Below are 141939 nucleotides of genomic sequence, written 5' to 3'. Positions count from 1 at the left end.
AAATAAATCTTTGATAGCCTATATACTGTACTATATACAGTATCAGTCAAAAGTTTGGACACATTTTCCCATGATTTGACCCATGTTCCCATGTTTTGACTGTTACTGTATGTTATTATTTTTTCACCAAGGTTGTAGTTTGGAGCTTACTGTGTTCTGTATTTTTCATCTCTTGCATCGGTCTGTTTTTTCCGTTCAAGACGCTGTGTGGATGCATTTGAAACAAACACTTTTCTCAGTACGTTATTGTAAGGTCTTGTGGTGTTACTATTGTAGGGGTCCTGTTGACAAAAGCTAGACTTTTGAGTTAGACAGTTATTTGACAAAAGCAAGTGCTGCCATTTTCTGAAAGGCTCCGTTGTTTGCATCATTGCCATGTGTTTTTGTCTTAAATCCGTAAACGTCAAGGTATCCCAAGTAGGCGGTTGTCTCCACCAAACTTTATCCATCATCGCATTAGATGAATTGTGAAAGTCTGAACTTGGGCTGCTAGTATCAGAGTCCAGTTCTGCTTTTTCAGAGGTCTTGTTGTCCATTGTCACATGATCCACCAGGATGCTGCAGCTGGCAGCTTGGGCCCCAGAAGGCCTGGGCATAGTGGATCTGCAGGGGTTGTTTGTTTTAGAACCCAGAGATGAGATACTGCGCCTAAGTCTCTCCAGAGCTCTGCTGTAGCGTCTCTGCTGTTGCTCGATTTCCTTCATACAGTACCTGCGTTCCAGCTCCAGACCACGAAGCAGGTGTTTATGCTGCTGGACTTGGTACCTGTGTAGTCCACGCATTGTGTCACCCTGCAACTCCTGCATGTTGTTGATCTATCCGTTTATGGAAAAAGAAAACATGTGATGTATCACTCTATCAGTAGCCAGATTATCATTAAAGAAGAACTGATTTTTTGTTACTTGCACTTATCACACAAGTGCAATAATAATCCCTACCCAAACAGTAATATTTGAGCAAGCACATAAATTACATACTCACAATCTTGGCCTATATACCACATCGAGCATCTTGATTGATTTAGAGCAGGCAAATAAGTTACTGACAAATCATATACAGTACTTGATCGAATATCTGTTGACCAATATTGTACAGGGATGCTTTAAGAGCAGACAAAATAATTGTATAATAATAATAATATCACTCACTTGAAGATCTAACCAGCTTTGATGGAAGTTAGAAACATTTTCAGTACTATTGTTGCTTCTGCACAAGGAGGAAGAGAAGATGTTTGTTCTCCTAGTCTGTCTTGGTCTCCGAGGTGGTCTATCTCATGATGTCACACAATACACTAGGCAAGGTGCACGTTTCTGGTCGTGTGATCGCTTGATAAACTTTATTGACAGCACTCTGGATTTTCAGACAACAAAGCAGAAGTGAAATCCTGCAAAACTTCAGATAACTGATATGAATACACTCAGACTAAATCAATAAAGAAAAATCTTGTAAATGGATAAGGAGTATTAAACTTGGGTCCAATACTCTGCCAGATCTGTTGTTGCAGTGAGGCTATGCAAGTTGGTTTAGGGTTAGTTGTTGTGATGCAAGAAAGGGACAGTGATAAACTTTTTTGCCAATTAAATATTTACAGCTGAGTTCAGATGACTACAACCACTGTGTAGAAGACACAATGAGCAGCCCATCATTAATGTTTTACTAACAGTGTTCCATTCACTAGCCTCCTTGAACTTTCTTTAATTATAGAACAGAGAAAATATTTGAGCTCTACAAGCGGGCCGCAAAGTGGAAAAGGTTGGGAATGGCGGGTCTATTAAAGACTATTTCTACACTTCAGTGTTACTGTTTCAATAATAGGGAACAGGTTAGATACAATGTATCCTGATCTGTAATATTTAATGTTTGATAGCAGGTAAATAAGTAACTTAAAATATATCACTTTTGCGAGGAGTTTAACAGGTATGTATGAATATATTCAGATTAAGTTGATTTAAACTAATCATGCAAGGGCGCTATAAAGTGTGCTAGGCTTATTTGTTGTGATTCAAGAAAGGGACAATGATACAATTTTGGCCATGAAATATTTACACTTGAGTTCAGTTGACTAAAACCACAGTTTAAAAGACGAGAATTTTTATTAGGGTTCCTCCGGTAGGAACCTAAATCGGACGCCATATTGGAGTTTTCTGTACCAATAAAGATTTGTCCAAAATGACAATAGCCTACTACAAGTCTGTGTTTCATGAATGGTTTGCTAATTGTCGTGTCTTTTTTCTCTCTCATTGTCTAAGTCGATTGTACACAAATCTGAGAAATAGTTCGATGTAAGCGATGAAAACTAGATTTATTGTGAATATTTTAAATGTTAATGCTTGGCTTATTTCTACGGACTCCAAACACTGTCTTAAGGCTTTCTGAAAAGGGTGAGCTGACCAAGCCCCCAGCCTCACTCCTTGGCCTAGTAGCCCTTCTGGCCTAGTAGCCCTTCTGGCCTAGTAGCCCTTCTGGCCTAGTAGCCATTCTGTGGCTGGTTCAGAGTCAGATGGTAGAGCGGTTAGGGAATCGGGCTATTAATCAGAAGGTTGCTGGTTTGATTTCCGTCCATGTCAAATGACGTTGTGTCCCTGGGCAAGGCACTTCACCCTACTTGCCTTGGGGTAAATGTCCCTGTACTTACTGTAAGTTACTCTGGATAAGAGCGTCTGCTAAATGACTAAATGTACATGAATGTAAATGTGGTTTGCCCACTGCTAATGCTACTGTTAAAAGAAACAGAAGGACTTCTTCAGAACTATAAAGTTTAATCAACCAATTTCAGTTGTTGTGTTTGTTAGTGAAGATAATTATGTTGGTCACCCTGATTCTGCATGTTGTGTAGTTTAATGGAACCAGAGAGTCTAAGGATGATTTTGTATTTTGAGTTTGCTGTACTCTCACCAGTTACATATGCAAGCAGCTGAACACACATTCTGTCAGTTGCCCTTATGACTCTTGTCACTTCTGCAATGACTGAGATTTACTGAGAACTGAGTTATTTTGCCAAATCAAGGTACTTGGAAAACAGTGAAATTGCGTTTCTAAGTTTTTGGGTCACTTTTAAATCTCATGACGCAACTGGATTTTTGGCCTTTGGGTAACTTGTGGTGACCTGCGCTGGGAGAGCGGGAAACAGCAGGGATGGGGAAATTGTGAGGGGAGAGCGAGCAGTAAGAGTTACCTACACTAACCTACAATAACCTACACACACTTCCTTTAGTTAAAAAAAGTAATGTGTTTCCTCACTTTCATAAAGTAATTGTTGCTCCGTGTCTCTGTTGGGTGGTGATAATTTGTTGTAATTAAAACTGCCTTAGTTTTACTTAGTATAGTTTAGCTAATCTAAGCTATTTGTATTTGTGTTCTTTTAATCTTTATTGTTGGAATGCTGCTTCAGTATGGCTTTAATTCCAAAACAAATAACAACTCTTTTAGAACCCCTCCTCACTTGGACCAATCATCACCACCCATGGCTTTTCCTACCACTGCTACGCTGATGACACGCAGCCGTACCTGTCGTTCCCCCCCGACCGATCCGGGGATCTCAGCTAGGATTGAGGCCTGCCTCACAGACATCTCCGCCTGGATGACTGAGCACCACCTCCAGCTGAACCTCGCCAAAACAGAACTTCTCATCATCCCAGCTAAACCCTCCATCTCCCACGATCTCTCAATCACCCTGGGATCTGCGACGGTGACCCCTTCATCCTCTGCCAGGAACCTTGTGTCTACCATGGATGACGAGCTCTCCCTCACGGCACACATTGCTGCCTCAGCGGCCCGCCTGGTCTACAATTTACCCAGACACTCCCATGTTACCCCGCTCCTCATCTCTCTCCACTGGCTACCCATCACGGCCCGTATCAGATGCAAGACCCTGGTACTGACCTTCCGAGCTGTGAACATCAAGTCTCTCCTGCAGCCTTACACCCCACCTGCCACCTACGGTCTTCTTCAGACAATCGCCTGGTGGTCCCACCGCTCAAGACCGCCCGGTCTCAACACAAGCTCTTCTCCTGCCTGGCCCCCCGGAATCAACTCCCCACCTCCATCAGAGACACTGACTGTCTCTCCACCTTCAAGAAAAGGCTCAAGACGCACTTGTTCCGGGCGTACAACGGTACTCAGGAATGGTTTGCTTGAACCGTTGTTAAGTTTTCTCAAGGATCACAATGACTCTTGCTTAGAGAATTGTTGCTCTTGTGGTTAGTGGTAACCAATTTAAAGAATAATTGTACTCGCTGTGATATATTGTTTTTATTGTTGCTTGTTTTTCTACAGGTACACTTGCACTTATAGCGGTTCACGTTGTTTAATTGTAACTTGTTTAACTACATGCTCTTATGGTTCTTCCCTTTGGCATTTATTTAGGTTGTTCACAATATGTGTTTCATGTTTTGGCTACTCGCAATATTTTGGGGCTATCTTGTTGTTATTATCAGTGACCTATGCACTTTTGTAAAGCTCTCTTTTGGAAGTCTCTTTGGATAAAAGCGTCTGCTAAATGTATAAATGTAAATGTGATACATTGTTATGTATTCTCTCCAGTTTTAACTTCCTATATATTCAATAAACCAATGATGTTGGAGGAAAACATTTTGGATTGCTTGTGCCTGTCAAATTATACTCGGCACAGTATAAGGAGGACAGAAAAGACAGTTTGACAAGTGTGATGACTGTATTCCTCCACAGATACCATGGTCTTGGACATGGAGTTGGACCAGTTATCTAGATAGATAGATTTTATTGTCATTCCAAAAAAAAAAAAATATATATATATATATACATTTTAGCAACTCATAAGGATGGCAATGAACACAGAATAGTAGCCTACCGTCCTTAGTAGAAAGGAGAGTAGTAGACTATAATGGTAGAAAGGAGGGTAGTAGACTATAATGGTAGAAAGGAGGGTAGTAGACTGCAGTCTATGTAGGTAGGCTTAGACTATCTGTTGGAATTACACTTAAGGAAGCAAGCTCACTGTAGCCTAACCTTGACCACTGCTCAGTCTGTCTGCATGTCTCTGCGTGTCTTTGCATGTGGGACATTCTTGAGAAATAGTTCGATGGGTTGGTGACTTCAAAAGGTTTAGCAAAGGCAACTATATGCCAGGAAATACGAAGGGTATACTTTGCTCCAAAATGGGAACCCTGAATATTATCATCAGTTTTCCAGGTCATCTTGAAACACAAAGAATCAAGGAGACTTTTTATTGCATGTTATTTTCATTGTTTAAAGTAGCCTATATGTTGACGAGCTTCTGTATGACTTCATCCTCTCCTTCTGGCTTTCCCAATGTTATAGTTGCAATATACTGTCCCCATGGGTGTATACAGGCCCACTGGAGGACTCAGGGGCTGACTGCCTGGTGCCCCCAGGGTTGAAAAGGCGTTTCTAAAATGCTCTCTAGAGTGGCAAAAATTTGACAAAGGGTGCCCCTTAACGCAATAAATAAGTGTGCCCTCTATAAATTTAAAAACATGTCTTAACGAGTTCCTTTATAGTAGAGAAAATGTAACGCAGTACCCTATAAGGTGCCCTTACGATGGTCTATATTTCACTATTCCAGTACCGTATAAGGTGCCCTTACGATGGTCTATATTTCACTGTTCCAGTACCGTATAAGGTGCCCTTACGATGGTCTATATTTCACTGTTCCAGTACCCTATAAGGTGCCCTTACGATGGTCTATATTTCACTGCTCCCGTGCCCTTATTTCCAATGGAAACGGGTGCTGCTTTTTTCAACATTTCGAAGGTTGTTTTTGTAGAAAGAAAATACATATTTGTCATTTATTTTTTAGCAATCATTTCGTGAAACCTTTTTTCGCAAATATTTTTGTGAAAATATTTCCAGTTTCGAAAAGTTTTTATCCTCAGTTCCTCATGACTCTTGTGCAATGACTGAGATACTGAGAAAAATATCTGCAGTTTTCTTGCCAAATCAGTGGAAAAACTGTTGAATCGCATTTCGAGGTTTTTGGGCTACTTTTAAACCTCATGTGGCCACAGCATTTCTGACTTGTGGTGACCGGCTGGGAGAGCGGGAAACAGTAAAAAATGTTGATGTTTCCTCACTTTCATAAATTAATTGTTGCTCCGTGTTTCTGATGGGTGGTGATAGGAAGCGGCATGATTAAATAATTGGTTCTTATGAACCAATGAAACGTGAGAATAGCAGAAAACAAGGAAAATATTAATCCACCAGTCATTTTAACATTTTAACTATGGAGGCATCTATTGGATAAATGTGTTAACTCCTCCGTTGTACACCCAAAAAATACTGGGCTGGTTTTCAGGCATTTTGGGCTGGTTTTGAGCACTTGTTGGGCTGGAAATTTTTGCTGGACTTGGCAACCCTGAACTCAGGTGTGATGTCATTCCCAGTCCTGAGTCAAAACCTTTAAAGAATGGATCTCTGAATGATGGCTTGATGAGAGCACAGGTGGCCTAACAGCACACGCTTCAAAGTTGTCACTTTCAAAAGGGTGGCATTTTGTCCACATCAGGCCAACATGTTGGAAAGCTGATATGCAGGCCTTATTTCTCATGAGAAACAAAACAGTCTCAAGAACCCATAATGTCGGAAACATGGATTTTTCTCTACAGTGACAATTTGTGAACAATTAAACAAAATAATCAAAAATCAAAATCAGCCATTGCTCCAATTGTCTTGAAATGTGTACATGTATGAAATACATGTCTGTGTCAAGTCAAATTTGAAATGGTTTGCAATGTTGAGGAGAAACCTGCATATTATAAGCATGCCATATATATTTACAGTTTGTTTTGAAAAGTGGAAGGGGGGGCTCTATTAAGAATGAATCAACAGCCATGGGACACTAGTCAAAGAGTAATCTTGATGGTTTTATTTGAGTTCAAACTGAACAGTCACCTGTAGGCTAAGGGATAAATGCACGGATCAACAAATTCAGTTGATCGGTTTTAACAGTTGTTGAAATCTTTCTGTGGAAATCGTCTAAATAAGCCTATGTGTGATAAGTTTTGTAGGGAAGCTCTCCATTTTTATGTCAAATTAGCTGTGATGAAAGGTATAGCCTTTTCTACAGCAGTATTCATGCTTCTGTACAAGGATAAGAGCACATTCAATTACTGTTCAATGCAATTTCTGTTTAGGGCCCCATAAAGGCTTGGGCTGACCCTGAATCTGTCCCCCCAAATTTACAGCAGAAAATATGTAAAATATATGTTCTCCTTTGATGAACCCTGTCAATGGATCGGTCTCTTGTTGTCTTATTTATTTTCAATGTAATTCTGTTGGTTAAGAAAAACTTGTCTGAGTGTGTGAATCCCCCCATCCTACTTGTACACTCGTTTGAATCCACCTTGCGTCGTTCTGCATTGTCATGGTCAGTCAGTTGACAAGTCATGTTAGTTAACTTGTTGGAGAGGGGGTAAAGTATGGGCCTAATGGAGGATTTGAGGTTACCTAAAAAGCGGAGAAAACTGGACCAGCAGCCAAGCATACGCGGGTTTTTTCAAACAGTAAGTAACTTGATACCGAGCTAAATGTGTAGCCTACGCAAAGGGGCAGTCACTGTCTCGGAGAAACCAACTATTCCTAGATGTGAATTCAAATGGTCAATGTAGTCCTCGAAACTATGTTCCAAATGTGCGAATTTTCATATATAAATATAGAATTGTTGGCAATGCAATGAACAACAACACAAATATATATGGGGAAGGGTATTCATTTGGACCCGCCCAATATCTAAATCATGGTTACGTCCTTGCAATCCGTATACAGTCTCTTGCTTGATTAACTTAATGCAGACATCCCAAGTTTCCCGGAAGGTCCGGGAGTCTCCCGCATGTCAATAGCGGCTCCCTGACGCCCGCTAATGCTATACAACTCCCGAAATCGAGGATTTTATATTTCGAGCGAGCGAGAGACTGTGACATTGTCATTTATGTTAGAGATAGGTGCATATCGCGCGTCATGACAGCGTTTCGGGGGGCGACGACACCTCCCGGAAATGAGTTTCTGCAACTTGGGATGTCTGCTTAATGTATGCAGTCTGTAGATTATGTTAAAGCCAATACACCAGTTCATGGGGCACATACCACTAAACAGCTTTAGTAGTCACGGCCACCAGCAAAACATTCGAGAGGGGGGGGGGGGGGGGGGGGTCCAAGATTTAATTAGGGGTTTTAGACCCCCGCTAATTCGCACACTGCTGATATCCAAAGCAACATACCGAGAGGAATCTACCTCTTTGGGTGGTCTTTAGTCCATAGAAAACATGAACTCATTTGTGGGGGTGGAACATAAGCTCTTGATGAGCCAATAACGACGGGTTCCCCATTTTCCCTGTTTCTGTTTCAATAAAAGGGAGAAAATATACCAATCGGCAGCATCTTAGTTGATCTGTCACTGAGAACGCGCATATCAATTATATTAACGGTGTAGCTTGTTTCAGTCGCTTGACGCAGTGAACCACCTGACAGACTAGAGTTAATGGCGGAAATGAAGAGGGCTGCTTTGAATCCCACCTCAGTTACTGACATGACCTCGCTCGCTAGAGCCTTGTCTTTTTCAGGTTCCCACGAAAGAGACCCGAATGATGAATTTCACTCTCAGACTAATTTTGGTCGAGGCAGTGTGCCACATCTCGGCCGAAAAAGAAAGTTGATGGGTTGCGGGAACGCGGTCCACTCCTGTGAAGAAGTGTGTGTTCTTGTCATCAACACCGGAGGAACCATTGGAATGACACTCAAGGATGGCGGTAAGTGGAGTTTAATACTAGTACTGTCCCATTAGCACTCACAGCTAGCTACGTTCTGCTTCATATGTTGTAGCAGAGCCTGGTTGTAGGTTGCCATTAAGCTATAATAAGAAGCCTAACTCATTTGTAGGTTAAGCGTCCGATTGTCATCCGCTACTTGCAAGATAGTTCCGCTCTACCAACAAAGGACCTTTCAGAAGTAGATTTTCTTTAACACATTTTTCAATTGAATTTTCTGTAGAAAAAAAAAGAGACAGAAATTAGGAAAAATATATCATGCTATCTTAGGGTGTTAATGGGCAGATCAGCAATGGTCCTGCATGTAGTCTCAGCCTTGTTAGAGACACCCTTACATAACGCTATTACTATTGCATAATAGCAACAACAATAACATTTGTATTATTATTCCAACATGATGGCACTGAGTTTATAGCATAACAATATAAAACAAAATGTTTTTTCTAGTGGTTATACCAGGAATTCATCTCCATTTCTTTTGCATGGTGCAAAAGGTAGCCTACTTTGACCTGCACTACATCAATAACACACACACATGCACACACAGTTGCTGTCTCACTTTCATCAATGAGTAACTATGATGCTTATGAACATGTTGATTTCATTTCATGTTTCCTCTGCATCTTGCCGAGTTTAATAATTATATAGTAACTAACTTTGTGTTTAGTTTGACGCACAGCTTTTAAATTTCTAAATCATTTCCATAAATAGAAATTAAAACAAAAGAAAAAGAAAAAAACAGCGGTCTCAATGATAAAATTGTGCGTCGGATTCAGACTAAAAGTGTACATACGTCCAAAATAGCGTGCGCCAAAAGAAAAATCGGACTTTTAAAACCGTACATATGCACACCTGTAGTTACCTTTATAAATCACAGATAACCCACAAGTGTGCTTACGTGAATCAGCATCTTATCCCGCCCTGAACTCGCTCATTTTTAACCATAAATAGTCAATGCAAAGCACCTCATTAATGCTGATCCAGTATATTAATGACCCTGGCATGCAATTGTTCTTACATTTCGTTACGGTGAATCATTAGCCTGACGTTGTCATACTCATAATTCTAGTCAGAATATGCGTCTGATACTGCTCCATTGGGCTGTGATTATGGGGCGTGTTTCAACCGAGCCCGGAAAAAAATGCCTCTTCGCTCAATTGGATAGACCTACCCAATCAGAGCAACGTAGTATGTTAACTTTCTAACGGAGGTGTAACAGACGTGGTCTTGCTCCGTCCTGAAGGCTTTATGGACCATTTGTTCGTCCCTGCCTGACTGCCAAGCGCAACCACTACCATATGCCAAAGAAAAGCTAGCTATACGTTGACGCGGGTAGCCTGTTACATACCTGAGGAGTGAGTTTCACCAATTCACACCCGTTACATAAAGGGAGAATATGGGATGTTATCTATTCCTCCCGATAATGATGATATGGAGTGAAAAAAACGTGTGTGAGGAAAACAAAATATAAAAATATTACGAGTAATCATTCTCCCCACGTTTACTTTATGCAGTCTGACTACAGTACACCACCACATCATCTGCGTCGCCCATACCGACTCTCTCCAAAATGTGCGTAGGCATGGGACAGAGTTTCCGCAGAGGACCGGACACACACCGGTCAAGTTAGTTTTTTAATGAATCTCAATCTTCGCGAGGGAACACATTTTCAAGAGCCACCACCATAGCTACCATGGCTTTGGGAAACCTCAACTCGGCTGACGACGCTTTCGGGAAACGCAGCCCAGCTTGATCTGACATTAAACCTTAAAAGTGCCATGCCTCCTCTTAACCAATAGGGTGCAGTATAAAGCAAGATGAAATCAAGAGAGGAGGCACTGCTGAAGAGGATAGCTACTAACCCTAACCCACCTTAAATTGTTCTCTACATTCTAACGTTTCATTTGACTTTCCCTTCACATGCTGGGAAAAAACAACCCCCCCCTTTTCAGGTTTACAAGTACCTGTGTGCCATCAGTGTAGCTGTTTGATCTGCTCTCAGCCTGACCTGTCTGTGTATTTAACCCCCAGTTCTAGAACCAGAACCCAATGCCTTTGTGAAGAACCTCAAGAAGCTCATCATGTTCCATGATGAAGACTACGCCCAGAAGACTAAACTGTACGAATACTACGATTTTCCAGAGAGCACGCTGGTCCTGCCGTAAGTGCCCTGTCTCACCCCCACCCACCTGTCTCACTCCCCACCCACCTATCTCACCCTTACCCACCTATCTCACCCCCACCCACCTGTCTCACCCCCCAACCACCTGTCTCACTCCCCACCCAACTGTCTCACCCCTACCCACCTGTCTCACCCCCACCCAACAGTCTCACCCCCCAACCACCTGTCTCACTCCCCACCCAACTATCTCACCCCCCAACCACCTGTCTCACTCCCCACCCAACTATCTCACCCCCACCCACCTGTCTCACCCCCACCCACCTGTCTCACCGCCCACCCACCTGTCTCACCCCCACCCACCTCCCCCAACATATCATGTTTTAAAAAATATATTGATAAAAAAAAAAAAAACATTTACGTGTAGTCATTCAGCAGACGCTCTTATCCAGAGCAACTTACAGTAAGTACAAGTGGCAAGTAGGGTGAAGTGCCTTGTCCAAGGACACAATCTAATTTGGCACGGCCGTGAATCAAACCGGCAACCTTCTGATTAATAGCCCGATTTATTAACCGCGCAGCCATCTGAATCCCCATTTATTAAACTGGGTTTTTAACGAATACTTATTGGTTGGATGTTTTTTTTACTATACGTACTTCTACTACATGTAACATAATGAGTATTGTAACCATCTTTTTCTAGATAGCGATTGCAAGAACCAGTTTGCTGTAACATTTGAATACAGTTCAGCCTAGGCCGTGTTCGCAAACCCCCTTTGCCTGACAGGTGGACACATCCATCTAAACCTTGTTTGTGTTGCCTTAACAGGATGCCCACACTTCATGCAGACCATCTATTTCAGGGGTGCCGTAGTACTGGTAGCATACTGTCTGCCTGCATTGTGTTTGAGCCTGCTAACAAGTCTGTGTCTGTCCGGCCTAGTGTGGGTCTGTCTGTCTGTCTGCCTGTCTGTCTGCCTGTCTGTATTTGTCTGTCTGTGTCTGTCTGTCTCTGTCTCTGTCTCTGTCTCTGTCTCTGTCTCTGTCTCTGTCTCTGTCTCTGTCTCTGTCTCTGCCTGTCTGTCTGTCTGTCTGTCTGTCTGTATTTGTCTGTCTGTGTCTGTCTGTCTCTGTCTCTGTCTCTGTCTCTGTCTCTGTCTCTGTCTCTGTCTCTGTCTCTGCCTGCCTGTCTGTCTGTCTGTCTGTCTGCCTGTCTGTATTTGTCTGTCTGTGTCTGTCTCTGTCTCTGTCTCTGTCTCTGTCTCTGTCTCTGTCTCTGTCTCTGTCTCTGTCTCTGTCTCTGTCTCTGCCTGCCTGCCTGTCTGTCTGTCTGTCTGTCTGTCTGTGGCTGTCTGCCTGTCTGTGGCCCTGCCAGGGAGAGATCACAGAAGCGAAGGTCCCTCTGTCAGGGCAGGCTGAGGGGGAGGCCTGCTATCGGTTCTCCAGATGGAGGTTGATCCAGAGCCAGGGGTCCCATTCTCCAGGGGTCCCAGACCCTGAGCCTGCAGCGTGTGTTGCCTCTGCCCCTGCAGCACACCTGGCCACCCCTCCAACACACCTTCAAATGAACGGGTCGTTATCAAGCTCAGCAGAAGCCTGGTAACGACCCATTCATTTGAACCAGGTGTGTTGGAGCAGGGAAACATCTCATACATGCAGGGCAGGGGGGTCCTGAGGACCAGGGTTGGGAACCTCCAGGCTAATCGCCACGCAGACACACAGCAAAGCCCATTCAGGCCCTGCCACAGTCCCAGAGCAGGAAGGGGGCAGGGAAGCGGTGCAGGAAGGGGGCAGGGGAGCGGTGCAGGAAGGGGGCAGGGGAGCGGTGCAGTGCAGTTGGTTTAAAGGTTTAAGATAAGAGGGATCCCCTCAAACACACAGCCTATTGTAGATACTGCTTGTGTGTGTGTGTGTGTGTGTCATGCCTCCTAGTAGTTATCTTCTTGGATGGCTGCCATATGTCACATCTCAAGCCACGCCCATCACTCTCAAGCCACGCCCATCACTCTCATTACCACCGTCCCACAAGATGTCGTACGAGTTGTCGTCTCGTTTCTTTTCATTTGCAGTTGTGCAATTTAAATAACCTTGTCTTGCTCACATAGTAGCTTAACGATTGCTCGCATTAACATGTGAGAGCATCGGTTTATTTTGTGTGTTGCGTTTGTATTCCTCGGATAGCGTTGGCATGAGCTGCATGTTGACTAACTGCTCTGCATAGAGAAGGAGACTCCATGTGGGGAAATCTCACTTGACTAAAATTGTAACGTTGCTGAGATTCTTCATTATGCAGAGGAGGGATCTGGTTTATTGATTTATTGAAAAGCTGTAGTTAGAAGACGCAGGAAGGCAAGCCTTCAGTCCCCCCCTCACCTCCCTCCCTGCGTCTCCCTCATCAGCAAGCTAGTAGCCCTGCATTCCCAATCAACTCCCTGCGTCTCCCTCATCAGCAAGCTAGTAGCCCTGCATCCCCAATCAACTCCCTGCACCCCCCTGCCAGATACACCAGGAGATAAATGAATAATTGGCGATTTGAATATTGTTTCTAGCGGCACTATGGCGTTAAGATGATCAACAACATATGTTGGAGGTTTATGTGTGGAGTCTGAGCTAATTAGGAGAGTGTCTGTAGAGGTTTGGCTCCGCAGCGGAGGGCTCGCCTTAACCCTCTCTCCCCCCGCTGTTCCATTCAGCCTCGCCTCCAGGTTTGGGGGCTCCCCTATGGTAATTTGGGGGGCTGGAGGGTCTCATCTCACGTCTTAAGAAGAGAGATTAAAAGGGGAATCTTTTCATAGCTGCTTAGCCGGGCGCGATCTCTTGTTAGCAGGGCAGCCGGAGACAGCTCAGCAGCTAACTTAAACTCTTCTTAAGGGGAGCATTAATATGCATGTGAGTCCAGGGTGAGCTGGCCCTGTCTAATGAGAACAACCACCGCTACACAGGGTCTCTGCGACACCTGAACTGGGCCCTGTTTGATAGAGACACGGTTATTTGGCTGTCTCCCCCCCCCCCGACACACACACACAACACACACACACACACACACACAACACACACACACACAACACACACACACAAAAAAAGGCAACAAAAGGAACTCCATACAGCCTCACTGCCTAATGGAGAATCGGTCCAACTTTGAAGGGGTGCCCACCCCCCATAACATGAGCTAATCCTGGCCCCTGTCTTATCAGACCACTATCATTCTCCTTCCATGCTCTGAAAACAGGTTCTGGCACCCTGCTGTTGAAACAGAAGGCCCAAGCAAATAGACTTTGTCTCGCTTTTCCACACGTGATCCCCTTGCCGTTTCACATTTAAACACAACCAGGTCGAAACCTCAGAATCTGTGTGTGTAAAGGGAGCAAAACCAAAACAAAGACGATAATGTCCCTGATCTCGTTTCCTTTTTCCACAGATGTAATCAGCTAATTTGCCTAACCAACCCTAATTGTTCTCACGTGTGTGTTTCATTCACTCACATGCACGGTTGGAGGTATGTGTGTGGGCTGTGTCTTACTGAGCTGAAAGCTTTAACAAGATTTAAATTCATGGGCAACTTCTTTCCTGTTCAGAATGTGTAAAGACAACAAGAGGATTGTCTACACCATCTTAGACTACAATCCCCTGCTGGACTCGTCTAACATGACCCCCAAAGACTGGGGGACGATCGGGAAGGACATCGAGGTACTTCAGCCGAAACACTCACCACAACTTGTCACTCCCTCACACTTGCAACCTTTGCAAGAACCTAATTGACCAACTTTCAAAACATCCCTTCTCGACAGAATCAATAGATGTAGCACCAAACAGATGGTACTGTGTGTGTCCTCCTTGTGTCGATGTGCTTCATTGTCTTCATGTCTCTGGGGTAGAAATACTACGAGAAGTACGACGGCTTTGTGGTCCTCCACGGGACCGACACCATGGCGTACACGGCGTCCGCTCTGTCCTTCATGTGTGAGCACCAGGGCAAGCCTGTGATCCTGACCGGCTCCCAGGTAAGCTGCCTCCTGCACCAGAGCACCTCCACCCACCACCCTGCCCCCACCCTGCCCCCACCCTGCCAACACCCTGCCCCCACCCTGTCCCCACACCGCCCCCACCCTGCCCCCACCCTGTCCCCACACCGCCCCCACCCTGCCCCCACCCTGTCCCCACACTGCCCCCACCCTGCCCCCACCCTGTCCCCACACTGCCCCCACCCTGTCCCCACACTGCCCCCAGCCTGCCCCCACCCTGCCCCCACCCTGTCCCCACCCTGCCCCCACCCTGTCCCCACACTGCCCCCACCCTGCCCCCACCCTGTCCCCACACTGCCCCCACCCTGTCCCCACACTGCCCCCACCCTGCCCCCACACTGCCTCCACACTGCCCCCACCCTGTCCCCACACTGCCCCCACCCTGCCCCCACCCTGCCCCCACCCTGCCAACACCCTGCCCCCACACTGCCTCCACACTGCCCCCACCCTGTCCCCACACTGCCCCCACCCTGCCCCCAGCCTGCCCCCACCCTGCCAACACAGTAAAGATGAGACTGGAGTAGAGATACAAAAGACAGTAGCTTAGTGGTTAGAGATAATGACTGCAAATCAAGACATTGCGGGTTCAGTTTCCTGTGCTGGGTCTCTTAGTATAAATGTTTCTGTTGACTCAGTGTATGTTTAGTTATTCATGAATTGATGAATTTGGGACTTTGTGGTTTCAGGTGCCGATCTACGAGATGAGGAACGACGGCAGAGGGAACCTCATGGGAGCGCTGATGATCGCTGGTCAGTTTTACATTCCTGAGGTGGGTGGAGACGCCTGTCATGCTGTGTGTGTGTATGTGTGTGTGTGTGTGTGTGTGTGTGTGTGTGTGGGGGGGGGGGGTGAGTGAGTGAGCGATTGTGATTTTTTTTTCCAATCCTAACTGTGTCATTCAGCATGTTCTGTTACAGTTTCGGTTACAAAATTGGTTACACAACGCAAATGATAAGGGTTCTTGATTTCAGTCTATGTCTTTGTTGAATCTGTCTTTCGCTGTTTACTGTCTGCCGTGAGTGATTGGTCTTGTGAAATTATTTCTTTAAACATTTATTGTTTGAGATTGTATCGTTTGAGGACTGTTCCGCCTGATCTGTGTGTTCCACGTTTGCACACAAAAGGCTGAAGACACCAAAAGCCGTCCTTAAACCGCCTGTCTAACAAGACTGTTCAGTACACTACAATGCTGCAGTGTGTCGCAATAACGAGCAAAAGTACTTCCTCAAACGTCAGGAGGAAATGGCGTTTGATTGGAATCAAACAGCGTTTGACACATAGAGGCAGAGGAGGAACCAGCTTGTGTTTTAAATGTATAAAATCTGCATCCAAACAAAGTTTTAGTGGATAAGGAGAGGCTTGAGAATCCCACCTGGCTCCATGTTCCTTCTAACCTTCTATACTGGGAACTGACATTGTGTGTCTTGTTCATGACATCTTCAAGACACCTCAAGTTATGTCAGTGTGACAACGTCAAGTCAGGGAGTCAGGTGGCTGAGCGGTTAGGGAATCGGGCTAGTAATCGGAAGATTTCTGGATCGATTCCCCGCCGTGCCAGATGACGTTGTGTCCTTGGGCAAGGCACTTCAACCAACTTGCCTTGGGGGAATGTCCCTGTACTTACTGTAAGTCGCTCTGGGTAAGAGCGTCTGCTAAATGTAAATATAAGTCAGTTTTATTAATAGAGCACATTTAAAAACAGCCAATGCTGTTCTATAAATGCATCCTCACTAAGAAAAGGAGAGAGCTGAGGAAGAACCACCTTCTCCAGTATTTTGGACACAAATGATCATTTAGAAATGGGCCTAAAATTGTTAAGATCTGTAAGGTCTACATTAGGTTCTTTAATAAGAGGCTGAACCACAGCGTGTTTAAAACTGAAAGGAACAGTTCCATTAATAAGAGAGCTATTAATTATAGACAGAAGACTGGGACCAACAGTATCTAACACCTCTTTCAAAAGGCATGAGGGAATCGTCTGTAGGGGAGAAAGTAGACTTCATGTGTGACACTATGTCCATCAATGTAGAGAGGGACACAGGTTCAAAGCAAGTGAGAGAAGCAGGCCAAAAAGGGTCATGATCAGTAAGTGAGATATGAGTTCTAATAATGTCAATCTTGTTGATAAAGAAACTCAAAAAAAATTCAGTAACTTTAAGAGTAACATCAGGGAGGACAACAACATGTTTAGTGCAGTGTTTATTGCACTAAACAAGGTTTTGGGGCAATCAGCATTTTTAGCAATAATATCAGAAAAATGCTTTGCTTTAGAGGCTTTAACAAAATGTTGATAGGGTCCTAGGCTAGGTTTGATTGGGGCAACAGTATCAAGAATACCTGTAACTGGTGTTAAACAGAGTGACTAGCTCTTCTGTTCCCAGAGAGGAGGTTGTCCCTGGGAGGCTGGTTAATGGAGAAGCTGTAATGCCACCAGCAGTGGAGTGATCCAGTGCCCGAATGTAGCGACCAGGCAAATGAGGCTTGGGTAATGGACAAGAGAGTGATGCAATAAAAATCACAGGTGTATGGTCAGATAGCCAATAGCTCGGGGAGAACTGAAAAAAGCAAAGTCACTGGGGGAGAGTTCTGTTAGAGGAATCGCCAACATTAAGCAAAGTTTCAGTGACAAATAAAAACTCCAGATGATATGATGAGAAGAAATCATTTAAAAGGAATGTTTTGTTCGTCAGTGATTCACCAAAGCCATTTTGATGTCAGCAATAATCCTTTATGATTCTTCGAACAATCAATAAAACGGAGGTTATGCAGACTCCAATAAAGCCACGGAAATATGGCTTTTCTGGAGTCTGCACCTGGGTAGATTGATCCGGCAAAACAGGTCGGAGACCGGCATAGCTCTGCTCCAACCAGCAACATGAGATGAATCGGCTACATAGGCCAGTAGGAGTATTCCACCGATACAGAAGCTGGAGGCCGAGTGTTGCGTAAAGGGGACCACGAAGTCTCCGGATCCAGGTAGCTGACAGCTGATCGCAAGTACAGATAATCGTGGACCACAAAAGTTAGCATGCCTCCCAAACCTCACAGAGCATCGATGCACCACTTTGAGCCTTATGTCGAGGAGAAATTGGCAATCATAAATCAATAGTGAGGAGACATTCTGTGCAAAGAAACATAAAAACAGCAAAACAAAGCACAGGTAATCCAGCTGGGCGACGGCTTGCCAACAAACACTCAGACTCCATCGTCTCAGTCTGACAATGTCGAAGGGAATGTTGCTGTCACATTGCAATAATGTTTTTTTTGTGTTTTTTGACTGCTTGCCCAGGTGTGTCTTTACTTCAATAACAAACTCTACCGAGGGAACCGCAGCACCAAGGTGGACTCTGGAAGATTCCACGCCTTCTGCTCTCCCAACCTGGGTCCTCTGGCCGACGCGGAAGTGGACATCACAGGTAAACAAGGAGAGCCGTGGGTCGGCTCTGCGGTTCTGACGCCCAGCGTCCCACGACTCACATTTAGCCCCAGTCCTCCAGGTTTCTACTGTGTGACGCGTTGTCCGACCTCGTCTCGTCCGCAGTCAACTGGGACACGGTGTGGAGGCCCAACACCACCGAGCGCTTCAGGGTCAGACCAGAGGTCAACCGCAACGTGGGTCTCCTCAGGCTGTTCCCCGGCATCACCACCCAGACTGTGAGTGCTGCCCAGCAGAACACAGGGGGTCCTGGTCAGACAGGGGGCCCGGGCAGGAGCCCAGATAGTTGGGGGGGATGGGGGCTTGGGGCCCGGACTACAATTTATCCAGGGGGCCCAGAATCCCTAGCAGCGCTCCGTCCCCACTGCTGGGCCAGCGGCGACATATGCTGCCTCGAAACGATCCTCAGTGATCCTCGAGGATCCTCAGTGATCCTCAGCGATCCTCAGCCATCCTCAGCCATCCTCAGGTTTTAATCCAAGGCGTTTCATTGTTTTGGTTCCCAGTGTGTGACGCTCTTCATCTCTGAGCTCTGAGCGGCAGCTTCTCATTTGTGGGCATTTGTTCGCTGGCCAGCCAGATAGAGGGGCGGCCCTGGGTGTGCATACAGCTGGGATGGGATCCACGCTGCCAGCAGCACCCAGCCCAGCGACCGTGAGACGGCATTATGGAGCATGACCAATCACCCTGTAAAGACCCAGGCTTGGCACGGGCGTTTCAACACTTAGCTCTGCCTTCCCTTCAGCAGACAGAGAGAAGCGGAGGGGTTTTACTGTTGCAGTCTGGTGCCCCTGCCCAGGATGCTGTCATAACCCTAACTGGGTTTATGATAACACATAAATCCCTCATCTGCCTTGCACTGTTTCTGCCTTCTCTTGGCTTTATCGGAAATCTGTGTGTCGTTGGCCAGAGGGTCTAGTTCCAAAAACCTGTACTGTAGCTTATCACATCCAAAAACATGATCCTCCTAGCTGAAATCCCCCACTCCCTCTTCCCATATTTTAGCAGGCTGTGTCTGAGCAGAGAAAGGATGGCTCTGAACACCTGGAATGCTAATGGATGCCTGCGCCCGGCTGTCTGAGCTCCAGATGCCAGGGCTGGTGGGGGTGCTGGGGGCTCCCGGTGCCAGAATGCCACCCTGAGACACAGGGGCCAGGACAGGGGGCACCAGATGGGCATCAGGGTGGTCGAGTGTAGGGTGTGTAGGGCTTGCAAGGGTTAGGATGGTTGTCAAACCGAACTCTAGCACTGTAATGTACTCTCCCCGTCCCAGCTGTCGTCTCAGCTGAACTCAGCCGCTTCGGTAGGACTGGGTGTGACTAGTGTGTGGTGTGGGCAGTAATGCTGGCTGTGCTTGGCTGCAGGTGATCGCCTTCCTCCAGCCGCCCCTAGAAGGCGCCGTCCTGGAGACCTACGGCAGCGGAAACGCCCCCGACAACCGCCCGGACCTGCTGGAGGAGCTGAAGAAGGCCACCGATCGCGGGGTCATCATCATGAACTGCACTCAGTGTCTGAGGGGCACCGTAAACCCAACCTACGCCACCGGCCAGGTACAGTCAACCAGGACCCCTGTGTGTGTGTGTGTGTGTGTGTGTACATATGTGTGTGTGTGTTGATCTTTGTGTGTGTGGACATATATATGTATGTGTGTGTGTGTGTGTGTATGAACACACTGCTCCCCCAGGTCCTGATGGACGCAGGGCTGATCCCGGGTCGTGACATGACCCCTGAGGCGGCCCTCTGCAAGCTGTCCTACGTGCTGGCCCGGACCGAGCTTAGCCTGGAGGACAAGAAGAAGGTGACGAGGAGTTATTTTTCATCGAAAAAAGCTAGCTAGCTAGCACTAGCTATCGAACAAATTGAAAACTTCAAATCGTAAAGTAGGCTAAATTGGTTTAGGCTTAAATACAAAACTGCCTACCTAGCAACCACGACAGTTTCCCGTTAGCACGAATAGCTATCTCGGGAATTTAAGGTTGGCATAGCGACGGACGCGTCCTTGCATCGGAACAGCATTTTGACGTCAAGTAGGACAGTTTTTGGCACAAGGACAGTTTTTGGCAGAGCCGGCACAGAGAGAAGACCAGACACCTGAGGTCGAACGCTGTTTCATGCTTGACCCGTGTGTGTATGTGCAGATGATGAAGCAGAACCTGCGAGGGGAGATGAGCGCTGACCTGGCAGGGGCCAAGCTCTCCATGAGTGACAGTCGCTTCATCCAGGTCATCGCCAACACCCTCAGCATCAGCTGCAAGGAGGTGAGGCACCTGGTCACACACACACACTCACACTCACACACACACAAGGGATCACTCACACACACACACACACACACTCACACTCACACACACACAAGGGATCACTCACACACACACACGCACTCACGCTCTTGTTCAACTTCTTTCAAACTGGTTTTCATCTGGTTCTTTTCTTGTTACCAAGACCAGAGGTATTCACCGCATGACATGGTTTTATCGTGTAGTCACATATTCTAGGTTTTCCGTATGGTTCAAAGCACACAGCCCTCTCAGAATCTGAGCTCACACGATCCTCTGGCCTGCTGGTCTTGTCTCCAGGAGCTGGAAGCCATCCGTGACACCCTCACCCCCCCGTTGGCCTGTGCTGCCTCCAAGATCGGAGATATCGACGCATTGAAGGCCATCCAAGAAATGGTGAGCAAGTTCCAACCAACACTCCACCGCCGCCGCCAAATCAAAAGCTTCCTGTAAGTCAACAGGGACGACTGAACATGCTGTTGTTGTTGACCACACACACACACACACACACACACACACACTCACACACACACAGAGCCTGTGTTTGCTCTGGGACAGAGTTGAGGTCATGTTTGAACCCGTGTTGATAACACAGACTTCAGAAGCGTAGCTGTAGCGTGTCATCGCCCTAACGGGGTCTGCTCCTGAGGAACAAAGTGTCAGTCAGTCATGAGTCTGACATCAGCAAAACACATACCACAACGTCTCAGCTGCAAAACAAAACAGGTGCAGGACGATGGTTCTCCTAGCAGACTGTGACGTTTGCAGGATGAACCGGTCAGTTGAGTGCATGCTAGTCATGCTAGTCATGCCAGTAGACTCAGTCAAGATGGCCGACGGATAGCTGTTTTAGATTAAATGATGAACTTGATAAACTGTGTTTCCCGTCAAACTAAGAAAACTTAAATTTTCAGTCGTTACCTCGACAGAAATCGGATGTTTTAACATAGAAATGGCAGTTGGTTTGAGTGAACTCCTGCCCCTCCTCTTAACAGGGCAGTGACTTGAGTCTGGGGGACTACGACGGCCGCACCCCACTGCACGTGGCAGCCTGCGAGGGCCACCTGGAGGTGGTGCAGTACCTCCTCAGCCAGGGCGCCACCGTCCACGCAAGGGACCGCTTCGGGAACACGCCCCTGCGTAACGCCATGCACTTCAGGTAGGACGCCGGCGAGGGCGGGGCTTCAGAACGGACGGTTTTGGACATGTTTTGACGGAGAGAGAGAGGGCAGAGGAGGAGAGTGGGGGAGGGAGGGAGGGTAGGGGGGGGGGAGGGAGGGAGGGAGGGAGGGAGGGAGGGAGGGAGGGAGGGAGGGAGGGAGGGAGGGAGGGAGGGAGGGAGGGAGGGAGGGAGGGAGGGAGGGAGGGAGGGGGGGGGGGAGGGGGGGAGGGAGGGAGGGGGGGAGGGGGGGGTGCTGGGCGCTGCTTATCTGTGCAGAAGGATGCTTGTTTGCATCACACAGTAATGCCATCATGTTAAGTGTTGCATTTCAAACCCCACACTGGCTATTACCAATCTCTCCATCCTTGTCTTTGGTGTGCAAACAGCAGGCGAAGAGGAGAGCAGGGAGGCTTATTAAGGCAGTCGCGGAAGGGGGCTGGGTATAGGGGCTGGGGCTGAGGGCTTGGAGCTAAGGGCTGGGGCTGAAGGCTAGGGCTGGAGAAAGAACTGACTGTGAGATGGGGTTGTAACCAGAGGAGTAATTCTTAATGAAGTTTCGAGGCCACCACAATAATTAACTTCTAAATAGGCTAATTGCCATCCGCCAATAGCTACAATGTTTATTTTGATCTTGATTGTTTTTATATTTATGTTGTTTGACATTGTGCATGATACTGCTCTGAGAATAACTTGCCCAAGGCCTCAATTTATACCCACTGTGCAGCCTGCGGGGAGGAGTTTGTGTGTGTTTGTGTGTGTTTGTGTGTGTTTGTGTGTGTCATTCAGAGCGTAAGCAAGTGGAATTGTCTTTTGTCCTTGAACGGTTGGCAGGACAAGTTTCAGCATGTCGTCTCCCTGCTGGATGACAGAGAAACCCTCCACCTGCTACTTCAGTCTGAATATCATTAACGTGACCTCACACACACCTGTGTGTGTGCACTTGTGTGCGTGTGTGTGGGGGGGGGGGTATCTGGGCTAAACGTTGAGGAACGAGTCTCTCTTTCAGTCACATCTTTTTTTTCTGGATGCCCATATAAGGACAGGGAGGGAATGTGAGATGAGAGGAGAGACAGGGCGAACGAGAGGAGTGTGCTCCGAACCAGTCGTACCAGCCAGCTTCCTGAGATCCTCTCAAACCGCACTTTATGAAGCTCGCTCTTGTTTAAGTAGGCTCTACTCTTCACGCAAATGTTTAATAGGACTAGTGTGTGTGTGTGAGAGTTTGTGTGAGAGTGTGTGTGTGTGTGTGTGTGTGTTGGTGCTGCGCCAGTCCCAGTTGAGATGGGGGGGTGGTTTACTGGGAAACAGACAACGTGTCCATACAGGTCTAGCTGGAGGACAGTGTCACTGTCAACAGACACTAAACTACCATCTGGCTCAGCCTTCCACAGATATCAGATTCGGTACAAACTGAACATGTCGCTAAGGATGATGGGCCATGTGGTGTGACTCATCCTGCAGCAACAGGCTTACCCCACTGTAGACCCATGGTATGGTGAAACAGCAGGGGGTGGTAATCCTACTGTGTGTGTGTGTGTGTGTGTGTCACCTAGACACAAGGAGGTGGTGAAGCTGTTGAGGAGGACAGGCGCCCACCTCTCTACCGCTGAGCAGAAGGAAGCAGGAAGTGACCTGTGCAGGTGGGACACCCACTCTCACACAGGCTCCCAACCTTACACAGAGAACCAGGACCAGTTGACCAGGTCTTACTTGAGCAGGTGGAATGTTCCCCAGCAGCATAGCGCCATCCCATCTTCACATACCAGGGGCTTGTTTCAGTCAGATGAGGAAGATACCTGCAGTTTCACAAGCACTACTTCCATCCATAGAAAGAGAACAAGAAATGCAATACGTCTTTACATAAAAATTACTAAACAAACCCTGTCACTTTATCCTTCTATCTATGCAGTAGAACACATCCTAAACCCTGTCACTTTATCCTTCTATCTATGTAGTAGAACACATCCTAAACCCTGTCACTTTATCCTTCTATCTATGCAGTAGAACACATCCTAAACCCTGTCACTTTATCCTTCTATCTATGCAGTAGAACACATCCTAAACCCTGTCACTTTATCCTTCTATCTATGCAGTAGAACACATCCTAAACCCTGTCTGTGTGTGCAGTAGCGGTCAGTTGTCTGTCCAGCAGTGTTAAACAGGCTCTGGTGTGTTTGTGTGTTGCAGCCTGGCTGCCAGTGGAGACCTGGTGGGGCTGGAGATATGGATGCTGTCCGGGGTGGACCCCTCCACTCCGGGCTACGACGGCCAGACAGCCATGAGTTTGGTGAGTGTTGAGTGGAAACCTCCCTGTTTTGAAACATGAGGAAGAAAGAGGACGTCATGAGGCCTAACCAGGGCTCGCAGGAGGCCTAACCAGGGCTCGCAGGAGGCCTAACCAGGGCTCGCAGGAGGCCTAACCAGGGCTGACAGTCTGCCTTTGTCCCTCTGTCCGCAGGCCAAGGCTGAAGACAACCAGGAGATGATGAAGCTTCTTTTGCCAACTCCCTAAAGTCGAGGTAAGGGCTCTGTCATCAGGCCTTACACACGGTCTAATTAGCTAGCGGAAGAATCTTTTACCCGATTAACGTTTTTTATCAGAAATGTGTGTTAAATGACGTGTTTCCTTTCCATTAGCAGTGTGTTTAGACGATGCATCAGATGACATGTAATTGAGGTCCTGATGTTCCTTGATCTGCCCTCTGCAAGCAGTCAGATTGGCTGTTGATTGCCTTTAGAGGCTTTCCTGTGATGCTGGCTAGCCTCGAACCCTGTGGCCAATACCCTGCATTAACGGCATACTGTGTTTCCTGTGACGCAGTAGTGAGGCCAGGCCGTGTTTGCGGAGGTTCCTGAACGCCAAAACCTGCGAAGCCTGTTGACCCTGCTGCAGCTGGAAGCCTGCTGGAGTTTCAGCCTGTCTAAGACGCATTCTTCTGATTGTTTTCAATCAAATTTCCGTCTACCTCTCTTTTGACTGTGTTGCTGACGGCCTGCCGCCCCCCATATCCCTCCACCTCCTCCCCTGTCTGCCCTGGTCCTCATCCCTCACTCTCATCCTCCCTGGTCCTTGCCTGGGTCTGGGTGGGAGGCACTGGGTCTGTGCCAAAACAAGGCGTCAAACTATCAAATTTGTTTCGTCGGCTGTTCTTGGTCTGTTGTTGCCGAAAACTGTATGAAACTATTAGCTAGACTAATAACTGACTTTACTATGAACTTTCACTCACTGAGGACTGAATGGTTACCTTAGATTAACTGTCCCTGACCAAAGGTTAATCAGGCACATGATAATAAGAAAGAACTGACCTAAGATAGACCCAGTATGAAGATAAAAAAAGAATAAAGCACAGTTTAATATACATTTAGTCATTCAGCATACACTTATCCAGAGCGACTTACAGTAAGTACAGGGACGTTCCCCCTTGGCAAGTAGGGTGAAGTGCCTTGCCCAAGGACACAACATCATTTTGCACGGCCGGGAATCGATCTGGCAACCTTCAGAATACTAGCCCAGTTCCCTAACCACTCAGCTATCTGACTCCCTAATCCCCTCACAAATATAGGACCTTTAGACTGAGACATGCACTTTAGACTGACATTAGGAAACGATAGCCAGAGCAGGATGTTTTTCTGTATGCCCATGTTTAGTTAAGGGTGGGTTCTGTTTAAAGAGTATAAGAATCAGGGGCAAATCTAGGTTCCCACTTTTGGGGGGGGCTAAGCCCCTTGATAAAACCTATTATTTTTCCTGTGACCCAGCAAAACTAGGGGGGTCTGGGGGCATGTTCCCCCAGAAGTAATGTTTGAAAATATCCTTTTAAATAGTGTCCTCAAGTGTGTTTTAGGAAGAGAAATTAACAAATTTAGATTTAAGAATCTAGCCCAAAATAAGGCTAGATACACCCATGATAAGAATGATTGATGCTTAAGCTATGCCAGGCTTTCACCGCAGAAAGCCCACTGCCTGTATCTGTGATTAGATAAATAAAGCATTTTACATCAAAGAAACAAACCTGACTTTGTCCCTCATTGAAAGCAGCCTTGCTGAAACTGCCCACAACACGTCCTTCCTCCACTCAGCGATGCTGCTGGAAAACACTAGTTGTTTCACCGAGCAACTGTTTGATTGGTGTTCACTTTAATTACCTTTTTTGGTGTTATTAATATAATTGATCTAGGTCGTGGAGTCAGGGACCTGTTACATTGAGGCATTCTAACAATTAATGTGTTAACTGTTAGTGTTCATTTGAATGAATTAATATTTCTGTAACCCATCGTGATTTGTGTTTTGAGCTTTAAAGCCAGTACTTCTTAAATAAATTATTATCTGTGACTTGTTGCTGAGAGGTGTTAAATTATTGGAGCAACGCTACAGCGTTGCACAAGCACACACACGTTAAAAACATACACACTTTAAAAATATACACACTTTAAAAATATACACACTTTAAAAGCACACACACTGTAAAAAATCTCACCACACCCATAAACTTTTAACCTGTCTGTAGCCACAAAAATGCTTTCAGCCGGCGCGAGAGTCGGGACGCACGTGTGATGACGTGCTCCATGTCAAGACAGCGTTTGTCTTTAGTTGGTCGTACGCCTATTAGTTTGTTCAAATCCATCGCTGCCTTATCCTGACATAATTATTGTGAATGGTAACAGTAACACGCTAGTCTATGGAGCATGCTATCCCAATTAGCCTGAGAAAGTAAATATATTTTGTAAAACTCCATGGGATAGAAGTGTTTGTGTATGTATTTTACCTCACGCACAAGTCTGACAATGGTTGAATATAAATATGGTTCAACAATCCTATAAAAAACAAACAAACCCGTATGACTGGTCGGGTGACAAGTTGGATAGAGAGTCTCACTTCGGCCCCAGGTTGTATTACATTTCTACACAGATAGTCTGACTTCTATTCAAATCAATTCCTGAGGACGGCTTTAGTTGCGTATGAGTAAGTTGGGTCTTATTGTAATTATATGCCAAGCAAGCAATGACGGTCTGGTATTTCCCTATGCGTGAACCACCCTTATGTCGTCGTCAGGGCGGTAGTTGGGCTGTTCTCGACGTAGTGGAACCCAGCTCATCCGGTCGGACCAGCATGGTCCTCATTCCTCGCTGAATGAGGCGCTTGTATGAACCTACCCCAAAACAGTATATAAAGAGCTTGATTTCTCTCGTCACACAGATTTGGCACGGACCGCTCACAAGAAACGTTTCTCTCACAAGGTAAGGATATTAAACGTTACATTGTCAAGGCCTCAGGGGACCGGTTTATGTTGCCACAACTCTACAGTCGTTAGCCAAGGATTAAACAAAGATATCAACTAAATATAAACCTGTTTTTTTTCGTTCGTTCTTAGAGAAAGCAACATTTAGAAGACTGCGACTGTGGCTATCCATGCATGATCCTACTTGAAGATGGTTGGTTGGTCTCTTTGGTGAAGTGGTTCTTAACAGTTCAACAGTTCTTTGCAAAAATTGTGAAATGTTTAGGACCACTTGACCAGGCTGACAAATGCGGCCAAGGCAAATGGATACGGAACCAGAGCAAAGGGCCGCTTTTAGCACAAAGGTATACGCTTTTCAATTTAAATCAGTTCGATTAGTCATTCTGCATTTCATTTCTGAAGACTCCTGCATCCAAATGGGTACGTAATTCCACTGTTATTAGTTAAATTATTCAATCCTTGTGCTGCCTTCGGGTCACAATGACCCGAAGATATCACAAGGGTTAAAGCACCTCTCGCTCTCTCTCTACATGTTTATTTAGCAGACGCTCTTATCCAGAGCGACTAACAGTAAATACAGGGACATTCCCCCCAAGGGAAGTAGGGTGAAGTGCCTTGCCCAAGGACACAACGTCATGTGGCACAGCCAGGAATCGAACCAACAACCTTTTGATTACCAGCCCGACTCCCTAACCGCTCAGCCATCTGCCCCCCCCTCCATATCTCTCTCTCTCTCTCTCTCTCTCTCTCTCTCTCTCTCTCTCTCTCTCTCTCTCTCTCTCTCTCTCTCTCTCTCTCTCTCTCTCTCTCTCTCTCTCTCTCTCTCTCTCTCTCTCTCTCTCTCTCTCTCTCTCTCTCTCTCTCTCTCTCTCTCTCTCTCTCTCTCTCTCGTGCCCCCTTGTGTTTTAATTACACGGGCCTAATGTAACTACATGTAGTGGTTTCATTTTCGGCTACCTAAATAGTTGGTGATGTTATTTCAACTTCCATGTGTTGTTGCTGTTGACTGTTCCAACACATTACTGTACCTGATCACAGTGTTAATAAATACAAATGTCCGAACTTGTCTCTGGCGTGGTTGCTGTCGCTATCCAAGGTTCTGAATAATCGGGCACATGAGTCCGTTTGTTAATGTTTTGCACTGGGTTGGGGTTATTTCATTTTTTGTGTGTGTTTTATTTAATTTTAAAGACAATTCCTCGAAGTAGAACATTTAAACTGGGATATTTTGTGGTGCTGATTTTAAAAGTAGACATACTAAATCTGAAGCTGTCTCTTTGCAGGATAACCCAAGAGGTATTAGAGCTGCCATTTGTTTTGTTGTTCATACATAAATCATTCATAAGAGCACTGTCCATAGATAATTCTCCTCATCCAAGATTCATCCAAGATGCCTCTTTTCCCTTTCATCTCAGCAGTGTGCCAACAACATTATCAATATCGGCTAAACGTTTTTCATGAAGCCACATGCGTTGGCGAAGCCGCGAAGGTTACTGTGAGGGGTAAGATATTAGAACAGCGTTAATGAGGGGCCCAGAGCGGTTTCCCTGCACGCGCAACGCCAGCAGATGTAAGGTCTCTCCCGTGGGACCTAATCCTTGGAATTTCATCATCAGTTGAGGGCGACCCAGCACATATAGGGGTGAATTGGTGGTAGTTGTGGTAAATCATCTTTACTACGCAGCGTAATTATTGGTAGGTCTATAGTCTAAAACCCCAGCGAACCCTAAAAATATCCCGAGGTGCTTGATTGTGTGAAGGTAAGAAAGGTCACATAAAATGGTGGAGAAGGGCCTTCGTCATATTAATAGGGCAACATTTCCCACACAAACAATTATTTACATCATACGTGAATTGTGAGTCATTGGTAAGTAGTCAGCATTAAGGCACGTCAAGTCCCGGCACGTTCCAATTGCAATGATTTAATCCCAAGGAAAACCAATAGCGCCTATAGCCGACATGTACAGATAACCCTATCATGATTTACATTTGCCTTGGCTTGTTAATGTGATGAAATTCAAGACCGAAATCAAAAATAAATCATTAAAGAAACAACATATTCAAAGGCTATTGGGCATCAATGAGTTTGATGCGGCGGTAATACTGCTTAGGTCTTCTGTTTCTTGTAGATAAGATTGTTATAATGGGGGCCAGTCCTGATGCCCCGTGGTCGGGGTTGCAGTCGCGTTCCACACACACTTCATTAAGCCTGTAGATGAAACAACCCTACATGATATTTTAATCCCTCTGACATTAGAGCGTCTTATAGGCTTGTACACATCCAATTTCATTTGAATCACGGAATGCATAGGTGACCATTATGGGAGAGGCACCTCAGAATCTCAGAATGATTCATCTAAGGGGAGATGCACATTTGTGAAATATCTTCGCAAGTGAATGGGTCTAGCGAACTTTGGATCGTAATGAAGCGCTCGTGTTCATCTAAATATAAGAAAATGAGTGGAGTCAGCGCCACCCTCCTCTCGACTGCACGCGCAACGAAAAACTGATTGACAAGAGAACGGAGCGGTGGGTGAGTGAGCGAGAGAGAAGATAGAGTGAGTGAGAGAGAGAGGTATATAGAGAGTGAGAGAGAGTTGGAGATAGAGAGAGGTGGAGAGAGAGCGAGAGAGAGAGGTGGAGAGAGAGAGAGGTGGAGTTGTAGGAAAGATTGTCCTCAGGCGCGTGACTTCGTTTCCAGACCGGCAGCGTGACAGACCAGACGTGGACAGGTCAAGGATGGGTACAAAACTACCCCAATGGATATAAATCGTTTGGATTACTAATGGATTGTATTAGTTTATTGTCATGTTGGACTGTTAACTACAGGGGAGATTATTTTTACGCATACCCTCAAATGTTGCTCTTTGAGCGCTGTGGCCGTAGGCAAACAGTGAGTTCGTAGCTGGATGTACGGAACACCTTTTGGATTTATCTCGTCCGATGTTTCGGGGTCTAATATTTCATTATTATGGCAGTAAAAATCTAATAGATGCCAACTCGGTAACCTAGGGCGTGGAAATAAACTAACATTTCCCTAATGGCTTTACCAAACTCCTCGGGGTCCTCTGGAGACGGAAAGCCGAGCCCCAGTCTGATTGATCTGGGAACATTCTTCGTAGACTCCGACATCATATTTGGATTTACCAGTCACCTTCTACGGAGGAAAGCAAGGGTAAGGGCTTAAAACACCCCACAGCCGGCATAACAGGCACATTTGAACGTTTTCTTTGCATTTAAGTAAATGTCACAAAACACAAAACAGTTATTCCTGAACGGACTGAGCCCAGAACAAATCCACTGATGACTAGGTCGGTAGCTCACGGATTCTGCCCGTGCACGCGGTAGCCTATCAACCTGAAGTCATTCTTTCAGGACCAAGAACAGCTCCACTGTTCGTTGCGCTGATCAACGTAACAACTTCATTGGAAACCGATGCTTTGTCTTGGTCTCATTCACGTCCTCGCTAAAGAGAAACGGGGCTTTTAGTTCTTGTTGGCTTCCGTCAACTAGTGGATATTCACGCTATGCAAAGACAAGAGTTTAGCATGCATCTAATGGCCGTTTTGTCTCCATTGACAATTTTAATAATCGAATATATGCGCTGCACTCAACTATACAAAAGTTGCATGAACGGTTTCTTTAATTATATACTATATTGAAATTAGGGACACTGACTTTATATTGGACATATCAAATATTTCTGTTTTAGTGTAATAATGACAAGCTTAATTCTAGTTTTTAGCTTCAAATATGTTTTTATGGCTCTATGAAAATAATGCCGTCATGTAATCAGCTCCGCTTTTACAGAGACTACAATATTTATTTTCAATATTGGGTTGTGAAATTGTCAAATTAAGGTTTGCTGGACTTGCAGGTGAGAATTGACCCCATTCTGTTCGTGTCAACCCCGTAAGCTTGGCGATAATGTGCTACCAGTTGCGCTGCGAAGCGTGAACGCGGTCTGAACAGACAAAAGAGACCCTGGATCTGGGTCAGATGAGAGTAAGAAAAAGGAAAGTCAAAACACGGGAGTCAGTGCATGTGGCTGTCGTCGCTTACATCATCTTCATAAAATATTCAAAATGTATCAATTAAATATTTAGTCAAGACCCCCTCTTTTTCCATTTCCTTTGGGATCTTCTGTAATTCGTTCAGTCACCACATGATGGCGCCAGAGGTCTTGGCAGTGGCTCGCCAGAAAGAAGACGGAAGCAGTTTAGACTCAAGGCTCAAATTCTTTGGACTGAAATTAAGTTTGTAGGGAAAACAGTAATGCCTGACTGTCTAATCCAATTGTCTACTATATTCTATTCTATTCTGAACAATTATATTCTTGCCCATTATATTCCCAACACAAGATTTCCTAACATTAGGACACTTAAAATGTTTCCTACAAAAGTTACGAATTTATAGTAGAGCATTTTTTTCCTAGTTCCATCAAAAAATCTTTTTTTTCACTGGCAAAAAAAAAGTTTTCGTTACTTCAACCCCTCCCCTGTTAGACTGGATCACCCTCCCCCGAGTGCAGAGCGACGCGCACTCTGGACCAAAACTTTTGCTTGATTGTATCGTCAAGGCATGGCACTTCAGAGGCATTCACATCGATGGGAAGCTAGTCTACTCTCTCAGAGAGTTCGAAGTGGTTGGAGAGTCATAGCTTGATTCACAACAAGTGCGTGTGACTTAACTTTACAATTAGCAAATCCATAAACTATATTATTGTGCATGTAAAGTTTAAACTACCAGTATCCCCAACCCAGGAGAATGAACTCATTTTGGGGGAATTCAACTCACGGACCGGACAACTTCAGGTTTGGTGTAAGTGTTCACAAAACGGCTTCCACGCATCTTTGGTTTTGATGCGTTTTTGGGGCAGACTGATGTGAGTTGTTCGAATTTTGACGTGAAAGCTGGTTGTCAAGGTTTTCAACAAACAAGGCTAGATATCTGTCTGAGCTGCGCTTCAGCGTGGGCTATGTAGTCCAGCAATCTGTTGCTCTGCACATTGTACAGGTGGGGAATGAATCTCTTCTAACCTGTTGTTTTCTCATGGCAAAGGTGGAGGGCTGTCCCGGGGGAGAGTCGCAGTTTGCTCTCGACGTGAATCCCAGGAAAAGACTTAACTCGGCGGACGACGCGCGATGTAGCAGCCGGCCACCTCCCGAGGGAGCCGGGTCGGTGACCGTCACCGAGTCGGAGAGAAGGGACCACAGGGGCAGTCTATGTCAACACTGCCAGATGAAAGTTTCTGAGCTCAAGAAGCAAGCCTTCGCCTTGGCAGACCCAAGTTCATTAAAGGTTTGTGTAGCACTTTACCGTATGTCAGCCTACCCTACATATAGGCTAATAACTGAAGTATTGCGTAATGACACCACAAGATGACAAGCAGAAGAAAAGTTGTTTATGCAAGTACAATCTGTTACACTGTTGTTTACACATAAATGAGATGTGTGCTCTTTCTTGACCTCACTGTTAACGTTTTTGTGGCGCATGCTGGACGTCTCTTTCGTTGTTGAGTAATTGATGTGATTCTACACTATGTGGACCTGAAAGATTTAAGGTGAAACAATTCGTTGGCACGCTGGCACAACTTTCTCTGCCTTCAGCGCACTCGCTGTTTATGAAAACACACGAAAACACACACTGAAAGGTCTTTTGGACCTGGCCCATTGTTTTGCAAAACAATGGATCTCTCATTATTACTCTGTGTGTGTGTGGGGGGAGGAGGGGGCTAGGTACGGCTAGCTGTGGAGTTTAAAAAGGAAGTCAAGTCCCAGTTGACCTTCGCCATGCATTGAAAGTGTTCCTGTATGTCTGGCCATTCCCACCACTGTTAAATATAGGCTCAGACCTGTCCTGCTGTTGCTGAGAGAGTCGCTCGCCCCCAGGGCTCTCTCTCTCCTTTGTCGTCTTGAGTTAAAGAAGTTAGGCTCAGTTTGGATTACAAGCCCTGAAGCTGTTCCCAAATCCTCCCCAGTCAGGGTCGTGTCCTGTGGATGGAAACGGAGAGATCAGGGCCCAGGCTCTCTGGAGGACTGGGGCTCCACTGCCTCCTGTTAGTCTGTCTGGATGTGTGGTCTTGTCTTTGTGGAGGATGGCATGTCACAACCATATGATATCCATATTTTGGCTCCCTGGTGAATTCACCCCTTCCAGCACACCCTCGCCTACCCCACCTGCAGTCGGTTATGTTACCTTGGGAACCCCCCGCCTGCCCCCCTCCTCATTCAGGTGCTCTGTGTGGTCCTCCCAGGTGTTGAGGTGTGGAGGGTGGGGTGAGGGAAGCCCTCTCTGCCCTCTATTACGCACATGTTGATGGCTAAATTGGGCCCTCATTCGGAGGTGGTAAACAGGGCAGGGCGGGGCGCTCCCTGGTGCTCGGGTCAGGGGATCGGTTTCTCCAGACGCAGGAGAAAGAGGCCCTTTGTCCAGCTGGGCTGTGCGCTCCTCACCTGGAGGACCTATGCGGCTGCGCTCACGCATGAACGCTGCTACGGGGTTTCCTGCCCCAGCGCTGGGGGAGAGGGGGCGGCCAGGGGAGAGCCAGCGTACTGTAGTACGACCCTGGATGCCCTCTGATGCCAGCCTGATACCAGAGCCGTGAGAAGCAGAGGCCTCAGTACCTGCTTGCCTGCTGTGGTGGGGGGCTGGATGTTATGTCTGTGTCCGGCCTGGGAAAAGTAGAGCGCAGACTGTTTATTTGAGGTCTCTCGCCCCCCTCCCTCCTCTCCCCTATCCTCTTGTCCAAACTTTTTACGATGAGGAAGTCAGTTCTCTGACTGCCCCCCCCCTCTCTCTCTTTCAGTAGACTTATTGTTTGAGTGAAGTAGCGAGTAGCCGCTAGCAGATAAATTCAAGGAAGACAGTTTGGTTGAATGAGTGAACTTATTTGAGGACTGTGGGAGCGAAACTTCACAGGGGAAACCACCGCAGCTCTCTGAGCTGTATCATGTGTTCCTGTCTGGGCCTAAAATACTGTGGCCTGCCTTTACCAAACAGACTGTACTGCTGCCCTAGGGACCTGGAGTCCTGGTAGGAGGGTGGCAATGGCTCAGTGGTTAAAGCACTTCATTGCAGACTAAGATGTCATAGGTTCAAAACCCCCTCCTCGTATTGGACATCCCTTTGGACAAAATCACCTGCCAAATGAATACGTTTCACTGTAGTCAGCCATCGAATAGAGCCAGCCAAGCCAGTCATTCATACATTCAGCTTGTCTGTGCAGCATCCATCCTGTCCATGGATGGCTTCGCCAGTGTCCGCCAAGACACTGTCGGAGACGGCAAACAGCTGCCGTGCCAGGGCTGCCCAGAAAGGCTGCCCGGAGAGGCTGTCAGGGCTGGCCAGAGAGGCTGTCAGGGCTGGCCAGAGAGGCTGTGGCTGCAGCAGGCTCTGTAAGGTGTGGTCAGAGGGATCGCAGGTTCAGTGTTAGAACAATGGAGGTGACAGATGATTCCTTATGGTTGGCTGCTCACACTGCTCATCCACTGGCAGCAATTAGCCAGCTTTCACGCTCTCTGGCTGTTAAGTGCTGTCTCGTTTCCAGTGGAGTAGTTCCTGTCTCTCCCTGTCTTTTGTTACAATATTTATCACCTGCCTACGCTTTCTCTCTCCTCATTGTGAACGGTAAAAGTAACATACATCTGATAGCAATTAATTCGCCTTTTTTGAAAGATATCTTTTAGGTAAATTCAGCTTCTAGCAATACTACAGGACTCAACTAAAATCAGTACCAAATATTAACCCGGCCAAGATTTGCCCTTGACAAAAGACCCTTGTCAGGATACAGTGTCTTCGACACACATTAACCAGACATGTTAGGACAGCCTGCCATTAAAAACAAGCCCTGAGAAAACGGCCTTTGCCTGAAGGAGCTGAGCGGAGTCGCAGGAGGATCTGCAGACTCGCCTCTCAGTCTCAATCAAAGACCAGCACACACACTTCATGCATTTCCTTCATATAATTAAAACCCTGCAACATGCAACTTCAATCGCATAACATAGCAGACAGTCTGGGTGTGACAATTACGAAATGTGTTTCATGTGGGCTGGACGTAAAGGCTGATAACTGAAGCCGAGGTGAGATTTGATAGGAGGGGAAGACGATCAGGCTCACCACAGGTTCAAAGCAACCAATTACTCTGTACCATAATCAGAGGATCTGTCAACACTCTGAAGCCTTGGAGAGACCATCCACCTGGCTGAGATCTACCGCTAAATACCGTGAGTGATACCTCCACCCATCCTATGGCTCTGTGCTGAAAGGGGCTACTCTAGATGTCTGCCCTGCGCTGGGTTGAAATGAGAGGAGGAAGGGTTTTTTTTGTTAGTACTGTCAGACGTCTCATGAAAAAGTTAAGAGGCTGTCAGGGACAACAATAGGTTGTTACCCTGCTGCAGGCCTTGAGGCCTTGGCTGTATTGTGACCTGTAAGGACTTTAATTCCTCACCCGTGGCTACACAAACCCATCCTAACTCCTTAGTCATGGTTTAGACCCAGTGCCACCTGATATCAGGGCTCAAACGAGGATCGGTCTCCCTGTCACCCAAGCCCTGCGAAGTGGAAAGGGCTTGTCAGACAGGGGCCAAATTATAGGCCGGCTTTTGTGGATGAAATCAGCAAGCTGTGGTGTCACTGCCACGCTGCTTTCAAAGCCTCCCTCCCTGAAGCATAGGTACGTTTTAATGAAACACTTCACCAAAAACTACCCTGGGAAACTTTCCTCCTTGTTATGTTCATAGTGAATATATATTTTCACTGTGTTGTTTGAGATCTATGAAGAGTGAGGAGAGTATAGCTTAGGGGTTACAGCATTTGGCTGCAGATCAATCGGACGTAGGTTTGAATCTCCCTGTGTTGTACGACGCTAAGTGAATACTTTTCGGTTATACCAAGAAAAGTCCAGGTTTTGTTATGTGGATTGTGTGTGGAACAACATGAGGTCAAACATCAGACAATTCTATGTATATATATAATTTATATACTGGATATATGATATTTATCTGATAAACAATATTGATCTGAGTTGCTGATGGAGGATCCAGGATGTGGAAGTAGAGGCTGCAGGTTGTGGATGAGCAGCATAGCGTGCACCCCTTCACACAGAGAGACACGCTGAGTGGACACTGTGAGCTGGAATGGTACCCTGAATGATTAACAGAGAACGGCCTGAAGGGGTTTGGCTTAAGCTGAGCGGTTGTAGGTGGGGGTCAGAAGTGGGCAGACCTCACCTCTGTCTTGACCCCTGACCTCTGACCTCTGCCCACAGGTGTCAGAGAAACCAGGTTGCGATCCCTGGGACAGCAAGGAGAGATTGTGGTGAATGAACTGGTTTACATTTACATTTAGTTATCTAGCAGACGCTTTTATCCAGAGCGACTATGGAGGTTAGACCAACTGTGTTGGATGGGAGGTTGGAAGTCAAATAAGGTTCTTGTTCTAGAATTGTTTGGAGGACTCAGAGAAATGTTGACGTTTATTTAGTCCAAACAATTCAAATCAAAAAGTTACAGTAAATCATTCAACAGCAAACACTGCATCGTTTCCTCAGCAGAAAGTGGGTTCCATTGTACTACTTGCTTGTATAACTCCTGGTGTGTGTTTATATATTTTCAGCCTGTGTTTATTAATGTGTATTAAAGTTACAGTGTTTTGTGTGTATGCATGGTTAAGGAGAGAGAGAGAACATAAATGATGTAGTGAAAGAGAGAGAGAACAGGAATGAGGGAGGGAGGGAGGATTTGTCTACCTGGCTGGCTGCAGTTTCTCAGGGTTGCCTCGGGGATTCCCTCTACCTTTGTTGACTGACCTCTGACCTGCTGCCAGGTCTCCTGGCGTTTATTATGGGATAGAATTTCAGGTGCTGGCCGGGGCTGAAACAGGTGCTCACTGCCAAGGACGAGTGACAGACACGAGGAGAGAGAGAGACAGAGAGAGAGGGGGAGCGAGGGGGGGGGGAAGAGAGAAAGAGAATGAGAGAGAGAGAGAGAGAGAGAGAGAGAGCGAGAGCGAGAGCGAGAGCGAGAGCGAGAGCGAGAGCGAGAGCGAGAGCGAGAGCGAGAGCGAGAGCGAGAGAGAGAGAGAGAGGGGAGCGAGAGGGGGAGAGAGAGGGGGAGAGAGAGAGAGAGAGAGAGAGAGAGAGAGAGAGAGAGAGAGAGAGAGAGAGAGAGAGAGAGAGAGAGAGAGAGAGAGAGAGAGAGAGAGAGAGAGAGAGAGAGAGAGAGAGAGAGAGAGAGAGAGAGAGAGAGGGGGAGGACCCACCCTCACCCTGCCGATCCTGCTGAAGAGCACCCTTTCCTGGGGAGGAAGGGAGGGGCTGGGCCCTGGCTGGGCTGCCTGGACGGTCTCCTCCTTCACTTGTTCCATGGCGAAGCCAGGATTACGGCTTCACGGTGTGGCCGCAGTGTGATGGTGTGGTGTTGGCCGGTGGAGGGGAGGCAGGCATGGGTCTCCCCCAGCAGCAGTGGGTGTGAGCTGGGAAGACTTGCTTTGATCACACCCCCACCGTACCTGTTACCTCCACGCTGGTCACACCCATCTGGTGGCTACACTCACCTCTCTCAGTGTCACCACCAGCAGTGGGGGGGGGCACTGGTGGCAGCTGGGAGAGACATGTTGAGCCCCCCACCCTGCCACCCTGTCACCCCCAGCCTCCCCCCTGCCCCTCACCATCCCAGCCACCCTGTCACCCCCAGCCTCCCCCCTGCCCCTCACCATCCCAGCCACCCTGTCACCCCCAGCCTCCCCCCTGCCCCTCACCATCCCAGCCACCCTGTCACCCCCAGCCTCCCCCCTGCCCCTCACCATCCCAGCCACCCTGTCACCCCCAGCCTCCCCCCTGCCCCTCACCATCCCAGCCACCCTGTCACCCCCAGCCTCCCCCCTGCCCCTCACCATCCCAGCCACCCTGTCACCCCCAGCCTCCCCCCTGCCCCTCACCAGCCCAGCCTCACACCCCCAGCCTCCCCCCTGCCCCTCACCATCCCAGCCTCACACCCCCAGCCTCAGGCCCTCCGGACTGTGTTCCAGTCTGGCAACAACAGGAGGAAACGGCCGTCCGCGTAGAGGCGAGGCAGGAAACGGCTTGGGAGGGGGAGTCAGGTTCGACTGCTGGGCTCAGAGGACCGAGGACCAGGCTCATGACTAGTCTTGATCAGGCAGAGAGGGAGGGAGAGAGAGAGGGAGGGAGAGAGAGAGAGAGGGAGGGAGAGGGGGAGAGAGAGAGAGAGAGAGAGAGAGGGGGAGGGGGGAGGGAGAGAGAGAGAGAAGGAGGGAGAGAGGGAGAGAGAAGGAGGGAGAGAGATGGAGAGAGGGAGAGAGAGATGGGGAGAAGGAGGGGGAGAAAGAGAAAGAGAGAGAGAGAGAGAGGGAGGACTGTCTGAGGATGCAGAGGAATGCTCCACCTGGAATAGCTCCCATTCCTCCCCTCTCTTCCCTGCTCTGTGTCAGGCGGCATGTGGACAAGACGAGGCAGGAGCCCCCCTGTCTGCCAGCCCCCTCCACAGAGTCTCACTGGCTGTATATGGCCTCAAAACACTGGCTTGCTCTGCAACGGCCATCTGGCTGTCTCTCTCATGCCACAGGAGGCAGGGAACTCCCCGGATGTCCTCCCTCTCACCTGTCACCTGCACGCCGTTGAGGAGAGCTGGGTGTCGGCCTGGGAGCTTCAGACTGGCTCCTTAGAAATCCAATCAGATTGGATGTGTACAGCCCTTTTAACAGAGGGCTTCACATACGCCCATAGAGCTGCAACTGAAGCAACCTAACCCCCTCAAGGAAGACAACTCCCAGGAACACTTGGAAGAAACCCTGGAAGCGATAAAGATACAAATACAATGGAGAGACAAGCCAGTTCCACCTGTTTTTTGAAATCCAGTCAACAGCCTTTCAGCCAGCTCAGCGGCTGGTTGTTGCTGACGTGACAGAAGGGGATTGGCAGTGATCATCATTCACGCTGTGTCCCGTCACAAAACAAGACATGTTCACCGAGGTCACTGAATAGAGCCATCGAGTAAGAATGATCTGCAACATATTTTGCTTTTGTGCCGTCCAGGGTTGGTTTGTTTGAGGGATCAACAACGTGCATAATAGCACGTGTCTAAAGGGGTTCGCTTCTGTTTGAGGAAGGATCAACTGCTGCAGTAACCCAGACTGGAGAGAAACACTGCGGTCCTGCGTGACAGACCGACGAGGTGCAACACAAACATGCCGTCTGCCATGCCAGAGCACAGAAACGCCAGGACAAAAGGAGAAATAGCAGAGTGAAGAATATGGTCACGACAGGAACCTGTGACCTGTATGAACGAGTTTCCTGTGTTTCCTGTGAGTGTGTGTGTGTGAGTGTGTGCTTCCTTATCAAGTCATGAACTTGGATGCACTGTAGTCAGTCTGTCAGTAATCTTTTACTGGATCTGATTCAGAGAAACCAAGAAAAAAACTACCTCTAAAGGTGCGTTTCGATACGTGTTTGGTACTTGTGCAAGGTCCAAGGTAGTCTACAGGGAAGAAGTTGAGTTCCCTCTGGTTCTATAACACGCAGCAGGTTGACAACAGGCCTTGTGGTGGCAGTCAAATCCCCAGCCTTATAGCACAGTGCTGAGAGAGAACGCCAGGCCTGTGTCTGTGAGCCAGGATGGATCTCCCAGGAAGCAAATACACAATCCCTGCAAGCTCGGTGGCCAATCAGGACTCAACAGGCGTTTGTTTGATGCCGTATTGCTCCTCCCACCTGCTCAGGTGGACGTCTGTTTACGGAGCCTCTCTCTGCTCTCCTGCCAAAGCAGACAGGCCTTTCTGGCAATGCATCTCACCTGTGTGTGAGTGCGCTTGTGTGTGTGAGTAGATACGTGCGTGTGTCTGTGTAGGTATGTATGTATGTATGTGAGTGCATTTCTGCGTGTTGTCATGCGTGTGTTTGTGCTGTGTGCGTGTGCAGAAGCAGCTTGTTGTTAATGCGTCTCCTGATTCCTGGTTGGCATGCTCAGGCCAGCTCTGCCTCCAGAGAAGCCTACCCTGACGTACGACGTGACGTGAATCACAGCGCCGCGTGAAGACGCCAGTCAAAGTTCATGTTGCTGCTCATTTCATGGTTGAGAGTCCCCCCTCTTCATGAGATTGGGTGCGTGTATTAGCCATGCGCCCGCATGCCAGAAGCATATTTCACAGCCTAACAAACGGTGTCTATCCTGCTCTCAGAAACACTCCTGGCTTCTCAGAAACACTCCTGGCTTCTCAGAAACACTCCTGGCTTATCAGAAACACTCCTGGCTTCTCAGAAACACTCCTGGCTTATCAGAAACACTCCTGGCTTCCCTCTTGGCTTTTGAAGTCGACTTCTACCGCTTCACGGTCTTGTCTTCCGGTCTCCGTGCTGCTGTTTCAATGCACGCACATGTGTGTGTGTGAGTGTGGGGGGGTCACTGTGCTCCTGACAGGCTGAGAGAGACCGGGGCTCCTTGTTAGAGACGTCTCACCCCGAGCAGCACGTCGTCTCTCCTGCGCCCGACGCCCGGCGAGTTAGAAGCCTCTTCTGTGTGAGGGTGGTGTGGTTACGCTGTTATCTCTATGGCAACAAGCCGCCGCTAAAACACGCGTTGTTCTCTTTTCTTTCTTAGCTCCTCGAAATGAAGGTAATTGGCTGTTGTGTAGGAGTCTGAACCACACAGACATGACTGTGGGACGGAGTAACAGAGTAGGGTCCTCACAATGGCTATCCTCTCACGGACGCTGCATTAGAGAATAGTTTCTCTGGGTCATGCCGTCTGCAACCTCATAAGGCGTTTAGCTTTTTCTCCAACTACTGTCTCTAGTGAGGGAACTCTCTCTCTCCAGTCCCAGTCTTGTGTTCCCTGGATTTGAATCTGAATCTGAATCTGAATAGTGTTTAATTGCCAAGGAAGTGGTCACAAACAAGGAATTTACTTTGGTGGGCAGGTGCATATACAGTAAACATAATAAACAAGATAAAATGTAGAAAATGTACAACAAAATACTGGCAGACTTATACAATATAATATAAAATACGATAAAATAAACAAATATATTATATTAAAACAATAAATTAAATGGATATTAAAACCAGCAATCATAAGGTCTGGATCTGCTGAGACTGTCTCATCATTGTGTAACTAAGCAGGACAGTGAGATCGTGTGATTATTCCTCTGCTTGCCTAAACGGCAAATGAACGGTTCCTGTTCACCTTTAAAAGCTGCTGTGTCTTCAACCATTCCCCTGAGAGTTCAGCGTTGCCAAGTCAACGCTCGAGTCTTCACGTGAGACGACTTCTTCAGATGTGAGATAACAGACACAGATAACATGATAGATTAGCTTCTTTTAACACGCCAGTCAGATCCAGAGCTTCTCGTTGGTCCCTTGGCTTTGATAAGCTTCCTTTGATGGAAGACACTCCAAGGCGTCTGTGTCAGTATACAGCTCTTTATCAGCAGTCCTGCTTTGTTTTGCCAGGGTCGTGTTCTTGTTTGTGTGATGCCGAAGAAGTCCTGAGGTGAACTTCTAGCATAAGTGTGTATGTATGTGTGTGTGTGTGAGTGTTTTTATCATGACACATCTCTGTCTGTCTCAGAAGACATTCAAGTTTTGTTTGTTTAACAAAACTGTTAAACAGTTTGTGCTACATGTTTTTGTCTTACATTTCCCCTTCAAGATGTCACTCATGATGTCACTCCTCACATGCTTGTCCTGAATTCTCTGGTTGCTTCCCTGCGCTGGGTGAGAGTGGTGAGGGTGATGGTGAGCCCTCAGCCGCCGTAAAGCGACAGTCAGGCCTGTCTGTCTGCCAGGACCCTGGGAGCTCACACACTCAGCGCTCCCCTCGGCGCTCCCCTCGGCGCTCCCCTCAGGGCTACGCTCCCCCACTCACGCTGAGTGTGTGTGAGTAAGAGAGAGAGAGAGAGAGAGAGAGAGAGAGAGAGAGAGAGAGAGAGAGAGAGAGAGAGAGAGAGAGAGAGAGAGAGAGAGAGAGAGAGAGAGAGAGAGAGAGAGAGAGAGAGAGAGAGAGAGAGAGAGAGAGAGAGAGAGAGAGAGAGAGAGAGAGAGAGAGAGAGAGAGAGAGAGAGAGAGAGAGAGAGAGATAGAGAGAGAGAGAGAGAGAGAGAGAGAGAGAGTGTGTTATTGCTTGAGTGTGTTTACCCACTGCTCCTCTCCTCCCCAAGTTGCTCTTATTAACAGCGTGTGCATTTATAATTGAGTGTGTGTGTTTATTATTGTTTCTGTGTGTGTGTGTGTGTGTGAGAGAGAGAAGCTCTGGTGGGGCTGCCCGCCCCACCCCTCCTCCCTTATCTCCCCTCTAACCCCACCCCTGATTGCTGCCCAGGCCCTATGGGATGTCATTAATAGGCATGCAGATAGCCATCACTGTTTGCTTTGGAGTGGGTATCAGAGGGCGTTTCTTGTGGTCTGCCAGTGCTGTTTCTGATAGCCGTAAGAACAGCGTGGCTAAACTAGTATGCAGGGATCAGAGCTGTGGCTCTCTGCGCCCTGCCCGCGCTGGAGGTTACCTCAGTTGTTGTGTCTCACAACAGGCAGGATATCTCAGTGAGCCGTGCGGCTTGCGGTATTTGCGTCTCCGAGTGCGCACATGAGGGTGACGTGGCCGGAATGCCTTTGAACGTGTCTGTGCAGCGCGGATGTCCCTCCTCACTCCTGCTGCCCCGCGAGGAGGAGGGCCGATCCTGGGGAGCACAGCTGTGGTCACGGCCTTGATGGATTCCTGCTCCGCTTTGCTGCTGGGAGAGTGGGGGAGGGAGGGGAGAAGGGGGAGGGGAGGGGAGGGATGAAAGGAGATGGGAGGGGGGAGGGAGGGAGGAGGAGAAGGGGAGGGTGGAAGGGGAGGGGGGTGGGATAGGTGGAGGACTAGGGGAGGAGGGAAGATTTGGCAGGGGGGTGGTTCCACACTGCCCTGTCAGAGCAATCAGCCTTCTTGTGGTCTGTATTCAGGTGGAAGATACTTTCCTCCTAAGCAACATACAGACGGTGGATTTGAACCCTAGGCTCAGTCAAATGCTTTAACCGCTGAGCTGTAGGTTGTGCCTCTTGTGTTTCTCTCTCTGCATTGGGGAGGTCTGGAGTTAGGACGTACAACTCCAGGGTCATCCAGTGATGTCTGGACTGCAGGTCCAGACAGCCCGCAAGGCTGTTAAACAATCATGTGGTGAAGCCTGCCTGCATAGCTTCATCTACTGACGGTGTTTTACTGGTTGTTTGAGTTTTGCTTGTTTCTCATGAGAGGCATGAGTCACTCTCTCTCTCTCCCCCCCCCCCCTGCTCTCTCTCTCTCTCTCCAATTTTCCCCCTCTCTCTCTCCAAGACTCCCTCTGTTAGTACCTGAAGAGAAGATCAGACAAACCACATGCTTCAGGATATCCTGAACTTCAGTCGTGGTCCCCTATAGCTGCTGTCCCTTGACCCCCCAGCCCCCAGCCTTCATGTCCAGTTCCTATCCGGCTTTTTTGGTCCCCAGCAGTCTATGGGGGGTGGTTGGGGGGGGTCAGACAAGGCCACACTTGAACTCTCAATAAAAGAGCTCAGGTCACTAAAGACATGAGACCGCGTTTGAACTGGATTTGAACCGTATGGTCACATCGGATTTACACAATCGCTCTCTCTCTCTCTCTCTCTCTCTCTCTCTCTCTCTCTCTCTCTCTCTCTCTCTCTCTCTCTCTCTCTCTCTCTCTCTCTCTCTCTCTCTCTCTCCCACACACACACATTCTCAAACATTCACATACACACTCATACACACATGCACTCACACACACATACACAATACGTAATACAGATGCTGGCTTAGAAAGCAAACAATGTGATACACAGACACATACACACACACACACATACAAACAGATGCACACATATATTGACACACACACACACACACATACATACACTGTGCACCTGTCTTTGTGTGCTGCATATAGACCACCAGGCAGGTTTCCTGAGCGCGGCACAAACAGCCCCAGCTTCTCAGCGGCGTGTCGGAGGGGCCGACAGACAAAGCACAGCTGTAAACCAGACCCCCGAAGTCACGGACGCCACGGAGCAGGAGCTAGAGGAAAAACGCTTCTGGTCGCCATGGGGACCCAAGGACAACAGGGGGGTGGGAGGGAGGGGGGGGGCGGGCGGGCGAAGCAATGTCAATGTGGTGGGTGGGTGGGGTGGAGTGAGGGGCAGAGAGAGAGAGAGAAAGAAATCAAGAGAGAGAGAGAGAGAGAGAGAGAGAGAGAGAGAGAGAGAGCGAGAGAGCAAGAGAGAGAGGTAGATTTTGGAGGGGATGTGTGGAAGATTTCCGTCTTTTCCCCGGGCCTGTTTTTTTGGAATGCGGCCCTTTCATGTCGCCAGGAAGCCCCTCGCGGTGAGACACAACAAGAGGGGGCGACAGGGGCCATTAGGCAGCTTGGTGTTGACCGTCCGAGACCATCAAAGGAGAGGGTCACTTCACCACCCCCTCTGATCTGCCCTCCCTTTGTTTACGAGCTAATTAAGCATTGTTCAGGTCTGCTTCCCAAAGGAACCCCAGCTTCTGACACCCTCGTGGAGGCTCCATAACCGTGACTCTCAATAGCTACTGCAGTGTCTTTACACTGCCTCCATATAGCAGCAGCCCGGCCTCTGGACAGCTTTCAGGGTGTGTTTGCAAGGTGGCAGCCAGGCCTTCTGACTACAGCAGGCTGTGGCCACTGTTTTACTACGGAGGCTATTAGACATTTATCGAACTCGTAAATGCGACGTAAAATAGATGACCCTGTTGAGGCCGCGTTGAGGGTGGATGTTTGTGTCTGTGTGTGCTTGAGTGTGTGTTAGTGTGTGTGTGTTTGTGTGTGCGAGTGTGCGTGTGGATGTGTCCTGTGTGTGTATCTGTGTATCTTTGTGTGTGTGTGTGTGTGTGTGATTCCCCTGCCACCTGAGGACAGCTGCTGGGGTGTGTGTCGGAGGTAATCTCCGCTTGTTTGTGAGAATGTGATCATCTTCTGTTTCCTGTCAAAACAGGAAGTGACAGGGGTGAAAGGGAGGATAGGAAAGTGTTGCCTTGATGTGAATGGGCTGGAGGTCCAGGCTGGCCAGACAGCAACCCGCCTGGCCAGGAAAACAGGCCCCCGAGGGGTGTGACCCACAGAGTGCCTGTGCCGCCTGTTATTTTGATCACTTTCACAAAGCGTAGGCAGGCAGGGGGGAAATGTAGCCCAGCTGTTTACACAGTTCAGGGGGATTCCTTCTCCTTCACGCTGGAGACAATAGCTCAGTGGTTAGAGCGCCTGACTGCTGGTTCAAATCCGGCCCTGTAATGTCTGCCGCTTTGGCTTCAAAGTGTCTGTTAAAGGATAAATACATATTTTAAGCCTCTATTGAGGAAAGGAAGAAATTATGTTTCGAAATTCGACCGGAGGCCCTCCTTTTCTGGCTGGAACCCCTGACCCCTGACCCCGGCACACAATACCACTTCCTGTATGTCGGACATCTCTTGTTATTGTTTCATATTTCACTCATCACTCGTCGTTGTTAATCGCTACCAACCGGATGACAACTCCTTTGCTCATGGGGGGAGGATGGGAGTCGTACGATGGCATCTTATAAACGACTTATACACTTATACACACACACACACTGTGGATTTCAGACTGTGTGCTATTCAAGCTGTGTGGTGTGGTAACGTAATAATTCTGCCTTGGTAGCTGTGGTGCGGCCCTGGTAGCTGTGGAGGGGCCCTGGTAGCTGTGGTGGGGCCCTGGTAGCTGTGGTGGGGCCCTGGTAGCTGTGGTGGGGCCTTGGTAGCTGTGGAGTGGCCCTGGTAGCTGTGGAGGGGCCCTGGTACCTGTGGAGGGGCCCTGGTAGCTGTGGAGGGGCCCTGGTAGCTGTGGAGTGGCCCTGGTAGCTGTGGAGGGGCCCTGGTAGCTGTGGAGTGGCCCTGGTAGCTGTGGAGTGGCCCTGGTAGCTGTGGAGGGGCCCTAGTAGCTGTGGTGGGGCCCTGGTAGCTGTGGTGGGGCCCCGGTAGCTGTGGTGGGGCCTTGCCTTTGTGACCATGATGAAGCTGTGGCCCTTGCGTGAGCTCTGGGGGTCGATGCCATCAGAGAGAAGTCAGAGAGCATTGGTCTTCCTGACAGACCTTCAGGTGAACTTCCCTCACCCCTCCAGGAGGCCACGCCAGCTCTGACCTTTATGACACGCACAATTAGTTACCCTTTGACCTCTGAGTCTCTCAGTCACACCCAAGGCACGGACAGAGCATGCTTCCGCATCTCCGCATTTACATAATATGTTACGGGGGGGGGGGGGGGGGCTGGTAGTGTGTGTGTGTGTGTTTGAATCAGTGCAGACTCATTTTGAATGTTCTAGGGTCGGTCGGTGTTGATGTGTCATGTGATTCAGCTTGACGTGGTTCGGGTTAGCGGCTAATGGCTCTGAACTCCAGCGTCGTGCGAAACATGCAGAAAACAGCGCGCAACGGAGAAACACACGACCAGGAGCTTCTCTGACAAGATGCTAAACGTGGCGGGCGTTTCATGAATATCTAAACGATGTACAACAGTGCTGCAGGTTGGCTGGTGAGCTGGTGAACGCTTCTCTCCGAAGCCAGGCTTATGATGGCGCTGGCCTGTGACTCAGGATCCTAAGCGCAGTAAAAGCCTCGCATCAGAACGGTACCCTGGGGTCGTGTAGACAGAGACTCAGACAAACGCCGCGGTCCCCTCGAGCAAGAAATATAAATCACCCTCCTAAGTGTTTTCCCCTCGCTTTCTGCTCTCCCTCTCTCCATCTCTCTCTCTCTCCCGCTCTACATCTCTCTCTCTCCCTGTCATGTCTGTCATGGTTGGTGATGGCCTGCGCAGGCAAGGCCAGCACAACCACAGCAGCTCTGCTCTTCCTCACGCTGTCATAGCTCTCTCTCTCTCTCTCTCTCTCTCGCTCTCTCGCTCTCTCGCTCTCTCGCTCTCTCGCTCTCTCGCTCTCTCGCTCTCTCGCTCTCTCGCTCTCTCGCTCTCTCGCTCTCTGTCTTTCTCTCTCGCGCTCTCTCTTTCTCTCTCTCTTTCTCTCTCTCTCTCTCTCTCTCTCTCTCTTCCCTCTTCCCTCTGTGCCCATCGTGTCTGTACGGTTTGCACAGTTTGTCATTCAGAGAACCCACAACTGATCAGGAGATTGAATACTAGATGGTTACAAGTGACTTCAATGCTTATTTACACAGAGCAACAATCCATCATTTCTCTTTCTCGAGGACAATAAGCTTTTCCTGTACCCAGCAGACTCCAACCGTTTCATTTGAATGCAAAGTGGAACAGTGGAAGCAGTGATGTGTTCGTCATTGTGGACGACAAGGCCACTTGCGCTGGTCTATTGTTCCTTGCAGACAAAGTGGTGAAATGGCCATTTAAATCGTTCTTGATAAGCACGGCATTCACCGGGAGAGGGAAAAGAAAATTCTGTAACGATCTTTAAGTGGATTAGTAGTCCTCATTCCTTCACCAGATTGAACCGGATGCCCCTCCCCTCTTTATCTCTCAGCGATGCTTTAGAATACGTCTAGACATCTCAATTAGGCAGAAGAAAACAAGCATTCTGGGGGGGGAAGAGCAGCAGTCCGTAATCTTAGCCTATTTTTCCTATCAACACCTTTATCCAGTCAGTCCTCATAGCCAAAACTGACAACAAATTAACATGTCATCCTTTAACCGAAAACTCTAAACTGATACTTCCATTTTCATTGTTAATGTTAATTGCTTTCTCTTACAGGTCACGGGCATTCTAATGCAGTGGCCTTTCATCAGAAAATTGGTATTTCTCCCCCCTGTACCATCTGGGTTTTTGCCTAACCAACGCTTTTCACTTTAGAGCCCCTGTCTGTCACTTGCCTCTGTGTGTTCTGTTGTTAAGCTGACGTGTTTGAGCTTTGTGGAGACACAAAGAAAGCCATTCAGCGGGGAAACACAGTCGGCGAGGGAGAAGAGAGGAGAGGGGGCGCTCTGTGGAGCTTACCTGCATTCAGGGAGATTTGTTCACTGGGCAAAACGTGTCAAAACATCCCTTTCATGGTACGCTCATTCTATCCTCCCTGCAGCATTATCAGCGTGGTGTTTTTGAGTTACTGTATATCCATACAGGCAGACTGACTGTTACAGGAAATCATTTGTCAAATGAAACAGACCCTGTTCAGCTGGACCCTGCTGCATTGTGCCTGTTGATGGACAACGTCTCCACGGACCGCTTTCTCCTTAAACTTGTACTTTTATTTCCAACAATGACTTCTTTCATATTGATTGACTTGGCATTGAGCCAGCATAATCACCGTACAGTGCATTACACCCGGGACGTGGAGAGAATGATTGTGTCAGAGCGCTCCACATTTCACCCTGTCATCAGTTTTCGACCGCTCCACTTTGACAGCTGGCACTGTGTGGAGCTATGCATTTGGCCAGTTGTTATTTTTTTTACGATTCAACAAAATAACTCACACTATCATAACATGCAGAAGAGATGAGGCACTAGGCACATAACCTAGGAAAACAACATGATCTCAAGTGTGATGGTACTGTTTGAGCTACAACCACGTCTGTAAATGATGTATTCTCATCACGCTGATGATGTGGATGGAGATTTCAACGGACGCGTGTGGAACTGCTGACAGCAAAGCCTCATGCAATTAACTCTGCTTGAGTATTTCACCCCCCCAAGTCTTTGCATTTTCATTCAATAATTAACTTTTTCCCCTCTATCCTCGCGGTGTTTCGATGAGGGAATCCAGTCTGCAGCTGCAACATGTTTCAGACTAGAAGAAGAGTTTCTTCAGAAACTATACCCCACAAGGGTCCAAATCTGCTTAAACAAAAGTTTTGAGGCTGTTGGTTTAATTTACCGTTCATGTTACCGTACTCCCAGTTTGTCTCCCAAGTTATTCTTCTGAGTGGATTATCACCATTATATTAAACACATTCAGAAACCCCCCAAAGTCTGTTCTACTAAATAATTGAAGCTAGAGTGATAGTAAGTGATCCAGTGAAGAGGCAGATGGCTTATATTACTCTGTAAAGGCTGGATAGGGAGTGAGATGCTCTGATTGGGGTGGTTGAGGCACTCATGCACTAACTGTTTGTATCAGAATCCTGTTCTCCGCAGTGAGGGATCTGGAGTGGTCTCTCATGTGCAGAAATAGATCTCTCAACAAGGCCCGGTGCCTGGATTTGAATACTGATGTGTATCTGAAACAAGGGGCTGCTTGCAAATGTGCAACACGGTTTGAACCCCCATCCAGCCAGAGCCCGTACTCCGAACATAGAGATCACTCTCACAACAGGGCATGGCACTCCATCGACAGAAACCTCTGAAGAAAAAAAGGTCTTGTCGTAAAAGTTATCTGGCAAACCTACCTGGTATTTGGATTCTGGAATTGACACGTTCGTCAGCAAACATCCTTCTCTCCAGCCTCCTCTTTCCCCCCCTGAGGCACAGTGATTCTAGGAGTGGCAGAATTTAAACTGACATGAAACTCAGGGGAGGGAGGGGGGAGGGAGGGAGGGAGGGAAAGAGAGAGCAGCGGGACCTATATTTCCTTCTTTTTGAACATACCAAGAAAAAGATTGCATGTATTGTGAACCGTACCCTTCATACAATGACCTTTTTACATTTATTTTTACTTCCTCGTCTCCTCTCTTCTCTTCTGTTAGTCCCCTCGGGGTACCGTGTAATTGGTTCCACCCCCTGCCCATACCTACAGAGCTCCCTCTTACTCAAGGCTTCAAACTGCCCTGTTATTCTGTCGAGTGTTTAATGATTTACTTACTTTGGTGCATTTTAGTAAACCAGTCTAGTAAAACAATATGTTCAACAGTTAATGAGGTATTTTAATTAGAAGCAAACAGTAGCTGTCAAAATTACTCTCCTGGTCTTCCGAGTGAAGGCTTCCTATAGGTTTATCTGGAGAGAGCAGAGAGCTCTGCTCACTGCTGATTGGCCATGAGCAAGAGAGACGAAAAGTGCTGGTGAGAAAGTTTCTTATTCTCAACACTTCCAATGCAGAGGAGCTCGAAAAGACAGAAAATGTTTGATTCTTTGCTCCTCGTCACGGTAACTAACAAACACTTGTCTCTAATAATTTGTTTTCTCAAGAGTACTTTTCTGTCAAATCACTCCCACACCCTGTTCAACCTGCTTCTATGCAGCAACAAAACAAAGTCTCTCTGAGGCATGAAGGCCAGAAGACAGAATTTATAGTCAATAGAGGAAAAACAAAGATAACATTGTCTGTGTTTAAGAAACAGAGTTCTGATACATGACTGTCATCAGTACACAATACCCAGTATTATGTATATATATAAATGAATGAGATATATATCTGAAGAGATAATAATGCAATAGGTGATTTACTGACTGTGATTAATTAAAATTAACATTTACATTCAGTCAATTAGCAGACGCTCTTATCCAGAGCGACTTACAGTAAGTACAGACACATTCCCCGAGGCAAGTAGGGTGAAGTGCCTTGCCCAAGGACACAACGTCATTTGGCTCGGCCGGGAATAGAACTGACGACCTTCAGATTACTAGCCAGATTCCCTAACCGCTCAGCCACCTAACTCCCTTTGACATCTTTGATTTCTCTCACACTGGGCAGAAGCAGGGTTTATGGGTTAAAACTTGTGAGTTTTTTGCTCCATAGCAACCCTCAAATTTGACCGCACTCTGAAAACACATCTATCTGGACAGATCGTCAGACCCGTTTCAACTCCTATCACAAGACGGCCTGCCGTTATTGAGCTGTGCCTGTGACAGGCTGGTGATGAAGACGTCTCCCTGGCAGTCGGTTCATCCGAGCACCTCTGTGTGTCCACAGAGCAGGCCGGTCTGGACCCAGTGCCCCCACACCCCACCTCGCTCCCCAGCCGGTGACAGCTTGACTGATCTGGGGTAAAAACAGGGTCCTGCTGACTGCCTTGGGTACTCGGGGGAGGGAGCCATGGAGGAGGGGGGAGGGAGAGGGGATGAGGGCTGTCCAAACAGTCTGAAAGGAGCTTGTTTTCATTGTGTGCACGGGTGAACAGGAAAAGGTAATTAACTGGCCAAGTGGCGAAAGGTTGGAGTGATGGATGGATGTGGTGTAAACAGACAGATGGACACACACACACGCACGCACACACACACACACACACACACACACATTCAGTTCCTCACCTTTTTCTATACAGAATAAGACACTGAGGTAATGGTGGAGCTATTAAAGGTATTCAGTCATTCACTTCTCTCCCTTCCAGTCACATGATTGGCAAGCACCTCAGTAAGACATAAGTCAGCCATATAGAGCCATGACATGTCATTATGTGCTGTCATTTAATGAGTTCTGCGTGTGACTTTACCTAAAGTCCGTCTATAGTGGATAGTTTGATAGACAGTGACATCTGTCTGTATGAATAAATAAAGAGTAGTGGCGCTTTAGTCCTTTAAAACGTTCAAGCGTCTCATATATCATGTATACTTAGAGCAGGACAACGATCATCTGTGACACATGGTAGATTTCACACATAATCCACATGCTTAGTCGAAGCCAGATGCTACAGCTGGACATGTTTTTAACACATAAAAAAAAAAACAGCTCTTATAAGCATTTATTCCTCCCTTCATTTTGTGAGAGCTATTGTCGGATTGACAATTCACCAATAATAGTCTACTTCATCGGACTCTTACTGTTTCGGAACCGCACACCGACGCTGTTGCGTCGATTTGTTACGGTGTTTAAATGTATCCCAGTGTTGTACGCACATTGTCAGACAGTGAGGTGATATTTATCCTACTCGGCCTCAGGGTCCCAAAGCTGTATGTCAATCAAGTTGTGCGGTTGACCCTGTCGTCTTTTGCAGAGGACTGAGACGCGCTGCAAGCGCTTTAGCGAGCCAGATTGTATTCAACTGAAAGCGTGGGAAAAGAACTAGCTATACTTTTTGTCTACCGGGAGTACAGGTAAAGTAAATACCGTGGTTTATTTCTACAGTAATGCTATAAACTAGCCAAATACAACTTTGAGTGTGTAGTAGCTAGATGCTAGGCTGCTAGGTTGAATTAAATTACGTGGTGTATTTACAGCAGCGTAGTTAGATAGTTATTCGTCAACAAGTAGCTAAGCGCTGGACTATAGCAGGCTGTCTTCACCGCTAGCTAACGCTAGATAGGTTATTCTAGTAGCATAAACAATATTGTTATATTCTCGGCAAGCTTTTCAACTCTGGCTGGGTTGTATAGCTAAAAAGGAGAGAAAGTTGAGGACATGAAGGCCTTTCTGAAAAGTTCAGAAAGCAGTTGAAGAGATTTTCAACTGATGGCCCGAACAAAGTCAGCGTAAATGGGCCTGAAATATTGTAGCCTAAACAGTTAAACGCTATTGCAGTTTTAACTGGAGGAGTTTAACAGGTCATCGTCCTTTACCACAGGAGGACGACTTAATTGATGGAATGATCTCGATGGTTGTCTTATTTGTGAGCTACAATGCAATATCCTCAAGCTATAATACCGATAACCAGTTGGGGAAACGCTTTATTATAGGTTTTCCTCATCCTGTCAGTCCAGCCGCCGTGGGCAAACATCTGTTTGATGTGGGTTGATGAGCCGTCCCAGCCTGTGTGCTATAGAAGGCCTTCCGACGGAGGTAAATAGTATAGCAGTGTGACATCCTGAGTCATTGTCTGTTCAAGTCTTAAAGCACGAGTGGTTAAACTTAATGGCCTGTGTCCCAGGCACAGCGCTAGCTCTGCTGCCTCGACATGAAATGCTCTTCCCGATATCTAATCAGTTCTATGACTCACTCAACCGAGGCCATCCAGTCCAGTGCTTGTTCAGAGGCTTTGGATGGGTGGAAATTAGACAGTGGAGGTGTTGGTGGTGGAGGTGGGGGATGTTAAGGTTGGAGGCTGGAGGTAGGATTAGCTGCTGGATGTTGTCCTTTTATCCTGGGAATGTAATCTGTTTTAAAGCCCTGTGGTCACTCGGGGGTAGTCTCCTTGCAGCTGTGCTCGTTTTCCCTCTGTCCTCTGGCCTCTCCTGCCAGGGGAGAGGCTGGTCTACCTGTGGGAAAGTAGTCCTGTGGCTGGCTCTCGTCCTTGACCCGGGCCCCTGGGCCCCACGTCACACCAGGGGCCCTCTGCTGGGGGCCACAAGCATCAAAAGGCAGAGTCAACAGAAAGTGATGTCTTGGAGGGGGAGGCGGAGAAGAAAGAGTTTTTTTTTTTTTTTTCAGCGTGCAAAGGTTGTTGGTGTGGTCGTGTGGTTCACACATAACAAGGCTTTTCCGTGTGAAAAGAAACCGGCCATGTTGTTTTGTGTTCACGGCTGTTCTAATGCAGTGGAGGTATGGAATGTGGTGTGGAGATGCGACGCTGGGTGTCAATCCGCTGGGTTGTAGTGGAGGACGTTTCCCCTCCCGTAGTCCCGGTGAAAACAGAGAGATGGCAAGGAAGCAGAGGGAGTCTACACAGTTTAATCTCGGAAGTCGATTTCCGAGCTAATCCGCTTTTTATTTCCTTTTCTCTGAATTACAGTGAGGCTGTGCTGAAGGTCATCACTCTCTGGCTGATGGCATTCAGCTACTCACTGGAATAGAAAATACGGTTTCCCCGCATGTTTTACTTTTTAATGGAGCTTGCCTGAGAGGCGTCAGTCTAGCAAAGGGGCCTCATGCATTTCAAATCGCTCTGACCTCCTGGGGATTCAAGTGAGTCACGGGTCGGTCTTCTGCATCCGGCCAGGCGGTTACTGACCGAGTTTCCTCAGACGGTAAATGTGGACACGGTCGGATGGCAGGTATTCCTTGCCTGGCTCCTCTGGTCGTGGTTGGGGTGTGGTAAAACCGTGTGACAGGATAAATGAGGTGTGATTTCTGGGCAAATTGTCTCTCTGTGTGTGACTTTGCCTGGCTCCATTTGCATTGGATTCCCATAGGACCCAGGAACAAGCCATGCACATCTCGCTCTTGCTCTCTTGCTCTAGCTCTTTCTCTCCCTCTCCATACATAAGTGGTTGCAGTTTTCTTCTCTCCAGCCTCAGGGTACAGTCTCTCTGATGACACCCACAGTCCAGACAGTCTCGCTCCGCTCTGGTTTATCTTGCAGCTCCTCTGGTTGTCATGGTGAGGGCAGGGCGCACAGAGGGGCTTGTGTCTGCAGGCTGTGTTGGGGCCTGTTGCAGACAGCTCTCATAGTGGGCCAGGGCTGCCGGCCACAGCTTCTCACTTGATTTGTCTCGAGGGTTGAATTAAGATCCCTGCTGTAAGACAGTGAAACAGGTCTACCACCCCGAAGGCTAGGATCCCAACCCCTCTGTCAAATGTCCTCTCTTTCTCTCTGTCTCTCTCCCTGTCTGTCCCTGTCTCTCCCTGTCTCTGTATGTCTCTCCATGTCTCTCAGTCCCCATCTTGCACCCTCCAGTGTTTGGGATGTGTGTCTATGTTAAGAACACTAATCTTCCTCTCGTTCCTCTACATGGGTTATAAAGGAAGGAGGTGTTTGCAAATATTTCCCCATGTCATGGGTAGGAATGCAGTGAGCTCTTGCATTGTGTTGATACAGCTCATTACAAGTGTCTTTAAATCAGGGCTATTTTTCCCACCCACTTGCACCTGTCAGTCATACATCACACGGATGATAGAAGGAACAACATGAGTCCGTGTCTCTGTGTATTCATGCGTCATATGTTTGGTGTTTTACTGTTCAGGCCCTACATAACCTCTTAAGCCATCAGTCAGGAATACCGTTTGACTTGTTTGTTTAGTTAGCTTGGTCAGTTGGTGTTCAAAACCCGGACGATGTCTCTAACTGGATGTACTCTGATGATGTGAGATGTTCCACGTGAATTTTGACAGACTCTTGTTTCGAAATACTCAAACTATTCAGTCTGAAGAATTTCTCCTCTTCATCCTATTCCTTCTCTTAATGCTCTTCATCTCCTGGTCGTCAGCAGCAGTATCTGCCCGGCCCTGACCCTGCAGTCAGTCCAGAGAGCGTGAGACTCACTAACAGCTTTACAAGAGCAGCCCTCCCCGTCTCCTCCAGAACCCCGTCACCTCCAGAACCCCGTCACCTCCAGAACCCCGTCACCTCCAGAACCCCGTCAGCCCAGCAGATGGCCTGAGCTTTGTGTGTTCTTTTATTAGCTCAGCAGCCAACAAAGCAGGCAGGGAGGAAGGTGGGGCACTGAGGGAGCCTGCAATTGATTTCTTCCATGTAGTCTTGCTACGAGATGAGCTTGGGTTAGAGGGGTGAGGTGGAGAATGGAGGGGCGAGGAAGAGGGAGAAGGGATGAGGGAAGTAGGGTGGAAAACACGCAGGTTATTGCTGCTGCAGTGTTTCTAGATGTGCTGAAACAGAACAGGAAGTAGGACAGGAAGTAGGGTCACAGCGTTTACACTCAACATTCTCAGGTTTCTCATTGGATTCGTCCCAGGCTGTGATGCTGAACTAACTCGTGGAACACATGGAAGTGCAGTACTAAGGCTGGTTCTTTACATCATGTGCCAGTGTCATGAGGTCTTAGTTATCCAAACCACGGTAATACGTCATTAGCTCCTTAACGTCCTGTATGAGGACGTGGGCTGCATACCACGATGTTGGAACCCTCTGAGGAGGTACGTATCCACCACTTGTCACCGTATACCCAGTTTAACACTATCCTGTAAGAGAGTTGGGTAGGGGTGGGAAGCGTTTGGTACCTCACAATTTGATTTGATTCATGATTTGTCCAAGATAAATAAAAATAAAATTGGGGGGGAGAATTTTTTTTAAATTTGTGAATCGATGCAAATCGCTGTTTTTCCCCCCCCTTGAGTTGTGATGATTCTCTCTATCCTGAAAGAGAGTTGGGAGAGTCTCCATACAGAGGTGTTTCCACACTTATCTTGTGTCCTGTCTCCAACGTTTCACCGTCGCTCTGTTAATCAGAAGCTTGCTGGCATCTGCTCTGCCTCAATGCCAGGTCAATAATCCTCCTCTCCTAATACGGCCATGTGGGCCACTGTTAGGGTTAGATCACCATGGAGATCCTGTCATTAGGCTGAATCAGCCCTGTGGCCAGAGCAGATGTGGAGGCCACAGGGGTTAAAGGGACTGAATTAGGAGAATTCAAAATCTGTATTCATATACATGTTTTCAACGTGGCCCCGGTTCAGAGCATGTTCATTGGTTCAGAGCGGCTGTGCGGTCAAAGGCTGCAGAATCCAGCAGGGGGACCTGCCTGAGAGGTCATCCGGAAGTCTCTGTATCGAGCTGCCTTGGCAGGGAGGACCCAGGCCCTCTCCCGGAGAGCCTGCCTCTGATAGGGCCCTGCCTCTGATAGGGCCCTGCCTCTGATAGGGCCCTGCCTCTGATAGGGCCCTGCCTCTGATAGGGCCCTGCCTCTGATAGGGCCCTGCCTCTTATAGGGCCCTGCCTCTTATAGGGCCCTGCCTCTGATAGGGCCCTGCCTCTGATAGGACCCTGCCTCTTATAGGGCCCTGCCTCTGATAGGGCCCTGTTGAGAATAGGGCCCTGCTGAGGGCTGTATTAAGTGGCACTGCATTAACACCGCTGGATCGTTGTTTGACCAGGCTCTCACTCCTGCTGATCACCAGCGAGCCTTTGTGGAACCCAGGCCTCGTAAACACTGATGTCTGGACTGTGGGCTTCTGTGTGAGGTCTTAGCTTCGCTGGGAGAGAGGCTGGCGGCCCTTAATGCCTCTTAAGAGACTGCAGCGCGCGCCTGTGTGTGTTTGTGTGGTGAGTAAGGGTAACAGGCCTGTTGAGAAGGAGCGTATGAATAGCTGTGATAAAGGTGGAAGGCAGAGTGATGTTTCGTCAGCTTCCTGTGGGAGATGCTTATTTTCACGCCGGGCGTCTGATGGCGTGTTTTTTACGGCGGGGTCTTTTCATTGTACGTAAGCAGCTGTCAGCTCTGGACGGACAAGGAAGTCAGGAAGTCCTGTGTTTTTTAAGTGATGTTTATATTTATTATAGTTGTGAATGTGTTGTGGCTTGCTTTTAGTTGGAGTGTATTCATATGGATTCTCTCTGTCTCTCTCTCTCTCACAATACGTAATACAGATGCTGGCTTAGAAAGCAAACAATGTGATACACTCTCTCTCTCTCTCTCTCTCTCTCTCTCTGTAGGATCCGGGATACGCTGCCTTCCTGTTCGACCAGCTCCAAGTTCCTGGGAGCCATGAGGGCGGGGCCAGCTGCCATGTATGCCACACCTCCGTCCTGCAGCTGAGACAGGAGGCCATCCAGACGGTCCACGCCCCGTCGCCGCCCCCAGGCCACGCCCCCTCGCCGCCCCTGGGCCACGCCCTCTGTACGCCAGCGCCGGCCTCCTCCGCTCTCTCAGCCCAGCCCTCCCGGCTCACCTTCTCCCCCTCCGGCCCCCAGGGCCCCCAGGGCCCCCGAGCCCAGGAGCTACTGCCCCTGGGGGACAGGAGGCGGGGGCTGGGCTGGCCCCAGGGCTGCGCTGGCTCCTCGGGACCCAACACCAGTGTCCAGGTGACGGTGGGCGGAGGACAGCTGTCGGGGTCCCTGGGCTCGGTCACCATCCAGGCCCAACAGTACCTGGAGGGCATGTGGAGCATCTCAAGAGTCAACAACTTCCTCCCCCAGCCCAGCCCGGTAGGTCTTCTCTGTCCAGTCCACAAGAGCCTGGGTTCAGCCACGTGTTAAAGATGAAGGCAGCTCTTGCAGATCCAAGGGTGGGGTGGGAGGGGGGGGGGCAGCTGCTGAGGGCTGTAGATGCTGAGGGCAGAAGATGCTGAGGGCAGCAGATGCTGAGGGCAGCAGATGCTGAGGGCAGAAGATGCTGAGGGCAGCAGATGCTGAGGGCAGCAGATGCTGAGGGCAGCAGATGCTGAGGGCAGTAGATGTTATAATAATTGATGGTGGCATTGGGTCACACCAACCCTCTCCATGTCACCCAAAAACTAGCTCCTGCCACGCTTTTGCCTCCCCCAGTTGAAAATGTTGTGTTTTTGTGTCGTGTGTGGGGAAAACAAGTTTGGCAACGTTGAAAACATGAATTTGAACAAAATGTTTGTTAGGGTTAGGGTTAAAAACGTTTCTGAGGGTTGAAAACATGATTTTAAACAAAAAGTTTGGAAAGGTATTAAAAAGAAACTTTTTCTTTGTAATAGTTTTTCTTCTTGGGTGAAGGATGTGTGTACTTTTGCCATCTCCGACCTACATGGTACGCACACTTATCCAGTGAGCTACAGATGTCTGCTCCCCTCAGTCTCTTTACTGTCCCAGCCTCTCGCTGTCTGAGGGAAGGAGATGTGGTCGCCGTGAAGCGACCGGGACATCTGGCCTCAGAACCGTCTGTGACGCACCGTCGTCACATTCCACACCAGGCAGACTCGGAGTGCACAACAAACTCCCAAGCCGTGGTGCCAGGTGCCAGATCTGCTTCTCTCACGCCCGCCGCGGTCCTTCGGTTGGGGTCACACTCTCTGTCGCTCTCATCTCTCCTTCCAACGCCAGCAGAATGTGGACTTTTTTTACTTGATGAGGGTTTTGCTGTTCCACTTATGCAATGTTGCAACCACAGCACTTACTCTGCTATTTCTCACACTGATAACAGCCTAATATGACGTTTTTCCGGCGTTTTAGAGGGTCATCGGCACTGTTTCTGCCTTCTCGGTGTTGCACGGCTTCCTTAACAACGCCGCTCCATTATGAGGGTTTATCAGTGTAATTCTTCCTTCAGGCCAGAGAGACCGCAAACCAGGTTTCAATGCTGTGCTCGATGTCAACAAGTGCCCACGGCCACAGTTTGTGAGAGCACCAGAAAAGCTTTTAGATGCGTGTGTGCAATCTAGGAGAGAGCTGAGTGGCCGGGCACACAACGAGAGGCTTGTCCCCTCCCCCCCACCACATGTGTCTAAAAGCAATTAGTGCCATTGGGATCTGTGGCTGCCTTTCACAACTCCACATAGCTGCACCCCAGCGCTCTTCCCAGGCTGGAAGATGTCCCTTCAGGATATCTGCTGATACAAACACTGCAGATATGGGCCTTGGTGTTATTTTCGAACGTTTTCTTTCATTAAAATGAGATCTGCTCAGAGAAAGAAACCCACATGAGCTAGGGAGGATTGGGAGTCACGATGCCCAGAGGCAAGTGCTTTAACTCCTGCTTCCCTCTCGCTGTCCTTGTGCGGAGAGCAGAGGAGTGCAGACAAAGACAGGGAGATGCTTCTGTCAGACTGCGACGCTGCTGCTGCCTCCCCCAGTCCCCCAGGGGCCCCGGGCTCCACGCAGCCCAGCCCAGGACACCTTCAAACCCCCCTCTATGAACGACCTCTGGTGTGGAAGTATGTTTGTAGACATTTAAACGGTACACACAACCTCACCTTGACGACTGGAACAAAGGCAGCTTGATCCGAGAACACGACACGTACTGAACGAGCTCGTCCCTGTTGCCATTGTTCCGTTGAACCTTGGGCGTGGCCGTCCAATGTGTTCATATGAATATCTTAAAGTTGCCCAGTCCACCATGGTGGTCAGGAGAGAATATTCGACTTCAGTATTCAAAAAAATCAGAATGACAAATGTATTGACCTAAATCTGTTATTTAACCACTGCTCTCTCATGTGTTAATCTGCTAAGACCCAATGCTCCTGACACTGGGAATTTAGTGTGTGTGCGCGCCTGTGTGTGTGTGTCTGTGTGTTGGGGGTAACGGCCCACTGTGGTCCCTGTGTGACCTCGCCTGCTCGTCTGCCACGCTCTCTGGGCCATCTGGGCTGCCCTCCTGCCCCCCCAGCTGGGCCAGGGTGACACCCGTGTCACAGGGAGGGGGAGAGGGTGATGGAGAGGGAGGGAGAGGGTGATGGAGAGATAGGGAGAGGGTGATGGAGAGAGAGGGAGAGTCCTCCGCCCACCGCGACGCCCCGGAGCTCAACGCCATCTCAGATTCCTCCAACCACATGGGCGGAGCACAGACTCACCGCGCAAAACAAACTCCCTAAACGACCAACATGTCCTTTCAACCTCTGATAGCGGCGACCAACGCCAACTGTCACCGAAGCTCCACCGCTCGACAGCCGACACACACCAGAAGAGGATGACAGCGGACAATCCAATCACCCTTGAGTGTCGCAGGGCGATCGTGTCGTCCATATTAAAGCGTGTCTCTTTCCTGAGCTACGGCCTCGGTACTTCCTGGGTGTGCGTCGTGGTGCGGCTGTCCTCCTGGACGCTCCCAGCCCGTGATGTATAGCCGGTGCATGTCAGCCCGGACGTATAAATAGTTCAGCTGTCAGGCGCTGTTGACAGATGGCACATACACACTGCAGGCCCACACTGTATAAAAAGATTGTAAATGATGCTATTTTAGTGACCAAACATGAATCTGGGACAAACATTGAGCGGGGAAATATTCCGAGGGGCCGGGCCGTGTTGACGACATGCGCCCCCCCGCCGCCTAGCGACAAAGCGACTCCTGCTCAAGGTCGCTGGGCGACCTAGGGAGCGTGTCATCGTTATAAATGACAAGGGAAAACATGTACAGATTTACATTGTCACCCCCACCACCAAAACAACAGGCTCCTAATGTCCTCACTTGTTGGATTGACTGACTGGTGGTGAGGCCGGTGTTGTCATGACAATTCCCCCCCCCTGGGTTGGATGGTTTGGGTCCAGGTCTACAAAGATGACCTTCTCAATGCTCCCTCTGCCAGACCAGAAGTGAGAGCAACACCCTCCCTCCCTCCCCTCCCCTCCTCCTCCCCCACCTCCCTGCTCCCAGACTGGGACCTGCTGCTGCCTCCTAGCCCCTGGTCATGGGAGTCCCCTCTGTGGCTCCAGACGGCTGCTGTCTCCAGTCCCAGGCCAGCTGCTGTAGCCCTCCTGGGGCCGTCTCACACCCTGACACGCACACACCTCCGCTGGACCCGAGCCAGGGGCCCGTCCACACACAGTGGAGCCCGCCGGGGACAGCAGTACAGATGATCTCTGTCGGAAATATTAATCTGTCAGAAATATTAATCTATCAAGTATTTTTACAGTCAGTCGGTGAAGAATTTAAGAAAGCTTCTGACAATCTCCTCACGGATTTTCATTTCTTTCTGCTTGTTCTTCAGTATTCCTTGAAGCAAAAATATATATATATATTTTTTTGCATTCACATGCAAAGACTAGTGAATGGCAAATTAGCTGCTGATGTATATGTACAGCCAATGATTTAACGGCTAATTAGATTGGTTGGTTCTCTCTTAATTACTGCTCACACGGCGCCTCCTAAGTGTAGTGATCGCCTGAATCAATGAGCAGCGGGCTGGCTGTTAGAGATTCTGAGGGGGACAGTGTCCTGGCTGTTAGAGAGACTGAGGGGGACAGTGTCCTGGCTGTTAGAGAGACTGAGGGGGACAGTGTCCTGGCTGTTAGAGAGACTGAGGGGGACAGTGTCCTGGCTGTTAGAGATTCTGAGGGGGACAGTGTCCTGGCTGTTAGAGAGACTGAGGGGGACAGTGTCCTGGCTGTTAGAGAGACTGAGGGGGACAGTGTCCTGGCTGTTAGAGAGACTGAGGGGGACAGTGTCCTGGCTGTTAGAGAGACTGAGGGGGACAGTGTCCTGGCTGTTAGAGAGACTGAGGGGGACAGTGTCCTGGCTGTTAGAGAGACTGAGGGGGACAGTGTCCTGGCTGTTAGACTCTGAGGGGGACAGTGTCCTGGCTGTTAGAGAGACTGAGGGGGACAGTGTCCTGGCTGTTAGACTCTGAGGGGGACAGTGTCCTGGCTGTTAGAGAGACTGAGGGGGACAGTGTCCTGGCTGTTAGAGAGACTGAGGGGGACAGTGTCCTGGCTGTTAGAGAGACTGAGGGGGACAGTGTCCTGGCTGTTAGAGAGACTGAGGGGGACAGTGTCCTGGCTGTTAGAGAGACTGAGGGGGACAGTGTCCTGGCTGTTAGAGAGACTGAGGGGGACAGTGTCCTGGCTGTTAGAGACACTCTGAGGGGGACAGTGTCCTGGCTGTTAGAGAGACTCTGAGGGGGACAGTGTCCTGGCTGTTAGAGAGACTCTGAGGGGGACAGTGTCCTGGCTGTTAGAGAGACTGAGGGGGACAGTGTCCTGGCTGTTAGAGAGACTGAGGGGGACAGTGTCCTGGCTGTTAGAGAGACTGAGGGGGACAGTGTCCTGGCTGTTAGAGACACTCTGAGGGGGACAGTGTCCTGGCTGTTAGAGAGACTGAGGGGGACAGTGTCCTGGCTGTTAGAGAGACTCTGAGGGGGACAGTGTCCTGGCTGTTAGAGAGACTCTGAGGGGGACAGTGTCCTGGCTGTTAGAGAGACTGAGGGGGACAGTGTCCTGGCTGTTAGAGAGACTGAGGGGGACAGTGTCCTGGCTGTTAGAGAGACTCTGAGGGGGACAGTGTCCTGGCTGTTAGAGAGACTGAGGGGGACAGTGTCCTGGCTGTTAGAGAGACTGAGGGGGACAGTGTCCTGGCTGTTAGAGACACTCTGAGGGGGACAGTGTCCTGGCTGTTAGAGACACTCTGAGGGGGACAGTGTCCTGGCTGTTAGAGAGACTCTGAGGGGGACAGTGTCCTGGCTGTTAGAGAGACTGAGGGGGACAGTGTCCTGGCTGTTAGACTCTGAGGGGGACAGTGTCCTGGCTGTTAGAGAGACTGAGGGGGACAGTGTCCTGGCTGTTAGAGAGACTCTGAGGGGGACAGTGTCCTGGCTGTTAGAGACTCTGAGGGGGACAGTGTCCTGGCTGTTAGAGAGACTGAGGGGGACAGTGTCCTGGCTGTTAGAGAGACTGAGGGGGACAGTGTCCTGGCTGTTAGAGACTCTGAGGGGGACAGTGTCCTGGCTGTTAGAGAGACTGAGGGGGACAGTGTCCTGGCTGTTAGAGAGACTGAGGGGGACAGTGTCCTGGCTGTTAGAGAGACTGAGGGGGACAGTGTCCTGGCTGTTAGAGACACTCTGAGGGGGACAGTGTCCTGGCTGTTAGAGACACTCTGAGGGGGACAGTGTCCTGGCTGTTAGAGACACTCTGAGGGGGACAGTGTCCTGGCTGTTAGAGAGACTGAGGGGGACAGTGTCCTGGCTGTTAGAGAGACTGAGGGGGACAGTGTCCTGGCTGTTAGAGAGACTCTGAGGGGGACAGTGTCCTGGCTGTTAGAGAGACTGAGGGGGACAGTGTCCTGGCTGTTAGAGACACTCTGAGGGGGACAGTGTCCTGGCTGTTAGAGACACTCTGAGGGGGACAGTGTCCTGGCTGTTAGAGAGACTGAGGGGGACAGTGTCCTGGCTGTTAGAGACTCTGAGGGGGACAGTGTCCTGGCTGTTAGAGACTCTGAGGGGGACAGTGTCCTGGCTGTTAGAGAGACTGAGGGGGACAGTGTCCTGGCTGTTAGAGACTCTGAGGGGGACAGTGTCCTGGCTGTTAGAGAGACTGAGGGGGACAGTGTCCTGGCTGTTAGAGACTCTGAGGGGGACAGTGTCCTGGCTGTTAGAGAGACTCTGAGGGGGACAGTGTCCTGGCTGTTAGAGAGACTGAGGGGGACAGTGTCCTGGCTGTTAGAGAGACTGAGGGGGACAGTGTCCTGGCTGTTAGAGACTCTGAGGGGGACAGTGTCCTGGCTGTTAGAGAGACTGAGGGGGACAGTGTCCTGGCTGTTAGAGACACTCTGAGGGGGACAGTGTCCTGGCTGTTAGAGAGACTGAGGGGGACAGTGTCCTGGCTGTTAGACTCTGAGGGGGACAGTGTCCTGGCTGTAAGAGTCTGAGGGGGACAGTGTCCTGGCTGTTAGAGAGACTGAGGGGGACAGTGTCCTGGCTGTTAGACTCTGAGGGGGACAGTGTCCTGGCTGTTAGAGAGACTCTGAGGGGGACAGTGTCCTGGCTGTTAGAGAGACTGAGGGGGACAGTGTCCTGGCTGTTAGAGAGACTGAGGGGGACAGTGTCCTGGCTGTTAGAGAGACTCTGAGGGGGACAGTGTCCTGGCTGTTAGAGAGACTGAGGGGGACAGTGTCCTGGCTGTTAGAGAGACTGAGGGGGACAGTGTCCTGGCTGTTAGAGAGACTCTGAGGGGGACAGTGTCCTGGCTGTTAGAGAGACTGAGGGGGACAGTGTCCTGGCTGTTAGAGAGACTGAGGGGGACAGTGTCCTGGCTGTTAGAGAGACTCTGAGGGGGACAGTGTCCTGGCTGTTAGAGAGACTGAGGGGGACAGTGTCCTGGCTGTTAGAGAGACTGAGGGGGACAGTGTCCTGGCTGTTAGAGAGACTGAGGGGGACAGTGTCCTGGCTGTTAGAGAGACTGAGGGGGACAGTGTCCTGGCTGTTAGAGAGACTGAGGGGGACAGTGTCCTGGCTGTTAGAGAGACTGAGGGGGACAGTGTCCTGGCTGTTAGAGAGACTGAGGGGGACAGTGTCCTGGCTGTTAGAGACACTCTGAGGGGGACAGTGTCCTGGCTGTTAGAGAGACTCTGAGGGGGACAGTGTCCTGGCTGTTAGAGAGACTGAGGGGGACAGTGTCCTGGCTGTTAGAGAGACTCTGAGGGGGACAGTGTCCTGGCTGTTAGAGAGACTGAGGGGGACAGTGTCCTGGCTGTTAGAGAGACTGAGGGGGACAGTGTCCTGGCTGTTAGAGAGACTGAGGGGGACAGTGTCCTGGCTGTTAGAGAGACTCTGAGGGGGACAGTGTCCTGGCTGTTAGAGAGACTCTGAGGGGGACAGTGTCCTGGCTGTTAGAGAGACTGAGGGGGACAGTGTCCTGGCTGTTAGAGACTCTGAGGGGGACAGTGTCCTGGCTGTTAGAGAGACTCTGAGGGGGACAGTGTCCTGGCTGTTAGAGACTCTGAGGGGGACAGTGTCCTGGCTGTTAGAGAGACTGAGGGGGACAGTGTCCTGGCTGTTAGAGAGACTGAGGGGGACAGTGTCCTGGCTGTTAGAGAGACTGAGGGGGACAGTGTCCTGGCTGTTAGAGAGACTCTGAGGGGGACAGTGTCCTGGCTGTTAGAGAGACTCTGAGGGGGACAGTGTCCTGGCTGTTAGAGACACTCTGAGGGGGACAGTGTCCTGGCTGTTAGACTCTGAGGGGGACAGTGTCCTGGCTGTTAGAGAGACTGAGGGGGACAGTGTCCTGGCTGTTAGACTCTGAGGGGGACAGTGTCCTGGCTGTTAGAGAGACTGAGGGGGACAGTGTCCTGGCTGTTAGAGAGACTGAGGGGGACAGTGTCCTGGCTGTTAGAGAGACTGAGGGGGACAGTGTCCTGGCTGTTAGAGAGACTGAGGGGGACAGTGTCCTGGCTGTTAGAGAGACTGAGGGGGACAGTGTCCTGGCTGTTAGAGAGACTGAGGGGGACAGTGTCCTGGCTGTTAGAGAGACTGAGGGGGACAGTGTCCTGGCTGTTAGAGAGACTGAGGGGGACAGTGTCCTGGCTGTTAGAGAGACTGAGGGGGACAGTGTCCTGGCTGTTAGAGAGACTGAGGGGGACAGTGTCCTGGCTGTTAGAGAGACTGAGGGGGACAGTGTCCTGGCTGTTAGAGACACTCTGAGGGGGACAGTGTCCTGGCTGTTAGAGAGACTGAGGGGGACAGTGTCCTGGCTGTTAGAGAGACTGAGGGGGACAGTGTCCTGGCTGTTAGAGAGACTGAGGGGGACAGTGTCCTGGCTGTTAGAGAGACTGAGGGGGACAGTGTCCTGGCTGTTAGAGAGACTGAGGGGGACAGTGTCCTGGCTGTTAGAGAGACTGAGGGGGACAGTGTCCTGGCTGTTAGAGAGACTGAGGGGGACAGTGTCCTGGCTGTTAGAGAGACTGAGGGGGACAGTGTCCTGGCTGTTAGAGACACTCTGAGGGGGACAGTGTCCTGGCTGTTAGAGAGACTGAGGGGGACAGTGTCCTGGCTGTTAGAGAGACTGAGGGGGACAGTGTCCTGGCTGTTAGAGAGACTGAGGGGGACAGTGTCCTGGCTGTTAGAGACACTCTGAGGGGGACAGTGTCCTGGCTGTTAGAGAGACTGAGGGGGACAGTGTCCTGGCTGTTAGAGACTCTGAGGGGGACAGTGTCCTGGCTGTTAGAGAGACTGAGGGGGACAGTGTCCTGGCTGTTAGAGAGACTGAGGGGGACAGTGTCCTGGCTGTTAGAGAGACTGAGGGGGACAGTGTCCTGGCTGTTAGAGAGACTCTGAGGGGGACAGTGTCCTGGCTGTTAGAGAGACTGAGGGGGACAGTGTCCTGGCTGTTAGAGACACTCTGAGGGGGACAGTGTCCTGGCTGTTAGAGAGACTGAGGGGGACAGTGTCCTGGCTGTTAGAGAGACTGAGGGGGACAGTGTCCTGGCTGTTAGAGAGACTCTGAGGGGGACAGTGTCCTGGCTGTTAGAGACACTCTGAGGGGGACAGTGTCCTGGCTGTTAGAGAGACTGAGGGGGACAGTGTCCTGGCTGTTAGAGAGACTGAGGGGGACAGTGTCCTGGCTGTTAGAGAGACTGAGGGGGACAGTGTCCTGGCTGTTAGAGAGACTGAGGGGGACAGTGTCCTGGCTGTTGAGAGACTCTGAGGGGGACAGTGTCCTGGCTGTTAGAGAGACTGAGGGGGACAGTGTCCTGGCTGTTAGAGAGACTGAGGGGGACAGTGTCCTGGCTGTTAGAGACACTCTGAGGGGGACAGTGTCCTGGCTGTTAGAGAGACTGAGGGGGACAGTGTCCTGGCTGTTAGAGAGACTGAGGGGGACAGTGTCCTGGCTGTTAGAGAGACTGAGGGGGACAGTGTCCTGGCTGTTAGAGACACTCTGAGGGGGACAGTGTCCTGGCTGTTAGAGAGACTGAGGGGGACAGTGTCCTGGCTGTTAGAGAGACTGAGGGGGACAGTGTCCTGGCTGTTAGAGAGACTGAGGGGGACAGTGTCCTGGCTGTTAGAGAGACTGAGGGGGACAGTGTCCTGGCTGTTAGAGAGACTGAGGGGGACAGTGTCCTGGCTGTTAGAGAGACTCTGAGGGGGACAGTGTCCTGGCTGTTAGAGAGACTGAGGGGGACAGTGTCCTGGCTGTTAGAGAGACTGAGGGGGACAGTGTCCTGGCTGTTAGACTCTGAGGGGGACAGTGTCCTGGCTGTTAGAGAGACTGAGGGGGACAGTGTCCTGGCTGTTAGAGAGACTGAGGGGGACAGTGTCCTGGCTGTTAGAGACACTCTGAGGGGGACAGTGTCCTGGCTGTTAGAGAGACTGAGGGGGACAGTGTCCTGGCTGTTAGAGAGACTGAGGGGGACAGTGTCCTGGCTGTTAGAGAGACTGAGGGGGACAGTGTCCTGGCTGTTAGAGAGACTGAGGGGGACAGTGTCCTGGCTGTTAGACTCTGAGGGGGACAGTGTCCTGGCTGTAAGAGTCTGAGGGGGACATCAAACCAGATCCTCGTTGGGCAATCAGCGCCTTACTCCGCCCTTTAGTGTTAATTAGTGCGCCGTTAAAAGATGGGAGAAATCGCTATTTTACGCCTGAAATGGGTGCAATCCTGTTAGTAAATGAGACCCTGACTGTCTCTCCACCTTCAAGAAAAGGCTCAAGATGCACTTGTTCCGGGAGTACAACGGTACTTAGGAATGATTGGCTTGACCTGATCTTAGTTTCCTCCAGGATCATAATGACTCTTGTTGAGAGACTTGTTGCTCTTGTTGGTTAGTTGTGACTGATTTAAAATACTTGCACTCGCTGTGTAATATATTATTGTTGCTTGCTTTTTACAGGTACACTCTTGCACTTTTGAAGATAAGGTTGTTTAATTGTAACTTGTTTAACTACATGCTTCTGTGGTTCTGGCCTTTGGCACTTACTTGCTTTTTCACAATATGCTTCATGCTTTGGCTACCCACGTTGTTATGATCAGTGACCTATGCACCTTTTGTAAACCTCTCTCTTAGAAGTCCTTTGGATAAAAGTGTCTGTTAAATTAATAAATGTAAATGTAAAAGGCCTGGTCTCCACTGCTGCCTCTAGCAGTGAGGAGCGAGAGGGGCCGGAAGAGAGAGAGAGGGGGGTGAAAAAAAGTGAATTGAGAGGAACAGATGTTAGCAAGGGAGGAGGAGGTTGGTCACGGCTAGAAGGATGTTTTCATGACCTGTGTGTGTGTGTGTGTGTGTGTGTCTGCAGGTCCGAGGTCTTCTGGGGGAGCCGGAGAGGGGTGCCGCCATTTTGGAGACATCCGTCATCAGTAGCCCAGCCAGCTTCCTGTCGACTCCCAGATACAGGAGCCCTGGCCAGCCTGGCCACACCCCAACACATGCCTCCACGCACACGCCTCCACAAAGCAACACGCACAGCAACACGCACAGCAACACACACACACCCACCTCCACACACACACCCACACACCCCTCCGCACACGCCTCTGACCAGAGTGCATCGGCTGCCGCCTCCTTCTTCATCAGGTAAGCTGTCATCAGAGCTCACCTCGTAATCAAACCCATCAAAGCTCTGAGAGTGATATACCGTCGGGTGGCGTGTTGGCGTGTGCGTGTGTGTGCTTGGCCTTTTGTGTGTAGCGTGTTGAGGAGCGGGGTCACCACACGCTCGGGTCAGGGGTCACGGTGGCTCTGGCAAGATGGGAACCCGTCGCTTGTCCATGGACATGTTGTCCTTGTCACCGTTGAATTACGGTGGATCGGTTTCCAACATAGCTTTTTAGATCTAGCACGAGTGACTGAATGCATAATGACTCATCTCTGATGGAAGGAGGTTGTCTCAGGAAGTGACTTAAAGGGTTTAAAGACTAACATTAGTTTTTTTCTCTGATTAATTTCTTTGTTGACATTTTGGTTCCTAAGATTCAGTTTAAAGTCCGTTCTTCAGCACAGCGAGGCTCATGTGGCTATGTTTTCCAACAATCCTCTGTATGTCCTCCACATGTATTGCACAAGTGTGTTTCCGGAATGTTCTCTGTCCCAGCCTGCCGTCTTCCTGCCGTGTCTCCAGGCCCAGGATGCAGTTCTCTGGGGGTCATGTTCCTGCGCTGCTGGGAGGCCTGCAGGGTCCCTGGGCTGTTGGCTAAAGTTGATAGCTTCCCAGGCAGGTTGATAGCTTCCCAGGCAGGTTGATAGCTTCCCAGGCAGGTTGATAGGGTCCCAGGCAGGTTGGGCAGGGCGAGTGTTGCTGTGCTCTGCCCTATGTCCCTCAGGACTGCTGGGCTGTAATGAATGTCAGTTTGGGGAAGGCTGGGTAAAGGATGATGCATACGGCTGCTGAAGCAGTGCACTCTGGGAGTTGGAGGAGGTGAGGGGGGTGAGCTGGTTAAGGAGCTTGTTTCTCTGAAGGGACTCGTTTCCTCTCCCCGGCTCGTCCTGAAACCGTGGACCGGACTGGAACACGGAGGGGGAGGGGGCCCTCTCTTGCGGCCGGGAGGATATTTTGAATCCTCTTCCAAATGTGTCACTTCCTGTACGCGTCACTTCCTGCGAGGGGAGCGGCGGGTCAGCGCCGAACAACGGCGGGGTGTGACAGGGTTAATTTCTTGCTCGCGATTTATGGGAGCTTGTGTTTTGTTTGGACGCGAGCTCAAACCCAGGGGTTCTTGCCGACCCTGGTGGGGCGAGGAAGCGATAGGGAACCCGTCCCCCACCCCCGTCCCTCGCATCCTGGTGGGACAGACAGGGCGGGGGGCGGGGGGGGGGGAAGCAGTAAAGGGTTCCACCTTTCATTTCATCCCAAAAGAGTCTTCCCTGCCAGGAATGTCTTGTTTGGCTTGGCCAGCAGAGCTGTGGTGGTGACGGAGCTAAACCTGCGTCACATTCCTCAGAGGGGGGTGGAGAGGGGGGGTGGAGAGGGGGGGTGGAGAGGGGGGTGGAGAGGGGGGTGGGGAGGGGGGTGGGGAGGGGGGTGGGGAGGGGGGTGGAGAGGGGGGTGGAGAGGGGGGTGGGGGGTGAGGGTAGAGAGGGGGGGTGGAGAGGGGGGGGGGTGGAGAGGCTCTGATTAGAAACACACCCACGTCCTGGAGATCCGCAGGAGAATCATCATCATCATCATCATCGGTCATCTGACAGTCCTCATGCTGCTGGCTCTCATCCCGGGCAGCTCTGCTGATTGTAATGAAGGTATCTGAGGTCTCCCAGGTCAAAGCCAGCTGAGACAAACCAAATTCCATCATTTCGTTTTTTTTTCCCTCTCTTGGAATGATGTTTGAATTAACAATGCACAAGGACTGACGACCAAATTAGCATTTACGTTTTGGGACTGATTGAAAACTCGTTTGTGATTAGTATTCATTTTCATCCTCTAAAGATATAATTAGTGGGATGCTTGCGAAACTGCTACGAACCCAGGATGTGGCGACAGAACGTCTGCAGCGTCTGAGCATCGCTCCTCTCCTCTCCTCTCTGGAGTGGAACGAACTCTGCATCCGCTTGTCTGACAGTCACAAACGCTGTTCCACTCAGAGATGAAATTTTAATTTGAATGCAATTAGGTAGATGCCTGAGAGGGAAGGACAAGGAGAGCAGGAAAAAGATTCCAGGTCTGTCTTGGTGAGCGCTTCTGACACAAAGCTTTCTCTTTTCCATTAGAAAAAAATTACTCAACCATTTAGAAAAAGGAAGAAAAAAATAAAGCATTTAGTTTTGGATTTGTTTCAACACGCCATTGCCGTTGAAAAAGCATTTAATTCCAAGCGCTGGATTGGTAAGCGGGGAGCAGCGTTAGTTTGTGTGCTGTCAGCCGTGGTCGCCCTGAATCTCAGCATCTTTACTCGTGGCTCTGGCACAGGGAACCGTGATGAAGACTCCTGCTAGGACAACCTCTCCTGTCAGGACAACCTCTCCTGTTAGGACAACCTCACCTGTTAGGACAACCTCTCCTGTTAGGACAACCTCACCTGTTAGGACAACCTCTCCTGTTAGGACAACCTCACCTGTTAGGACAACCTCTCCTGTTAGGACAATCTCCTGTTAGGACAACCTCACCTGCTAGGACAACCTCTCCTGTTAGGACAAACTCCTGTTAGGACAACCTCACCTGCTAGGACAACCTCTCCTGTTAGGACAACCTCTCCTGTTAGGACAACCTCTCCTGTTAGGACAACCTCTCCTGTCAGGACAACCTCTCCTGTTAGGACAACCTCACCTGTTAGGACAACCTCACCTGTTAGGACAACCTCTCCTGTTAGGACAACCTCTCCTGTCAGGACAACCTCTCCTGTCAGGACAACCTCACCTGTTAGGACAACCTCACCTGTTAGGACAACCTCACCTGTTAGGACAACCTCACCTGTTAGGACAACCTCACCTGTTAGGACAACCTCTTCTGCTAGGACAACCTCACCTGTTAGGACAACCTCACCTGTTAGGACAACCTCTTCTGCTAGGACAACCTCTTCTGCTAGGACAACCTCACCTGTTAGGACAACCTCTTCTGCTAGGACAACCTCACCTGTTAGGACAACCTCTTCTGCTAGGACAACCTCACCTGTTAGGACAACCTCTTCTGCTAGGACAACCTCACCTGTTAGGACAACCTCTTCTGCTAGGACAACCTCTCCGGTCCTTATGTGGACAGACAGGAGCGATGCATTAAGAGGTCCGAACAGTCCAGGCTGAAATATGAGCCGCTCTGATTGCTGCTGATGACTCATGAATCTCACTCAGCTCATTTCTCATCTGTGTTTTTTAAAAGGCGTAATGGACGGCATCTGGCAGGGTAAAAGACATGCGCAGCACAGAGAGATGTCTTCAGCAAAGACGGACCAGCCTGTGTTGGGCCCCGCCTTCCTCTATCAGCTAGAGTGCCTTGAAACAAAGACCACCCTGGGTCAATAATGAGCAATTGGCTATTAGACTGACCATAACGTAGCCTGGAGACAACAAGGGTCAAAGGTCAGGTCTGCTGACTACAGGGGTATAAGTGTGTGTGTGTGTGTGTGGGATGAATAAATGGTAGAGGGGGTGTGTCTCTGAGCTCCCCAGCGCTCTGAACACTGATTGCTTTGTGACGGAGCATATGATTAGTGTGTTGACACAGCACTCGCTAATGAAGCTAGGCAGCACTCTCAGCAGGGGCCTGGCGGTGCGGCTGAGCAACGCGTGGCTGAGCCCTGTGCTCGGCGCTCTCTTCCATCAACACCTCCTGATTGGGGCCGAGGTGTGGCCACGGGAGAGCGGCGAGGGGATGGCTGCCCGCGTGCCGCGCCACGCGGCGGTCCGTGCGTGGGGTTGGAGACGGCATCGCTGGCTGGCTGGCTTCCTAGGGGGCCTGTTGTTTTGTGTTTGTCTGGCGCAAGGCTGTCACTTGCCCTCTGGGGACACGTTATGTGGACTGCTAAGGACAGAGGGTGGAGGGAGAGAGGGTGGAGGAACTGATGCTGAAAAGAAGAGCTGGTCTAGACCTGTTATACCCCCTCTCCACCCTGTCCAGGTGAGAGATCTCAGTTGTGGCTGTGATTGTGGAGGGGCAGTGCCCGGCGGGGGCAGATTCTAGCGGGGGCAGTGTCTAGCGGGGGCAGCGTCCTCCAGTCAGCCTCTGCAGCAGGAGCTTCCTCTGACCCCTCAGACGGGAGCAGCTTTTGTGTCAGAGACGTGAGCTCTTAATCACTGAGCCTGCTGCTCAAAGTTACCATAGAAACCATTCTGTAACTTGCTCATGACTCAAACGCTGGCCAGTTACCGCCCACGCATTAAAAACTGGATCGGGCTCGAAAATTCAGCGCTTGGATGTCTTTGATTTGGGAGAGACAAAAACGTGTGAGAATAGTGAGTGAAATGTGCTTGTGACAGTACTTCACCAACAATAGAATGCAAGTCATTCCCCCTGTGCTATTGTTAAAGACGCTAATGTGATTGTCCTTGCAGAGGATTCTATTAGCTGTAAACAGTAGGATACCCTAACCTATTCTTATGCTATTTCTATCCTGTGAATGGCCTGGGTAGCTGTGTGTGTGTGTGTGTGTGTGTGTGTGGAGGGAGGGGAGGTGACTGTGTGTGTCTGCTACTTTGTCCTTCCTGTTTGAGGTTGCTGGTGGGAGGGATGGAAGGGGAGGAGAGGGGGAGGAGGGGTGAAGGGGGGGGGGTGGTCTGGGTGGTCGGAGGGAGGTGTGTGAGTGAGGTGGAGAATAGCATGGGTCACTCACACACTGGCTCAAACCAAGAGGGACAAGGAAAAGATCCAGAGAGAGAAATCAGAGAAGATACAGAGAGAGATCTATCGAGAGAGATATACAGAAATATCCACAGGTAGATCTACAGAGAGACATCCAGAGAGAGAGAGGGAGTCTCTCAGAGGCAAGATATGTGCAGACAGCAGGCCAGCCATGGCTGATTCCTGACAGACAGACAGGCAGACAGACAGACAGACAGGCAGACAGGCAGACAGGCAGACAGGCAGACAGGCAGACAGGCAGACAGGCAGACAGGCAGACAGGCAGGCAGGCAGGCAGGCAGGCAGGCAGGCAGGCAGACAGGCAGGGCACTTTAATGCTGAGTAGAGAGCAGCAGAGTGGGGCTACTCTGGGCTGAGCTGGCTGGGGGATAAACACACAGAGCAGAGGGTTTGCTGCCTGGGACTCACACACACACACACACACACACACGTACAGACACAGGAGGCATGCTCGGTCTGATGCTTCAGAGCGGCTTCAAGAGGAGGTCAGGCGCAGGACCAGTGGAACGTTCTGGAAACACCATGAGACTGAAGTAAGTCATGCCACCTCCGGCTGGGGTGGGCCCTGATTGTGGGAGTGTGTGTGTGTGTGTGATGGTGTGTGTGTGTGCAACGTTATAGATTTCCCAGTGTGTGTGTTTTGCTGTGTGTTTTGTTGCTGTTTGAGATTGGCTAGCTGTCTGATCCCTGGAGGGGACAGCCTATTGTTGCTAGTGTTCTCAGAGATGGATGTTGCTACCAGGATGTGAGCAGAATGCCTTGCCGGGAGACCAGTCTGTTGAAATGCAGGTTGAGCCCTAGCCCCATTCTTCAGAGGGGAGGGGGGGGTGTCAGTAGTAGCACCGAACACAAGCAACTGTGCTCAGAATAGCTCGACTGGTGAGCAATTGATTTCTCCTCTGCGTTTTCTCTGTAGGATCTGTTGCATCTAAGCCACGGAGCAAATGCTGGCGGCTGTGGATGGTTAAACAGAGAGAGAGAGAGGGGATGAGTGGGTGTGTTTGGTGGTGGTGGGGGGGGGGGGAGGGGGGCTGTGGCAGCTATTTGTCTCCATGTTTACTGTGGGATAAAACACCAGCTGGTATTTTCCTGTCATAATCAGGCTATCGTCCTGCTGGGGCTAATGGCTGGGGCTGGTGGGGGGGGGGGGTGGATGAGGGGGGATGAGAGGAGATGACTGTAGGAGCAGCTGAGACCGAGGTTGGGTGGAGGAGGGGTGGAGGAGGGGTGGGGGGGTCCGCAGCCTGCTGATAAGCCCAGGTGAGAGGAGCGACCAGGGGCTTGTCGGTCGTCATCTGTGGGGAGGTGTTGATGGAGGTCTGGCTGGGTGCCCCTGCCTCACAGGGCCACAGAGAGCCAGAGACTCTCCTGAGGACCTCTCCCTTCTCCTCTTCCTTCCTCCACCTCCTCCTCTCCCTCCTCCTACTCTCCTCCCTCCACCTCCTCTTCTCCCTTCTCCTCCCCCTCCTCCTCCTCTCCTTCCTCCTCTTTTTCCTCCACCTCCTCCTTTCCCTCCTACTCTCCTTCTCCTCCCTCTTCCACCTCTCCTCCCTCCTCCTCTCCTCCCTCCTCTTCTCTCTTCTCCTCCTCCCTCCTCTCCTTCCTCCCTCCTCCTCTCCTTCTTCCTCCTCTCCTTCCTCCTTCTCTCCTCCTCCTCCTCTGTAGCTAACAGATGGAGTCCCCCCCAGTGCCCCCTGGCTGTGACTCACACCTGCCTGTTTGCCCCACACCTTCATCCACCCCCCACTAACCCTACAGTGCTGTTTGCCCCACACCTTCATCCACCCCCCACTAACCCTACAGTGCTGAGATCCTCCTCCGTCAACCGAACCGGCTCATTTCAATAGCTGCCTGTCACTGCTTCTCACTTGTGTTTATTCATGCATCGAACCGATTGGTTTGGACCTAAAAGTTTGGAGTTACAACAACATGTTTTGCTCCTCGGGCGAAAATAACACGTAAAACCTTTTTGGATCTGGGGTTGACCACTTGGATTTACCCAGAGGTGCTTCACAGCTGTGTCTGTGTGTGTGGGGGGGGGGGGGGGCACCAGACGCCTGCCCCCTCCTGGCGACGGGACCTCCTGTCCTCGGAGGATGCCAGGAAGTGACCGTGGGTACTGCCCTCAGGGGAGTACTGTGGCTGTGGGGAGGAGAGCAGGGTTGTGAGAGCAGCACTTGTGCCTGTCTTGCTGCGTGGTAAACAACCTTGTCCTCAGGATCACACGTTAGACAGGCCGGGCTGTCCGTGGCTCTGCTTGAGCGGGTTAGGCCCCGTGTCTGTCTGTCCCCTCCTCTCACAGAGCCCTGAGTCAGGGGGTCAGTCTGGCCATCGGACTCAGTTGGGGGAGCCGGGGAGGGGGGGGAGGGAGTAGAGGGGGCTGGGAGGTCGTTTGCACGCGCTGACAAACAAAACAAAAGTTCCAAAGCGCTGACTCAGAACTGCTGGGGGTGCGGGGCCCTGCATGAGAGGGAGGGAGGGAGGGAGGGACCTGACCTGACAGGTCCCTTTCACACACGGTGGAAGTGAGGGGGCGAGGAGGAGGGGAGACCTGACAGTCACCTCACAGAACACTCTGTGTGCAGGGATGCTGGTGCGTACCTGTGGGGCATGGGGGACCCAGGTTGTGTGACAGTGAGTGTGGGCAGAGAACACAGAACACCGGGCCTGCTCTGACGCCCACGGCTCCAGGGTTCCCCTCGCTCCAATAAGGGCCCTAACAGACCCCTGGAAGACCCCCGGAAGACCCCTGCAGGCTGGCTGTGATGAAGCCATTAGCACTGAGCGAACAGGGTCTTTTGGAGAAGATTCTCAGAGCTTATCTTGTTAAATAGATTTCATGCATCACATTAGCAGGGGGGTTAGGCAAACCCCCCCCCCCTCCACACACACACACACACATAGTGTAGCTCATTGGGACTTCTTCACTGGAAGGTGACATGCAAATGTGGTCTATTATCATTGTCATTACAAGTAACAGTGCCCCTGCCATTGTACTGAGAGAGAGAGAGAGAGAGGGGGGGGGGGAGGGAGAGAGGGGAGAGAGAGAGAGGGGGGGAAGGGAGAGAGGGGAGAGAGAGAGAGAAGGGAGAGAGGGAGAGAGAGAGAGGGGGGGAGGGAGAGAGGGGAGAGAGAGAGAGAGAGAGAGAGAGAGAGAGAGAGAGAGAGAGAGAGAGAGAGAGAGAGAGAGAGAGAGAGGGGGGGGAAGGGAGAGAGGGGAGAGAGAGAAGAAGCAGGAATAACAATAACAGTTAATTGCAATCGCTGGCGGCATGGAATATGCATCGAGGACTTTTATGACCTATTGTGTGAAGGGAACATAGGGACTGTGAAGCTCCCATGAGCTCACCCCCCCCCCCCCCCTTTGCTCCACTTCCTGTTGGCCTCGGATCCAAGATGGCTGCCTCCGGACCCCCAGTGTCCTCCAGCTCACCTGCTCCCCTGAGCCAGCCAGTCAGTCCCAGCCTCCCCTTGCTGCAGGAAGAGCCAATCACAGCTCAGCCCTAATCACCGCGCTCGCTGATTTCCCAGTCCACCTGCCTTCTCATCCGTATCAGCACTGCCACCTCTCTGGTTATTAAAGGGATCTATATCACTGCGTTCCTACCATCCAAAAGGCAAGATTAACGTTTTTTCTTTTTTCTCCTCTGGTATTGCGGTGGTCAGAGTCAAGGAAGAGTCTACGCGTTTACAAGCCACATCGCAAAGTAGCTACATTACAGCTGCCAGGCGCTGGTCTTTGCTGGAGCCTGTGTCTGCCTGGGCTGGTTACTCCTGCTGGGGGCTGCAGTGGAGTCTCTGGAGCCTGTGTCTGCCTGGGCTGGTTACTCCTGCTGGGGGCTGCAGTGGAGTCTCTGACACGCATTTGAAGACAGGGTATAAACAAAACCAGAGACAGGGGTTTATCCCCTGCTTGTGTTTGTTGCTGCTTGCTGCATGCAGACTGGTGGGAATGGAGATTACAGCCAGTAATCAGTCCCTGAGCCCAGTGAGGACCGAGCCTGTCTCAGAGTACTGCAGGTCCCACCCAGTGAGGACCGAGCCTGTCTCAGAGTACTGCAGGTCCCACCCAGTGAGGACCGAGCCTGTCTCAGAGTACTGCAGGTCCCACCCAGTGAGGACCGAGCCTGTCTCAGAGTACTGCAGGTCCCACCCAGTGAGGACCGAGCCTGTCTCAGAGTACTGCAGGTCCCCACCCAGTGAGGACCGAGCCTGTCTCAGAGTACTGCAGGTCCCCACCCAGTGAGGACCGAGCCTGTCTCAGAGTACTGCAGGTCCCACCCAGTGAGGACCGAGCCTGTCTCAGAGTACTGCAGGTCCCCACCCAGTGAGGACCGAGCCTGTCTCAGAGTACTGCAGGTCCCACCCAGTGAGGACCGAGCCTGTCTCAGAGTACTGCAGGTCCCACCCAGTGAGGACCGAGCCTGTCTCAGAGTACTGCAGGTCCCACCCAGTGAGGACCGAGCCTGTCTCAGAGTACTGCAGGTCCCCACCCAGTGAGGACCGAGCCTGTCTCAGAGTACTGCAGGTCCCCACCCAGTGAGGACCGAGCCTGTCTCAGAGTACTGCAGGTCCCACCCAGTGAGGACCGAGCCTGTCTCAGAGTACTGCAGGTCCCCACCCAGTGAGGACCGAGCCTGTCTCAGAGTACTGCAGGTCCCACCCAGTGAGGACCGAGCCTGTCTCAGAGTACTGCAGGTCCCCACCCAGTGAGGACCGAGCCTGTCTCAGAGTACTGCAGGTCCCACCCAGTGAGGGCCGAGCCTGTCTCAGAGTACTGCAGGTCCCACCCAGTGAGGACCGAGCCTGTCTCAGAGTACTGCAGGTCCCAGAGGACCTGGTCTGACCTCGCCACTCTGGGAGGGAGGGAAAGGGTGTCATTTGAAAGGGACTTTGAGAACGTTAGTGTGTGATCAGGAGTAATCCGCTTAACAAAAACACAACTTTTACCCTTCAGCAGTCTGTTTACAATGTCCGAACTGCGCTGCTCCTACTCTTGTTAAGACTCGCTATTCTGTGCTGCATGTGTGTCGTTTGGTGTCTGTGATCTTCCAGAACTTGGGGTTGGTGTAGAAGGTCTTAGTTCTGGTAACCATCTCTACCTCCCCTCTCCCACATGTCACATGACCTGCAGGAGCCCCTCGTTTCCTATTGACTTGGATGTAGATGTCGGATTAAGGAACACATGTTAGAACCCCCCCTCCTCCCCCAGCTTGTCTCCTGGACGACCCGCTGATTAATCACTCCCAAATGTTCGGGCTCTCTGCAGGCCGTCTGGTTGTGATAACCTCAGTGTAAAGAAGTGCAAATAAATAATGGCTAGGTGTCTTGAACTGCCAGCCTGTGATTCCTGGAGGAGGAAGTGGAGCAGGAGAAGACAAGAGGTCTCTCCTCCTGTCCTCCTCCGCGTCTTTCTCCTCCTGTCCGCCTCTGCTCTCTCTCCTCCTGTCCTCCTCCGCGTCTCTCTCCTCCTGTCCTGCTCCGCGTCTCTCTCCTCCTGTCCTCCTCCACTCTCTCTCTCCTTCCCTCTTTCTCCTCCTCCTCCATCTCCTTCTCTCCACCTCCATTCTTTGAGAGATGAAAGGGTTGAGGCCGAGATGAAGCGAGCTGTTCTTCTCTGTTGGCCGGGCAGCGAGTGAGCGGCCTCGTCTTCATCGTCACCTGACAGCTGTCAAATCACGGGGACAAGATGAACTTTCTCTGAGAGGTGGGGCGTCAGTACGAAGCATGTCTCTCCTCCTCCTCTGCTGTCTCTCTTTCTTTGCTCCACCCTCTCCTTCCTTCCTTCTCTCTTCCTCCACTCTCTCTCTCTCCTTTCTCTGAGCGGGGCGTCTCTGAGTACGAAGCCTCTCTCTCCGTCCTCCTCCTCTGCCCGAGGTTTTACACAACATCGCTTTCCAAAGGCATGTTATTCAGAAGGATTCTGCTCGTTAGCCTGTTGTGGAGCCTCCCACATCACCCAGGGACCTAGATTGGCCTGTCTATCCCAGTCTTCAGGATCCCAGGTAAAGCCTTGTGGTTGGGCTCCAGCCTGAAGGATTGAGCTCTCACACGCGCCACGTTAGCAGGACCTGTTCCTCGATGCTATTCAGGAGGCAATTTAGGAAACAATAAAACGAGCTGCAAATAGAATTACAGCCTCTGACTTTTACCCCCAGATCCCCCGACCTGAGCCCCGCTAAGCCCTCGGCCAGGCCAGGGGCTTTCATTAGGGGGTGTGAGGGGAGGGGGAGGGAGATGTGAGGGGGGGGGGGCTGGAGGTATGTGGTGGGGGGAGGTGGGATCCTGGGTTGTAAGACACAATGCTTTATGGGCCGAGCAGGAAACACAAAAGCACAGGAAGTTGTGCCTGCAGGAGGGAGGTGATGGTCCGGCCCTTCAGGAGCTTGCTGTGGTGACAGCCTTCACCTTGGCTCTCCTGCAGCACTCACTGGGATCACTTCTATTACAGCAACGCAGCCGAGGGCGAGGGGTGCTCACCAACACATGGATGCAAAGGCCTTGAGATGTGTGCGGAACACCCGGCATGTTGCACAATCAAGCTTTCATTAAGAAGGCCACCAAAATGGAAATTCCTCAGTTCTCAGTCTAACACAGAATCCCGATTCCCAGAATATTAATTAGAATGTTTTTCATTTCGACTCCAACTGTTCCATTTATTCGAGGGCAACAGGGGATTCCTGTCCTGATGCACTAGGGGAGTAAAGCCCCTCCAAGCTGACTGTGTCGAAGCCCCGGACATCATTTGTCTGTGTTTCATTCTCAGGCAGAAAATGATTTACCTCCTCGCAGACAGCTGCTCTGGCACAGAGCCAGCGCACTGCTCCTGAAGCTGACTGAACAGACCACTGCACACACAGTATCTCTCTGGGAAACGCTCTGCCCCCCCCCTGCAACCCCCCAGCTCCTCCGTCGTGAAGTCCATGTTCATTTGACTTCCATGTCCATGTTCGTTTCCCTCTCACCTCCTCCGTCTCTGCCTTCCACTCCATCTCCTCTCTTCCTCCCCTTCTCTGCCTCTCTCTGCTTCCTCTCCTGTTCCCCCACCTTGTCTCTCCTCTTTCCTCTCTCCTCTCTCCTCTTTCCTCTCTCCTCTTTCTCTCCTCCCTCTCCTCTCCTCTCCTCTTTCCTCTATCCTCTCTCCTCTCTCCTCTATTTCCTCCCTCTCCTCTTTCCTCTCTCCTCTCTCCTCTCTCCTCTCTCCTCTCTCCTCTCTCCTCTCTCCTCTCCTCCCTCTCCTCTCCTCTCCTCTCCTCCCTCTCCTCTCCTCCTCTCCTCTCCTCTCTCCTCTCTCCTCTTTCATCTCTCCTCTCTCCCTGCTGATCCCTCTGCTCTCCTCTCTTTCCTCTCTCAGGAGAACTCTTTCCTCCCTCCTTCACCACCTCACTCTCCATTCTGGTTCAACAAAATGCTTTTCGAGATCATGAGAGATTGCGCGATTAAGTGCCCCGTCCTGCAATTTCCACTGTAGACGAGAATGATAAATATGTGAAATCTGACAGTCTGTGCTGGGTTATATCCCATCCTGTCAGAGGTTTACGTGATTGCGCTCGCCATTACCTAATTGGTCTGGGCGGGGCGCAGGAGAGATGTGTGCAGCCTTGGGCAGTCGGCAACACAAATGATGCCCCGTTTGGTATTCAGTGTCCAAGACCAGACACGGCTGGATGAGAACAAAAGCCTGGCTGGAACGAGGAGCTCTCCTTCCTCGCCGCGCAGCGCTCTGGCGCGTGCTAAGCAGGTTAGCGCTCAGGTAACAGGACATCACATTCATAGCTGTCTACTTTAGCCCAGATCCATTCATCTATTTCCTGGGTTTTATAGAAACTCAATAAATCCTTGCCTGGGGGGTGTTTGTGGGTTTCCTGCTGGATGCGGGTGGAGGTGGTACTGAAAAGCGCCCTCTCTGGAGGATCGTTACAGCCGGCAGCAGGAGACTGCTGGGCCGCTGGAAGGGAGAGCTTAAGATTGATAAGATTTGACTGACGGGGAGATGAGCCGGCTAGTTTCTCTTCTCCGCTTTAATGCAGTTGGAGACTGCAGACGCTAGCGCTGGCTGCTTTGTTTGTTTGTTAAAGGGAAACTTGAATCTGGAGAACGAGATAAGGGACGAACGAGGGGGGAAAAGAGATGTGAGGAAAATAGCTGTTGCTGCTCCAGTCCGTGGTGAGTTTTCCCAGCGATGTTGATCCTTACTTGAAACCTTGTTAGATGTTGAGAAACAACTTTTAATGGAGCCCTTTTCAAGAGAGCCGTCCTGAAGGCTGTGGTTGTGAAGTCTGAGACGGCCTGAGACCTGAGCAGGCATCTAGGACAGTGTTCTGGGATCTCCAGGGGCCAATGGGGCTCACTGAGGACAGACACATGGCTTATAACCATGGCAACACATCCATGACACATCACGTCAGTCCTTCCCCTCACAATAGTTGTTGACTCTCCCTCCCTCCCTCCCCCTCCTCTCCCCTCTTCCCCCCATGCAGGCCCAGGTAACCCTAACCCCTCCACACCCCCCTTCCTTCATCCCTACGGTTATTTAAAGAGCCCCGCATGTTTGCCCCCCCCCCTCCCCCCAAGTTACGGTTATTTACAGAGCCCCCCCGTCCCTCTGCACGTGTCTGCAGTGTTGGGGTACAGCTTGTTTTAACACCTCCCTGATGTCTGCAGTGTTGGGGTACAGCTTGTTTTAACACCTCCCTGATGTCTGCAGTGTTGGGGTACAGCTTGTTTTAACACCTCCCTGATGTCTGCAGTGTTGGGGTACAGCTTGTTTTAACACCTCCCTGATGTCTGCAGTGTTGGGGTACAGCTTGTTTTAACACCTCCCTGATGTCTGCAGTGTTGGGGTACAGCTTGTTTTAACACCTCCCTGATCCTCGGCCCTGGGCCTTGTCCGACAGAGCCCACGTTCATCAGCCAGGGGAAAGGAGCAGCCAGGGGAAAGGAGCAGCCAGGGTCTGGAGGAGAAAGCCTCTTATAGACACAGGAGTGTTTCTCTCATTCTTAATGACCAGCATCCTGACCCTGCCTCTAAATCTTGTCAGTGTGTGTGTGTGTGAGAGTGTGTGTGTGTGTGTGTTTGTTGGCAGGGCGGGGCTGGGGTATGACGTCATCTGTGTGTCGGCTGACTGATGTCATCTGTGGTTAATCACGGTGGGGCTTATCTCCGGCTGGCGGGGTCGCCCGCTAGGTGACCTGGGATGGAGGCCACAACACACACACACACACACACACACAGATGTTGTTTGTTTACTGGGATGTTTGGCGAGGTGTTCCTACTTTTGCCTTGTCACAGATTGTGGTGTTTTTACTTTTAACCATTTTAACTGTGTTCAGCGTGTAGCTGGTCTACTGGGCTGTGTTCAGCGTGTAGCTGGTCTACTGGACTGTGTTCAGCGTGTAGCTGGTCTACTGGGCTGTGTTCAGCGTGTAGCTGGTCTACTGGGCTGTGTTCAGCGTGTAGCTGGTCTACTGGGCTGTGTTCAGCGTGTAGCTAGTCTACTGGGCTGTGTTCAGCGTATAGCTGGTCTACTGGGCTGTGTTCAGCGTGTAGCTGGTCTACTGGGCTGTGTTCAGCATGTGTGTTCTATCCTCACACACCCAGGGTGCACAGGGACGTGTCCACAGGGACGTGTGTCCACGCCAAGGTCGTCTCATCGATAGGATGATGTATGAACCAGAGTCCAGCTCAGGGGAGGTTTCACATTGATTATTCCTGCTTAAAACCAGACGTTTCCTGATTTACTCAACACACACAAAACACACCCACACACCAAAACAGTCGATTGTGATTGTCTGCTGATGCAGATGTCTCCTGATTGATTCTTCATGTTCTCACACGTACCTAACCTGACATTTTGTTGCTCACCTGTTGACAACAGGACTGGTAGCAGGACTGGTAGCATGCATGCGTGAGTCATTGTGATCAAGTCATTATCTGTGTGTGTGTGCGCAGGTTGGCTGTAGTCCAGCTCTCCTATCTCTATTTAGAGAAAGACAATCTGCTCGCCTCCCCTCTCCTGTCTTTCTCCCCTCTCCTCCTCTCCTCTCCTCTCCTCTCCCCCCTCCTCTCCTCTCCTCTCCCCCCCCCCTCCCCTCCTCTCCTCTCCTCTCCTCTCCCCCCTCCTCTCCTCTCCTCTCCTCTCCCCCCTCCTCTCCTCTCCTCTCTCCCCCCCCCCTCCCCTCCTCTCCTCTTAACAGCAGACGAGTCCTCCACAGTGTGCTGGGATAATGCAGTCTGCTATCAGCCGTGGTGATCTGATCCCTGTCTGAATGGCCAGAGCCCTGTTATCTTGTCTGGAGAGAGAGGAGAGGGGGAACCAGAGAAAGGAAATGTCAAGGATGCTAAATGGGGCCAACATGGTAATTATCCCCAGAACGGGGGGATACGTAAAGAGCTGGGTGCCGGAACAGAGACAGATTTGCACAAACAAGCTAATGGGCGTTCCTGCTAATGACTCTCCAGGCCAGTGGAATTTCTCTCTTGCTAATTTGACAAACTCCTGAAAAGGGGTCCGGAGAGATTATTGACAGCAGGGGAAACTGAAGCTCTGAAAGCAGTGGGCTAGACCCCTCCTCCTCCCTCCTCCTCCCCCTGGTCCCCCCCCCCTCTCTATCCCCCCCCTGTAGCCGAGCCTCCCAGTGTATTTGTCCGTTCTGTGGATGACAAAAGGAGCCCTCGTTCTAACGGCACCGTCTCATCTGACTGCGGCTCATTTGTTTCCATTGTAACTCTTATCTGGGAGAAGCTGTGAGGCGGGGGGGAGGGGAGGGCGGCAGGGGGGGAGGGGAGGGCGGCAGGGGGGAGGAGGGCGGCAGGGAGGGGAGAAGGGCGGCAGGGAGGGGAGGAGGGTGGCAGGGGGAGGAAGGGAGGCAGGGAGGGAGGGGAGGAAGGGAGGAGTCAGAGAGCTGCTGGTGACCCAGCATCACAGCCCTTGTTTTCTCCCTGGGCCTTAGGCAACACTCCTGCAGAAGGATCCAGAGGCGAGGGCATTGGTTTGAGGCGAGGGGCAGGTGAAAGTCCTGTCAGCAGAGCTGTGTCTGGGTGAGCCAGCGCAGGGGGATGTGGGCCCCTGTGTCAGAGGCTGCCTGCTGTGTCAGAGGCTGCCTGCTGTGCTTGGCTGGCTGCTCCTCCGGTGTCTGAGAAGCAGGCTGGAAGCAGGCTGGAAGCAGGCTGGATTTCAAACAGGGGTGGAGGAGGGTTGAGAGCACAGCCAATGGGTTACACTGCTAAATTAGCAGACCTGGGAATACTGTCTGGGTTCATAGCAGACCTCTCCCACACACACTCACACACTCACACACTCACACACTCACACACAGCTTTAGAGTCTTTTCACCTTTTGACCAGCGAGCATTTCCAGTCTGGTGTCTGGCAACATAAGTCTGCCCCTCTTGGCTGTCATGTGTTCCTCGTCTGGCCTCTCTCTCCTCCTGTCTCTCTCCTCCTGTCTCTCTCCTCCTGTCTCTCTCCTGTCTCTCTCCTCCTGTCTCTCCCCTCCTGTCTCTCTCCTCCTGTCTCTCTCCTCCTGTCTCTCTCCTCCTGTCTCTCTCCTCCTGTCTCTCTCCTGTCTCTCTCCTCCTGTCTCTCTCCTGTCTCTCTCCTCCTGTCTCTCCCCTCCTGTCTCTCTCCTCCTGTCTCTCCCCTCCTGTCTCTCTCCTCCTGTCTCTCTCCTCCTGTCTCTCTCCTCCTGTCTCTCAGCTGATGGGACTCAGCGCTCGATCCATCTTCACACACTTAAGATTCTTCCTTCTTATCTGTGTGTCACTGCTTATGATTAATATCATCCTCATTCATCAGGCTAATTACATGCTTACCCAGAGACAAAAGAAATACAAATGGGTGCAGACTGGCGCTCCTGTGCTGTATTGTACATACACACACACACACACACACTCATGTAAACACACCAAACACATACACCAAACACGCACATACATGTGCTGTAGGCATACTAACCAAATCTGTTTGAAGTTTGGGACAGCCAATGAAGAGAGGGCTCTTTTATGCATGAAGTATTCATGCGACGTGTGGTGTGTGCGTGTGCGTGTGTGTGTGTGGCACGTGTGTGTAAAGAGAAAGAGAGAGAGCACTTGGATCACGCCGCGAGCAGGCAGCATTAGAGCTCTGACACCTCGTCTGGCTGTCGAAGGGAAAAAGGGGCTGGGCTGAGGAGAGAGAGAGACAGAGAGAGGGAGAGAGGGAGAGAGGGAGAGAGAGGTAGAGAGAGAGAAACCACAGGACAGCTGCCTGCATTTCTCCAGCAGCAGCAGCAGTAGGACTGAGAGACTGAACGGCAGCAGGAATTCTCCCCTCATTCCAGGACCTCCAGATCCCCCCAGCCCAGACGCTCTGCTTCTCCCCCGTCGCCTGGCTCCGCCTCCCTGCCTGCCGCTGCCCCCTCACCGCCCCTCTGACAGAGGCTCCGGACTCCCGCACGCACGGACTCTGTCACACACGCCAGGCACCAGCAGCACTCTGGAGACGGAGATCCAGAGGAGGACGACAGCATCCTGGGTGCAGAGACGAGGGGAGGAGAGAAGAGGACACAGAGAGGAAGGGAGAGGGAGGAAGGAAGGAAGGAAGGAAGGAAGGAAGGAAGGAAGGAAGGAAGGAAGGAAGGAAGGAAGGAAGGAAGGGAGAGAGTGTTTCCGGAGATGCTGATCGTGCGTGCTCTGAAGTGACTCTGAACTTTGTTGCGTGTGGGGGGGGCGAGGACGCTGCACAGACGCTCCAGGAGAAGATGAACAGAGGAGGAAGGGTTCTTCTCTCCTCCTCCTCCTGCTCCTCTTCCTGCTCCTCCTCCTGCTACCTGAGGGTGTGTGTGGAGCTGTTGGATCCCCGGGCAGAGCCCCCTCTACGACCCCTCTCCCAGGGGAGTCAGCACCCCCCTGCTCCCTCTCCAGCTTGGACCTGTCCCGCTCAATCAGGGTAACGCTCCCCCCCCCCCCCCCTCCCGCCCCACTGCCTCCTCACAAACCGCTGTGAAATCAGGTGGAACCCTCGATGATTGCACTCGGAGCGCAGAGAAGCCCTGCAGCCCCCTGCCAGTAAGAGGCCCAGCCTCACCCCTCAGCCTCACCCTTCAGCCTCACCCCCTCAGCCTCACCTTCCTCTACCTGCCTGTTTGAGGCTCTAATGATGGAGAAGCCCAGAGACATGGAGCCCAGAGTGCAGCTTGACCAGTTGTGTGTTCTTTGACCCCCGTCTAGAGAATGGATTGGAAAGAGCTGTAAGTAATCTTCATCTCTCTCTCTAAACAGCCGGATGTTCAGTGGGGACGCTTACCGATTCAAACCTGTTTAAACCTCCCGCTGCTGCATGCATTGTTTCTGGTTGTGGCTGCAGTCTGGTGGATGTGGGGCTGTTTCTCCCAGAACACAGACTGTGCTAGTCACAAACTGTGCTAGTCATATGTGCTAGTCTTACCTACAGTGTTGTGATGCAGGTCCAGGAGAGAGTAGGTCTATCTGCTGAACAGGTGGGCGAGTGAGTCTCTCTCCCCTGATCGCTGCCTCTTCTGTAGAGGAAGAGAGAGAGGAAGAGAGAGAGGGAGAGAGAGGGAGAGAGAGGAAGAGAGAGAGGGAGAGAGGGGGAGAGAGGGGGAGAGAGGGGGAGAGGGAGAGGGAGAGGGGGTAAAGGAGAGGGAGGGTTCCATGTGACAAGCAATTAATTTCCCCATAAGTGTGTGTGTGCGTGTGTGTGTGCGTATACAAGCAGGCGCCCACTGTTGTTGCTCATCACCTATCAAGTGGTTGTAACAGAACAACAGCTTCTCTATCCCCTCTCTCCTCGGCACAAGAGACTCTCTGTTTCTCTCTCCGCCGCTCTCTCTCTTTTTCCTTTTTTCTCTCTCGCCTCCTCAGCACAAGAGACTCTCTCTTCCTCTCTGGTCCGCTCGCCCCGCCTCTCCACTCCCTCTCTCTCTTCCTCCTCTCTTTTCTCCCTCTCTCCATTCAAGAGGGTGTGTCATTGTGTGGTCAAGGTTGCAGCCAGGGCTAGCGATGCTGCGTCGGCTCTGACACAGTCAACACGCTTCTAACAACACATCTAAACATCCGCCAGTGTTTGGTGAGTCAAAGCCTCGCTCGGTGAAAAGAACAAATCAATTACCTTTCACAGACGAGAGAGAGGGGAGAGTGAGAGACAGGTCAAGAGTGACAGACTGCAAAAGAGAGAGAGAGATTCTCTTGTCTTGACTCCCGTCGGGCAGACGGGAGTCTGTCTTGATGTGTGTGCAGGTAGAGGTTCCTTGTCTCTACCATCGTTTCACACTCTCCATTCCATCTGGTTTCCTCCTCGCTCAGACCAGCCGTCTCTCATGCTATCACACTCCGCCGGGTCCTGGGGGACAAATCTGTGCTGGCTCTCCTCCATGCAATCATTATTCCATCAGCCAGGACTGTGTTTCCTGACTGTGCTCCTGGGCTGGCACTGCGGGGGGGCGGGGTGGAGAGGGGGGCGGGGTGGAGAGGGGTGCGGCTGTCAGTCTGAGAAGGAGGGGGGAGGGGGAGGGAGTGGTTTTGGCAGCAGCCCACCCGGTCCGGAGGAGCCCTGAGCAGGACTAATGAGTCCAGGGTGGGCTCTCAAGATACGGCTTCTCACTAAGGGGGAACGCACACGGGCTGGGTCTCTCCTCCCCCCCCCCCTTTCTCTCCCCCCCCTTTCTCCCCCCCCCCCTCTGTCTCTCCCTCCATCGTCTTCTCTCACTCTCCTTCCCTACCCCTTTCACTCTCCCTCCTTTTCTTCCTCTCTCCATCTCCTTTTTCCCCTCACCCTCTCTCTCTCTCTCTCTCTTTCTCCCTCACCCTCTCTTTCTCTCCCTCACCCTCTCTTTCTCTCCCTCACCCTCTCTCTCTCCCTCACCCTCTCTTTCTCTCCCTCACCCTCTCTTTCTCTCCCTCACCCTCTCTCTCTCCCTCACCCTCTCTTTCTCTCCCTCACCCTCTCTCTCTCCCTCACCCTCTCTTTCTCTCCCTCACCCTCTCTCTCTCCCTCACCCTCTCTTTCTCACCCTCTCTCTTTCTCCCTCACCCTCCCTTTCTCTCCCTCACCCTCTCTCTCTCTCCCTCACCCTCTCTTTCTCTTCCTCACTCTCTCTCTCCCTCACCCTCTCTTTCTCTCCCCTCACCCTCTCTCTCTCTCTCTCTCACCATCTCCCCCCACTCCTCTTCCATACACTTCTTTGCTTTTCATCTCCTAATTTATCCTTCTTTCAGTGGCTGTCACTCCTCCTCTTACGTTGACAGTTGCCTCTTTGTTTCTGCTCCTCTCTGGTTCTTGGTTGCCGCGGTGAAAACCATTTGAGAGTGTGTTTGAGTTTCCTGGGGGTGTTCCTTTCCCCTGACCTTGACTTCCCAGATGAAGTGATGTGGTAACTGATCCAGCGGCTGGCTCCGAGTGAGCGTGCCCGGGGCGGGAGACTGCAGGCCTGTCAGAGGGACGTGCAGGTGGGCCAGCATGTCCTGCTGCTGCCTTCCCACCGGGGGGGGGGAGGGCTGAGAGGGGGAGGGAGGGGAGAGGGGGAGGGAGGAGGAGTGGTGAGGGAGGGGAGGGGTGGGAGAAGGGCTGAGAGGGGGAGGGAGGGAGTGGGGGAGCGAGGAGGAGTGGTGAGGGAGGGGAGGGGTGGGAGAAGGGCTGAGAGGGGGAGGGAGGGGAGAGGGGGAGGGAGGAGTGGGGTGGGAGAAGGACTGAGAGAGGGAGGGAGGGGAGAGGGGGAGGGAGGAGTGGTGGGGGAGGAGGAGGGAGGGAGGGAGGGGAAGGAGGGGGAGGCAGAGGGAGGAGCGGTGGGGGAGGAGGAGGAGGGAGGGAGGGGAGAGGGGGAGGGAGGACTGGTGGGGGAGGAGGAGGGAGGAAGGAGTGGGGAGGGGAGGGGAGGGAGAAGGGCTGAGAGGGGGAGGGAGGAGAGGTGAGGGGAACTTGAGAGGACTGCGTCTCGCTCAGTTGGCCTTGTGACCAATTTGTCAGAGTCTCTGGCGCTGGATACTTCCGGTGGAGCGCTCGTAAAGACTGCTCCATCTCCAGCCCCAGCGTGCTCCAGGGGGCCAGGGCCGCACGCCGCCACAGCCGACCTGCTCAGAGACATCCACTTATCCAGGATCCAGAGTGGGGTGGTTTACCTCACTGTCACATCACCTGTGTGTGTGGTGTGTGTGTGTGTGTGTGTGTGGTGAGTGAAGAAGGGCTACAGGCAGGCTTCTAATGGGGTGCACACTGAATAGGATTCTCACTTATTCCCAAGTTGGGGAACCCTTGTCTGTGGTGATCACTCTCGTCCTGTTCTGAAGACAGAGGCAGCCTGTCATACCTGACAGGGCCTCCATGTTTGACAATGACGGATGGGTCCATTTAGTCTACCTCAACGCCATGGCAACCAACAGCTGTCCTTCTGACAGGAAAAGCAACATGGCCGCCGTTACTCAGCGAAGAACCTTGGAATGGAATGGAATGTTGCGTAAGCGTGTTTAGAGCAGCGGTCAAGTTCTGTGCTTTGAGGTGGAGAGCGTTAGCCCTGCAGGTAGCCCTGTGGGTAGCCCTGTGGATATCCCTGCAGGTAGCCCTGTGGGTAGCCCTGCAGGTAGCCCTGTGGGTAGCCCTGCAGGTAGCCCTGCAGGTAGCCCTGTGGATAGCCCTGTGGGTAGCCCTGTGGATAGCCCTGCAGGTAGCCCTGTGGATAGCCCTGTGGATAGCCCTGTGGGTAGCCCTGCAGGTAGCCCTGCAGGTAGCCCTGTGGATAGCCCTGCAGGTAGCCCTGTGGATAGCCCTGCAGGTAGCCCTGTGGGTAGCCCTGCAGGTAGCCCTGTGGGTAGCCCTGCAGGTAGCCCTGTGGGTAGCCCTGCAGGTAGCCCTGTGGGTAGCCCTGCAGGTAGCCCTGTGGATAGCCCTGCAGGTAGCCCTGTGGGTAGCCCTGCGTTAAGGGTAGCCCTGCGTTAAGGGTAGCCCTGCGTTAAGGGTAGCCCTGCGGGTAGCCATGCGGGTAGCCCTGTGGGTAGCCCCGCGGGCAGCCCTGCAGGTAGCCCTGCGTTGAGGGCAGCGTTTGAGGCAGAGAGCTTTTGGTGGAGTTGGGCGAGGGGGCACAGTGCTCTCGAGGAGAAAACAGATGTGGGTGACCTTTACGCTCCAGCTGCAGAGAGAGGTGTCTACCAGCTCTGCACGCGGGGACAACAAGTGTCAAAGCAGAGCATTAAATCAATCATTTGCAGCCGTCTACACATCTCTGTCACCGTGCACACAGTGATGTACCTCGCCGCCAAGGAAAGAAACACTTTCCTTCAACTTCAGCTTCTGGTCTCGTGATGAGAATATAAAACAACCTTTCTCTGTCAGCTGTGTCTCAAACCTCTCTCCCTCTCTCTCTCTCTCTCTCTCTCTCTCTCTCTCTCTCTCTCTCTCTCTCTCTCTCTCTCTCTCTCTCTCCTTCTCCCCCCTCTCTCTGTCTCTCTCTCTCTCTCCCTTCTCTCTCTCTCTCTCTCTCTCTCTCTCTCTCTCTCTCTCTCTCCCCCTTTCTCTCTCTCTCTCTCTCTCTCTCTCTCTCTCTCTCTCTCTCTCTCTCTCTCTCTCTCTCTCTCTCTCTGTCCTTCTCCCCCCCTCACTCTCTGTTTCTCTCTCTCTCTCCCCCGCAGGGCAGCCCAGAAGCTGAACTTGTCGTCGAAGCGTAAGAAGCAGCTCGTGCCGCAGCTCCGTCCCCAGGAGCCCTCCCTCTACCCCACCACCTTCAGCACCACCCTGCAGCTGTCGCCCCCGCCCGCGCCACCATGCCTGCTCCGCGCCATGTCCAAGGTCAAGGAGAACCCGGGGATGGGGAAGGTAAAGACACACACACACACACGGGTGCTGTTTGGCACATGCCCCTAGGTTGTATGCAAAACACTGAGACATGCAGGCACACAGGCAGACGTTTCTAAGTAACGCGCACACACACACACACAAACTCAACCATAATGAGCATATATAGACATAAACATGCAAATAGGCCAGAGTGATGTTTGAATGATGAATGATGACACCCTAGTCCAGACCAAACCAGTCCAGTCCAGACCAGACTGACACTGCTGACAGGCCCACTGGAATGTCACCAATTCCCTTTGTCTGTCAAGAGAGAATTCCTTCCTCTGAACAGCCCACAGTTAGAGAGAGAGAAGGAAAAAAAGTCCAAATATGTCCGTGCATTCATATCGTTTTTTGTGTGTGTGCCTTTTTCATAAACGAGATGATGAAATCCAGGATGGCTGTGACTGGGGCTTTCATTAGGGCTGGGTCTGTGTAAACACGGCCTTCCTCCTGGGTTTATTAGCTATTGTTGTCAGGGCTGAGATTCAGTATTTATAGAGGAGAAGTTCCCTCCAGATCAGATCCCACCTGGAGAGGAAGCCTTCGTGAACGGCAGTCTGATACTGTTCAGAGTAGCCATGGAGATCTTCCTCCTGTGTTGTGGAGGTTCTATTGTAAACAGGACTTCATTAAACACCACCGCTGTTACCGTGAATTTCCGCCAGTTGATGTGGACATCTGGGAAAGAGACTTTCACAGGCCGAGGGACGTAGGTCTGAGTCCATCAGTGGACTGGGTGTCCCCTTCCTTAAGGGGAGGGGGACGAGCTGTCATTGTTCGCTGTGCAGACACGGGCCCTCCAGACGGGGGCCCTCCAGACGGGGGCCCTCCAGACACGGGCCCTCCAGACGGGGGCCCTCCAGACACGGGCCCTCCAGACACGGGCCCCTCCAGACACGGGCCCTCCAGACACGGGCCCTCCAGACACGGGCCCTCCAGACGGGGGCCCTCCAGACGGGGGCCCTCCAGACACGGGCCCTCCAGACGGGGGCCCTCCAGACACGGGCCCTCCAGACACGGGCCCTCCAGACACGGGCCCTCCAGACACGGGCCCTCCAGACACGGGCCCTCCAGAATGGGGGCCCTCCAGACGGGGGCCCTCCAGACAGACTTGGGGCATGTCACGGTCACCCTGCTCACACGGTGCCAGGGTCACCGGGGTCGGTGCTGTGTGACATGTCTACAGAATCTAAGACAACAACATGAAAACCTTCGTCTTTCCGACCGCGTGCCCCTTCATCCCTTCATCCTCTCATTCATTCATAGAATGTTTGTTTCTGTTGCTTGTCTGTGTCCGTCAGGCTATAATCAGGTTTGAGATCAGCTGTTTTATCGTCGACTCATATTGTCCTTCTTTCAGAGTTTGTTCCAGTTTTGACTTGAACTAAAGCCCCCTGATTCCCTCCAGTACAGGGCATGCCCCAGAGCAGGGGGGGGGCAGCTAACCCCCTTAATGGATTTTGTGGGGGATCAAGAGACAGGGCCATTAGCAGGAAGGCTGGAGGTGTTAAAATGCAGAGTCTGCTTCTCCACCCTGGGCCCGGCTATCAGATCTCCACCCATGTAAATATAGCAGAGACATTAGCTAGCCATGGCCCGGACGGTCCGCACGTACACACACACACACACCCACACACACGTGAACACACACACACAGCCAGCCACCATGTGGAGGGTTTTAAATGTCACAGCAGATGTAATTTGCTGTCCATGTGTACGTGTCCGTCACGGTAACAGCCCCCTGTGGGGGCCAGGGAGGGGCTCGCTGCCGTCATGGTAACAGCCCCCTGTGGGTGCAAGGGAGGGCTCGTTGCCTTGCGGAGGAACGCAGGAGGAACCGGGATGGGCTGCAGACGTGAATTCTTAGCGCCACAGCCCGGACCTGTGGAAATATTTATACACAGCAAGTCAGGGGAGCAGACAAGGGCTTTTGTGAGGGTGTGACGGCGGGCGCAGAGACGGGGGATGAAAGGGCTGTGTTGGGTTTGTTGCCTGTGCAGAAAGGGGTGGTGGAAGTGTGTGTGTGTGTGTGTCTGTGTCTGTGTGCCTCCCGCATTAAACCCTTGCATGTGACCACACCCCTAACCCCTCCCCCCTCGCCGCTGCCGCAGGTCAAGGTGATGATGCGGATCTGCCCTCCCCTGGACGACTCGTCCGAGTCCGTGTCCTTCCTGAAGGTGGACGCCAGGAAGAAGCAGCTGACCCTGTACGACCCCGCGGCCACGCCGCACGCCAGCGCCGGACTCAGGAGGGCCGCCACCGTGGCCGTCCCCAAGATCTTCGCCTTCGACGCCGTGTTTCCCCAGGACGCCTCGCAAGTAAGGGTCAGGGTGTGTGTGTGTGGGTGTGTGTGTGTGTGTGGGTCGGAGGGGTTGAGGATGTGTGTGTGTGTGTTCTCTCAAGGGCATGAGGACATCTTAATGGCGGGTGCAGGGTGCAGCCAGGGGGCTTAGAGTAAGCATGCCGGTCCTGGTCGAGGGCATTCTTCTCAGACTGAGACCAACAGCTGGGCCTTTCAAGTCTGGGGAACCAACTGAATTCACTCCACTTATATCTAACCTCTCGTTTCATAGTCCAGTTATATCCCTGACTGTCCTTACTGCAGACATGCCCAGGTCAGTTCACAGCCTGGGCGATCAGACACCAGGGATGGAAGAGGAGGTGGAGAGATCACACTGTTGTTTACAATCAGAAAGCCACGGATGTACTCGGTGTCTTTGTAAGGAATCAGTGATGGAATTTAGCAACGAAACAAATAAATTGTTGCAAAGAAACAACCGCGTAGAAGCTCAGAGAAGCTTAGAGTGGAGGTGTTTCATCGGGAGGATGGTCGTCGGGCTGGTCGTCGGGCTGGTCTTCAGGCTGGTTGCCAGGCTGGTCGTCGGGATGGTTGCCAGGCTGGTCGTCGGGCTGGTTGCCAGGCTGGTCGTCGGGCTGGTCGCCAGGCTGGTCGTCGGGCTGGTCGCCAGGCTGGTCGTCGGGGTGGTCGCCAGGCTGGTCGTCGGGCTGGTCGCCAGGCTGGTCGTCGGGCTGGTCGCCAGGCTGGTCTCCAGGCAGCCAGTCTTTCTGTCCTCCAGCAGACTCCTCAGTGCTCCAGCCTGGCCTCGGTCTGGCCTCGGTCTGGCCTCGGTCTGGCCTCGGTCTGAGGCTGCAGGCGGGCCGAGGCCAGGCTGAGCTGGTGCTGCTGGGATGGTTCTGCTGGAGGGGAGTTGCAGCACCCAGCTGTTCAGAGGGCTGTGTGGTGTGTGTGATGTGTGACGTATGGTAGAGGTCTCTGCCTGGCTCCTGGAGGGCAGCTCAGGCAGACTGAAAAGACACTCGCTGCCGCACAGCCTCAGAATACAGGAATTCCCTCAGACTCGCTTCCTGTTATTGCTTCAGCGGATTGGATTGATTTCTGGAAGACACCAAACTTTGTTTGTTGTTGTTGTGGATAACGTATTTGCATGTATTTGTATAATTGTGTATAATTTGTAAAAAATGAAGAGGGAGAGAAACGTTTGGTCGAAGAGGCCTGCTTCACGATGTAGCCCTGACCCCTGACCTCTGACCCCTGTCTCCCCCCAGGCGGAGGTGTGCTCGGGGACTGTGGCGGAGGTCATCCAGTCGGTGGTGAACGGAGCGGACGGCTGCATCTTCTGCTTTGGTCACGTCAGGCTAGGTAAGGTCCCCTCGCTGGTCTCATGTCAGGCTAGGTAAGATCCCCTCGCTGGTCACACGTCAGGCTAGGTAAGGTCCCCTCGCTGGTCTCATGTCAGGCTAGGTAAGATCCCCTCGCTGGTCTCATGTCAGGCTAGGTAAGATCCCCTCGCTGGTCTCACGTCAGGCTAGGTAAGGTCCCCTCGCTGGTCTCATGTCAGGCTAGGTAAGATCCCCTCGCTGGTCTCATGTCAGGCTAGGTAAGGTCCCCTCGCTGGTCACACGTCAGGCTAGGTAAGGTCCCCTCGCTGGTCTCATGTCAGGCTAGGTAAGATCCCCTCGCTGGTCTCATGTCAGGCTAGGTAAGGTCCCCTCGCTGGTCACACGTCAGGCTAGGTAAGGTCCCCTCGCTGGTCTCATGTCAAACCTTCCTCACTGCCTTTGTTAGCCACACTGAAGTCCATAATCACCTTAGTGGTCCACTTGAGTTAGCGGAGAGGAGGAGAGGAGACTGAAGGGGAGGGGGGAGAAGAGGGGAGAGGAGGAGAGGGAAAGGGAAGGGAGATAAGGGGAGTTTAGAGAGAGAGAGAGAAAGAGGGAGAGGTAGACTGTTGCACAGAAGATTCTGGGCCCAGACTGTAATTAATTTCGGAGTAATTGACCTGGCCAAAGCCCTCAGTCTGAAGGCTTCCTCTCCTCTATCTCTCAGCCAGCTGGAACTCTCCTCTCCAAAACAGCTCCTCGGGTCCTGGGATTTAAATTCAAATATATTTCAGTCACCTCCTATCCAGAGAGAAACGTATTAAAAGCAAATTCCCCATCAACGGTGGTTTCACACAACGCTCTGTCTCCCCCCCGCCTGTCCCTAACGGCTCATTGGAGGAACAATTCAATCCTAAGAGACCAACATGGGTGTCGGCAGTAGCCCTGGCACCAGACACAGTCACCATCTCCCCTTCCTCCCCTGCAGGCAAGACCTACACCATGATTGGTAAGGATGGCTCCGCCCAGGGCCTGGGCGTGGCTCCCTGTGCCATCTCCTGGCTCTTCAAGCTCATCAGCGAGAGGAAGGAGAAGACGGGCACCCGCTTCTCGCTGCGCGTGTCGGCCGTGGAGATCAGCGGGAGGGACGAGCAGCTGACCGACCTGCTGGCCGAGGTGTCGAGCGGCAGCCTGCAGGACGGCCAGTCCCCGGGCGTCTACCTGAGGGAGGACCCCATCTGTGGCACCCAGGTGAGGGGGTGTGGCCTTAGGTGAAGGGGTGTGGTCTCAGGTGAGGGGGTGTAGCCTCAGGTTAGGGGGTGTGGCCTCGGGTGAAGGGGTGTGGCCTTAGGTCTGGGGGTGTAGCCTCAGTTGAGGGGGTGTGTTGTTTTTTCTCCGGTGAGGGGGTGTGGTCTCAGGTGAGGGGGTGTGGCCTCAGGTGAGGGGGTGTGGCCTCAGGTGAGGGGGTGTGGCCTCAGGTGAAGGGGTGTGGCCTTAGGTCTGGGGGTGTAGCCTCAGTTGAGGGGGTGTGGTCTCCGGTGAGGGGGTGTGGCCTCAGGTGAGGGGGTGTGGCCTCAGGTGAGGGGGTGTAGCCTCAGGTTAGGGGGTGTGGCCTCAGGTGAGGGGGTGTAGCCTCAGGTTAGGGGGTGTAGCCTCAGGTGAGGGGGTGTAGCCTCAGGTTAGGGGGTGTGGCCTCAGGTTAGGGGGTGTGGCCTCAGGTTAGGGGGTGTGGCCTCAGGTTAGGGGGTGTGGACTCCTCTTCTTTGTTCTCTTGCGGGCCTCTTGTTCCCCACTCCGGTCTGTTCCCCACTCCGGTCTGTTCCCCACCCCGGTCTGTTCCCCACCCCGGTCTGTTCCCCACTCCGGTCTGTTCCCCACCCCGGTCTGTTCCCCACCCCGGTCTGTTCCCCACTCCGGTCTGTTCCCCACCCCGGTCTGTTCCCCACTCCGGCCTGTTCCCCACCCCGGCCTGTTCCAGAGACTTCTGTCTGCCGTGTTTCATCTCGGCTGGAGCGCCTCGTCCAGACCCTCTCTGCGGTCCTCCCCTCCTAGTATCTCTCCATACCTTTCTTACTATTGACTTTACTGTCAGCCTCCATCAGCATCTATTACCCCAGAGCTAGGCCTCTCTCCTGAGTGGGGTGGGGGGAGGATGAGGGTCTGAAGGCACTGACAGGTGTTGCTGTCAGATGTTGTTTTTTAGGGGAGGGGGCTGGGGGGGTTGGGGGGGGGGGGCCTCTGTGTGGACTGTGACTTCAAAGGCTGCCTGGAGTCCTGTGAAGCTGCTGTCTCTCCTCCTCCTCTCTTAGTAACCACCATGCTGGGCCCCCCCTCCACCCCCCACCCCTCCACCTCCTCCCCCCATCCCCCCCCCCCCCAGCCGTCTGTACCCCAGCACCACACCCTGCCCTCCTGCTCAACCACAGCCTCTCCTAATCCCCCCCCCCCCCCTCAGTTTGCATATCTGCAGCTCGTAATTGCCCTCGAGACCCAATCTAATGTGCCAGAAATGTGTTTCTGGGTCCAATTAACTGCCCCTCATCTCTCCCTCTCTTCACCCCTCTCTTCCTCACCTCAATCTCACTACTCTCTCTTCCCCCCCCCCCTCTCTTCCTCCCGTCACCGTTCTCTCTTTCTCTAACCCTAACCCCTTACATGTCTGCCCCTCCCTCCCTCCCTCCCTCCCTCCCTTTCTCTCTCCCCCCAGCTCCAGAACCAGAGTGAGCTTCGTGCCCCCACGGCAGAGAAGGCTGCCTTCTTCCTGGACGCCGCCATCGCAGCGCGTAGCACCAGCCGGCCAGACGCAGACGAGGAGGACAGGCGGAACTCCCACATGCTGTTCACCCTCCACGTCTACCAGTACCGCATGGAGAAAAGCGGCAAGGGAGGAAGTGAGTACAGATGCACTTCCTGTAGAGATTGCACTTCCTGTATGACACAGAACCCTGCAACTCCACAAGTCCTCTCCATCTCCCAAAAACAACAGACTATTAAGCTCGTCAGATAATTATATCCTTAATCAAGAAGAACACTTGATTACTCACGGTCATTTAAAGATGACCACTTTATTAGGCATTAATAAGAGCGCTAAGTGCAATTCCCTCGGTTTCTGGACTAATTATACAGTAGGGGTGTACAGGCATGCAGTATGTCGGTTCTGCTAAACTCAAACTAATGATCAGTGGAGGCATGGCCGAGGGTTAGATGGTGGAAAATACCGGAATAAATCTGCCTGTGTAACAAGTCTCCAGACTCATGTTCGGAGCGATCATGGAAAAAATAAAATTACAAACTTAAAAACAAGTTTGTATTCTTATGCTGTTCCAAGGCTGTGAGCGAGTGAGGATTTGAAACACTCAATTTCGAAGTCTTGCTGACAGCCATTTAATGGTTCTCCTCTGAAACTCTGTCATTTTCTCCTACAATCATACGAAATAACATAGCAGCTACCCACGAAACAACACACTCCCCTTCCTTCGAGACTCAATCACACAGACTTCTACCCCTGTAGAACATGATGTGAACTGTGTTTAAAGCATCACAGCAAGGATCATCAATACACCAAATGCCATGTCTGTCACTTTGTTTTTTCATAGGGTACATGACATACCACGTGAAAACAGGACAGCAAGAATCCAGTCACACAGATGTTTTATAGTAGTATTATAGGAGTTAACTGTCTGTGAAAGTATCGCAGTCTCGACTGCTTTTGAATCACTTTGTCTTACTCACCCGTAAAATCAGACATCCGCTTGTCTGGTCTGGCGTGGGCCCGCCCCTCCTTCCTCCGCTGTGTGTGTGTGTGTGTGTGTTGGGGGCGCTGACTCCAGAGGGAGTGTCTGTGTGGAGGTATAAGCTCACCTGGTTCCTCCTCATCCTCAGTGTCAGGCGGAAGGAGCAGGCTTCACCTCCTGGATCTGGGCAGCTGTGAGAAGGTGCCCAGCAGGAGCAGGGACGCGGGCGGAGGGCAGTGTCTGTCGCTCACCGCCCTGGGCAACGTCATCATGGCCCTGGCCAACGGAGCCAAGCACGTACCATACAGGTAGGCTGGATTATTGAACTATTTATTTGTTTATTTCACTAGTTGTGAGATCCAGAGGAGGAAGGGACTGTTGGAGACTTGTCAGAGCACGAACATCAAGTGTAGTTCGACAGGTTTACTGACTGACTAGGACTGTTCAACGCATCTAGAGTATGAGGAAATCAGAAATGAATCAAACTTACTGCATGAATATGGTGGGAAGTGGGACCTGGTTACGAATAGACGGACGGTGCGACGGTTTAGTTTGTGTTTGCCTGCAGCGTAAGGTACGGTATGACTAAGTACGCCCCCGCTGTTTCCTGAGCGACGATAATAACAGTGTGTGAACCTGTGATTCAGGGACAGCAAACTGACAATGTTGCTGAGAGACTCGCTGGGGAACATCAACTGCAGGACGACAATGATCGCCCACATCTCTGACTCCCCCGCCTGTTACGCCGACTCGCTCTCCACCATCCAGCTAGCCTCTCGCATCCACCGCATGAGGAAGAAGAAGTCCAAGGTACATTTACAATTAGTCATTTAGCAGACGCTCTTATCCAGAGCGAGTTACAGTAAGTACCCCCCCCCCCCCCGGGGCAAGCAGGGTGAAGTGCCTTGCCCATGGACACAACGTCATTTTGGCACGGTGGGAAATTGATCCGGTAACCTTCTGATTACTAGTCCGAGTCCCTCACTGCTCAGCCATCTGACTCCCACAGGTAGGTCCTCCTTAAGGACTGGCGTGCCTCGGTTCAACACGCAGGAGGAGTGTGTCGTGTGTTTGATGTCTGCGATGGGTCATCTTGGTGAATGATATGTGCTAGCGCGTGTTTGTAGTGTTCCAGGAATGCTGCAATGACAGTCCGGGGGTTTGTCCTGTCTTGAGTTTCATAAAGAAGTTTATTTCTCTTTAACTTTGGGGCTGTGAAGTGAAGTCAGTGTTGCTGTACGGTTGTTGGCAATAATTCAAAGCTAGTTTTTCTCTCCTGCTCAGTGCATAATCATGTAATCAATACTGCTGCCTAAGGATGTGTGTAATAAATGCTCTCAGATTAGGGAAATATGTGTTCTCGATAATTAGTTGAAATGACAGCAAGTATTTATTAAACATTGGTCTCAGTCAGGCATAATTATAATGCATTCCACACAGCAATTTATACTATTGACGTTTGTTTCGTAGCGCCTATTGACGTGCACTTTTAACCTTTAAATATATCGACAGGCGTTTTGGAATGGAAATCATATTTCCTTCGCAATTGATCACCTCCTGAATTCGTTATGAAATAAGATTGACTGTTAATATAATAGGCAAAGTGGTTCAGGAAATAAATAAGCTATAATTCACCCAGCAGTTATTGAATCATTACTTAAAACGGATTATATTAATGATAACCTAAAAAGACCCCTTCGAGACTGCTTAACTCTAACTGTCTCTCTCTCTCTCTCTCTCTGTCTCTCTGTCTCTCTGTCTCTCTCTCTCTCTCTCTCTCTCTCTCTCTCTCTCTCTCTCTCTGTGTCTCTCTCTCTGTGTCTCTATCTCTGTGTCTCTCTCTCTGTGTCTCTCTCTCTCTCTCTCTCTGTGTCTCTCTCTCTGTGTCTCTCTCTCGGTGTCTCTCTCTCGGTGTCTCTCTCTGTGTCTCTCTCTCTCTCTCTCTCTCTCTCTCTCTCTCTGTGTCTCTCTCTCTCTCTCAGTACGCATCCAGTTCCTCCGGAGGCGAAAGCTCCTGTGAGGAGGGGAGGATCCGCCGGCCCCCCCACCTCCGGCCCTTCCACCCCCGGACGGTGGCCCTGGACCCCGACCTCCCCCCTCTCCTCAGTGACCCTGACTACTCCTCCAGCAGCGAGCAGTCGTGCGACACCGTCATCTACGTGGGCCCCGGCGGCTCCGCCGTCTCCGACCGCGAGCTGAGCGACAACGAAGGGCCGCCGGTGTTCGTCCCCATCATCCCCTCCCTGAACCGGAGGAGGGGCGGCAGGGACTCCCCGCTGGACAGAGAACACTTCTTCAAGTGCAACACGTTCGCCGAGCTGCAGGAGCGTCTGGAGTGCATCGATGGCAGCGAGGAGCCCAAGGCCTTCGTGGGAGAGGGGCGGGGCAGCCAGGCCAGCCCTAAGACGGACGGCGGGAAAAGCAAGGAAGGACCAGGCTCCGTTTCCCCCAAGACCGGAGCGAAAGTGTCCTCCAGCTCGCAGGAGAGCACCTCACCCAAACCCTCTCCTAAACACACGGCCGCTTCCCATCCGGCCGGCAGCCCCGGCCTCAAAGCCAAACTGGAACATTCCACCCGGCAGGGCGTCCCCTCGGAGAGAGCGCCGTCGGAGAACGCGTGCAGAACCAGCGCCGACGGTGAGAAGGTGATGGCTCCAGACAGCAGGGCCAGCCCCAGCAAGCAGGTCGCCCCCGCCCCCAACCCAGAGCCAGTGGTGAGGGAGAAGGTCTACTTCAACAAGAAGCCCTTACCCAAGCCGGCTCCCCCTCCCCCGCAGCCGAGGGACACTTCCTGGGGGAACGGAGAGGCGGAGGAGAGCTCCACCACCAGGATGCCCCCCGTCGGAATGAGCCACCAGGCTGTGAAGCGGGGGGATTCTGGGGCCCCTCCCAGCGGAGGTGTGGAGGTGTGCCGCCTGCGGACCACCCTGAGAGACCGCTGCCTGAACAGGGACGCCCTCAGAGCCACCGTCACCCTGCAGCAGCCCGTGGAGCTGAACGGGGAGGACGAGCTGGTGTTCACCGTGGTGGAGGAGCTGTCCATCGGGGGCCTGGTGGACGGCGGAGGGCGGCCCACCAGCATCGTCAGCTTCAGCAGCGACTGCTCCCTGCAGGCGCTGGCCTCCGGCTCCAGGCCCGTCAGCATCATCAGCAGCATCAACGATGAGTTTGACGCCTACACGGCCTCCTTCGGGGGGTCGGAGGTCAACGCGGGGCCGGGCACGCCCCTCGGGGAGGACGTGTTTGTGAGCGTGGGCAGCAGGGGCTCGTCCGTCAGCTCCTGGCTCAGCGGGGTGAGCGCGAGCACGCAGGGGAGCGAGGGGGCCCACTCCTCCGACGTGTTCCTGCCCCACGCCACGCACGGCGGCCCCGAGGGAACCTTTTACCTGGACTCCTTCGGTCTGTTCCAGTGTGAGCCGTTGCCGAGAGACGCTAAGAACTCCCTGAACGACAGCGGCTTCAGCTTCTCCGAGATGGACAGCGACAGCGCCGCCTCCAGTAAGCTGTCCTTGACCAAGTGCCCTCCTTCTCCTGACTCAGCCAAAGGATCCCTCCGGTTGCCGGCGAAAACCGCCACGGTTAACCCCCTCAGCTCCTCCCAGCCCGCCCAGGGCTCCCCCACGCCCGTAGTCCACTCCAGTCTTCCCAGGAAAACACCTACCTCATCCATCACCCACAGCAGCAGCAGCCGTGAGCCTCCCACACACGAGGCCAGGCAGGAGGACCCCTGGCAACGTGTGGGCCTCTCTCCGGACCTCCAGCCCCTCGCGGACCCCAGCCCCACCGCCAAGTTCCTCAAAACCCCCCCCAGCGCCATCCCCTCCCGGAGACCTGCGGTCGTCAGCAGCAACAGCGTACCTCGCCCCCCCAAGGCGCAGGCCTCTACCTCAGCCCAGAGGGTGGTGGACGGCTGCGAGAAGTCGTCCGTCAGGAAAGCCGAGCCCCCCAGCCGGATGCCCCAGCTGAGGCGAGGGGCCACCACCCTGGGGACCGTGCCCGTGATCCACACCACCACGGAGTCCAGGGCATCTCAGGACATGGTCGCAGCGTCCACCAACAGGTTCTCCTCTCTGGGGAAAACCAGCAAGGCCACCGGACAGAAAGTCAGCATGCTCCCCAAACCTGGCGGTACTTCCCCGCCTCCTCCGCCGGTGCGGAAGTCCAGTCTGGACCAGAAGAACCGGACCCTGCTGCCCCAAAGTGCCTTAAAGTCTGCGTGTGGGGAGCACGCGGAGGCAGGGAGGGCCGCGAGGGCCGTGGTGTCAGAGGACGAGCTGGAGGCGCGCTTCAGAGCCGACTCCAACAACCTGAAGACCTCCGGCCTCAGGTTCGACCACGCCTCGGCCAAGGCCACGTCCAGCCTGAAGGCCAGGGGAGCCAGAGGCGACGCAGGGCTGCACTACGGCAGCCAGGTGTCCCTGGAGAAGTGCGACAGCCTGTCTTGTATGGGCTCCAAGCCTGTCCTCAGCCGGGAGAACAGCGGGGCTAGCCTAGGCAGCAGCAAGTCAGGCAGGTCCATCCCCAGATACGGCGTCCCTAACTCCGCCAGCTCTCCCATCGCTACCTCCCCTCCTTCCCCTTGCGGGAGCCCAGGTGTGGTGAGCAAACCCGGGCAGGTGAAAGCTGGTGTCGGCCCCAGAGCAGCTGGAACCCTCAACGGAAGCAAAGCCCGCTCTCTGTCTGCCAACCACTCGAAGGGCCTCAGTTCCTCCACCAAGTCCCTGGCAGCGCCCGCCGCCAGAAACCCCAACGCCAACCTCCCGCCCTCCGGGAAGACCCCCACTCCCCGCACCACCACGGCCCCCAACAACGCCAGGCCTGGGCGGGGCACCGTCATGGGCACCAAGCAGGCCATGCGGGCGGCCAACAGCCGGGTGAGCGAGCTCGCGCTGGGCGGCTCGCCGGGCAAACACCTGAGGGGCTCCGGGGAGTCTGACGGCGGGGCGAACGCGGGGGACGACCAGCCCCCCGTGACCATGCTCCCGTCCCCTTACAGCAAGATCACGGCGCCCAGACGGCCCCAGCGCTACAGCAGCGGCCACGGCAGCGACAACAGCAGCGTGCTCAGTGGAGAGCTGCCCCCGGCCATGGGCCGCACCGCCCTCTTCTACCACAGCGGCGGCAGCAGCGGGTACGAGAGCATGATCCGGGACAGCGAGGCCACCGGCAGCGCCTCGTCCGCCCATGACTCCATGAGCGAGAGCGGCATGTCCTCCTCGGGGCGAACCAGGAACTCCAAGTCCCCCAAGAAGAGGTCGAACGGTGAGACAAAAATACGTCTCTGTATATCCACTTTAAGCTTTTGTTTGGGATTTCAAGGTGTACATACCTACAAGCAAAAAGCATTTGGGTAAAGAATGTGCACTGTTAGAAGGCATCATAAACACATAGTTTTCCCTGGCTATTTAACAGGCCCTGAGAGTCTTGTTTGGTTTCTATGAAATATCTGGATTGTGTTTTCTCACCTTCGCAAGAACACCTTATGCTCACATCTATAGAAAACATTTTGAACAGTGAATTCCTGTGAACAACTGTGGATGAGCTGAGCAGAATACTAAAGGTTTGATGACACAGATTTATGTAAGGGAACCTTTGCAATTCATGTGTTGTTCAGGTATGTGAAACACTGTTGTGAAAGCCTAATACATATTCAGTTGACCCAGGATGTCTGTGTAAAACCTGCTATCACTTTCCATCTCTGAGCCTCATACATATTTACCTGCATAGCTGTACCATCCTGAACATGTTCCTATCCTATGTGTATACAGCTGTAATTGAGGTGCCCGTCTGTCTGTGGTTCTCCAGGCCTCCAGCGGCGTCGGCTGATCCCCGCCCCCCTGCCAGACACCTCGTCCCTGGGGAAGAAGGCCGGCACAGCTGGCCAGTGGGTGGACCTGCCACCCACCTGCATGTCTGGCCCTTTAAAAGAACCGTTCGAGATCAAGGTGTACGAGATTGACGACGTGGAACGTCTTCAGAGGCGTCGGCAGGAAGAGCCAGTAGAGGTGAGTGAAGGGTCGTTCCATCCCTCCTGTAAGACAAGCTCCGCACAGCCACACTTAATTTAGGTCTTCTCGGGGGGTCTGGGTGATCCCTGGGCAGAATACATCCTACTTAGCAATGTCAAGCTCAGCAGTAGGGGCTACATGTGTGACACATTGGTCTTCACCATGTTCTGAATGTGCCACATTGTGGGCAGGTCTTAGCTCCCCTTCCCCTCCTTCACAGTTTCTTATTAAAGTAAAAGACGGAGATATGCAGAGTCTCAGACATGTGACCTTCAGGCTGGCCTCCCTCCGGTCGACCCTGCAGTTCAAGAGTGGGTGACCAGACTCACAGCTCAGTGTTGTGCTCCAGTCCTGGAGGAATGTGGAGGGATCAGGAGGCAATTACTGTCGGGGGTTAATTGGTTTAGAAATGACTGATGACTGGGGGTTACTTGTGGTGGAGAGAGACAGAGAGAGAGACAAAGAGAGAGACAAAGAGAGAGACAGAGAGAGAGACAGACAGAGAGAGACAGAGACAAAGAGAGAAAGAGACAGAGACAGACAGAGAGAGAGAGAGAGAGAGACAGACAGACAGACAGACAGACAGAGAGACAGAAAGAGAAACAGAGAGAAAGACAGAAAGAGAGACAGAGAGAGAGAGAGACAGAGAGAGAGAGCGGATGAGGAATGTGTGTTGGATGTAACTGCCCCCCCTGAACCCCTCCATCAGTCTCTGGCTGCCTGCTCTTAATGTCTGGCTCCTCATCCACGGCTCATTAACTGCTCCCACAAGTTAGAGGCAGCCAGACAGGGATTTGTTAAGAGAAGATATTAAATCAGCTGGATGGTGGTTTGATTTAGTTTCAATTAGGAAAAGATGAACTTCAATTTGTCTTTCCCAGCGATCACCGGCTGAATAACTGGTAATGAAGAGCTCTGCTCTGCACATCCCTCAACATTCCCCAGCTTGGAATTCTGTTTGGATGGATCAAGCATGGCTTCCATGTCTGGGCCCATGCCTATTTATGTTTTATTAAGTATGTGTGAATATGAGGTGTCAGAAGTCATCCATGTGGAGCCTTTCCCTGTGACACTGAGCCTCGTTTGTTAAAGTGTTTTGTGTTTGACATTGTTTTCTTTTCTTCTTCTTTTTCCATGATCTCTTCTGCAGCAGCCATTCCAGGATGTGGAGAAGGTGAGCACAACTTAACATATTTAAGACTTAGTCAACAAAGACAAACTGTGTAATACTCCTTCTTAGTATTTCAGTGCTCAGTCACTCACTGGTCCGTGTGTGTGTCTGTGTGTGTGTGTGTGTGTGTCTCAGGGCCTGCTGTACTTCAACAGTAAGCTGAAGGTGTTGGAGAGGAGGCAGCAGAGGGTGAGAGAGCTGAAGATCAAACATGACGACCTGAGAGAGGAGCTGGAGGACACCAAGGCCAGGCTGATGATGGACCCCAGCAAGTGGATGGGAGAGTGTGAGTCCGGGGATTCCTTCTTCACTCTGCGCACACACACACACACACACACACACACACACTAGGGGGAGAATGAGTTTATCAATCAGTTGTTGGCTAGTGTTGGTTGGGGCAGTTTGAAAATGACAGTTATCTTTCCAAGCATTTCAAATCCAACAGCCCAACAGTAGAATGTTGGGTGTTTGTTGGACATTGTTGGGACACAGCGTGAACCGACCTAAACTGTTTGTTGATGTGGTCTTGTCTCTGCAGTTGAGGTGGACCAGGATTTAGACAAGGAGTCCTTGGAGTATTTCCAGGCTCTGGGTCAGGTGACAGACGAGCTGGAGTTCTGCGTCAACCTATGCAAGTCACGCGTCATGATGGTGACCTGCTTTGACATCAGTGTGAGGGCGCCCGACGCTCAAGAAAGACTGCGTGAAGTAGAAGTCTGAGAAGCGGGAAGTGGGACGAGCGATGCAGGAAGTGACACGAGAAGGAAGATGAAATGTAGCAGCCAGTTTGATCATATTTTCTTGGATTGAGTTGAGAGGAGAGGGAGATGGGGGGGGGGGGGGAAACGAATCGAGAGACAACAAGTGTTGAGACAAGCAGACGTCTTTTGCATGGAGACCGGAGATCAGACCCACTTATCTGCAGTGCCTCGTTGTTCTGGATGGAGTGCGAGAGGAACGTGTGCGCAGAAACGCTTGTTTCTGTGTTTTCTGCATGGTGATGGAGTGGTCATCATTTACCCAAAAGTCATTTGACGACATCCAGAAGTGCCTTCTTTTACTCAACATGTTTTGAGTCATAATTTTTTGTATGGTGCTAGTATCATAACCAGCATACTTAAGCAAACCCTGAACATATTCCTTTTAAGATGAAATTATTTTATATTGCATTGTATAGTGTATTTATATGATTAAGCCGTGTGTATAAATATCATTTGTAGGTTACAAAAAAAAGTAAAGAGAAAAAAAAAAAAAAAGTAAAGCAATAAGCTAATGTTATTGCGCTCCCAGACTTTGCCTTTTCTCATGTTTGAAACCTCAGTCAGCATTTCCCATGTTCATCCAGCCTCTTGCGCCTTATGTTATCTGTCTGGTTCTGTGGTTTTTCTACTTTTTAATCCAAGTCTGTGTTATCTTGCTGTATTTGCTGTTATCCCTCATCCCCTGCTAGCTGGGCTGTGAAACCTAGCAGGGTTGAGTCAACATCTCCTCCCTCCAGTTGCCTTGATCACCTGGGATCCCTGTGAAATGCTGTGATGGGAAGATCTGGTGCTGGAAGGAGAGAGGAAGGGTTTTCAGCCCACCGTGAGGCTGTGTCCCCACCCCAACTTCTTTCATATGAGATCCAGGACAGGCATTAATCAGAGAGTCACTCTTCAGGGCCTGCATTCAACAGGCTCAGTTCAGTATTGTGTAGAAGAAGGGTAGGAAGGACTTAGTAAGGATAGACAGGTTTTTTAGGGCCCTCCCTTGCTCTCCTCGCGTGCTAAGAGCCACGTTGACTGAACTAGTTTGATACAAGCAAGAGCAGTTAAAGCTCTCTGATGGTGCTTCAAAGTAGCTCCTTGGCTCGGTGCTATGCAGTCCACCAGTGTCCAGAAGCTTCAAGAACTTGAAGACAGCATCAAGAACTTCAGCACCGTTTCGAAGCCCCTCCGAGGTTTCAAGTGTACCCCTCAGAATTCGGATTCTTTACTCCCCCATTCTATTTTCCTCACATTCTTAGAAAACATTTTATGACCAGACTCAGACCAGATCATTGGCTCAAATAGTTGATGCAGTGTTGATGCAGAGTAGCAAGTACAGAACCCATATAGTGGTATCATTTACCAAACAGTATCAACTCTAGCTTGGTGCACGAATGTACTGGTGTTTGAATCAGTTCTCTGACAACAATGAGGACAAAATAATTTTCTGGTTTGGTTGTGAAACAGATAATGACTTTGTTGTATTTTGATGTGTTTGATTTATATAACTGAGAATAGTTTTTTCTTTTTCTTTTAAAAGACGTTTCTCTCAGGCCCTTGTTGAAGATGCTGCATGAGATTTTCTTAATCATTTTTATGAATGATTTCTACACCATTTTTGATTTTTATATTAACCTTGGCTCTCGTTTACGTGGAGTTAGGCTCATGAGTTATATGACTAGAACCAAACCGAGACCTTTTTTTTCTCAAGAAAATCAATGTATTAAAAGGTCACATTTCATATCTAAACCCATATTTTCTAATGTCCTTGGTTTTGTATAGGATCTTTTGACCCTGTGTATAAATGTATATGACATGGCAGCTTGTGTTAACTTTTACCTGTGAATAAAAGATGTTTCTTCTTATTTCCGACTTCATGTTTTTCTATAGTTGAAAGAATCACACACAACAAACATAAGCTAGATATAAACGTAACCTTTGAGGCTACCATGGAGCAAGGTAAAAGGAAACAAAAATAATATTTTTGAGAAAAAAAAAGTTTGCATCATTGTAGTTTCTAACAAATGCCAGTGATCCACTGTCTACGACCAGGTACCTAGGTACCCACTTTTGGGGGTGCTAAGCCCCTGGATAAAACCTATTATTTTTCCTGCGACCCAGCAAAACTAGGGGGGTCTGGGGGCATGTTCCCAGAAGATGTTTAAATATCAAAGGAAGAGAAATTAACTAATTTAGATTTAAAATTAAAATTTAAAAGTAAATAAAATAAATGAAAAATGGGGGGGGTCTAATGAAACTTTTGGGGGGGCTGCAGCCAAAATAGGGCTAGATACGCCCATGTCTACGACGCACGGGCAGATGATGTCAGCGTGCAGCAGCGACCTCTGAGGTAACAGTTTCTGATGGGTCACAGCTTTCGGTGCAACACCGGCGCCACGAGCAAGAGCTTCCTTCGATTAGCAGCCACCTGGCTGCGATATAGCTAGCTAGGCCTAACGAAGCTTTTTATTTATTTTTATTTTAACAATATCTATTTACAATCTCAATCAGAGAACAACAATATGCATATGAAAAAAAAATAGCCTACACTTATCGTAATTTAAGCACCATTTGTACCTATAAGTTCGTGTATACTATTCGACCACATTTTCTGTGGTAGGAAGTGTACATATGTTTCCATTGGTATCACAACCGACTTGAATACCATTTTCGGGCCACAGACGGACAATGCTCAGTTGCTCTACAAGAGAAAGGCCCAGTTCAGTTGATTCAGCGAGCGTTTGAGAAGGACTGACCGCGAAAATGAGTGGAACACTGTTCTAAGGAGGACAGTACCAGTGCTCGCCGTCTGCAACTCTTTCAAAGGTAAGCCAAGATGTGGTTAATTTACTTGATGCCAGCCCTGGCTTTCTTGATAATGCAAAATGTTCAATGATTTTGAGGTATGTCTGAATGTTATTCGATCAGAGTAGGGTAGGCAGCATGCCTATTTTTTTTATTATTATTATTATCAATGCTTAATGTGTTTTACAGGAAACACTCTAGAAAAGCTAGCTAAATAAGAGATTTTTGGGGCACAAATTAGGAAAGCTGGTTGGACAAAAGTAGATGTTAAAAGCAGGAATTGACGGAATTGAAAGGACAGAATTGACGGCCAACTGCAAGCACATGATCTTTTCATTCTAGTAAAGGTACTTTAATAAATAAAGAAAACGGTGAGAAGGAAACTGACTTAATCAGGTTGGGTAGGAATCACCTTGCGGTGCAAGGCTTACACCACGCTGTGCAAAACCATCCAACCTCCCTATGGGTTTCATTTGGTTAAAAGCATACATGGATGGTTTTGTGGCTCTGCAGGAGCATCTGGCTACAGTGCCTCCAATCAAATCCAAGGGTGGATTTAGCCTGAAGCGGTGGTTTTGGGTGCTCTTTGACCCTGACGAAGAACAAGCCAACAATGTGTTAGAGTATAGAGGTGTCCTTGAACATTCAGTCAGAAAAGGCATTGTATCGAACATTCTGGTCGGGGTTCATCCTGACTGAATATCGAAGATTAATTCATGCGCCTTTTGTGGTCATGTTTAACAGTTAGATGTAAGACCCTTTCCATTACACCCCCCAACCCCCTCAAGAATGGGGATAAAGTGTGTGTCTTGTGACAAGTAACTCCAGAGTCCTGACGGCTCTTGCTGTTGTGTGGGGGGAGTAAGTTGGTCAGGCCCTCTGCTGGGTTCTGATGGCTGCTGAATGGACCTGGGCTCCAGGCCCGGGCCTCCCGGCCCAGCCAGCCCAACGCTCCCCCCTCTCCCTCAGGGCCGGAGGAGGCGGATGGCATGAGAAGTTCAGGAGAAAGTCAAGTGTTGAGAAGTTCTTTCTAATCATCATCTCTGGTTTCGTCTTGTATTCTCTCTTTGATCGCTCTGTCATCTGATAAGAGTTGAGAAGCACGTTTTCGCACTGTATGCTTAATGATCCTGTTCTGTCCTCCGTGTATGAAGCTCCATCAGTCCTACAGTATTACAGTGCATTTAGGATGAATTGATTCATGTTCTTAAATGGAACAGAGTGCTTTTGAAGATACCTACTATTTTCTCTAAGAGTTTGATTCTACCAGGTAAAAAGCCTGTGTTTGCTTTTAATTTGGTCCTGCAACATGCATAGCCGTGTGCACATGTACCCACGCACCCAAAACCAGCAACTGAAATAAAGCATCCATATTTGTTGCACTAAACCTTCAAACAGGATGTTGGGGTTAGGGTCCCAGCACAGCACAAGGGTACTTGAGAGCCCAAGCTCATTGCTGGTGGTATTGGTTCCCCAAGTTGGGATTTACAGCTTTGCAATTACACAGATTGCACTGTCTAAACAAGCTCTCTCTCAAGAAGAGTCATAAACCTGACCAAATGCTGCCACTTATTCCCAGTAATTAAAACAAGCTGGTGTGGTGGAAAAGTCCTTAAATTATCAGAGACGAGAGGAGATGTAAGGCTCCCTCCCTCCCCTGTTCCTACTTCAGGGCCCTCGTAACTATTGACATATCCTCCCCAAAAACAGATAGCATTAGTGGGGAGTAAGCACTGTTGAAGGCAGCTTTTAGTAGATTGAGGATCCCATAGGATTTCCCATATACCAGGGCTCCAAGTTCTGGCTGGGGGACGCCCAGGTGTGAAGCTCAAATGGACCATCCAAAGCACCAAATGAAATCAGACCAGTTAATTACAGGAAAGGAATTAACAACCCTTTTGGAGGCAACTAATGTGATCCATCACTGACGACCAAACCTAGTGTACAGTCATTTCTTAAGCAGCAGACCGCACCAATGTAAGAAGATGAGCGAAGGCTGGTATCACGAAAGAAATATTAGGAGTGATATACGTCGTCGTATAATAATCGTCACAGCAAAAAAAAAAAAAAAAAAAAAACATCTTGTACCTCCACGAAGACAACCCTCTCCCTCTCCCCTGTCACTCCCTCCATACCCGCTTCCCTCCGGCCCCGGTCCACCTGTCCCCATGGCCGCTGGGACACACGGCTGACTGGCTGAGGGTCAGCGGGTGAAGCGGCCTGGTGGGTGTTGACCCTGGAGCGTTGGCAAGCTGCTGCTTCCACCTCCTGCAGCTCTGAGCTGAGGTAATGGAGACACATACCAAGGCCAGCTCTGATCTCTTCTGACAGTGAGCTGGCAGCGAGCAGGAGGGCTGTGCCAGTCTCTGGTCCTTCCTCGCTCACCTCCAGCCAGCGCTCAAGGATGGACATGTGTAGCGGATGACTCACTTTGGTCGTCTTGGCATCCAGCCATTTATTTATCTTTTTTTATTTTTCTTTTATACTTCATTTTTAGTTCTGTCTCTCTCTCTCTCTCCCTCTCTCTCTCTCTCTCTCTCTCTCTCTCCCCCTCTCTCTCTCTCTCTCTCTCTCTCTCTTCCCTCTCTCTCTCTCTCTCTCTGTCATCTATTCAATTTTTAATGTGTTGTCCTCTGTGCTAAAATTGTTAATGGTTTGTGAAGCAGGCAGGAAGCTAGCTGTGACCTTATCAAAATGTTGATGAGGAGAGCGATTGTCTCAATTGCATTGGCTTTTGTTTAGTTTCAGGGGTTCTTTGTCCCGTTCTGTGTCCAGATTGCTTGTGGATAAACTACAGTTTTACATAATTGTGCTCTTAGGACCCTCATGAAATGCCTGAAGAATGCTGATGTGACTGGTAAAGTGTTTTGAATATTAACATAAACGTGTGCTTTCATATTTGGAATGATCGCCTGTGTGTGTTCTTGTCAGACAGCCTCGATAATGTCCCTGTATTTTGTAAAAAGGGCCAACCTTGTTAAATGGCTGTAAATCAATCACACCCTAAAAAACACAAAACATACATCATTAGTCATGTGCAGAACAACTTGATTAGTTTTAGTATTGTAAGTGCAGCACTTGAGCTGCTGCAGATAATTACACTGCCTGTTTGACTGGTGTGTAATTCCATCAAGTCCTACTTTCAAACAGATGGTATGGAGTAATGAATAGAGACCCTTTAATTAGTCTGTCTGAAGACATTCGTTCACACTGGATGCCCCCCTACCCTGTAAAATTTCATTGACCACCAAGCGAGGTCTTAGCCAGCTCATAGCAGCCACCATCTGGTGGACTGCGGACCCAGCACTATGCTCTATGATGGTCCCCTTGTTCCTCCCAGACCAGTGAGCTGGAAAGGGGCACAGGGACCCAGACGATTGGCTGTCTCTGAGGGGCGCCTACTTAGTTGTCCCTTGTTGTCCACAGGCCATCAAGCCTTCGGGGTTCAGAGTGAAGATTGGATACCTTGACTGTGGCGGGCGAGACAGGAGGGACAGATTTCACTCGAAGGTCAGAGATTTACAGAGAGAGCCTGTGAGGGCTTTAGTTACAGACATGTTGAACGGTCTTATCTGGCCTGATCTATAGATCAGATCACATAAGCACTGTGACGAACACCCTGTGGAGTCCTTCTCAGTGCCAGGGACCATGGGAGGTGTCATTGACAGCTGGGGTGTCTGCTTTTGGCTACAGCGAGAGGTGAAACTGATAATGTTATGAAATGATAACGTGGCTTTGTTATTGAGACTACCACAATGTGATAAGATTAGCCACAGGTGAAGTACCACTGACGTACTGTGGCCAGGCTGGTAATGGATCAGTCAGGCTTATCTACTTCTAGCTGATAGAATCCTGAATTTGTAGACTGATGTTGCAGGTCACATTAAAACTAAGAAAAGTGAAATATCGAAGTAAAGTAAACCATCTCATCCAGCCAGAATGAGTGTATTGACATTATTAGACATGACAAGTAATCTTGTATTCACAGCTTGATGCAGTATTGGAACAGTAACATTACTATTTACCTCATCCATTTGACTGTTCAACAACTTTTTACATTTAAATAAACATTCACTTTTTAAATGTGACATACAAACTAAAAACCGCCCTCTTGTCAATTGTCAGTAGTTTTCTGAAAAGGAAATGTTAATGTTGTTGCAAGTCTCCATTATAGAAACAGATAAGATGAATTGGATTTCCCACTCTGCTGATTGTAGAGCAGAACGCTCTGTGCTGTCTTCGCTCCAGGATGCACCCTTTGTTGCTTTGTGTCAGAAAGACGTTTGATTCACCTGCTTTCTCAGCGGACCCTCCACAGCAGGTCACTCTTTCTTCCATCTCGAGATGGTAAATTGCTTCTCTGTACGGAAAACAACTTTCAGAGGTGAGGAAAGTAGCTCAGACAGCCTCGGCAGAAAAGTTTCTGGAAGTATTGCTGTCTCTGCAGAAAACAAGAACCACGCCAACAATGTTGTAGGTTAACTTTCTTAATGCAGAAGTGATAAAGATACCGATCAAGTATTGATGTTTTCAATTATCTTGTAAGTCAAAAGAATAGTGTGTTTGAATTAAAATGTTTTGCACACATTATGATTGATATTCTAGCCTAATAGTAGACAGTCCACATGTCACCGCATTTTGAACTGGATCTTGAGTCAATATATGAATGAGCCTACAACATAGATCATTTTACAGTAAGAGTCAGGATGATGTGAACTGTTTCATGAAACAATGTTAGCAGTGGACCTCCACCAAACCAACCAGATCACTAACCACCTATCTAGAAGTGCTCTTGTGTCAGCTCAACGCATGCACGGCATTAGTAGCAGTGGAATAATTAGACATTCACTCCACCCCCCCCCCCCCCCTCCCTTTTGACATTTTCCCGCCTGCATTCCTCTCACATATTCTTCATTGTCTGATACTGCTGACTTGTGAGGATAGTTCATTTGAACTCCTCAGGATCTCCTGTTTCAACGGTGAGGGGCCCTTTCATTGTCACCCCGCCAGGCACAGCGTGCCAGTGTGTCTTCTCCGACAGTCATCGTCACGCCGACGGTGACAGCCCAACTACCGGCTTTGTGTTCCTTCTCTCAGTCTGGGAGGCTCTGCCTTGATTGGCACGCGCGGCTGACAGGAACCTGTCACCAGCTCTGATGTCTGAGGTGGAATACGCGCAAGTGAAGAGGTTAATTACGCAACACTTTAGGAGCCCCCCCCCCCCACACACACACACACACACACACCCGTCCCTTTTTTCCCCTTCTTCCGAAAAACACCTCATCCCGGAAGCGTCGCATCCCAGACTGCACGCTGATCAAACGAAGGCTGGCAGATCTCTGCCGTGGCAACAGTTGCCGTGACGGTGGACTGTCTGGCAGGCAGCGTGGGTCCTGCTGTTTGCCTATTTGAATCGGCTGGCAGGCTGGAACAATCTCCCCCCCTCCCTCATCACTATTCATTCACTGCCAAGGAAGGTGGGGGGAATAAATGTGTCCTCTGATGCCACGATGGGCTGGATCAATCCTGGCTTGTTTGTCGGGTGCCTGGCTTGAGGAGTTTTCAAGGGGGTTTTACCAACAGAAACCTCTATTCACAGCAGCCTCAATTGTCGAAAAGTTGATTGGTATTCAGTGACTTTGTCTGCTCAAAGTGCAATTTCCAGAATGGAATGCCCTCTCTCCGTTTAATTAGTGTTCTGGATGGGAGTCCTCAGCAGTGCCTCCAGAGAGAAGCCGGTGTGTGCAGGATCGTGCGCCAGCCGAGGAGGAACAACTGCAGCCCACCTCAGGTTCAGAGGCCCTTTTGAAGTACACTGAGACCATCAAAAGCCCGAATCCTCTCAAACACAACTCATGTCTGGAGGCTTCGACACCATAACCTCCGACCGTAACCTTCCATCCACAGCTTCTTTTATAAACGGCGACCTCCAGCCCCTCGTCAACGGGCACATCACTCTTCCTCGCTGGTCGGCTTTCATCCAGCCTGACTTCTCGTTAGAACTCGGCCCCTCTGACCTTTCCTAGACCCTCACATCCAGTCCTCTCACACCCTCCCTGTACCAGGCCTCTCAGCACCCTGGTAATGAGCGGGGATAAAGAAACCTAAATCCTGGCTCTGACACAGAGCAGGCAGGCAGAGTCAGGAACACTTCTCTCTCTGGTCAAGTCAAGTCTCGCAAAGGTTGTAATTGACATGAAATCTCGCTACGGTGTGTCAGTGATGTCTTATCTCTCTCGCCGTGCTGTTCCTAAACCTTTCCTTTTCCTTATCTCCACTACTGGGCTTGTCGTCTTCCTTGTAGGAGCTGGCCATTGCCCTTAGGAGTCTCCCCCTCCAACCCTCTAAGTACAGAGAAGCCCTCTGACCATCTCCCCACAACCTTGCAGTACCTTCTCGCTCCACAAAGGCCCACAGATATCAAAAGACTCATAAATAGCTTTGATATCAAGAGTGTGATCATATATATTTTTTCTCTTCTACTTCAATCCTGGATCTGGCAAAGTATGGTTTGTCTGGTGTGGGAAAATCCCCGAGGCATTCAAATGAGAGGGAACATGGAAGAGGCCGTTCTTTCATGAGAACGGCCTGGGATTGTTTAATTCTGTTTGGTGGGGAATCACGAGGACTGAATGAACCACTCATAAAAGAAGCCAAAGCTAATTGTGCCACTTACTGTGTGAATCCTACTGGAACCAACATGCTTTTGTGAAAGAAGTTATTCACATTTCACATTGATGGATCGGACCATAATTTCCATCACATTTAATTCATTTAGCAGATTGTTTTCTTTCAAAGCAAGGTACAAATAGGGTAGTGAGTAAAGAAAGAACTGCTCAATCCAGCCTCTTTCTTGTGAACATGAGCATGCTCAGTCTGAAAGAGGGGTGGTGGAGGGCTCTAGAGGTGAGGAGATTTTCACAATTACAGTATCTGCAAAATGATGTGTGTGGTTTTAACGTGGTAGATGCTTTACTGCATCAAAGGCTGTTGGTCTAAATAAGCACTCCACAGTTCATTGATATTTCAGTTATCAAGACTAGAACAAGTGAGAATGATTAGTACACATAAAAAACCCAAATCCTTGTTATACCCACTCTGTTTCAATCCCCCCCTCCTCCATTGACAGACCAGACGAACCAGATGCCCTGCCCCTGCGCTCTCCCCAAGGAAATGTTCATTGTGTTTCCAGCATACGTTCTTCCATAGCAACCAAGATGATAAGGTAGTATTGAAGTATGTTCTGGAAAAAAATCAGGCGTCATCCAGGAGTCTGTACAGTCCACAACAGGCATTGTGTGTTAGCCTTCCTGTACCTGGGACTCCAGAAGACATCTCTCCTGTCTCTTAATCACCGTTGGTTACCTGAATGGCAGGTGATTATCAGTCAGCTGTTTCGGGGCACAGATCATTGGTTAGGCCGTGATAGCTAATAGGATATGAGACCCTGCTGGGTCCTCTGTCAAAACGAATGGGGAAGAGTGTTGGATTGAATGAAAACCAAATCCCACAACGGTGTTTGTGCCTAGAATGTGTCACCGCTGAAGCGTTGGAAATTTAAGGCTGTTCAATGTTACCAGTGGTTCTTTTTATTTTTTTATCCATTACACATCATATCTTTGGAATTAAAACCGCAGCCCTATGGATCCGTATACAGTTTGCTTAGGCTTGTCCTGCCATGCTGATTGCGAGTGTAGCATTGTAATCCCCTTGTTCCCAAATCGGTTGCCAAACACCACAGTTGGTCGAGATCCTCCAATCTGCTATCGTAAAGCTTTTGGGCGCCGGTTGGCGTCGGCCCTCGACCGATTGTCCAAAAGCCTTAAACTGCAAGCTGCACTGCTTTGTTCTGTCTTGGCTCTGCGGAGCGTTGGACAGGATCTCTGTAGCGTGGAACAGGGAAACAGAAGGTTTCACCACTTCTTAAAACCAGCGAGGCTCCGCCTCTTCAGCTGAGGCCGTGTCCTTCCACAGCCGCACCCAGGGTGAGGCAGGCGGGCCTGGCCGTACCGAGGCAGCTACCCTGCTCCGCCCAGCCTCTCAGCATGACGGGGAGGGAGGGCGGGAGGGCGGGCGGGCGGGCGTGCGTGCTGTCTGAGAAATTAATCACAAACCCCAAAGTCGGTACATGCTTTCTTTGTTCCTGTCCAGCCATGCTTCTCCTCCCCGGGCACCAGGCTCGTTTGGCTGCCGCGTACAGGTGGTCCCTCCAGCAGGTGAACTCGCCTTCAGCAGATCAGCTCTACAGACGTTGTGCCTGGGAGAGTTTTGGCTGATGCTCGGCGCCCCCTCGTCTCCCTCTCCCCCTCCCCACTCCCCAGCTCCCCTAACACAGTTGTTCATGAATATGGATGGCAGACGAGGTTGGCTGGCATCATTAACATGCCACCAAGTCCATGTAAATCACATCACTATAAAACCTCCAAATGCTCTGGGTAAATAAGGTAGGACGATAACAAGTGGGGGGGTGGGGGGGGGGGCAGCTCCGGCATACACACTTGGAGCAAACAAATGTACGTTGGAGCACAATGCTGCACGTTGAAACCATGGCTGCTCTGTGCTGTCAGCTGGATTCGCATGCCGTCGCTCACCTTTGTAAATTTGCCATCAGTCAGTGTTAGCCAAGCCTTCAATAGATCTGGAGGTGACGCTGGAATAGAGAGGGATTGAAATGCGCCCACACAAAAATGCATGTGCATCCCCACGTGGACAGACACACTGTCCTCAGGCTGTGAAGTCCTTCAGAAACTGGTTTCATCACTTGGGGTGGAGGCTCACTGACATCCTGTCAGATGAGGGAAGGATGAGAGTACCATACACACTGTCCCTGTCTCTACCTCTGTCTCTCTCTCTTATCTTCTGTTTATTGTGTGTGTGTGTGTGTGTACCACATTTCTATGCAGCGTTGAGTGTTTGCATATTGTAAGTTGCTGTTATCACAACCCGTTTGGCAGTAGACCCTTATTCCAATAAAGACAACGTCGTTCTCTTGTACTCATGTATGAATAAGTGTTGACGGCAAGCGGCACAGTCACCTGTGGAATGCTGAAGGTTTGCTACCCGCGAGGACAGAATACCCTCGCTAACTACTGACCACTGTCGAATACCATCCTGTTTGTACAACACGAACACAACATCCTGGATGTGTACATGCTGTGCTGTTCTGCCTCTGACTGCTCTCAGCAGTGCTTGCAAGAATTTCTTTGTTTCCCGTCACTCAGAGTGTCGTCGCATCAAAGCTGATTTTGTCGATGCGTCGACCGTAGATTTCCGTGGTTGAGAGCAACCCACTCGGAACAACAATTGAAACTCCTAAAGTACATCTAGGTGGTTTTGATGCACGTTTCTTCCCCAAACCGTTGGTGTGAGTGTGGAGAAGCTGGACCCTTGGCGAGGAAGCAGGCATCCATCGCCTTCTCCCCGAGTCAGAGGGCTCCTGGCAGGGGTCTGGAGGGAGGTGAGGAGGGGGTCTGGAGGGGGGTGAGGAGGGGGTCTGGAGGGGGTCTGGAAAGGGGTGAGGAGGGGGTCTGGAGGGGTCTGGAAGGGGGTGAGGAGGGGGTCTGGAGGGAGGTGAGGAGGGAGTCTGGAGGGGGGTGAGGAGGGAGTCTGGAGGGGGGTGAGGAGGGGGTCTGGAGGGGGTCTGGAAGGGGGTGAGGAGGGGGTCTGGAGGGAGGTGAGGAGGGGGGTCTGGAGGGGGTGAGGAGGGGGTCTGGAGGGGGTGAGGAGGGGGGTGAGGAGGGGTCTGGAGGGGGTGTACGAGGCTCCACCATGCCAGACCTAGCTCTTTTGCTCTTTTGTCTGTCAGAATGGGAAGAGAAGCCATGCAACATTCATAAGCGCACACTCTACAAACGAGTCAGGTCGAAGCGTGCGTGTGTGTGTGTTTGAACTGGGAGTGGAAGAGTGGTGGGGAACCATACCCTTGCTCTCTGTGTCTGGGTTTAAATCTTCTATACCCCTGCCACAGACACACACACACACACTCCCCACACACACACACACACATCCCACACACCCCCATCCTCTCCAGGGAATTAAATTCGTAGCCGCTGCCTTATGTTGACAGATGACCTGACTACAATCTACTGATCTCTCCTTCCTAATCAATCAGTTCTTTACTGAGCAGTGTTCAATACTGATGAATATGTGTGGTGGAGGCATAGATGCCACAGATCATAGGAGAGCTCCATCCATCATTCATAAGAGAGGAGCCTCTGAAGTCTAGACTAGGCTAACACATCTGGGAGGAGCTGTCTGAATGACTGCTTATAGACCAGACCGTTAGAACAGACCTGCAAAGTGTACAACAGTTCTCATACATGCCAGAGAATGAGCCTAATGTGTATTGAAACATTATCATTTCAAGGTGTTCATTCAACACAGGGACTGTACAGACTTATCTCATGAGCGGACCTGTATGAACAATTGCCAAGCCAACACTCCTGGTATTAAATGAAAACAAAAAGCAAATCTGCTGTGTTTGATTAATAATTAATGATCTGAAATGGAAAGACAAACCTATTGTCATTACATTGAATGGTTGAATCAGTTTGTGAGTGTCTTTGACTGAACTGTGTACGGCATGGATGTTCTTCACGTTAACCTGGGTCAGCTGATCTGGTCCAGGTGAGCTGCTCTGGAGCCCGTGTGTGTGTGTTCGTGTGTGTGTGTGTGTGTGTGTGCGTGTGTGTGCATGGCATGCACGGTAAGATGTTACAGATGAGGTGCAGCATGTCTTCTTTCAGTATTTGTTTCCTTTGTCACTTGTGTTTCATGTCTGTTCGTCAACTGATTTCCTCAGGGACTCTGTGAAGCGGGTGGATCGCCCATAGAGGCACTGAAATGCAGCCGTATCTGCTGAAAAACGATAGCCTCTAACTCGATCAACACAACTTAACATCCATGCCCACCCACTCTTCCAAGAATTTGATCAACAGAAGCCGAATGCTGATATTAACCTAGTGATGAAATTACAACTACGGGTTGAGTGCTAAAGCAATTATCTAGTTGACTGAATATTCCCAGATCAGATTAGGACGGCGACCTTCAACCCCTCTCTTATTGAATTAGTCGTAAATTATCTTTAAAAGAACGAGGACACGCCCACGTTTGTCTTTCACTCGTCTTTGGGAGAGAGTGAGCGAGAGGAAGTGAGGTCAGAGTTTTTCCCATCTGACCCCCCAATCAAGCAAACCACGTTCACAGTCTTGTAAGACCAGAGTCTCATGCTTTGATTGATGGCCTATATAAATATATACATGATCGAGCAGTTGGCAGCCGTGCAGCTATGTTTTATTCAAACCTTGTTGAATAGCCCATCTTGTTGTACACCAACAGAAATTCTCTACTGTTAAAGTGATGGGGAAATGGATGTTGTTATTTGACTGGGCAACGTAAATCCATAGCCTTGGCCAAATGAGATTCAGGGAAAAATAAATTAAATGTTTTATAATTAAGTAGCATATCGTAATAACCTCTCCCAAAAACTGCCGTTAGCTATTTTTTCCAACGAATTAAAAAAAATAAATGAACTCAAGTTCCAAGTTCCTGGAGGGTAGTGTTGTGTTTGGAGGAGGGCGCGCTCTGTAACGAGGGTGGGGGCTGGAGAGGAGAGGAGGCCCCTCCTGAACATGGGTCATTATTAGCGCCCAAGGTCAGGATTATGGAAAGGCTGCTGTTCAGATATGCAGGAGAGTGTGGAGACCCAGAGCAGGCTGGCCTGGGCCCTGACTCCATAATGAAATGACACAGGCCAGAGAGGGCAGGGGACTGGAGCCAGGATTTGTGACAGCGCCACAATAAAGGAGTGGAGGAGCGGCCCGGGGTCAGAGGTCAGCCTCCCCCTCAGGACAAGAAGCACAGGAGATTAAAGGAACGTGGCTGAAGGCCGCAGGACCAGGGTGATTGTGAACGCGTGCAGTGTTACAGTGTGTAATATAACCGCTGCTATGCTCTCCATTATGTGGGACCACATCCTTCTGAAATGATAATGGAGGAGAGAGAGAGAGAGAGAGAGAGAGAGAGAGAGAGAGAGAGAGAGAGAGAGAGAGAGAGAGAGAGAGAGAGAGAGAGAGAGAGAGAGAGAGAGAGAGAGAGAGAGAGAGAGAGAGAGAGAGAGAGAGAGAGAGAGAGAGAGAGAGAGAGAGAGAGAGAGAGAGAGAGAGAGAGAGAGAGAGAGAGAGAGAGAGAGAGAGAGAGAGAGAGAGAGAGAGAGAGAGAGAGAGAGAGAGAGAGAGAGAGAGAGAGAGAGAGAGAGAGAGAGAGAGAGAGAGAGAGAGAGAGAGAGAGTCTTTGACAAAGGTACACAACTGATCCTCCACACTCTTCCATCCTGTCTCACCCTGTGGAGTTCATCTGGGAGGCAGGAGGCAGGAACATCTCTCAGAGAGGCACTTTATCCACTGCAGCAGCTTTCTGAAAGCACACTGCCCTGCGTTGTCTTTTACTCCTCCCCTCTATGCCCAACCCGGCTCTTCCCTGCTTGTCTCACTTCCTGTATGCATGCGTGTGTGTGTGTGTGGGAGGCGTCCCATCAAGTACAATCGAGTGGAAGAAAAGCCCATCTCCTGAGGCAGACACCACCTGCCTCACACAAGCTGGCCAATCAGAGGACAGGAGCCCAGGTAACTTCCCCCTTCCCTCACCCGCTACGTGACAGCTCAGCCCGTTCCGACTCCCGCCCACCTCCACCTCACCTTTTGTTTGTTTACCCCCTCCCTTTTACCCCCTCGCCTTTGGTCTTCTTTGGGTTTCTTGGCAGCGCCTCTGAACACAGGAAGGGGCTGGGATCAGGAGCCTGCCGTGGTCTGGTCCCCAACTGATGATGTCAAAACAGCAGACTTCCAGCCTCGCGTGGCCCTGACTCAGAGGACAGAGAGCACGGGTTCATGATGTACGGTTCTTAGAAAGCTGCGAGACGGCTCCGATCGTGTTATTAATTGCTTGAACGGTTTGTGTGTCGTGCGTTGGCATGGCGGCACGCGTTCTCGGTGAAATCGTTAACAAACAGCGGTTGCCTTGTCCATCACCGTGACCGAACACAAATGAGCTGAACACAAACTATCGTTTTTGTTCTCTAATGATATTAGTCATGCTGGTGAGAGAAGCATGTTTTTTTGCTCGCTGCTGTAATGTGTTCAATAAATCCTCCAGCCAATCCGTTTAGTCTAGGAGTTTGGAGGGGAGTCCGGCAATCCAGTGCCCATCAATTCTCCTCCACTAGACCTTACCCAGATCAATGAAATCAAAGTTCATCTCAGCCTGACGTTAATTATTTAATGAATGGCATCAAGGTCCTATGAGGCTGTCCATATGTGAGCGATGATGGGAACTAAGTGCTGCCCAGACCAGGAAGTTATTATTCCTCAACACTTCCAAAACACTTCCAACAACCAATCACACAGCATTAAAACGTGGAGACCGTGACATCTAAATCTCCCCAACGACAGTATTTGTATACGTTAAATCACAGATCTCCAAATCATGTGTGGTTTCGGACGCAGGCTGTGATTGGATGTCCTGAAGGCTCGGGCTGCAGGTGTGGCGGCCCCAGGGGGTCTCATTTACACAGTGATGCATCAGCACATTGTGTGCTGCGGGTCAATATGAATCTCCCAGCCAAGTATGGACCGTCAGGGTCAATACTGCTGCGCTGCCATGACATGTCCAGCCTGGCTGATTGGATTACTTGATATTCATCTGCTGTAATTGTTTTACCCTCATGCTACAAATTTGTCTGGCTCATTCTGATCCATGACAACGTCTTCATGAAACCGGACAGGAAAGGAGACTGCAAAAATACCTCAATTCTTTTGATTGATGTGTTTAAATACACAATTCATTATTTTATTCATTGGATATCCAACGATTGTTTTTTTTTATGAAAAGCTTGAATCTTTTGTCCTGTCCCTGTCAGGGGTAATTTCATCTCATGCAGAAAAAAATATATATTACAGATCTATTTCTTGTGAATAGCTCTGTGCAATTAAGTTGAGTAATTTCCTCAATTTGATTCATTATTTTATTTTGTCTGTTTTTGAAGATGTTGTAGTTTGATGCATTCCTACACAGTGCGGTTAATATGTCGACAATTACCTTGTTTAGACTGTGCAAGGACTGGCCTTTTAACTTTTAGTTTTAATAAACCAAACTCAAATTTGTTTGTATATGTTTACCAGATGGTTATATCCAAAGCGACTAACCAAAAGATTGTAGAAGATCAAGCATACAGCAGGATTGGGATCAGATTCGAGGGGCTGTTACAAGGCACTATGCAAATGTACTTCTCAGCTATCAAGCAATAACAATACCTGTACTACAGTGCAACAATAACATGTAATCTACAACAGCACAATGCATCAAAAACAATTACCATATCATTAGTGCAACAATCTTAAATACTGATTGTAACAAACTGGGCTCACATCTCCATGTGATGGTAATATTCACATTATGACCAATCCCAGTTTAACTTCCTGTGTGCGTCTCCCCCCCACCCTCCTGAAGCTCTATACCAGTTCTTCAGTGTTGACTGCTGTTCAGTACAAGGTGGTTCTCCTTAGTGCACTCGACACAAAAAGAGTGCTTGTGTGCCTGCTGGTTTATAAATGTTTATGATGACTCCATATATATTTATGTAACATGTTTGTGCACATGTGTTTGTGTTGTGGCTACACATGGTGTGAATTCATTACCCGAACATTCCGAATGGATCCATTAGGAGAGGGGTGTGGCAGTCGGCTGAATTCAGATTAGTGGGAGTTAATAAATAAATAGTGTTTTAGGCCTTTATTCGTAAGAGATGGTCCCTGAATGTACTATAAATTGTAAATCTACACTCGTACAAATTATTGATTATAATAAATTATTCAATGTTGTCAAATGCGGATGCTGTAGAAGTGGTGTTGGTACATATTATGTACACTCTTAATAACTGTGTTTATACTTGGTTACAACTGGACTCTAAGGCATGCCTGAATTCACAACACATTCACATTTTTACTGTGCCATGCAGTTTACTATCCTAACTATCTTAAAGCTGGAAAGACTGTAATATACTTCATCCAAATTTCATGTGTTGGTAAAAAGGTTGTGATGAGGGCATGCGGTTGGTCTGTCCTAGTTTAACGATTACCCTCCAAAGATCCAGTTGAAAACCCCCCAATAGTTAATAATTTAGACTGGGAAGAAAAGATGTACATATTCCAGTATCTACATTTCAGGCTACTTAAGATGCGCAGACTGAACCTGTTCAAATATTGATTCTCCTTCTCCAATATTATGTTTTCAGACAGAGGCTTCCTCTATCTTACCAAGAAGAAAACTGGAAATACACTCACTGTGTGTGTGTGTGTGTGTGTGTGTTTTTGTCACACAAACACTACTATAAGTGTTGCTCGTCACACATAATGCGGTCGTAATGCCGGCACTGTCCCTGTCCTGATGATCAGTTTTAACCAAGACGGATGGCTGCTCTCGGCTGCATTAAGCGGGAGGCTGATCTACCCACGGTAAACACCACCCGGGTGGTGACCCGCTCCCTCATGCCGTGAGGGCGGAGGAGGAGGCAGCTCAGCGGAACTCCAGATGAACTCCTCCGGATGAGCCGTAACTCATCCGGCGTGGTTTTCATCCCCTCCTCCCCCCCCCCCCCCCCTCCTCTCATCCGAACCGGGCCTGGAAGCCACACATTTACCGGGGAGATGAATTGCCCATTGGAAGATGCTCATGTGTCATGGCGTGGGTCGGAGTGGCCCTGATAAATAACACGGAAAGACCGACAGGACACAGGACGGCAAAGAGTGGAGACATCAACACGGGCTCAACCACTGTGTCATTTTGCAAGGCGTTAAATCACTGACGGAGAAATATGAGTCCAAGGTTATTGAGCTCGGCGTGAGCGATGGAGCTTCGGAGTGGTCCGCGCAGCTCCGGTTGCCACGGAAATGAGATTTTGCACTGTAATGTCATCGCTGGACCGGCTCCAAGCTCAGGGGTTCTAATGAGATCAGTATCTGTTGATGCAATACCTGAGACGTTGGGTTGGAGGGGAATTAAAGACCTGTCGTTTGATCTGGAATAAATGAAAACCCTCTAATCTTACGGTGTCATGTACAGGTATTTGACAGTTTGTAGTGTCAACACACCGGTTTCACCACGGCACTTATCACGGACAGAGCTCATCTGCTTACGTGACAGAGGGAAGGACAGAGGGGTGAAGGAGGATTGAAGTAGGAGGGATGGTATCCAATCTGCGACAGGACAGATGCCTCACCCTCAAGCGAGGCCCATTTCACCCCAAACGTTACCAGTAAAAAGCCCATCTGTTGTAATGGGTCCAGGAGTACGCCTGGCCTGGCTGACGAGTCTCTGAACTGGGAGAGAGCTGTCGTGTCTGGCTCTGACTGTACCCCCATAGACTGAGAGACACTGGGACCAACAGAGAGAAAGAGGAGGAGAGAGAGAGAGAGAGGGTTTGAGGGGACTGGGAGGAGGAGAGAGGGTTTGAGGGACTGGGAGGAGGAGAGAGGGTTTGAGGGACTGGGAGGAGGAGAGAGGGTTTGAGGGACTGGGAGGAGGAGAGAGGGTTTGAGGGACTGGGAGAGGAGGAGAGAGAGGGTTTGAGGGAGTTGTAGAGGAGGAGAGAGAGGCTTTGTGGGATGTGCAGAGGAGGGAGAGAGAGGGTTTGAGGGACTGGGAGAGGAGGAGAAAGGGTTTGAGGGACTGGGAGAGGAGGAGAAAGGGTTTGAGGGACTGGGAGAGGAGAGGCGAGGCAGAGAGAGATAGAGGGGGAGAGGGAGAGGAGGAGAGAGAGGGGGAGAGGGAGAGGAGGAGAGAGAGGGGCGAGAGGGAGAGGAGGAGAGAGAGAGGGGCGAGAGGGAGAGGAGGAGAGAGAGGGGCGAGAGGGAGTGGGAGAGGAGGAGGAGGAGAGAGAGAGGGGCAGAGAGGGAAGATTGTGCCGTGGCAGACAGCTTGACAGTAGTGGAAGAAAATGAAATGTAGAGGAGAGGTAGCTGATATATCGTACAGGAACAACAGAACACCTCCTGCTGTGTGGGTCTTGATGGTGAGGAGTCTCCTGTGAGGGCAGCAGCTCCTCTGTGTGGGATGTTTCTGTCATTTTAACTTCATTTGAAATTCCTCTTACTGTAGTGATAGTTATTGAACTTGTGGGCAAAGGTGTCACTGATTTGTGTCTCTGGATTAAAAAAACTGCAAGAAGGCCTGCTTGAGGTGCAAAGACGACTATGGAGCAACACCAATCAGAATGGACGTGTTCATACAGGTCCATTACAAGGCCCTAAACAGTCCAACTCCTGTATTTTTTTTTTTCTGAAAACTGAATGAGGTTAGATATTCTTTATGGCATTTGGCAGTCAGAACACTTATTAGCTCACCTGAAGAAAGACTGAATCCTGGAGCTGCCTTCCAGCTCGCCCCAGGCTCAGCCAGCTGTGTGACAAACTCATTTCAGGGAAGCAGAGCTCAGAAACACATCAACCATCTATGGTTTTACCCTGGTAACATCCAAGAGAACGTCTGCTCCATCAAGTAGAACAGAAGGACATACCGGTAGTTGTATATAGACTTCTAGTTGGACCAGTGTCGTTTATTTTCATTTTAGATCTGGTGAGTCACGTGGTAGCTGATCACAGAGTAGTCCAAACCAAACTGTATAATATCTACATTCAAAGTGCTGTGCAAAATTTAGGAAGTTTCACTTATTTAAGCTCAGCATAGATGTAAATTATGTCCTGTGTACTTATGTTATGTTATGCCAGGTGCTTGCGTTGTCTTGTCTTCGGAATTTCAGTGCCCAGTCTGACCTTGTGTTGTTCTATGTACCTGACAAATAAAAGACTTGAACAAAAGTGTTTGTCTGATGCAGTGCACAATAAAAACAATCATTTCACAAGAAGTAAAAATCCTTTAAGAAATAAGGAAATGACAACACACATTTCTTTAGCAAAATTCCACTTTATACTGCCTTACAAATCCAGAAGACAAAAATGAATATGTAAGAAAATATTCATGTAAATCATTGGGTGCCTAAGACTTCTGAACAGAACTGTACATTGATATACATTTTTTTTTTTTTTTTACTGTTGAGTTCCTACAACAGCTTTTTTGTCACAGCATTTTTTTAAGAATGTGGGTTACTCTTTGATACAGGCAGCTAGTCAGCTCATCGAGGTTATTACCGGTCAGAGAGAAGAGGCTTGCCCTACTTCTGAAGGTGAGCCGAAGATGAGGTCCACTCGGTCCAGTCATCTCCAGAGACGTCTGGAGTGCTGAATGATTACAACCTCCCCCAAATATTCTCTCTCACAGCACCGGGAGATCCGGAACACACCTCATTTTCTTCCCTTTCATTTGAAACCAGCAGTCTTACCCCGGTGGAAATTGTCCGTCAGGAGGAAAACATCCCATCTCTCCCCAGGTCTGTGAAATGACTACCTTTTTAGGTTTAGGTGGAGGGAAAATTAGCTTGTCTTCCCAGTGGCTCCAATCATAGGATGGGGAGCGGTGTATGTGTGGAGGAATGTGTGTGTGGATGGGGAGCGCTATGTGCGGCCCCGTGTGGAGGCTTGTGGCCCATATGGGGAGGCTGGTGGCCCCTTGGGAGGCTGGTGGCCCCTTGGGAGGTTGGTGGCCCCTTTGGAGGCTTGTGGCCATGGCTTGTGGCAAGCTGATGATTGCGACTCTGTACCGTTGTCCTCTACGATGTCCTCTGTGCTCGAGAGGCGTTTGGGGGAGGATACAAATAGTTGGGGTGATTCTATGCGTTTCTGGTTTTGATCGCGGTCTCATGTTTGGATGGATATGGATTGGACAGAGTGATGGCATCTCGGCCTCTCCCCTCGTCCTCTCTTCTTGGCCTCTCCCCTCAGCCTCTTGGCTTCTCCTCTCAGCCTCTTGGCCTCTCCCCTCAGCCTCTCGGCCTCTCCTCTTGGCCTCTCCCCTCAGCCTCTCGGCCTCTCCTCTTGGCATCTCCCTTCAGGTCTTTGATCGTGGTTCTGCTCAAGTTTTCTGAAGAGGCGCTGATTAATTAATCACTCCATTCACATGATAGAGCCGGTGCATTGAAACACTACCCCAAACTGGTCTGAAATTTGTAGGCAGTTTGAAAGCTACCATATCTCGATAGCAAAAGTATATTCAGTAAAAAAAAAACATTTAAAAAAAACAGGTAGTCAATGTTTCTGGTCTGCCGTTCCAGATTTTCTCATTAGGGCTAGTTTTCACACCTGCAGCATTTTACACACATGTGGAAAAATAATCAATCCCCAAGCACTAATCAATGGGGGAAAAGTGTGCTGTAATTTACTTAATTAAAAGCTGGAGGGCAATAGACAGGCCTGGGCATCAGATCTCCATTTAGGCCTGGTCTAATTAACTGCTACACTCTTTTAAATGGCCAAAGGGACTCCCAAGTTGGAGTCAGAGTTTTGAATATTCATCAACCATTGTGTCTCGGCTTGTTTGTGGAAATACAAACTCTTCTGGGGATTTACCCACAGTAATCTGCGCTAAAACAAGCCAATGGATGGGGTGAAGAGACATTTAAATCGTGTTCCCAATAGCATGGGCTACCTAACCTTGGAGTTTAACAAAATGGTGTACAAGTGCAACAATATTAAATCTCATCTGAGACTCTGGACATGTCTGAGTTTTATCCCTCCTGGCATCAGACAGAATCATTTACTAACAGCAATCTGTTTAGCCTAAGTGGACTTGAGCCTGAGCTGAAATCAAATAAGAATTCAGGGAAGAAAATCCCTTTAGTTGGGAGACATGGATCGAGGAACATATGGCACCCAGTGTTCATAAACAGAGAAAATGGATATGCTTCATTTAAACATAACTGCACTTTGCTGAAGAATAATCTTCCATTCCAGCATGAGGAGGTGTAAATCGCACCATAATTGTTTTCCCCGGGGACGAGCAGATCTGCACCACCAGTATGATGGTATGACACCCGAACACAACTTGTCCGACATCATTTGCATGTGAGTGATGCAAATGAAACACAACATGGTAAATGGTGAAAACGTGCCTGCATGTTATACTCTTTTTCTAACCAGATTAATTCCTTTACAAACTATGTTGGTTATTAGACACGCACATAGCCAGGTGAAAAATATTCAACTTAAATAAGTGTCAATAAGTATGCAAAGAAACTAAATCTTAAATTATATGGGGAAGGAAGGCAACCTGTCTCCCAGCCTTCCCACCTGTCTCCCAGCCTTCCCACCTGTCTCCCAGCCTTCCCACCTGTCTCCCAGCCTTCCCACCTGTCTCCCAGCCTTCCCACCTGTCTCCCAGCCTTCCCACCTGTCTCCCTGCCTTCCCACCTGTCTCCCAGCCTGCTGGCTCTCTTCGCAGCGTCAGGAGCTGGGACGACCCTCCGACAGGTGAGTTGTCGATCACAAGCGTCTGATACGGTTCCATGGGCGTGGCTTACATGGCAGTGGGGCTCTGCTGACTGTCCTGTGCGCTGACCAGCTTCACTAAATCATCCACCAACATGAGAGTTTCTGTGGAAAGACAGATTATGGGGTTTGGTTTAGAGGTGGTAAACGAGGTTTATCAAAGTGTGAGTTTACACGGTGCTGTACCACCGACTGCACAGCTTGCCGTATCGAAGATGTGTTGTGTTGATATAGCAGTGGTATCTTTGAGGTAAAAGCTGTCCATCTGGACAGAAGGTGTCTTAGGGGAGACGTTGGACTTGCTAGTTACAGGAAACCAGGCAGGCTGACCAGTTTCCACCCAGACCAGCTTCTTCCACCTCCACCCCCAGAGTGAAACATTTGCATCCTGTCTAATCCCATCTCATCTCACTCCCAGCAGGCCCGGCGTGTCCAGCGTGTGAGGGGTGAGGGGTGGCGAGGGGTACCCTTACAGGAGGCGGGCGTGTAACGCACACAGCTCAGTCGCTACAACGTTTTAATTAAGAGGACCTGCGTCAGAGGAGGCAACCCCAGGAGAGGAGAGGGGTGATGGGGCATGGGGCATGGGGCGAGGGACACCTGCCCTCCGGACCAGGCAGGCAGATGGACACCCGTGGGGGGTCCTTCACTGCTAATTAAGAGGACGAAGAGAGGATAATCCTAGAGATGAGCCAGGTAGCTAGGGTTCCTGGCTGTCCTAACTGGGCTGCGTTCAAATAAAACAATTCAAGGAATGGGGTCTTGTCTAGTTTCAATGTCAGTTTTGACCAAAACGTGTCGTCTGCACCATATGTATTGTTCTTTACATAATAGATACTATATTTATATATCTAAATATCTATATAATATGAAATGGAATGAACCTTAAACCCTGGGCCATATAGACGGTTGGGTAGGGAAGAGTGTGGTCATGTGAAATGGTAAAAATGATGATGGTTGTATCTCTCTGGGGATGGAACAGTCTTATTGCCTCTTTATTTACTGTCATTTACGACCAACAGTCAGGATGTTTTGGTCTGAAATATGAACCCTTTCCGAAGCTATGAATTTCTCTGTGAGGTAGTTCGCTTGCTGCAAATGTAATTATGGACCGCAGTAAATATCTTGACAAATGATATCACAGGGTGTTTGATATAAGAGGAAGATGAACGATTCATTATCAGTTTAAAATAACACTGAATGATAATAAAAGAAAATAGTTCATACTGAGGGTGTCCTTGAGTCTAAAAGTCACACATTGACTATGTGTTCATGCTTGAATTACCCTGTATGAAAATACATAGTATTTTAGTGAGGATGAACTCTGTGTTGTGACATTGGCTGCAGCTTTGAGACCCTTGCAGTAGTCCAGTGCTGTGCATAGTAAGAGTCAGCAGGCAATAGCAGGAAAAAGATCTGTCACACAGAGTCCATATACTAATGTGTGTGCACTGGATACAAGAAAATGTATGTAAAATTATAAAAAAATTAATGTTTTGCTTGCCATTGCTTTTTTTCCCTTTTTTTTTTCTTTTTTTTTACAATTTTAATCAGATATTCACACCCTAATGAATCCACGGCATGCACTTAAACTTTGATTACACTCACAAAGGAAAATACATATTAGTGATAAAACTGCATTTCCTGCCTCTCATGTAAAACATATATGGTTGTATTATCTCATTGCTAATTCATGAGATCTTCAGATGAATTATAGATGTAGTCCTTTGAGACCCATGCCCTTGTGCCTACCCTTGTTATGAAGAGAATTCCAGATCATATCAGACTCACATTTCCTTTGGTGTCATCGTGGAAGGACTTTTCAGAAAAAGGCTGTTGATCCACCAGCTTGGATGGGCATTGTTCTCAACAGGGCCACGTTATATATATCACAAACGTACTACAGCACTGTTTCTCTTTACCCACCTCTTTGTTAAAGCAATCAGAGGAGATGCTGTTTAATTCAAGTAGCCGGTACAGTTCAGTACTCTGAGATAGTGGAACACTATACTCTATTTGTTCGTTGTAAGTCCTGTCTGTCCATCTGGGAGGAATCCTGCCAGTGAAGAGAGAGGATTTATGACACTATCACAAATACTTGATGAACATTTAGGACCCACATTTGCGGCGAGAGAGAAAATAATGACTCGCTCGTTATGGGGGGGAAGGAGGGGAGGAGAAGGGGAGGAAGACGATAACGGCTAATGCGAGAACAACACACACTTCATTACGATCTGTTGTGTTTAAAATAACAATAATTAAACATCTGCCACGTTACAATTATTTCCACTTGTGGGTGAGAACGGCCCCGAGCAAAGAGGAGGTTCTGCGCCTCACATTCTGAATAATAGATCCTGAATAATCAAGATAATTATCTACCCATCAACTGGGTTCCTCTGACGGAATTACCATAGAACACTGCTCATTTTAATGTGAGGCTTGATGCACCTACATATTTGATTGGGGGAGGAGGGTGAAATCATCTAGCATGAGAAAGGAACAGGTTTGTTCATCAGAGATGGGGCTAAATCAGCTTGTTGTGCTGGAAATAATTTAAGAACTCACTAATTTAATTTCTGTTACAACCTTTGTGCATCACTGATTAATGATTTTATTTTTGAGGGACTCTTCTGATTAGTCAGTACATGTTTGAAATGTATAAACACTGGGTGAGGAATTGGAACTGGGATGCAAGCAGGGTGTCCTCAGTGGGCCCTTTTTGACACCAAGGATGGGATGGTGAAAAGAGTTTGATCAATGTGTTAATTCTTATTCCTACTTTCTGTTTCTTTCATGTACGCACGCACACCCAAGTACACACAAGCACGCACACACACACACACACAACCCAAAAAGGTCAAGCAATTAATCCAACTATAAACCACAATAAATTACACAGAACACTTTTACGGAATAATCCATAACAATATCAGTACGGATGGCGAGGCTGTAAATACAGGAGCTGATGCTGTGACTTTGATGCATGGCTGAAGCCAGTCGTGAAAATAAACTCCAAGCAGTGCCCCTCAGAGGAGGAGAGAAAAAAAAGAATGAAAAATTCAGGGTCAAGTTGCTGTCATATACTCGTTACTGTTCTGATCCCAGTTGCCCTAGTTGTTAATGATTTGTTGTGTTTCAGCGTGGTGACACATAAGTGACTCCCTTTAGTTTTGCCTTCTGTTTTCCTCAGTGATAACATTTCAATCCCAGGGCGATAAACCTTGCTTTGACAAATACCCTCGCTGTTCTCTACCTCCCTGGGCTGGGTGGAAACGCACAGACAGCGCTTGACCTCAGCGTGAGGTTCCAGAGATCAGAAGGTACTCGAACAATTCTCTCTACACATTTACCTTGCATTACAACTGCTGTTGAATCAATATGCCGGTCGAAAAAATAAATAGTTTTTCTGTCGATCTTCCCTGTCAGATTTTCTTCCTGGTGAGTGAGTGGGAGAGGTGCATGTGGAGACCTCCGCTCCCAGGAGCAGTGCAGCTTGTGATCCCAGCCCGCCTCTTAATGAAGCCGACGTAATCACACTTGCGCAGGACGATCGACTTTCATTAGAGAGTTGGTTGGAGGAAACGCAGTCGAGCTCTTTGAAGTTGTCAGAGATGCTCACCATTGTGTTTCAGAACAAAGGGCTTCTTCCTCCGGGATAAAGGAGGGCTGCTCTTCCTTCTGTTATGGTGGGGGTGTCAGGAAACTGTTTGTAGAGCTAGAAGTCTTTGTTTCAATGCCAGAACAATCGTCAACAATTTCAATATTATTATGATTTGCTTTTGGGGGGAGGGGGGGGTGTTTTGAGGGGGGAGGAGGATGTCTTATCTAAAAGAGAAAATCTTCAAATGCAAAACATGCCAGAGTTGATTTTCTTTGAAGGGGAAAGAAGGAACTGATTAAGACAGAGGCTTGAAGAGAGAGTTTGGCAGAAGAGAAAGCTGGAAAAGAGAGAACAATCATCCCTGCTTATATGAGTTGATATGCAGCTCCCCATAGAGCCGGCTGGGAGCCAGAGCGACGCGGCCGGCTGAATGGCAGAGAATATGGTGAACGTAATGTCTCGTGTTTTCCAAGACTGGGGAAAGAGACCCGGACCCAGCTCACAGCACACGTTGATTAAACCTCCTGCTGAGCGATACCTACTGGAGAGCTGCAGTGTCTCCTCAGCCTGCTATCTGGAGATAAAACACTGGAGTCATCTGCCTCCAGTCACGCAGGAGAATGGGGGAGGGAGAGAGAGAGGGGGAGAGAGGGGGGGAGAGGGAGAGAGAGAGAGAGAGAGAGAGAGAGGAAGGGGGAGAGAGAGGGAGAGGAAGGGAGAGAGAGGGGAAGAGTGAGGGAGAGAGAGAGAGAGAGAGAGAGAGAGGGGGAGAGGGAGAGAGAGGGAGGGGGAGAGAGAGGTAGAGGAAGGGAGAGAGAGGGAGAAAGAGAGGGGGAGAGGGAGAGAGGGGGAGAGGGAGAGAGAGAGAGAGAGGAAGGGGGAGAGGGAGGGGGAGAGAGAGGGAGAGGAAGGGAGAGAGAGGGGGAGAGTGAGGGAGAGAGAGAGAGAGGGAGAGAGAGGGAGGGGGAGAGAGAGGTAGAGGAAGGGAGAGAGAGGGGGAGAGTGAGGGAGAAAGAGAGGGGGAGAGGGAGAGAGGGGGAGAGGGAGAGAGAGGGAGGGGGAGAGAGAGGTAGAGGAAGGGAGAGAGAGGGGGAGAGTGAGGGAGAAAGAGAGGGGGAGAGAGAGGGAGAAAGAGAGGGGGAGAGTGAGGGAGAAAGAGAGGGGGAGAGAGAGGGAGAGAGAGGGAGAGAGAAAGGGGGAGAGAGTGAATAGAGAGGAAAAAGAGAGAAAGGCCCATCAAAAGTCCTAAACAGATATTGCTACTTCCCTGGGTTTGTCATATCCGGAGGGTCTTGCAGCCACTCTTGGGAGCGCCCCACCATGTGTGCTGATTAGGAGGCACCACCTCCCCTGTCTTCAGAGACGGACCTCCAGGGAAAGACACAAACAACAAGGATGTGTGATTGTGTGAATACCTGAAGGACACAAAAAGCCCTGTCCTCAGTTAAGCAGATAAAACTACTTTTTACCTCAAACTCTTTAGAAACTTTTTGAAAAATAACAAACAAGCTGTGAGTCTGAGCTTCATATCAAATCTGTGTTGGAGAGTCTGTCCCACTGGTTCATAGTGACGTACCAGACTGCTGCTAATTAAGGTTGCGTGTAGTGTGCAGTGTTTTTTTCTGGCCAGGTGGAGAGTGAGGGTCTAAACGTTCACTCTGGATGGTTCACCTGCCAAGCACTGACACACCAGCACACATGCTGCACTGCTGTAATTACACCAGGAGGAAATGATCGATTTGCTGAGGGAAATCCAGCTTTTAATTAAAGATCAAACTGCATGCTCAGGTTCACGGCGTAGGTCTACAAGGTTTACATCAGGAAGTAAGATTCAATACTGTTTCTTTCTGCACAAGCATTAAAACAGACTTGAGTATAAGACTCTGTTAAGTTTCTAATATTGGACGCATTGTACGAAAACAAACCCTCCCTTATAGTTGTTCAGATGTGTTTTAGACTCCCTCCAGAAACATGGTGTGCTATTTAAAGGAAGGGGCCCCATACTGAGTTGAAATTGTTCCATCCACCATCCAACAGAATTGCTACCACCTGGATGGACCCCGGTCCCTCCAAAATAGCTCCTCTGACAGATGGCAGGCCTGAGACCTGCAGTGATCACGCACGCTGCCTCGCAGTGGAAAACCACGACGACTGAGTGGCCGATCCAGACCCTGTTCCTCCTCATCAGTCCTGGTGTGATGCCCTCCCCCCACAGCTTGCATGCTGCGCTGCCTCTCCCAGTCTTACAGAGCTCAGCCCAAGGTGCTAAACCTTACTCTCTGAAAGACCGTCGAGTAGAAACTGATTCACATCACTGCCGGAAAATTGCAGATATTTCGAAGGTTCTTTGAATCATGCGTAGGTTTCCGGTAAGGCTCATTTGATTTGAGGCCTCTCAAAAGTCTTAAGCATTGGTTGAACTTGACAACAAGAACATCCATCCTAGGTCCAGGTGCAGCGGTGAGGCTGCAAGCAACTGGATGCTGCGTTGGTGGTGTTCCTCCACCATGCTGTGCTACCGGTAAGTGAATAACGCCAAGCCTCGAGTTTTACGGCTCACCGTGGACCAGTGAACTATCGACAGGGAGAGGAGAGGCTTCCCTGAATTCTGATTACCACCACTTTGTGACCCCTTGGGGGAAAGAGGAGGCTGGTTTTAAACCCATCATAAATATTCACAGCAACTTTATGGTGTGTGCTGAAGTGTCGATATAAAGGATCTTAACACCATCAGACTTGTAACTGAAACCCATGTTCTTGCTGGGAACTTTGGCACAATCTCGCAGAGGCTGTGTTGAGAAACTCACAGGAACAGTTTGTGTTAGGATCTCTTTCATGATGACCCCCCCTCCCCCTCTCTCCCTGTATTTTGCATTTTGCATTTTAGTCATTTAGCAGACGCTCTTATCCAGAGCGACTTACAGTAAGTACAGGGACATTCTCCCCGAGGCAAGTAGGGTGAAGTGCCTTGCCCAAGGACACAACTGTCATGTGCACCAGCCAGGAATCGAACTGGCAACCTTCAGATTACCAGCCCGATGCTCTACCCACTCAGCCACCTGAATCCCCTGTAAGTGTACCGTCCCTCTGAGGCTGTCACCGTTGCCACGGCACTGGCAGCTTTAGTGTGGCCTCACCTCCCCCACCACCCTCACCCCACCCTTGTTCCATCCTCAATGGAACCTCCCCCTGGTTTTATTGACTGTGTCACTAATTGCAGGCCACACAAACAAAGCAGAGAGAGGCTTGGCTGCATTAAAACCTTAGATTATTAGTTTGGTTTTTTTTCGGGGGGGGGGGTCTCTTTCTGTGGACATTGATCTGATGGGTCACTCTATAAAAAGGGTGGGGGGGGAGGCTTGTGTCTGTGACAGATAGCTGCTCATAGATCACCCCCATCTCGACCCCCCCGCCCCCACCTCCCAATGGTGTGATCCACCTCTCCGAATGACACAGGTGCCAATTGATTCTGGATTTCAGGATTCGACATTTGTGACCGTTTCCAAGGATGTGTTTTGTGTGTCTTCTCCTGGATGAACCCGACACTTGCTTGGGTAGCCTCATTGAGAGGACTGTTATCAGAAAACGTAACCTTTACAAGGGTCTCCAACCCTGTTCCTGGAGAGCTAACTGCCTGTTGGTTTTTGCTCCAACCACACTAATACCTAACCCCATTCAACACTACTCACCTGATCAACCAGCTCAGTATTAGAATCAGGTGTGCTAGATGAGAGCTACACAAGCAGGTATCTCACCTGGATCTCTCTTATAAAAGCTATTGAGATGTACTTGTGTGTCTGGCTGTGAATGAAGTCCCTCACTCAGTCCTGTCAGTGAGTCACATTGAATAATTTCCTCTCCTGTCCAGTTGAAGTCACAAGAGACCCCCTGCTGGGGAAAGGCTTGAAAGGGGGCCAGTGTTTGCCTACCAGGGGTGGCACGCGCTGCTGGCAGGGGGACAAAGAGGAGGGAAGCGGGGGGCAGGTGGAACTGGAGCCGTGGGTGACCTTGGCCATGAGGGGACAGCAGAGTGGAGCCAGCCATCTGGCAGGGAGGTGAGGAGGTGAGCCGGAGCCATTGTTCAGTCTGAGGGGGGTAAGCAGGGGTCAGGGGCCCAACACAGCCAGAACTCCAAGCTGTGGATCAGAGGGGAACCCGGAATACGTGTCATGGAAGCGCCGGGGGTTAGAGAGAGAGAGAAGGCTGTTAAAGAAAGACAGAGGGCCATAAATAAAGCTCTTAAATAACCAGAGAAGCAGTTACGCACTCTATTATTTTGTGCGAGAATGGAAACGTGAATCGTGTTGCATCAGACGTGGTGTCTCCGGTCTGCTTTCAGCGGGTGCCATTTCTCCACGCCTGCAGTCGGACTGCTCTCCGTAATTGTTCTATCATTTTGACATTTCATAACCATTACCATTTAGTGTTCCGTTTTATTGAAAGCACTTCTGCCTCCTTAAAGGAGCAGAAACTATTCGCTTCTCCAAACTCACAGTTTGCTCCTTCATCTCAGAGTTGAAGCCTTATCAGACGTTTGTAGACATCCCAGTTTTCATCAACTTTCGGGAAAAATAGAACCTTTAACTAACAGTTAACCTGTGAAGTTGAAAAAAATAAAAAAAGATCTCGGCACAGGATGGTCCCCAGTTTGAATGGTTTCACTACTTCATTCAGAGCAGCTAGCTGCTGGGTCAGGAGACAGAGGATTTACCATCAACTCAATTTGCACAAGCGTATGTCCCCGCGTCTGTCTCCGGCACACTCGGGGGAGTGTTCCAGACAGGGTAGGAGCACCAGGGGACAGATACAGCCCACGCCAGATGGGCCACCTGTACTCACGTCCCGGCACCACCAAAAGCTCCTCTCACAAAAATAGCTGTCATCTGGATATGAATGTGCCAGACTGTTGTCACCCTGGTGTTGGATTATAGAGGGGGAATAATGTCAATCCTTTCAGCTGGATCACAAGGTCAGCCCTTTATGTCTGTAACCTGAATCATTGAGATGTTTTGCTTCTGACCCTCATGGACCTACATTTTCACCTCAGTCTTATGGATCATCAGACCCCTTTTGTTGAACCTGACCTCTCACTTGCCTTTCTGTCCAAATTAATGAACTGTCACTCGTTAGTCACCTCGGTTTTAGCAATGAGGGAACGAGCATCTTGTGATGAAGTAGCTTCCAGTACAAAGGGAGTGGCTTCTTTAGTGTGGGCGGTAGACCTAAGCTAGGGTGCTTCTATGACGTTGCAGTCGTGTAATGAAAATGTTCTTGAGAAGAAGGTCTCAGGCCTCATTGGCTGTAAGACATTTTTGAGGGGTTATGTGTCGTTTTCCATCTCGACTTCAAAGCCTATGTTTTTCATTTCCCGGACACTCTTATTTGGAGTAAAACGGTTTTATAGTTTAGCTGGGTGTTCCAAGCAGGCCCGTGTGTTTGGGATTGTGGGACTGTGGAGGACACAGCTCACAGCTCTGGGGGAATGTGGCACGTCCTCGAAGCGAAGATGGAGCAGCGGAGGATTGTGAGCACTCATGAACTCCTCCATAAACGTGGGGTTTTACTGCTTTGTGCGGTAGCTGACCTCTCCCTTCAGCCGCTAACCTGACTCCCCCTGCATTGGGATGACGCGTGATGGTGCTGTGTGATGCAGGCATAGCCCAGAGCGGACGAGAACGGCAACTCGGTTCAGCCTGCCTTTGGTCAGCAGTAATTTGGCCCCTGTTTGACCCAGCACTCACATGCAGACACACACACAAACACTCATATCCAACTGATTGTGGAGGAAAGCCTTTCCAGACAGATGGAGAAAGCAGTAGAATACTGTAGATGAGGTCATTATCCGCATTCTCGGGAGCAGTCACATCGCTTTAATTCTGATGAAGATATTTTTGCAGTGAGTCAGCACCACCTATCTAAAAATCTAAAGGGGGTGTTGTGGATAAGACTGCAGGCTAGCAGTCAGTCCTGCCCGTGGCTAACTGACCTTCACATGGAATGTGTACCTTTGTGCCTCATCTCAGTCCCCTCCAGATACATTCAGGAGATGCATGAAGATGGAGATACACATTTCTGCAGCAGTTAATAGCGTGCCAACGATAATAATAACAATAGAGGTCCTCGACATGGATCCATCAGGGAGAGGTTGTTGAGCCTGGGGCTGGGTCTCACCCCTAAACGAGCCATCAGGCAGCCCAGGAAGGTCTTCCCCCTCAGAGCCAGCTTGTCTGTGAGTCGACCGGGGTCCTGTCACTGCTGTCAGATTGAGACAGAGCAGCCCTGACCCCCCCCCCCCCCCCCCCCCCCAACGCCGCTCACTCCAAATAGATGTAATTATCACCCTCTCCTCATCTCAGACAGGCCCCGGTCGCCCCCACATCTCCTCGTCTTTTTGTCCCTCAATCCCACCCCTCGTGACCCCGTGGATGGCATGGGGGGGCCGGGGGGTGGAGAGGGGGGGCCGGGGGGTGGGTAGGGGGGAGTGGGGGGTGGAGAGGGGGGAGTGGGGGGTGGGTTAGACGGGGGAGTGGGGTGGGTCGGTGCTGAGGGGGTCAACATGGACACTCCAGCCCCCTGATGGTCCAGGGACATCCACCTCATGGTCACAGATGGATCAGAGAGGCTGTGGTGAACTCAATGGATTGTTGGCTAACACAAAAGGCTGAACCCTGTCAGACTGCAGATAGATAGCTATTATCACATAAAGACCACCTCAGAGAATATACTTTGGGGGCGCACATTAGGGAGAGTGCTCTGGCCTTTGTGAGAAAGACTGCATCCCTTCATCACACTGCATAACAATTAGCCCTGGTTGCTCTAATGTGTTTTTGTAGCCTGACTAGCAAGAGGCAGAACTGCAAGACAAGGGTTTTTCTAAAGGGGACTGATATTAATCTGGTTTATGTTGGATTTCAGCTGGCCCGATGTCCCGTTCGCATCGATACCATCAGCGTTTCAAGGTGGGCAGTGAGAGATTATTCCATAAAACTGCAGCCCCCTATATAGAGGGAGGGGCTGGTACTGTATATATAAACCCACGCTGCTTCAAGACTTCTGTAACGTTCCCCTGCTTCTCACAGTCTGATAAGTGTGAAATTGGGTGCGGTGAGCCCTTCTTCTCACCCCCCTCCCAGCCCCCCCTCCCAGCCCCATCTATCTGGCCCCCTGGTGATTTCAATGTGTCCATTACTCTGTAATCTCCCCCCCGCTTGAGAGAGGGAATCCTACAGTGTCTGACATCAGCTATCTGCCATCTTGTCTTTGTTTCAGAGAGAGACCGTGTGGTGGCAACGCTGCTGCGTGGTGGACGCTCCCCACTGCCTGACCTGTGCTGAGTGTTTCTGACCTGTGCTGAGTGTTTCTGACCTCTACTAAGTGTTTCTGACCTGTGCTGAGTGTTTTTGACCCGTGCTGAGTGTTTCTGACCTGTGCTGAGTGTTTCTGACCTGTGCTGAGTGTTTCTGACCCGTGCTGAGTGTTTCTGACCCGTGCTGAGTGTTTCTGACCTGTGCTGAGTGTTTCTGACCCGTGCTGAGTGTTTCTGACCTGTGCTGAGTGTTTCTGACCCGTGCTGAGTGTTTCTGACCCGTGCTGAGTGTTTCTGACCTGTGCTGAGTGTTTCTCACCTGTGCTGAGTGTTTCTGACCTGTGCTGAGTGTTTCTGACCTGTGCCGAGTGTTTCTGACCCTTGCTGAGTGTTTCTCACCTGTGCTGAGTGTTTCTGACCTGTACTGAGTGTTTCTGACCCGTGCTGAGTGTTTCTCACCTGTACTGAGTGTTTCTGACCTCTACTAAGTGTTTCTGACCTGTGCTGAGTGTTTCTGACCCGTGCTGAGTGTTTCTGACCTGTATTAGTGTTTCACATAACACTGCCCAGATGGGTGAAATGACACTGCTGGCAGCCATGATGGTCCATGACCCTGTCCTGAGGTCAGTTTAGTGTCAACAGTGGTGAACTCCCCTGGGCTGAGGTCAGGCAGCAGTTCTCAATCTAGGATGTTCGCACCGTCAAATGTCACCTTCGTTCAGTTCAATCTGCTGTGTGACCTTGGACCTGTGAACCCTGGGCCGCCTCTTGACAGAGGGGTCGTTGAACTTGGCAGGACCCGGGCCCACCTTGAGACAGACTCCAGACAAACGGACAAAGTGACCCTGGCTTTTCACAGCGGTGATTGCTTTGTGCTCTTGCACCTGACATTGACTGATCTGGAACTTTCCTATGTGCCAAAGGCAATATTGGTGTGTGTGTGTGGCTCTGTTTCTGATTCTGCTATGGACAGAAGGACATGTTTCGACCTGGTGACAGCGGGCACATTTATCCTGGAGACAAAGCTAAAAAGCGGTACAAGGGTCACTCAGTCATTTTGTGTTCTGTGTTTTAATCTGTCTGAGTGAATAGTCAGAGTTTGACGTGCCCTAAGCTCAGTGGGTTCCTAGCATCTAGCAAATACATTCTGTCTGTGGATTTAGGGAGAGTGAAAGAGAGGGAGGAGGGAGGAGAGCTGCTCGCACAGATGGAGGGTACACAAACATACATTTCTGTCATAAAGCAGATCTATCACAAAATGGGAAAACGGTCATTCCTTTTTGTCTGTGTGTGGGGGGGGGGAGGATGGGGCTTCTGAATACTCTTGTTGTTTTGTGGTGCTTCACGTAACGTTTCTATGGAACAAAAACAAAAAGAAAACATAAATCCTTCACCGCAATCCTGGCTTCCTAACCCTCATTCCTGAAGGTGAAGCCGCCACCAATCTGAAATGGAAACTTGTGAGAAACGCAGGATGACTGAATCGTCTTTTTGTCCTGCTCCTTCTTTCTCCTGCTCCCTCTTCACATCCTGAGTGTTGTCTCTACATTTCTTGTATTTGTGGTTTGGTGCGTACAAGGAGCTTGTTCCAGATGAAA

At 50.3% G+C, this 141939-nt stretch overlaps 2 protein-coding genes and 1 long non-coding RNA gene across 6 annotated transcripts; all 3 read left to right on the top strand.

Annotated features, from left to right (window-relative positions):
* Positions 1 to 8302: 8302 nt before the first annotated feature.
* aspg (asparaginase homolog (S. cerevisiae)) lies at positions 8303 to 25786 on the top strand. Of its 3 annotated transcripts, XM_084681226.1 has the most exons (17): positions 8303 to 8740; positions 10790 to 10919; positions 11707 to 11742; positions 14453 to 14564; positions 14753 to 14878; positions 15586 to 15669; positions 18190 to 18316; positions 18442 to 18554; positions 19701 to 19886; positions 20021 to 20134; positions 20475 to 20594; positions 20913 to 21008; positions 21608 to 21771; positions 23328 to 23414; positions 23962 to 24061; positions 24233 to 24293; positions 24596 to 25786. In XM_084681226.1, exons 1-16 carry the CDS (start codon positions 8473 to 8475, stop codon positions 24284 to 24286), a joined length of 1917 nt encoding a protein of 638 aa, XP_084537352.1. In that variant the 5' UTR covers positions 8303 to 8472; the 3' UTR covers positions 24287 to 24293; positions 24596 to 25786. The 3 variants fall into 3 exon arrangements, with proteins under 3 accessions (XP_084537352.1, XP_084537368.1, XP_084537358.1); XM_084681242.1 differs by lacking the exon at positions 20021 to 20134; XM_084681232.1 differs by lacking the exon at positions 11707 to 11742 and having other exon boundaries at positions 8305 to 8740.
* A 5817-nt stretch (positions 25787 to 31603) lies between these two features.
* kif26ab (kinesin family member 26Ab) lies at positions 31604 to 106707 on the top strand. Of its 2 annotated transcripts, none has more exons than XM_084681213.1 (16): positions 31604 to 31835; positions 32076 to 32315; positions 57138 to 57629; positions 68102 to 68379; positions 90710 to 90893; positions 93029 to 93235; positions 94485 to 94578; positions 95527 to 95789; positions 97246 to 97429; positions 98421 to 98580; positions 98920 to 99082; positions 100255 to 103534; positions 104078 to 104277; positions 105434 to 105454; positions 105587 to 105737; positions 105990 to 106707. In XM_084681213.1, the coding sequence occupies exons 1-16, from the start codon at positions 31782 to 31784 to the stop codon at positions 106169 to 106171; spliced, it is 6153 nt and encodes a 2050-aa protein (XP_084537339.1). In that variant the 5' UTR covers positions 31604 to 31781; the 3' UTR covers positions 106172 to 106707. The 2 variants fall into 2 exon arrangements, with proteins under 2 accessions (XP_084537339.1, XP_084537330.1); XM_084681204.1 differs by having other exon boundaries at positions 31605 to 31835; positions 105431 to 105454.
* A 1839-nt stretch (positions 106708 to 108546) lies between these two features.
* On the top strand, positions 108547 to 129408 carry LOC146300140 (uncharacterized). Its single transcript, XR_014734394.1, has 4 exons — positions 108547 to 109023; positions 112429 to 112512; positions 128901 to 129011; positions 129208 to 129408. It is a non-coding gene; the product is annotated as an uncharacterized LOC146300140 (long non-coding RNA).
* The last annotated feature ends 12531 nt before the right edge of the window (positions 129409 to 141939 follow it).

Source organism: Hypomesus nipponensis, chromosome 3, assembly GCF_054491055.1.
Source record: "Hypomesus nipponensis isolate SF chromosome 3, ASM5449105v1, whole genome shotgun sequence".
Taxonomy (NCBI): Eukaryota; Metazoa; Chordata; class Actinopteri; order Osmeriformes; family Osmeridae; genus Hypomesus; species Hypomesus nipponensis.
Note: the sequence above shows the minus strand (reverse complement) of the source record. Positions and strands in the feature narration are given on the sequence as shown.

Excerpts from the sequence above, each read along its gene's own strand:
- aspg (XM_084681226.1), top strand. The coding sequence starts at position 8,473 with ATGGCGGAAATGAAGAGGGCTGCTTTGAATCCCACCTCAGTTACTGAC. Across the intron at positions 15,670-18,189 it reads GTCAGTTTTACATTCCTGAG|GTGTGTCTTTACTTCAATAA; the intron begins GTGGGTGGAGAC and ends CTGCTTGCCCAG. Across the intron at positions 21,772-23,327 it reads CGTAACGCCATGCACTTCAG|ACACAAGGAGGTGGTGAAGC; the intron begins GTAGGACGCCGG and ends TGTGTCACCTAG.
- kif26ab (XM_084681204.1), top strand. The coding sequence starts at position 31,782 with ATGAACTCATTTTGGGGGAATTCAACTCACGGACCGGACAACTTCAGG. Across the intron at positions 90,894-93,028 it reads AGAACCCGGGGATGGGGAAG|GTCAAGGTGATGATGCGGAT; the intron begins GTAAAGACACAC and ends CCGCTGCCGCAG. Across the intron at positions 94,579-95,526 it reads CTTTGGTCACGTCAGGCTAG|GCAAGACCTACACCATGATT; the intron begins GTAAGGTCCCCT and ends CCTCCCCTGCAG.